The sequence below is a fragment of the Pleurodeles waltl genome, chromosome 10, assembly GCF_031143425.1.
Source record: "Pleurodeles waltl isolate 20211129_DDA chromosome 10, aPleWal1.hap1.20221129, whole genome shotgun sequence".
Classification (NCBI taxonomy): domain Eukaryota; kingdom Metazoa; phylum Chordata; class Amphibia; order Caudata; family Salamandridae; genus Pleurodeles; species Pleurodeles waltl.
Window position 1 is genome coordinate 842,332,505 of NC_090449.1, and position 144,179 is coordinate 842,476,683.

The 144,179-nt window shown below is 44.2% G+C and overlaps 1 protein-coding gene across 1 annotated transcript; it reads right to left on the reverse strand.

The window, feature by feature from the left end:
* Positions 1 to 19,144: 19,144 nt before the first annotated feature.
* Positions 19,145 to 102,257, reverse strand: MALSU1 (mitochondrial assembly of ribosomal large subunit 1). Its single transcript, XM_069211529.1, has 4 exons — positions 101,877 to 102,257; positions 33,510 to 33,688; positions 33,029 to 33,110; positions 19,145 to 19,676 (listed from the first exon to the last, which is right to left on the reverse strand). Exons 1-4 carry the CDS (start codon positions 102,148 to 102,150, stop codon positions 19,474 to 19,476), a joined length of 738 nt encoding a protein of 245 aa, XP_069067630.1. The 5' UTR covers positions 102,151 to 102,257; the 3' UTR covers positions 19,145 to 19,473.
* Between the last annotated feature and the right edge of the window lie 41,922 nt (positions 102,258 to 144,179).

Sequence of the window (144,179 nt, forward strand, 5' to 3'; positions counted from 1 at the left end):
AAAAATCACCCTCCTCGCACTGACTGTAGCATCTCAAACAGCAAGCCCCGCTTCACGCTGACAGTCGGCATGGCTGTTACAGACATAGAACCAGTGCTTGAAACGGGAAAATAGAATTGCACGTACTCTAAGTACCGGTACTCTCCAATTAAAAGTATTACGTTTTTCTTGAGAACTCCAGATACTCTCCCTCTCAAAATAAAATAGTGACGCTACTCACTACGGGACAGTACCGGCCCATTTCGCTGCCAGGCCTTTCCCCTCTCAGGTGCCAGGCCTTTTTTTGGCTATTTGGGCCAGTTCGCGCTTAGGCCCTCATTAGTTTTTGCCCACTTAAGCTACTCCTGCCAAATTTGCGTCCTTTTTTTCCAACATCCTAGGGATTCTAGAGGTACCCAGAGTTTGTGGGTTCCCCTGAAGGAGACCAAGAAATTAGCCAAAATACAGTGAAATGTTCGTTAAAAAAAAAGTGAAAAAAGGGCTGCAGAAGGCAGCTGGTGGCTTTTTCCCCCTGAAAATGGCATCAACAAAGGGTTTGCAGTGCTAAATCACTCTCTTCCCAGCTTTCAGGAACAGGCAGACTTGAATCAGAAAACCCAATTTTTCAACACAATTTTGGCATTTTACTGGGACATACCCCATCTTTACGTTATTTAGTGCTTTCAGCCCCCTTCCAGTTAGTGACAGAAATGGGTGTGAAACCAATGCTGGTTCCCGGAAACCTAAACATTTCTGAAAAGCAGACAAAATTCTGAATTCCGCAAGGGGTCATTTGTGTAGATCCTACAAGGGTTTCCTACAGAAAATAAGAGCTGAAATGAAAAAATGTTGAAATTGAGGTGGAAAAAAACAGCAATTTTTCTCCACGTTTTACTCTATACCTTTTCCTGCAATGTCAGATTTTTTAAAGCAATATACCATTACATCTGGTGGACTCTTCTGGTTGTCGGGATATATAGGGCTTGTAGGTTCATCAAGAACCCTACGTACCCAGAGCCAATAAATGAGCTGCACCTTGCAATGGGTTTTCATTCTATACCGGGTATACAGCAATTCATTTGCTGAAATGTAAAAGTGAAAAATAGGTTTCAAGAAAACCTTTGTATTTCTAAAATTGGCACAAGATAAGGTGTTGAGGAGCATTGGTTTTTTGCACATCTGTGAATTCCGGGGTGCCCATACGAGCATGTGAATTACAGGGCATTTCTCAAACAGACGTCTTTTTTACACACTGTCTTACATTTGGAAGACAAAAATGTAGAGAAAGACAAGGGGCAATAACACTTGTTTTGCTATTCTGTGATCCTTCAAGCCTCCTGTGAAAATGGTACCTTAGTTGCGTGGGTAGGCCTAATGCTTGCGACAGGAAACACAACAAGGACACAGCACATTTTTACATTGAAATCTGACGTATTTTTTTGCAAAGCCCCTAGCTGTAGATTTTGGCCTCTAGCTCAGCCGGCACCTAGGGAAACCCACCAAACCTGCAAATTTTTGAAAACTAGACACCGAGGGGAATCCAAGATGGGGTGACTTGCGGGGCTCTCATCAGGTTCTGCTACCCAGAATCCTTTGCAAACCTCAACATTTGGGCAAAAACACACCTTTTCCTCACACTTCGGTGACAGAAAGTTCTGGAATCTGAAAGGAGCCACAAATTTCCTTCCCCCCAGCGTTCCCCTAAGATAAAAATGGTACCTCACTTGTGTGGGTAGGCCTAGTGCCCGCGACAGGAAATGCCCCAAAACACAACGTGGACACATCACATTTTCCCAAAGAATACAGACCTGGTTTTTTTTTGGGTTTTTTTGTGCAAAAAGTGCCTAGCTGTAGATTTTGGCCTCTATCTCAGCCGGCACCTAGGGAAACCTACCAAACCTGTGCATTTTTTGAAAAGTAGACACCTAGGGCAATCCAATATGGGGTGACTTGTGGGGCTCTCATCAGTTTCTGTTACCCAGAATCCTTTGCAAACCTCAACATTTGGGCAAAAAAACACTTTTTCCTCACATTTTTGTGACAGAAAGTTCTGGACTCTGAGAGGAGCCACAAATGTCCTTCCCCCCAGCGTTCCCCTAAGTCTCCCGATAAAAATGGTACCTCACTTGTGTGGGTAGGCCTTGCGACCGCGACAGGAAATGCCCCAAAACACAACCTGGACACATCACATTTTTCCAAAGAAAATAGAGCTGTTTTTGCTAATTTTCTAGCTGTGAATTTTGGCCTTTAGCTCAGCCGGCACCTAGGGGAACCTACCAAGCCTGTGCATTTTTCTAAAAGTAGACACCTAGGGGAATCCAGGCAGGGGTGACCTGTGGGGCTCTCACCAGGTTCTGTTACCCAGAATCCTTTGCAAACCTCAAAATGTAGCCAAATAAATCACTTTTTTCCCCACACTTCGGTGACAGAAAGTTCTGGAATCTGAAAGGAGCCACAAATTCCCTTCCACCTAGCGTTCCCCCAAGTCTCCCGATAAGAATGGTACCTCACTTGTGTGGGTAGGCCTAGTGCCCGCGACAGGAAATGCCACAAAACACAATGTGGACACATCACATTTTCCCAAAGAAAACAGGGCTGTTTTTTTTTTTTGCAAAGTGCCTAGCTGTGGATTTTGGCCCCTAGCTCAGCCTGCACCTAGGGAAACCTACCAAACCGGTGCATTTTTGAAACCTAGACACCTAGGGGAATCCAAGATGGGGTGACATGTGGGGCTCTCACCAGGTTCTGTTACCCAGAATCCTTTGCAAACCTCAAAATTTAGCCAAAAAAATCACTTTTTTCCCCACACTTCGGTGACAGAAAGTTCTGTTCCCCAAGTGTCTCGATAAAAATGGTACCTCATTTGTGTGGGTAGGCCTAGTGCCCGCGACAGGAAATGCCCCAAAACACAACGTGAACACATCACATTTTCCCAAAGAAAACAGAGCTGTCTTTTTACAAAGTGCCTAGCTGTGGATTTTGGCCTCTAGCTCAACCGACACCTAGGGAAACCTACCAAACCTGCACATTTTTAAAAAGTAGACACTTAGGGGAAATCCAGGATGGGGTGACTTGTGGGGCTCTCACCCACCAACCAAGTTGGTGGCATTCTATATCATCGGGGTCCCACCTAAGACACCTAGCGTTTCACAGGTGTGCTGTGATGCCTGATTACAACGGAGGAGGTTTTGTTCCACACATACTGCTTGCATTTGGCACGAGGATGAGTGATGGTTCAGTAGATCAAATTTTATTAACAGGACATTTCACAAAAATGAAATGCACTGTTAATAACTGAAGGGCCAAAAAACGGAACCAATGACTCACAGCTCGTGACCTGTAAAGCCGCATCAAGGCTCCAACCCCTTTACAGTCCATTCACACACCTTTCATACATGACATGCACAAGGCCATTCAGGCAGCCAGCCACGGGTCCAGCACATTACAACACTCGCATCGACAGACAGTGCCACTCAAGGGCCCATCACTTACATACGCCCACATGCCTGATACAGCAATCACACTAGCTGATGGGAGTGTGTGGACTGACGTTTGGCAGGCACAGCCCCTCTGTTAGAAATGGGATTCCTGGTTGGCTAGGGTAGGCACCTCAGCCAGGCAAGGACCACCACTCTAGTCAGGGCAAGAGTGCTACACACCCAAGATAACCCCTGCTCATCCCCTTGGTAGCTTGGCACGAGCAGTCAGGCTTATCCCAGAGGCAATGTGTAAAGTGTTTGCACAACACACACAACACTAGTGACACAATAAATACACCACAAAGAAAGCAATGGGTTGCCATTCCAAAATGATAGAGGTCACACTATAGTCTGGTCATTCTCTACAGCTTAAACAACACAAGTCCAAGCACGTCCTGAAGAGGGTGCTGTGAATGTTATCACATACAAAGCCAAATGTGGGTATGCTTTATACTGGCAAGCACTAGAGCAGGGGGTCGGCCTCAAGTTATCCCCGAGAGGGGAGATGCCAGGCTCTGTCCAAAAGAAGCATGATGATAACAGGGCTTTGTTTTAAGCCATCACTAACACGTTTGTCATTTATGTCCAAGCTGGAAGTGTGTCAAAAGGAAAGGGATGCCAAATACTCTTTAAAACTCCCATCTCTCTTCTAATAATCACATTGTGAATACTTTCACATGTTAAGTAAGTCTTGTCTGACCAGAATAGTATGTTTGGCATCATGTATTTGATAGCATTTTTAAAACATTAACAGAACTTAATTGCAATGTTTAAATAAATCTACACATATCTAAACATTGCCAATTTAATATAATAATTGTGAAAAATGAGTAAGCGGCCCAACTTATTTTTTTTCCCCACGGGGAGGGGGGCATTAAAATGTTTGAAGACCACTGGATTAGGGGGTATACTATGTACCACAGAAGCAACTATAACTAGCTGTTCCGCTGTGATTTTATCCCCCCCCCGAAGGTGCACATCCCTAGCAACTTAGGCAAATCATGTTTTTTATATTGCCAGCAGCCAAACAGGCGCTCTTAATAATAAAGAGTGGGGCAGAAGCAGCACAGTATTACATATGGCTGATCAAACTTAAAACTGTTAGGCATGGAGAAACTGATAACAGTGGACAATCAGTTTTGTAGTAATGCATGCCATAGCTTCACTTTCTAGCAAAAGACTATGATAGAGTATTTTTTACCATGTAACTTGGGCTTATGGACTACTTGAAATGCAGGCCAAGAACCCTGAATAGGCATCTCAGCTTTCTCAAGAGCTATATGCAGGGTGGGGTACAGGGGAGTAGCCAGAAAATTAAAAGAACCCTATTTTTAACCCAAGCTTTGATGGTACTAAACAAGTGAGGCATAAACCTCCCAAGAAGAGATCCGTTGTCTCTTCCATCAAAGAATCAATCTATTCACCCTTACATCCATCTGCTACTATATATCATTTCACATTTACATTCTCTCATTTATTTATTTATTTCCTCCAACACTCAATCCATCACCATTCCACCCATCTACCTGTACATCAATCATTTTACTTACCCATATGGCAATAAAGACTTTCATTCATCAATTGATAATTTTCTATATCCATTCTCTGATTTCCAGACTTACTTTGCCTTCCTTCCTCTGATTCCCATTTACTTTTCCATCCATCCACCCAAATTACCATTTATTCTGCCACCGTTTCACCCACCCACCCATCCATCCATCCTCTCAGATTTCCATTTTTTTTTCTGCCATTCTTTCACACAACCATTCATTCTCTCAGATTTCCATTTTCTCTGCCATCCACCCTCTCAGATTCCCATTTACTCTACCATCCACCCTCTCATTTTTCACTTTACTATGGCATCCATCCATCCTGCACAAATCTCGATTTATTCAGCCATCTCAGTTTTCATTGGCTCTGTCACCCTTTCATCTACCCATCGTCTCACCCACTCATCCACCCATCCTTTCACTTACTCATCCATCCTTTCCCCCTTCCATACTTTTGTGCACCCATATAACCTTTCACCCACCCATCTTTTCACCAACTCATTTATCCAACCTTTCACCCTCCCATTCTTCTAATCACCTGTCCGTCCATCCTTTTACTCACTCATCCTTTCACCCAGACATCCATCCTTTCACCATCATGCTTTTATCCACCCATCCAGCCATCCTTTTACCCACTCATCCATTCTTTCACTTACTCATGCATTCACTCGTTCATCCTCCTTTCCTATCAGCCAATCTTTCTTTTTACCTTTTTTGCCTAAATATAAGCTTTGATTTGCCAAGCTACAGATGAGGCCTATAAAGAACCCAGATATAACTGATAAAGTGGAGGGTGCTCACGCCATCCTCCCCTCCCCCAGTGGGGTAGCTGTACCAACAAAGGTACATACCTTCTTTCCTCACCTTTTGAATAGATACCTAAGCAGTACCACCCAAGTGGTGGGTCTGTGACTCCGGTCAAACCAAAAAGTCCTGCAGGACTGAACCAGCAAAATGCCTATCCCAATGGACCTCGCTGTCCAGACAGTAGTGCTTTGTGAACGTGTGGAGTGCTGCCCACATAGGCACCTCACAAATGTCCAAGACAGGCACCCTGGATGCCAACACAGTGGTAGCAGCCTTGGCTTTCGTAGACAGAGCCCACAAGGCTTCAAGAGGCTGCTTCTTCACCAATCTGTATCAGAACTGAATGCAAAGTACGATCCAGCAAGAGGTGGTCCACTTCTGCACAGCTTTGCCTTTCGTTGCTCCAGTCAATCTGATAAAGGGCTGATTGTCCAACTGGTTTGCTCTGGTACCATTGATAGAGAAGTTAAGAGCCATTTTCAGACCCATTAAGTGGAGTCTCTCCTCCTCATTAGAGCGATGAGGCAGAGGAGAAAACTCCAGATGATTGATGTTCTGCCAGAACTGAAAGGGAATCACAACCTTCACAAAGAAGGAGGCTTGAGCTTGTAGAACCAGCTTGTCTGGTTAGAAACTGGAGTAGGGTGGTTTGACAGACTGGCCCTGTAACTCGCTCACATGCCTTGTCGATGTTATGGTGTCAAGTAAGACTGCATTGAGAGTAAGGAGCATGAGAGAACAGGTGTGCTGGGGCACAAAGGGCACATAATGGTGGAATTTGGGAACTAAATTTAAATCCTATTTGGGCATAAGAAACTTAAAAGGGGGAAACATATATTGTAACCCCTTGAGAAATGCATCACAACTGGTGAACAATGAGGCCTAGTCCGGGAACCTTAAAAAAAAAAAAAAAAAAAAAAAGACTCAACAAGTATCCTTTAACAGTGCCCAAAGCAAGGCCTTGCTGGGCTTGGGAGAACCCAAACAACAAAAGATTAGACACCATAGCATGGAGTGGGTCGATCTGTTTAGAAGTACAACAGGCCATTTAACATCCTAATGACAGGCATCAGAGAATTGGTTTAGGGACACCTGGCTGCAAGATATTATCAACAACTTCAGGAGGAAGGTTGAAGGTACTCAATCTCCAAGCATGGAGGTACAGAACCCTGTCCCGCTGCTGTAACAGGAGATCCTCCCACTGGGGCAGCCTGATTGGAGGACAGATGCTTATGCCCAGAAGTTTGTCGTACCATACTTTACTTGCCCAATCCGGGCCACTGGGATGACTTGGGTCCAGTCAGTTCTGATCTTCTTCAGAACTCAGAGCAGGAGAGGTATTGGTGGAAAGGCCAACAGGAGTTCTGAGTTCCACTGAACATGAATCACGTCTCAGATGAAGAGACGTTTTGGAATGTTCAACGTGCAAAAGTGCCGACATTGGTTATGTTCTGCGGTGGTGAAAAGATTGTCAGGGTTTCCTCCTCCTCCCCCTTTCGTGGACATTACCTGAGCCACCTTCAGATGTAACTGTTATTCATGAGCCAGAAGACATCAATGGCTTAGTTCATTCGCTGTGCCGTTCAACATGCCAGGTGGTACATCACCAGAAAAATCTTTGGGGGGGGGGGGTCTGCCCACTTCCAGAAGTGCAAAGCCTCTTGGCACAGTGTCCACAACCCGACTCCATCTTCCTTGTTTCTGTACCACATGGCCGTGGTGTTGTCAGCAAGCTCCTGCACCAGCTTTCCTTTGATGGATGGTAGGAAGTCTTTCAACACCAACCACATGGCTCACAGTTATAGAAGGTTGTAAAGGAGTTGGGCCTCAGCCAGTTCCCAGATGCCTCAGATTTCCAGCTGTCCCAGATGGTGTCCCCAACTCAGAAGTGATGGATCGATCACCACTCTGAGCTCTGGATGGGGTAAGGAGAGAGGTCTGCCCTTGACCCAACTGTACTCCCTCAGCCACCACTGGAGATCTCTTGCAGTCTGTCAACATCTGGGCCACATTGGAAAGATCCACCTGGTGTTGTGGACACTGGAACCTCACATCTCACTGCAGAGCCTATGTACACTATCTAGCGTGACTGACCACCAGGATGCAAGAGGCCACCAGCCCCACCATCTTTTGTATCATTCTCACAGTCAGGATCATAACCCAAATGCTCGACTCTGCTCCTGGAGACAGACACAAACCTGCACCATGTCCAGAATGGCTACGATGAAGGGGATTGTCTTTGAAAGAGTAAGGTGGGACTTCTGCATTTTAGTAGTGAACCCCAACAATGTTAAGAGGTTCACCGTAGTCTGGAGGTGGGTGACCATGCCTGGTGCTAGCTCGCCTTCAACAGCCAGTCTTCAAGGTAATGGAAGACTAGGACCTATGAAGGTATGCTGCACAAACACTATCACATTTGTGAACATCCAGGGGGTACTGGTGAGGATAAAGAGGAGCACAGCAAACTGAAAATGCTCCTAGTCCACCTTCATGTCTGTGGGCCCACAGGACAGGGATGTGTTAATAAGCATCCTGCAGGTACAACGCTACCATCCGATCTAGGAAGGCATTAAGGGGGTGGAGAACAAAAAATCTTATGGAGGACTCTTTCCTTCTTTGGCACGAGGAAGTAGTGGGAATAACAACAACTCACTTCTGGTGTTGGCACCCTCTCTAAGGCTCTTTTGGCCAAAAAGGCCTGCAGTTCCTGCTTCAACAGGGAGAGCTGGTCCTCTGTCAGCCAGTCTAAAGGTCATGGAAGGTGCAGCGGAGTCTCGAGAAATGGTAAGGCATAACCCTACTGAACAAGTTATTGCCTGCCACTCTGGCAGAAAGTGTTGGATCCTGCCTTTGACTGGGTGGCTGTGCACTGTTGAGAGTAGACTAAATAGGTTATGAGGCTGTGGCACTTGGAGGGACATGAGACTAGGCTACACACTGACCCTGTTGTTCATGTGCTAGGTATGTACCAAAGCTGTTAAAACATTATGGAGAGTGTTGTATTGGCTAGATCTGTTGGTGGTACTGGAAGCCCCTACCAAGGCCACAGAAGGGGCAAAATTGTTGATGAGGCTGGCATGGAGGAGCAGAAAGGCCCAAGAAGTGCCCTGTGGCCCTGCTGTCTTTAAAGCACTAGTTAGGAAACTGAAGCTCCACTCTAGCATCCTTCGCACAACCATATCAAAATAGGAGCTTTCTTCTGGGAGAAGGTCCCACACCAGCTCTCCCCATGCTGATGCATCACTCTCTTCTGCTTTCTGCCTCGTTTTCACTGCTTTCTTTTACTCTTCCTCTGTTTTTTTTTTTTTTAGTTCTTTCTCCTGCTTTTTGCCTCATTTTTTCACTCTTCATCCTTTGTCCCCATTGTCGCTCGTGCCTGCCACCCGTTTTACCACCAACGTCCTAGTCCCTCCCTCCTCCCAGGACCTATTTAATGGAGGCTGCCACCAGCATGCCAAAGGCAAGCCTGCCTGCGCCCGTCCACACCTGGACTGCATTCAGCACACTAGGACACCTGGCTCTTCCCCCCCACAAAGAAACACCACAGCTGACCTCTGAGCCCTAGACTCTGGACGCACCAACAACCACTGCTGCCGCACATCCCCGCGTACCATTAGAGGACCGTTCTTCTGCCAACACTGCCACCCTTACCTTCAGCAATGAAGCAACCAATTAATCCAGCAATACCAGCTGCACCCAACACATAGACAGAGACCACTATGACAACTCCAGTGCATTCTACTCAACACACGTTCACTAGTTAAACATGCCACCGAGGTCTGGGACACAATCTCCCCCCTCATCCCGGACATCATCTTTCTCACAGACACCTGCCTAATCCCGCCTCCACACCAGACATCATCACCGCCATTCCCAAAGGTTACAAGATAACACACCTGGACCGACCCAACAGGCATGGAGGAGTAATCCCCATCATCTACAAGGACATTAATTGCTGCACATCCCCTGAAGACCAGACACCGGTAATGGAACACCTTAACTTTCAACTTCACACAGATGCAAATGACACATTTGCCTACAGACTACCAAGATCACGCCCCAGCTTCTGCAACGCTATCCCGGAACTCATCGCTCTGCAAACAATTGTTGACTCCAACCACTACACGTTCCTAGGGTACCTCAACTTCCACCTCGTAAACCTAGTGATGCAAACTCCACCGATCTCCTGGACAGCATGAGCAACATCGGCCTCAAGCAGCTTATAAACGACCCTTCACACATCATAGTACACACACTCAAACTAATCTTCACCTCCAGCGACTGTCAGGTACATCAACAACTCTCACCTGGTTCGACCACCAAAGCGTACACTTCACCATCTCAGGATCCAACTACCCCAGCACCCCACGCCCCAGATCCATGTGAAGAAACTGGAAAAAGGTATCAGAAGACCAGTGGAACGACAATATCCGCTTCCACCTCCTCGGCTTTACACACCACCCTGCACAAGCAACAAAGAGCTTGTCCTAGTGGATCACAGAATGCGCCAACACCATCGCCCCTACCAAGATAGCCAGGGTCAAAGAACAAAGTTAAAGAGCAAGCTGGTTCACGGAGGAACTGCACTCCGCCAAATGCACCTGCTGACAATATAAAAGGAAGTGGCGCATCAGCAAAAAAAAAAGTCTGTACCGCTTTTGTACCCGCTCTCAACCAGTACCACCACCTGCTGAAAGAAACCAAGAAGAATGCACTAGCAGACCACAAAGCCAGCGCAAACCACAGCAAATAACTCTTTGCCATCATGGAGTCCACCAATACTGCAGCCACAGAGAATGACATCACTCTTTCCCAGGAACGGTATGAGAACCTTGTGGACATCTTCTATGGCAAGATCTCGGCCATCTATGAAAACGTCGAATGCCAACCCTCCGCTGCAACTAGAATCAACCAGCTCACTTGCACAAACACAAACCCAGAACACCAGCTCACCCACTGGGAACGCCTCACAAAGCAAGACACCATCTCCATCATGAACTCCATGCACTCGGGAGCACCCAGGGATCCTTGCCCTACAAAATCTTCAGCCTTGGAAGCAAGACAATCGGCGACGAGCTCAGGAAGGGCCTGAATACCTCCATCACTGGGGCCTCCTTCCCAGAGGACTGGAAACATGCTGAATTGAGCCCCCTTCTGAGAAAAAAAAAAACTCCAACCTTGCCAAATGGAAGAATGGCCCAACTCTCTGCTCACCTGTCCAGCAAAAGACCTTCATAAAGCAATTAACCAGCAACTCACTCAACACCTAGAAGACCACATCCTCCTGGACCACTCCCAATCCAGTTCTCGAGGTAACCAGAGCAAAGAGACAGCCCTGATTGCAGCCACAGATGGCATGAGAGCCCTACTGGACTATAAGGAAAACAGAAGCCCTCATCCTCCTGGACCTATCAGCCACGTTTGACACAGTCTCCCACCACATCCTGATCAACAGACCTCACCACATCAGGATTCATGGAAACACCCTCAAATGGATCATCTCGTACTTCACCGGCAAAACCTAAAGGATCCAGCTTCCAACACTCACCTTAAAGCCCAAGAAGATAATCTGTGGAGTCCCTAAAGGATTGTCCCTCAGCCAGGCTCTCTTCAACACCTACATGACCCACCTGGCCATCATCGTCTGATCACATGGACTCAACATCATCTCCTGCGCTGATGACACACAGCTCATCCTCTCACTGTCCAAAGATCCTTCACAGATGCCTGATGAACGTAGTGGACTGGGTGAAGGATAACTGGCTCAAACTCAGCACTGAAAAAAACGGAAGTCCTCATTGTAGAAGGCTGGCCTGGTGTGGAGTGGTTACCTATGGTGCTTGCACCTTATACCGGGTCCAGTTATCCCTTATTAGTGTAGTGTAGGCAGTGTCCAGAAGTCAGGCTCTGTAGAGGTAGCTGTGGATGAGCAGCCAAAGCTTATCTAGGAGAGATGCAAAGCTCGTGCAATACCACCGTAGTCACACAGTACTCACACACATGAAAGAAAATACTCAGTGTTACAAAAATAAAGGTACTTTATTTTGGTGACACAAATAGCAAAAATACCATTGAGACTATACTTCCTTAGGGGGTAAGTAATACACAAATTATATACACTAGTATGCAGAAATAGGCATAAAACAGTTAGAAAACAGTGCAATTAGTGAAAATCACAGTAGTTAGAAAGGGGTCTGGGGGAGCACAAACTATATAGTATGAAAGTGGAATGCGAAAGCCAGTCACCCACCTAGGCAAGTGTAGTGTGTAGAGGGGCACTGGGAGTACTAGAAAAGCCCAAAGGTAAGTACCACAACCCACCCCAGTGACCAGGAAAGCAGGAGTAAATCACAGTAACTTTCCCAGAACACACACAGAAACGAGAAGAATTATGCAAAAATCCAGAAGAGAGTGCAAGACACCAACAGTGGACTCCTGGACAAGAAGACCTGTGGAAGAAGGGTACCAAGTCCAAGAAGCACAGAAGAGTCCAGGAAGAGCAGGAGCCCCTGCTAACCCAGATGAAGGTGCAAAAGGAGAACCACTGGTGAAGAAGAAAAGTCAGCACTGCATCCAAGAAGACAAAGTCCGGTTCCTGGAGGGTGCAAGTGATGTCCCACGCCGGATGGAGGATTGCAGTCGGGTTTTGCATTGTCGGAGTCTGCCAACAAGCCTTGGCACATGCAAAGCTCATGGTTAGCAGAAAATGGCGCTGTCGGGGACTAAGAAGGACCAGGTGGACTCTAAACAAGAGACGGGGAGTTAGAGGGGGCCCTCCTCGACACATAGCCCACAGAACACCAGGCAGTGCACACAGGAGTCCCACAGTACGGGGAGAAGAAAGTTGCAGAAGAGGCCCACGCAGCACTACGACAAAGACTCTCACGCAGCTGGAAAACCACTCAGGAAGCTGTGCGTCGCAGGATAAAGTGCTGGGGGCCGGAGGTAGAAGATGCACAAAAGACTTGGTGGAAGGATGCTAACAAGTCTTGGCAGCTGTAACAGACGCGGTGCACGGGGGTACTGTCTTGCGTGGGGAGGCAAGGTATTACCTCCATCAAAGTGGGACAGCTGGATGAGAGGACTGTTGGGAACACTTCAGTACACCACCTGTGATGCAGGATCCACGCAGCTCAGCACGAAAGGGGTCCACGCAGCCGGTCGTCGTCGCAGTTGGTGCCTGCAGAAGCAGGGGAGTGACTCCTTCACCCCCCAAGGGAGATTCCTTCTTCCTTCTGATGCAGGCTGAAGACTGGCTGTCTTCAGAGGATGCATGACCGGGAAACTGTTGCACTTGCTGGCAGGAGCAGGAGATACAGAGTTGCGGAAGGCATCTTGCTTCTTTGTTGCAGCTTGTAGATTCCTGAAGGGTCCAGATACAGTTTCTTCAGCGAGAAGTCGAAGTTGAGGATGCAGAGGATTCCTGCTGGAGTCTTGAAATCCGAAGCGGAGGATCCACCGAAAGGAGAGCCCCTAAAAAGCCCTGAAAGGGGGATTGGTCACCTAACCAGGTAAGCACCTATCAGGTGAGGGCTATGACATCACCTTCTGGCATTGGCCACTCAGATGCTCCCAGAGTTCCCTGCGAACTTTGAATCCAAGATGGCAAAACCCAGGAACCCTCTGGAGGATCTCTGAGCACCACCCTAGTCACTCCCCTTTCCTTTGTCCAGTTTCGTGCCACAGCAGGTACTGGGAGCCCCTGAACCATGGCATACTGGTTTATGCAAAAAGGGCACCAAATGTGCCCTTCAAAGCATCTGCAGTGGCTTGGGGAGACTACCCCTCCCCAGCATGTAACACCTATCTCCAAAGGGAGAGGGTGTAACACCCCTCTCCTAAAGGAAATCCTTTGTTCTGCCTTCCTGGGATCGAGCTTTTCAAGCAACAGGAGAGCAGAACCCTGTCTGTGAGGTGGCAGCAGCTGGGGCTGCCTGGAAAACCTCAGAAGGCTGAAATGGCAATACTGGGGGTCCTCTAAGGAGCCCCCACAGTGCATAGAATAATACAACCAATGCTTTCAAAAGCTTTGGGGTACAATTCCAACATGTTTTATACCAACCATGCCGATGTTCGGAGTTACCATTATGTAGCTGGACATAGAAAGTGATCTATGGCCAGTACATGCATAAAATGGTGTCCCCACACTCACGACGTCTGGGAAAATGGGCCTGGAGTTCATGGGGGCAACTCTGCCAGTGCAGGGGTGCCCTCACACAGGTACTTTGCACCGTGCCCCCAGGGCTGGAGGGCCTGCTATAGGGGGGACTTATAAGTGACCTGGTGCAGTGAAAATGGCAGTACAAGGGTGCTTGCGCCTTTTCACACAGGCTACAATGGCAGTCCTGTAGAAGCCTTTGCATGGGCTCCCTATGGGTGGCAAAATATATGCTGCAGCCCATAGGGACCCCTGGAACCCTAATGCCTGGGTACCTAGGTACCATTTACAAGGGACTTGTAAGGGGCACCAGTATGCCAATTGTGGGTGCAATACAGAGTTTTGGGAGAGAGAGCATAATCACTGAGGTCCTGGTTAGCAGGATCCCAGTGAACACAGTCAAGCACACTGACATCAGACAGAAAAAGGAGGTAACCATGCCAAGAAAGAGGTTACTTTCCTATACTCATCTTTTGGTGGCCCGCAGAGCTCAGCATCACCCAACCCAAAAGACCACGCCCGCAACCTCGGCATCATCCTGGATAGCAAGCTATCCATGAAGAAACAAGTCACCACAGTCTCATCCGCCTGCTTCAACACCTTTTTCATGCTCCGCAAGATCTTCTGGTGGCTTTCAGCACACACCAGAAGGACCGTCACGCAGGCCCTCATCAGCAGACTGGACTAAAGAAACACGCTCTACTTAGGAATCACTGCACACCTCCTGAAGAGCCTTCAGACAGTACAGAACTCAGTGGCAAGACTCATACTCAACCTCCCCAGAAGGACCCACATCATACCCCATCTCAAGAAATTACATTGGCTCCAGATTCCGAAGAGATGCGAGTTCAAGGTACTGACCAACACTTACATAGCCCTTCACAACAAAGGACCGGCATACATCAACAAATGCCTGACCTTCCATAAACCAATCAGACACCTCCGATCAGCTTCCCTCTCCCTCGCAGACATCCCACGGAACCATCTACCAACATCGAAGGATGCTCCTTCTCGGGCTTGGCAGCCAAGGCCTGTAACCACCTCCCCCTGCACCTCAGGACCACACCGTCACTCCAGCGATATAGAAGAGAACTCTAGACCTGGATGTTTGGGTGATCGTACCTCCATGCAGCAGCTTACAGCTCCAGTGCCTTGAGACCATCACAGGTGATTTGTTGTGCTATTGAAATGTTTGATTGATTGGTTCTGTGACCAGGCCTGGAGGCAAAACTAATCCAGTGGAGGTATCAGGCCCGATGGAATCCTGGAGGTCGCCATACCAATTCTTCTCCTGATAGGGCTGGACAAACTCAGCCCCATCCTCATAACCTGTGTTGTCTGAATCTGTACCAAACATGTCACAAGGGACATGAGCTCTTCCGGAGGACAAGGTTACCATGTCGGAATCCGAAGGGTGGCTAACCGACTGCGGCTCAGCTAAAGCAGAACACTGCCTCAGTCGAGATTGGGGCGGCAACATCTTGGCATCATTGAACACCACTATGGGTGGGCCATTTTCATCCAGAGTTGATGGCGCCAGGATCAATGTCAGTCGGTCGTGTTCCACTGTGGGTTGCACCGCTGGAGAGGGAACTGGTACCGAGGTTGGCCCAAAACCATCAATGAACTCATGGGGCCCAGCTGGTGCTGAATGTGTACCTGTGAGTGGAAACCCTATTGGGAGCCTCACTGCTCATTTGGGGCCGTTGGCTCGCCCGTAGGTGAGCCAAAGTTAATGTGCAATCATTGCAAGCTTCTGAGTCGTGGTCCAACCCTAGACACCACAAACCAACCATGTGCAAGTCAGTCATAGACATCCGTATGTGACATTCCTCACATGGTTAGAACAATGTATGTTTGCTACTCTCAAAGAGAAGGGGGGTAGCGATGGACCTAGGTATGTGGGTGTAGAAAGAAAGGAACTGATGACAACAGGCCTGTAAAGGAGCATGAGACTGTTGATGCAGTGCCATCGGCTTCACCTGCTGGGGGTATTGTTGAAAAATTTCAGGATCCAGTTTAACTCCTGGCGAATATTCCAAAGTTGAGAAATCTACAGTTAGATGTCTCTATCAGAAAAGTAATAGTGATCAATGGTGGCCAGAGCCCAAAGTGGGGATGGCTAGAAAGGGTGGTGGAGGGGAGGCCTGGGTCAAGCCTGCGTAGCATGCGCTTGCACATGCGTATCGCTTGAAACGCTGTAGTAGTTCAAAAAGGGCTCGGAGCCCTGTCCATGTCATGTCAGTGTCTTTCCTTGGTTCATGGGCTTGCCTTTTAAAATCTGCTTGCTTTCATTAATGGAAGGCATGCATACGTCATGCCTTTTCTGGTGGTTAGCCCTGCTCGAGCGCAGTGACCAAGTACTGAAAACATACGAGGTCCCCTGTTTCCCGTCCAGTTGTGGACTACTTTTTCTCTTTTTTTCGCAGCACGATCGCACTTGTTTTTTTTCCCCATTTAATGAGGTAAGAAAAGTCCGGTTGGGAGTTTACAACTGCTAATAGCTCTAACTTGGAGAAATGTGAGACCCGTTGCATTGCAAATGCTTGTTTAAATATATGTTTGAGTTTTATAAAAAAATAACAAACTCAGGCATATTGTACAAATGCACAATCTATTCACATCAGCCAACTCAATACAGAAACAATCCAACTTTTTCAGTGGGATCTGTTCAAGACAGTTTTTCCCCACCTTATTTCTTTTCTTTACTCGATGAATCTTTCCAACAGGTCGTTATTGCTTTCTTCTATCCTTGACATAAATATGAGTGCTCTTTACCTAACACTCTGGTGTAGTGCATCTTTTTGTGATTACTATGTTTTGGTTCAAGTCAATCTAGTTGATTATGTTAATATTTCTGCCTACTCCACCAATTCTTGTTAGTTTCTCATCTTTATGAGTTTTATATGCTGTTCTTCCACTAGTACTTATTCGATCAGATCTCTTTTATACTTGATAATTTGGTGCCCTTGGACTAACCCAGTGAAGTGTTATCCAGCTTTTAACTTAAGTATTACCTACAGCAACAAACAGTTTTTTCATGTTATATACTTTCTTTACAGGCAAGATCCTCAGTAGACACTGTTTCATAATTTAAGCAGTGACCCTATCGCCTATCTTAGACTACGGTGTCCCAGAAAGCTAATATTAGTGGGAATCCAAAAAGCACAGGTGCAGTCAGCCACAGACTGCCCATGAAGACAAACTACTCAGTAATATCCTCACCAGTTTTTGAAGGCAGATATTGGTGTTGAGGACACAGTGACATCTGAATAATTTGAACCTAACATTAGTAGATATTGAAACGGTTTGCATGCTTCCTTCCAGTCTATGCTTGTCACTAGGTCAGGGTGCTCCAACTATCACCTGCCTTGAATGTTTTTCATCACCCTTGCTCTATCCTGTATCAGTGTTGTGTACACATTTTTAGTAGTTTCCTACTTCCTGCCAGGCTAAATATTATTGCCATTGTATTGGATATTGGTGGTGCCCCAGGCAGGGAATGTCCAGACCTTCTGATCATAAGTGCCAATCGCACTTGCTGAATATATTGTCCAGGTCTTACCACACAAACTCCTGTGCCTCAGTAAATGTAAGCAATTTGTTATTTTTTTGTATCCTTCCTCTCACTAAAACAGTGGACACCTCTCATTATATCCAGGAATGGTTTGATATTCCATAAAGACATATCTGGGGGAGAACCATGGGCTGGACAAACCAAATTTTATTTTTCCTACAGTATTCCCATTTGTCAAATTACTTCACGGTAGTTGTGCAGAATGTTTCCTCCCATTATGAAGGTGTCCATCAATACTACTGGTGGGTAGGTTCCCTTTAATACGGTTTTCTCCTACTTGGGGTATTCTTTAACACAGCACGTTACAACTTCGCTGGTATGTAACACAGGAACAGACCAGGAAGCCCCAGCCCTTCTCTTGCCCAGGGGTGCTTCAGAGGTCCAGTCCTGACCTGGCTGCATTTGTGTGCCCAAACTAGGAGCACAGAAGCGGATCTAACTATTTAAAGAATATATCCGGTACGGGGCATATGGAGTTTTGCAGCATGTAAAAGCATTTTGGCAGAAAGATCATCTTGACCACCATGTGACAGATAATGTGAGCTTTTCCCAGAACTTAACTAAATGTCAAAGTCACTGTAGACATCTTCCCAAATTTAGCTAATCTTGCTTCTGTGTGCTGCTTGTATGTTTAAATACTGGAAGATTCTTGTTCCCCATTTTACCCCAAGATTTAGCTCTCCTACTCCGCTAAGTAGAAAATAGCTGTGAATAAATGTGATGTGCCGTTGAAACGGTCTAGTTTGTTAAGAAGGAGAGGGATAGATGGATTGATTGATTCTCTCAGACACACTAAAGTGGTGTCCACATACAGTGATACGACATGTTTCTTGCCCACTACTATGCCCCATTCAGCCAGACTGCTGAGCAGTTTGTATTCCAAAGGATCTATAGTCAATGTCAACAAAGGTTTGTTTATGCTGGCTGTAGGAATCATCTGACTCGTCTCAGTCCTTTCTATCTTCTTACTCCTCTTTTATAGATTAGCCCACTGAGGTGGGAAAAAAAAACCCATATGCTGGGAATAGTGAAACATGCAACATATGTTGGGAATAACACTGTCCCACTGCGCCCCCACCAACACTTTCCCACTCCACAATCCCAAAGAACAATCACCAGGAGTATATTAATGGGCACCAAACAACCACAACGAGGCGCAAGTAACACAGGACATCCACTGGTAGAATAAGGACCACATGGGAGGGCTGTAATAATGAGGTGCTAGAGTATATCACATTTCTTATATGTACACAACACCTTCTGAACACACTGCCCCAGCACATGGCGAATACGTAAACCGCAAGAACGAGCAGTCTTGACTTGCACGTAACATGGTCTTTTCCTAGTTCCGAATGGCTCAAAACCAGAAACATATTCCAGTTACAAGTTGTACAGAGAGACTTCAACTAAATACAGGCAAAAAAGGAAAACCCAAAAATCAACAATGTAGAATTGTAATGTTAATTCCAAGCACACCACTGAGGAAAAAGAGATAGATGCATTGAAAACCAAGGAAGAAATGTCAGCTATGCACATTAATGTTCACATGTAACTGCATCATTGTTAAATTGAGAGGCCTGCTAGTGGTCCAACAGAAAGTGATACAACAGTTTATTCTCAAGGAAGCCAGCTTAATACAATAAAGCATTATTTTTTATTTTTTTTTTGCATCTTTACTGTTACACGTTCATAACTTCACAGCCATTACATTGCGAGTAAAAAAACCATGTCTATGAGGCATATTTTTGTGCTACTACTACATAAATCCAAAAACTTGGAGTTTGAGTCTTCATGCGTAAGCCTGGTCCTCATGCCTTTCTTTTTCAAGTTGTCCTGAAGCAATCTTTTTGTGGTTGCTCCAGATACAAATATTACAGTAAGGCATCATAGAGTAGGTATCCAGATATCCAACTTTGTTAAATTTCAAAGGTTTCCTCGTTCACCTCTGCGTTGAAAACCCTCTTGCAGTATTTCCTTTTCAGTGTTTAGTCCAAAAATAAAGTCTTCAGGGAACGTCTCTGTTGCTATCTTTGCCAACTGGTCATCATAAGAACGCAATGTCCACAACTTCTCCAGTTCATAAATCTCGCGAGTTTCTGGGAGCATGAAATGCACTACAATGATTCCTATTTAAGAAGAATAAAAACACATATGATCAATATATATTTCTACCCCACTCGAAACCTATAAAATTCAACACTGAATTAAAAGCTTTTTCACTATTAATACAAAAGTAGCTACATTGCATCTTTTTTGCAAGATCCTCATTTCTGGGCAAATGTTAACATGGAGAGTTTAACAGCAATGCAAGTCTTAATTGTTCAGTGTTCACTGATGGAAATGAATCAAGCAAAATGACTCCGAACTCTTGGGCTGACACAGAAATGGGGAAAAACCCAACGCAGTTTACTTCACTTTGACTAGGCATCTTCAATTGTATTGATTCTCAGTCCGATACTAGTAGATACTAAAAAGTAGGATAATAGTGAATTAATCCAAATGGGAGGTGATTTTACAGTTTTTTTTGGTCACTCATATTATTTATTTATATACATGCATAGACATTCTATACATCTGAAAATCCAATGGATGCAGCAGAGGGCTCTCTTTCGACTTTTTGGATGCAAGAAAAAGTGCATAGGATATGGTGGGATGCAAACATTTGTCGTAATTGTGTTATATACACAGGGCGCTTGCCACAGATATATTTTAGAGATAATATGTTGGAAGGAGGCAATACAGTGAAATGAGCTGACCTTGTGCTGCGATATAAATATCGATCCATGCCTCATTAATGATTGTATTTTGAATTTTGATTGAATTGTATACTTTATAAATGTGGAACAGCAACCATTCAACTCAGTTCTACATACAGACCAGTGAGTAGCACAAGATTGTTTTGAAAGATTAATTTCAACGAATCCTTGAGCTTGTGCTATTTCTTATTATGCCAAATGAAAATGTTCAAGTAATAACATAAATGGTGTTAGGATAAAAGGTGTTTTCTTAGTCTATGGGCTCAATTTACAAACAAGTGTAACATAGATGTGCAAAAAAGGAATTTCGATTCAAATTCTATATCAGATAATCAAGAGAAGGGGAATTTTAGAAGTAAAGTGCACGTCCCATGGTACAATTTCCACCTTTTGAGGTTTTACAGTTTTAGGTGTGCGGGCATTCACAAATACTTTGTGTGTTCTCTCCACCCTGGAAACACTATTAAAAGTTGATTCTTGAAAAATAACCAATACAAATAAAATAATAGCAGTGGAAAGGAATCCACTGGCCCATCAACAACAGCACACAGTTTGACCAATCAATAAAAAGGCAGGGCTACTGGCTTTGCCAGTAGTCTGTGAGGGGTGTGAGAGTGCTGTTCGTGATATGTGGCTAGTAAATGGTATTTGACGGATGTGAATGCTCTGTGTCAGACTGCTACAGAGTGCTGGTGAAAGCGCAGGACTGCTAGTATGTGAGGTGTGTAAGGCTGCTTTGGACATTTTGTGACTGGTACTCGATGAGAGGAATGATACTGCTGTTGGCATTTAGGGTGTTTTGATTTTCCACCATAAGGCCGTTAATTGTTCTGGATGAAGCGATAGTGGGAGATACCCATTACACTTAAAAAGGGTGGGTCTTATTCTTCAAACAGTGATGCACCAATTGTTGCTAAGCGAAGTCTACTTTCTACACTTATAAGGCTTGACAGTCTGCTTTCCCTAATAAGGGCGTCCAAAGACTTTTAGCTGAGGGTAGTGAGAAAGACAATAATGACTCGGGGAGTCTATTAATTTACTGCTGAGAACTGCTATTCGGTGATCACGGCAAGTCAGCCTGTCCACCTCCACATCATTTAAACAACCAATTGTGTTTACTGGCCCCACTAACCACTAGTTCTACCACTCAATGGGCCTCCTTGGCCTCACATTACCAGCACTGTAATAGTTTCACACAACTGCTCTCCTTGTTTGACTCAGGTCACCAACTCGGACATCTGAACCACATCAACTCCCCTTTGTGTACTAACACAGTGCACATGGTCAGCCTGTGCAGTATTTGAGTTTGATCAGAGTAGGTAGTTAGCCATGATCACATTACTGCACGTTGAAATACGTGCACGCACCAAAGAGCGCCATACTCACGCACCAAATAATTCATTATACAACAGCATAAACTCAACCCGTCACTGTCACTACTCACTAGGGTGGATGGGTGACAGATCTGGTGGAACCTCACGGTCAAAATACGACAGAATGTGATACACATTGGGGATGAGGCAGAGATCACACCAAAGCAGCTTGGTCATTTGTTTTATTACTGCAAAAAGAATAACAAAACTAACTCCATACACTACAGCATTATTTCATTTATGCCTCTTTGTGCCAGGCCTGCTGCAGTTTGCAGTGCCAAAGAAGGAGGTGCTGGGGAGAAGACAGTAACTTTGACTCAATGGGCAATAACAGTGCACTTCAGTTGCAGTTCATGCGGGAAACGCAGGAACTGGTTCAGGGGATCTTATAGCTACAACAAGTTACTGGCCTCCAATTGTGCTCTGAGGCCACTTTACCAGCAGACCCAAGTGGGGCACAAAGTACACCACTTTACCACTGATCCTCAGGATAGAGAGACAATTCTTACTCTGGTGGTGTGGTTTAGCAATTCAGAACTCCACAAATAAACAATAACACCTAATACATCAAAATCCCTCAATGCTTTTACTTTTGAAAAGAGGAGGTGCTTTAATTTACACACAACTACAAAAAATACAAATAGACAATGAAAACCAGATTATTCTATTCTCATCTGAACTAGATATCTCTTTAAGAATGCCTCTCAGGATGAAATAATGTAAAGCCCCTTCCTATGGGGTTTGTCACAATGTAAAATCCCTCCTTATTGCATTTGTCACAGAATTCACAATGGGAAACCCCTTCCTATTGTATATGTCCGAGAAGTCATAACCTAAAACCTCTTCCTGTTTTATGTATCGAAAATTTCACAATTTAAAATCAGTCTGTAATGTATTTGTCATGCAAATAAACCATGTAAAGCCATTTCCTTAACTATTTGTCAAAGCGTCAACATAAACAATGTATCTATCAGTTATGAGCAATGGAACTACTTCATAAGCAGGCTAACAGCTAATGCTCAAACAAATGTCCACAAAAATAATTATCAAAGGGGTGGAATGAAAGCTCATCGTTTGTTCTGCTTTCTGATTTTTAGGGTCGAGCGCACAGGTGATCCGTCCCTGTTGTAATCTCTCTTTGGGCTTTTAACCACACCCATGTCACGGTTGTCACCTTCATTGGTTTGTGGGGTTTGCCTTTCAAAATCCGCTTGATTTCATTAGTGAAAGGCATGCATACGTCATGCCTCTTCCAGTGTTTAGCCCGCCCCACAGTACCGGTAAACTACTGAAAACGTACGAGGCTCCAGATTTTCAGCCTGGTTTCTGCACTACTTTATCTTTTGTATTTTCCACGCAGCGCATTCGCGCTGGGTTTTACATAGCGCGTCAGGCTTGTTTTTTTGCTTTCAATTTATGTGGCAAGAAAAGTCCAGTTAGGAGTTAACAACCCTAATATCTCTAACTTGAGCAAATGAAAGACCCGCTGCATTGCAAATGCTTGTTTTCTTCTGCAATTACATGAGCTCAAGCAAACCTCTAAAGCTGTGTCTGGCCAGAGCATACAAAAGGAGTGGAAAATGTCTACAGGGTGAGAATGGATAGGAAGCACCCTCAAGTGCCATCGAGTTATAAGAGAAGAGTTTCCTCCACAGAGAAAAACAGATGTGTGAAACATGTAAGTGTATATTTCAAGCTAACCTACATATGCATCAATAAAATACTATAAAAATTATTCCAGCTACCTCAGCTTTCAGGCACCAAGCTAGTATCTACTGTCATTCAAACGTCCAGGGTGTGGAATTTAATAAAATGTCCTCTTGTCCCTGGGACAGGTTGCTTCTTAGATCTACTTGTCCTGTGAAAACATCTACTTGTACCTTTGGTGCAAGGTAGTATGGCGACTAATTATGGCAGCAATCTCATTATGTAAGAGCTCTGATAATAGGCTCTCTGATTATGCCAGGGATACTACTATAGTAGGGTTTGAATGCTGACAATTTCAATCCCTAGGATAGCATTTTCCTTATTTTGCCACCTTTCCACAGATCTGGAGGAAGCAGTAAGCAACAGTTCCAGGGCTGGAATGCCTTTGAGTCTGCAAACCTACTAACTTGCATGTTTTAAGGATTTTTACCAGATTTTCGCTAATCTTTTCCCCTAATGAGAAAGGTTGGAAATTTACTCCTGACAATGGCAGAATAGAAGTCCTTCCAGGGTTGTGAAAAAAGTGGTTGGAGTTAAAGTGAACTTGTAAATGCTCAATAGATTTTCACATGACCAAATCTAAACATGCATATTTGCTTGTGTTAAAATACAGTTCACAAATATTTTCTAGGAATATAATTTCCTGGTCAACTTCTGTAAGTTCTTGTGAATTAATGAAAGCCACTAATTCAAAGACATATCCCATGGGTGCACTTCTGTGACTATTTAAAAATTGGGCTCGTAATTAGGTCTGGCATTAAGAAAGACATTTTGTTTTATTAAACTTCCATTTCTCTCTCTATCGGCTGGCTTTACTGTGAGTGATCGCATTCTGCTCTTCCACAAGGAGTATATTGGCACACAAAGTAGTTTTGTTCAGTGCGAGGAACTACTGTGGCAATCAGTGGTGTAACAAAACTGGATGGGGGGGCCCCCTGCAGAGAACATGGAGGCCCCTTCCCCCCCCCCTCCCGATCCAGACTCACTCAGGAAATATCTTGTAACACAGAAATGTTAAGCCTTAGATATTTAAAGCAAAAACAATAAGGTGATGGATGGAATGTTTGAATTCATCTCAGCCACTGGCAATCCCACAGCCGCATCCCAGTCCATCTTTTTTTGCCCAACACAGCACTTCAATTTGGACTCCGCCATATGCAAATCAGTCTCGACCCTGCTATGACTAGCAACAGTCCAGCCCGAACTGTCAGGCCAGGTCCTCCCTGGACAGGAAACAAGCATTCTGGGACTGGTTGAGGGGTATCACACCCCTCATCAGCCAGGCTAGCTTGCATCCAGTGGCACAGTGAGCCCAGGACCCATGTCTGGGCATATCCCACACACTAAGGGCGGCAAATGCAAAAAAAAAAAAAAAAAAACAAGGTGACGGATGGAATGCTTGAATTAATTTCAGCCACTGGCAATCGCTCGGGTCACATCCTAATCCATCATGCTCTTGCCCATCATGCCACCCCAGTCTTTTTGCATTAGATATTTAAAGGCTTTGCCAGTAGTGCCAGATGAGATCACAAACTGACAGGACATGATGCGTTCAGTGATTAACTTACTGTGATGTCACCTTGAGTACACCCCAGCCTCTTCTATTGGTAATTTCTCACACTGCCACATATTCTGCGTTGTCAGCCCTGACCATGTGGACAGAGGAGTAAGAGAGGGCATGGGGTTTAAAATTGGGAAAGGGTTCGATGTTAGGGTTATGTCTGCAGACATTTTGAGAGAGTGACTACTGCTGCCTCACCAACTCAATAACTGTAGGCGACTGTATGTGATATCAATAAACTGAAACAAATAAAAGGTTTTTAATCCAAAAGTCAAAGCAGCCAAATGGGAACCAGATTTTAAGTGAATTCTAACGCTGTGTGCTATTCTAAGACACCCTGGTTAAATTTTTACTTCAGTGCACATTTTTGTCAGGAATCATGATTTTAAATTCTCAGAAATGTAATCTTATAAATAGCTCATCCCAAGTTTGATTATGAGAGGCTCCAACAGCAGGATCTCAATGAGAAAATATATTTTCATTTTTGCAATATGGTCTGTTTATCTACACACTTAATCAAATATAATTTGTTGTTGGGATCCAGAAAGAACAGGTTAGTGTGGAATCATTTGCATAAGAACCACCTATAAACAATTCTTTATTAAACTTGAGTTAACACAGGACTTTTTCAACAAAACACAATTTGCTATTTCTTTTTCTACCCACTGGAATGCCCATTGGTCTGTTTTGTGAACATTGATAGTTTCCAGGACCACTAATACAACCCTTTTCAACCTTTGAAAATTGTTTAATTCATTGCTTTCATTTTAACTGGTGCATCTAAACCGAAAAATTACAACCCGTGAGTTTGCACAATATTTTATTGCAGCAGTTACAAAGAGCTTCATACCTCTGTCAAGGCTGCAAAGAGATGTAATTGAATCTGATAACTGGAAAGCATGTTTTATGTGCACAGTCAGAAGATTTGTGGTTTGTAGTGTGGTCTTTGTGAGAAGTTATAGATCTAGTTAGTATAGGAGCATTGGAGACATCTCCCAGCCATATCACTGCCAATCTGTATTTATGCTAAGTGTGAGGTGGCTAGTATAGGGGTGAAAATAGGTGGTTGCCGGGCTAACAGGTATATGCAATTTTCCTACAAATGACCTATTTCAAAGCTAGATTTTTACTTCACTCTGAAATTAAAGATGGCTGATGCTTTTTAAATTAGGAAGTGAATTACAGGGCTAAGCTGTCTGGAAAGAGATCGACTTCATGCCAGTCTGACACTTTCTAAAGAAAAGGAGCGAAAGCATGGCCAATTTAGATCAGTGCATCCTAGTTTGGCAGCAGTTGCAAAGTTTACAACAAAGGAAGAGTGGCCTGGTCTCAGGGACTGCTTTATGTGTGATGCACAGTTTTAAAAGTTGTATTTATAGTGACAGAAAGCCACTATAATAATTTAAGGCCCTGGTCAGGTAGGGTAGGGTAAGAGTTGCCTAGCTTCTGTGTTATGGTTCTTATGGAATAAAGTACGACTGGCTCTGTGGTAAAGACCACTGGAATAGTGTAGACACACACGCACCAAGGGCTGCACTCTCTGAGTGAAACCTAGGTGAGATAAGATGCAAATTGGGGATCACACGACATACAATGTTTCTTTGGTAACCCGACTTACTTGTGCTAGAAACGAGAGGTTGGAGCATAAAATAATTCACAAATTCCTCATTTGTGTGGATAGAATTCTTGCAGCCAAATGGTGCCTCTAATGATGCCTGATGTCTGTTTGAGGATCGACATGTCACAGAGGATTAGGGCGATCGTACTATTTTGTGGCACTCCGGCTAAGCAGGAGAAAAGAGCAGATGAGACGTTTAGAAGGGTAAAGATTTGTGATCGGTCTGAAGTAGGAGAAAGCCCCGCCAATAAAAGTATCATGCATTTCTATGTTATTTAGTCTCTATAACAATGTAGGCTGATGCAGTGTTAAAAGGTGCAGAGTTTTCAATGTACCTAGGTCCATGCGTGCACAGATCATACAGAGGGGGAGTTTTACTTTGCATTCTGCGACTTTTAGTCCTGTAAATCTATCCAATTATGAGCAAGGTTTCTGCTTTGCATTCTGGGATCGGTGGTGGATGAACTACTCGGGTGGATCCGAGGAGCAGTCCAGCAGCAATATCAACACTAGTTTTGAGCTCATCTAAGGTGATACTCAAGGAAGCTAATATTCCACAAAGAAGACATAATCCAGTTTCGTAATCAGAAACACAACCTTTCACTTTGCCGAAATTTGGTAGAAAGCTGATCTTTTCAACAATTAGCTAAAATATGACATTGCATATTGTTTGACAATTGGATGGGTCTAACAGGCCACACACTTCTTTCTTCAGAATAGATTTGATATGGGAGGCCTTGAGGTCATTCAGAAAGACAACCATTACCAGGATGTGGCTGTGATAGCTTTGACTAAGATGGTAGGAGAGTTTTGTATATTTTTCAACATCTATCAGGATCCCACCTCGACCTGTTTTGACATAGAGACTAATTTGCGAAGGCTAAGTTAAAAAGAAAAAACACTCAAAACTTCACTTCTGTAGGATTACTACCAGGACTGAGATAAATTTTCTAACTTTTGAAGGACTCATATTGGTTATAGAAATCCAGCATAGCGTAGATTTATCTGTTTTATACAGTGCTCCAGGACAGTGAAGTATCATGGCACCTTAATGTAACTCTCCATACATTAAATTACATCAGAGGCCAAATGAACCAGAGTGAAATACCATGGGGAAAAAATTACATTAAACTGTATCAAAAACATTTTTGACCAGACTGAAAAACTGGAAGGAAATTATAAAACAATGGTAGAAAAGTATCATGGTCTGTTTTTTTGGTGGAATAGCATGCTCAGATTTTGTGACACCCAGTTCAGAAATCTTTCCGAGTAGACGTGTAGGATGGTAAACTCTTTAATTACCAATGTGTTTAGGGACAATTAAGTGTTCATTGCATACTTGGATATGGAGATGCTGTACAATCTATGAACAGATTTAGGTGTTTCATGTAAAAACTAAACAAGACAAAGGCAAAGGCTGGAATTGAGACAGCACAAGGCATTGCAGGTTTTCCTGAGGTGTGATTCCCAGTATTCACCACTGGTAAGAGGAAAGCCAATTCAGTATCTTGCTCTGAAAGGTCATGTGAGGCCCCTTTGTTCAATGAACCTACTATGATGAAACGTGTTAAAAGGCCTACAAACAGTCTCAAAGAACAAGATGGCAAGTGTCTCCTTGGTCCAAGATGCACTGTAAATCAATCAGTGTATTCAGAATGTTTCTGAAACCAAAGCAGAAAGTGGCCCACTCCTAAGAAAAAGTCAGGACATTGTGGCAAGGGCGTTTACCTCCAGCACCCAGCCCTATGGAGTTAACTGGATGTCTAACAATCACTTAGGAGGTCTTAATCATGTTAACACACAAACAACTTTTCCAAAAGTTCTTTTTTTTCAAATTATTTCAGTTTCATTACAGTCATTTTCTCGTTTTTTATGTGATGGGACTCAGGTGGAAGCAGTTGGAGACTAAGCAGCCTTGAGAAAAGGAATGGTCCCGAAACTTGTGTAGGCTGTTTAAAAAAATAAGAAAAGGCTGCTCAAACTCCAGTTGCTTCCACCTGACTCATCACGTAAGCTTACACCCGCCACATTCCAGGATGGCATGGCCGCATTCTCTTCAAATTATATAATTTTATGAAAGTACTGCAATACCATCCTGGAATGCGGAGGGTTCACGCTTCACATAAGCGTACACCCTCCACATTCCATGAGAGCATTGCAGCATTCGCTTAACATTTTATAATTTAGGAGAATGCAGCAATGCCCTCATGGAATGTGGAGGGTGTAAGCTTATGTGATGGGAGATAGGTGTAAGCAGGTGGAGACTGAGCAGCCTTGTTAAAGGGGATGGCTCCAAAACATTTTTTGGATATATATGCTCTCAACAAGCATTGGCAAAGCCAACAGGTCTCACCTTTGGACCTTGTAACTGCATAGCCATGTAGGACATTACCTTGGGTGCTGTGCCTTCAGGGACTGAAGAGCTTTACAATAAAGAACTCTAAAAGTATGCTTGCAAATGCAATTTTTTTCCTAAACGAAAGGCAGTGTTTTGAAAACAATGCAATCCGTGTACATGATGGGGCAAAATAGTGAAAAATAAAAAATTGCAGCACACTTGCAAGAAAGGTTCGTGTTTTGTACGTAACAATCTTTTAAGAGTCTGTTTTGGGTGGAGTAGAGTCATGAAGAAAAAGGTCATGAAGGTTGGGGGAAATAATTAAAACAGATAAAAAAAATGATCAAAGTGAAAAATAAAAAGAATGTATGGATGGGTTCAAGCAAGAAGGAAACATTGAAAGGAGAATCAAAAGAAACTGAAAATCGTGTACATAAGTGTATGCTTAAAAGAACAACAAATGCTTTCACTTTGCCCTTAAGGATTTCCTGGAATGTACAAGTAGTGTATCTGTAACAAAGTAATGCGTGAGATCAAGGTGTGGAATCTGCAGAAGGATATTGTGAATTATGTTTAGATATGGGAAGGCACACACTCGAGCTTGACAGCCTAAAACAAATAAAGCCAACAAAAAAAGCAAGAATATGTGATTTACAAACCACAAAGCCAAGGGCAAGCAGCAAGTGGAATGCATTCCTAGGTCAGTTTTCTGAATGCCCCCAAAGTGTCTTTACTGCAACCTAAAAAATGGTCTCTGTGCTTTATTACTTTTAAGTCATTGAGTGTGAGAAGGGTGGGCTTAATTGCCTCAGAAAATAAACCCCAGATCCCACAACAAACAGGCAGCAGTCCAGCTGCACTAGCACTCACCCTGGCGGCAAACATGCCAGAGTGAACTAGGCCCTGTTTTCAAAAGAATTAGCATGGTCGGTAATTAAGTGTCAATATACACTACATTCTTTTGACTATCTACGTTCTGCAATTGCAGTTGTTACTCACACACAGCTCCACAACAAATACCATTTGGTATTCAGTGCTTTGCCAATATGTGGCGTTTTTGGCAAAAAGGGGACATGACCACGTCAACTGTAAGCCCTGTGGTATAAAATGTCCACACAAAAAAAAAAGCAACTCACTGACGTTTAACTGAACTCAACTTACATTTTAAGCTATTCTACACTGCACTTACTACTTGGAGTCATGGTTGGCTAAGGGAATAAGGCACTTTGACCAAGAACACAGAGTCGGTCAATTCATGTACTCAGTTTAAAAATGTCACCTCGGTCACAAATGTTTTCTATGTCTGACATTTGTACCTTGAAGGGACTAAAAGGCAATTCTCAGCACTATATAAACACATCAAAAAGAAATATGCACCATACTTTGCTGGACTAAAGGCTTTTAGAGACCATCACCTCTTCTTCATTAATCTCAGGTCATGACAGATGTTTACATTTGCAAGCTTCTTTTGTGGATATCGTTCGGAACATGGTAAAGGAAAATGCACATGCAGTTTAAGAATGCTGTTCGGACTTAAACAATGACAAGTATAACGATACAGCAATCCGCTGAATTAACATGGCTAAGGTAAGAGTAATTTTATAGCACTTACTAACACTGTCGAAGCACTAAGACACTTAGTACTGGTTGACAGTGCACATAGTGACTTTGGGATAAAACAAAGATATCTGTTGCACTGTAAAAACTTGTGCATTGTGCCACCAGGAGTGAGAAACAGCACCCAAGCCCAGACCAAAGGCCACCATTGAACCACAATGTCCCTGCCACCCCGTCTGGAACCAGAACACCACAAACACACAATCTTTTACTCAAAATCGCCATCACATCTCTCATGAAAGGAAGGGGCGGAATGCAAATTAAAGGGAATAATGTCATTTTTTTCAGCCACTGGGCATCAATAGCCCTTTGAAAATGTACAACATTTTTTTTTCTTTTCAACTAGCCTCATCCAGTTTGATTATTCATACTTGTACTTCTGCTTGAATTAAAATAGAAGTGCTGAAAGGTCGCTCGACAACAATATTTGAATTGGCGATGAATTCTCACCTGCCTTTGCATTCATTTACTTTTCAAATGAATAGAAAATAAGTTAAGCGCGTGCACACATACAAATTCACACAGCAGTCCTTCCCTTTAGACACGGAAGAACATTTGGGTTTCCTGAAGCGGAGCATGAGGAAAGCTCTGAGAGACAGGGAGAGGATAGTAAGGAGATCAGCAGCCAGACAAAGGAGCACTGAAGTCCGAGAAAGAGAAAGAGAGAGTGTGTGTATGTCTGTCTGTTTGTCTGCAGGCCTGTCTGCAGGCCCCCAGAAGCTATGGAGGAATAGGAGTGAGTGGAGCCACTGGGCATCGAGCAACAAGGGAGAAGAGGGCTGAGGAGCTTGGGAGAGCCCTTCCTGGAGTACTGTATGTCATGGACTGGCAAAGGTGAGGCTGCAATCTGACATTTGATATCCTCCGACTGCTCTGCAAATATGGTGAGATAAGAATGTTTTCCAGTCCTGTTTACAACAGCGCTGTAGCAAGTGAAAAGACAGGCGCTCCTAATGACAAACCCACCAAAAGGGAAGATTCTCTGCACAAGAGCAGGAAACTAAGAAAACAATAGTGCTGCAAAAGAACAGATAAGCATCAAAGTGGAAAGATACCTGTAGTTCAGCATTGCTCCATGAGAGGAAACAAATGACAAGGAGGGACAAAGAGCAAGGATTGACCACTAGCAAGCAAGCACTTTGGAAGGCCAACCCAAGTAACAAATAAAAAGCAATGGGCGGATGCAAGCCCACAAAGTGTATACAACATGGCTCTGTGGCTTGACCTAAAAATGAGAAAATGAAATTGGACTGCATGGATACTGAAAAAAATTGAATAAAGGACTGTGGATAAGAACATTTCGAAATTTCGAAAAGGGCAGTTTGTGTAATAACATATGCCACTAAAACCTCCCAAAGAACTGCCAAAACAGAAAATGGTTTGATATTCTGCCAAAAGAAGTTCTTCAGCTGTGATGCTTTCAGCTGGTTGGAATCATCTTTTTGAGGAATTAACAGTAATTGGAAGATGTTTTTTTAAGAAAATAGTGACTGCCAATTTTTTAAGTCTAGGAAAGTGCCTTCAGATATGAAGTACTGATAAGACCACATGTGGTGGATTACAAAAACAGACAAATTGCCTCGGATGACATTGGCTTGTAGAGAGTCAAGGTAGTGTTTTGTTTGTCGGAGCTGTTAAGCTGTTAACGCTGACAGAGTTAATCTTTGCTGAGGGATATGAAAGTGTCCCAGATAATTTCCGTCTTCTGTGGAGGAACTTCATTCTGAGAAGTCTGAAATGAATTTTTTTAACCAATGGCTCATGTCCTGGGATGAATTCCTTACATTTACCACTAAGGGAAAGACACTGGATTGCTCTCTGGGTTTACAACATTTTTCAATATACCAGAAGATAGTTTGGATACCATTGTGTGGTGTATTGATTTGATCTTGGATGAAGTTGGACTAAGCAGATAGAATAGAATGCTTGATGTTTTTTCTCAACTTCTTTAATTTTATGTACGTTTTGAACATTTAGGGTTTCAGACATTAATTATTTACATTCTTGATCATTCTTCGTAATTGGCAGATCAGTCCAGAATACCAAAAGTATTGTCATCTATTCTGTAACGTTTTCAGTAGTAATGGGGCAAATTAATTTACTGCAGTCACAATTCTGATGCTGTAGTTTTGGAATCAGACACTTATGGTTTGAAAGTTAAGATGGTTTATTTTAGGGCTAAAGAGGCCTTGTAGTGAGAATTTTTACATATTGCAGAGTCCATCTTTTGAAGGAAGAGTCATTGTTATTAGGAATATGTATTGTGATAGGAACAGGAAAGGAAGTTAATAGATGAGAATCATTTAGTACCCTTAGGTCAGTATAGAAGAGGTCAAATATCCCCCGTTGCTATAAGAGGGTTGAATAACATGTTTGAAGAAGGTGGCATTTTTGGAGAAGGTTGTCCCAAAACCTTTTCTGTGAAAACAAATAATTAAAAGCAACAAGGTGTAAGCCTCAATTAGTCAACTAAACCCCGCAGTAATACATTTTTGTGAAAGAAATTACCAAAATCTATGCACATCCAGTCATCCGTATCTTTTCCTTCAATCTGGACTTGTGGATCCTTCTTCTCCTTCAAATGCTTGTACTGAAATGTGAGCAGCAACATGTTAGATTTCCACTGAACCACAATAGGACTTACGAATTATGCATACCCACCATGAAGGGTATGAAAATTGTAACACCTTAAAGTCTTAGAAAAAAGATATATACATACAGTTGACACAGGTATGGAAATTCACGTTTTAGTGTTTGCTTTGGAAAGATTATTTAAAATGATAATGTTCATTTTTTATATATTTTTTTCTTTTTCAAAAATTCAAATCTATTCCAAGTTCTCAACAACGTAACATTACTGTGCTTAATGATATGCGTAAATTAGTATAAAAAATTTGTTGTTGCGCACTGGGTTCTATGTTACATAAGTTCATATAAAATTATAATTATAGAAGCCGTGACCAATTAGGAGTAAGAAGTGACAACTTACCACTTTCAAAGCATACTGAGCCATTGCTTGCAGATGTCTGGTTGACGAGGCACTTGCAATTACAAAATAATCTGTGTATCTCAGTTCCAAAGGCACTTTGATGACACATATGTCTTTTGCATTTTCTTGTCTTAGAAGAGACACAAGAACATCAATGTTAAACTTCGGGAGTAATGGACCTGCAATAAAAAGAGAAACAAATAAATAAAAGTTTATTTTCTGTTGTGAATAAAACCAACGAGGTTCAGAGGTTTCTAAGAATAGAATAGAATGAGTGTCCTGATCCTGTGATAAGACACAGGCTACAGGCTTTTGGGATAAGGTTATGTTTAAGTGTCATTATAAGTGGACAGGGTGGTTTCCAAATCAGTGAAGTTGTAAAGATCACCTAATACTATTACTTAGACCATTTATCATGCCCCTTGCCTAAGAAGCTTGGTACTTGGACTGAGATGGTCTCAGAGCCCCCACGAGTCTCCACGTTTAATTGAAGGAGCGGTCAAGTAATACATCTAAGAAGTGTAAGAGGAGACCATATACCCTTGCGCTCAGTTGTTAAAATCTCAAAAAAGATAGTGTAAGCAAGCTCAGGTAAATTGATAAAGGACTTAAAGGGCAAGTTACTTACCTTCGGTAACGCTTTTTCTGGTGGATAAGGTACTTACCTGTGGATACCTCACCTTTTGAATATCTCACTGCGCAGCACTGCACTCGACAGAAACTTTTCTATAGTTCTACATGTTGACGGGGATGTTATAAGTGAACGGCCCTGCAGGCGACGCCGTCCGACATAATTGGAGCCATAAGAAGTCCTCGCCGGTGTGCTGACGTCAGTTTCACCCACTTTTTTCCATGCCTTCAAGGCGAACGGGTGAACAGCAACATCACAAGCACAGCATGTGCGAACTCAAAGATTTATATACATTTATATACAAACCTGCATCCTGTATATATGTTTCCAAAATATACCATATAAATAAACATTTTCCTTCTTGGTATATCTAGACAAGCAACGGGGAGGCGGATGGGTCAGTGAGGAATCCACAGGTAGATAATGTAGCCACCAGAAAAAGCATGCCAAAGGTAAGTAACTTGTTATTCTGATGGATACATCTACCTGTGGATTCCTCACCTTTTGAGTAGAGTTCTAAAGCAGTCACGCACTCTGAGGTTGGTGCCCATTAGCTTATACCAATAAGTCCTGCAAAACAGAACAGGCAAAATGACTGTCCCTCCTCACTTCTGAGTTAAAGCAGTAATGCTTTGCGAAAGTATAGAGGGAAGCCCAAGTCTCCTCCTTGCAAATATCAGCAACAGGAACATCTGTAGCCAGACCGATGTGGCAGACATAGCTCTGGTCGAATGAGCTCCTATACCCTCGGGAGGTTCTTTCATTGCCAAAGCATAGCATATTTTTGCCCTTCATCTTGCCTATGTAGCCCATGAACAGCTGATCGTCCGTTCTAAATTCACTTGTCCTGTCCATGAAGAAGCTCAACGTTCTCTTTGGATCCAGACGATGCAGCCCTTCCTCCTTCTTAGAGGGATGGGGAGAAGGGTAAAAGGTCAGAAGGGTGATGGACTGCCCTAAATGAAGAGGAGTCAGTAACTTTGGCAGGGAAACCGTCCTGTTTCTCAGAACCGCATTGTTGGCATGAAAAGTGGTAAACAGGGGTTTAACAGTCAGAGCTTGCACCTTGCTAAAACGTCTAGCCGATGTGATCGCCACTAGAAAAACAGTCTTTATCGTAAGGAGCCTCAACTGCCAACTATGTAAAAGGTTCAAACGGAGTACTCATCAGGCATGTTAAAACCAGATTTAAATCCCACTGAGGCATGATGAATGTCAAACCTTTAAGAAACCTTAAAACTAAAGGGGACTTAAACAAGGAGGGTTAGTCAGGCAAACTAATATGCTGACAGTGCAGACAAATAGCCCTTCACTGTCGCAACTGCACAACCTTGTTGTGCTAAGGAAAGGGCACATTTCAAAACATTGGATAACTAGGTCTTTAAAGCGCCCACACGTTGCTCTTCACACCATTTGACAAAACTTGGCCCATCTACCAGCATAGATAGTTTTGGTAGAGTGTTGCCTGGCCAATAGAATAACATCCATCACATCAGAAGGAAGAGACAAGGAATTCAGGTTGCCCCATTCAATCTCCAGGCATGTAGGTGCAGACTCTGGAGGTGGGGGTGTGGAACCCACCCCTGCGACAGAGAGGTGGTCTGCCCTTTGAGGGTGATGGAGCGGAAGGCACAGTAAGAGATGACCTAGGTCTGTGTACTACACCCTTCTTGGCCAATCCAGGACTATTTACATGACTTGGCCCTGGTCTTGGCAAATCTTCCTCAGACCCGAGGGAATCAAGGGTATGGGGGGAAACGCGTAAAGCAACTGGCTGCTCCAGTCTAACTGAAACACTTCCCCCAGGTGCTTCCTGTATCGGATACTGGAGGCTGCAGAACAACAGGCAGTGCGCGTTCTCGCAAGTGGCAAACAGGTCTATCTGAGGTGTTCCTCATAAGTGGAAGACGTGAAGAACAACCTCCAGAAGGAGTCGCCACTTGTGGTTGGCTGAAAAGTGCCAGCTGAGACTGTCTGCACTTATGTTTAGAACTCCGGCCAAATGGGTTTCTACTATGCAAATCCGATGGGCCTGTTCCCAGGACCATGGTCGTAGAGCCTCTCTGCAGAGAAGATACAACCCTACCCCTTCCTGTTTGTTGATGCACCACATCACAGTAGTGTTGTCTGTCAGTGTTTACCTACTGACCTCGAATGGAAGGAAGGAAGGCCTTCAGAGCCAGATGCATTGCCCGTAATTTGATCAGATTGATTTGAAACATCTGTTTTTCTGGGGACCTAAGACCCATGCTCTCCAGATCCCCCAGATGCGCTCCCCACCCAAAAGTTGAAGCATACGTTACCACTGTGGTCACCGGAGGTGGTGGGTAAAACTGTTTCCCTGGTATCAGGTTGCCGTCCACACTACACCACTGAAGATCAACTGCAGTGTCCCTGGAGATCCTTATTGACTCCTGAGATTTCTGTTGTGTTGAAACCACTGCTTGCAGAGGCACTACTGGAGAGCCCTCATGTGCATGAGTGACCAACAGAATACAGGAAGAAAACAGACTGAGGAAGCATAGGACCGTTAGGACTGGATTAACCGATCCGTCCTGAAACATCGGAATCACAGCCTGAATGTCTTGAATCCTGACAGGAAGCAGGTAGGCACGATACATTGTTGTGTTCAGTACTTCCCCTATGAACAGGAGGCGCTGAGAGGGCTCCAGTTGAGACTTAAGCACAATTAACAAAAAGCCCAGGTTGAACAACAACTGGGTTGTCAACTGCAAATGGTGCAGCACCAACTCTGGAGACTTGGCCTAGAGCAGCCAATCATCCAGGTAAGGGAATACCTGTATTTCCCCCTTCTGAGATGCGCTGCAACCACGGCCATCACCTTCGTTAAGACCCGAGGTGCAGAAGTAAGTCCAAATGGAAGGACTGCCAACTGATAGTGTTGCGTCTCCACCATGAACTGGAGATACTGCCTGTGCGACCGCAGAATACAGTAGAGATGTGAAAATACGCATCCTGCAAGTCGATTGAAACCTTCCAGCCTTCTTTGTCCAGCACAAGAAGAACCTGAGCCATGGTCAGCATTTTGAATTTGTCACGCTTGAGGAATGAATTCAAAATCTTTAGGTCCAAGATTGGACATAAACGCCTGTCCTTTTTGGGAATCAGGAAATGTCTTGAATAACACCCCTGACCCTTATCCTGCTCCGGAAGTAACTCTACTGCAAATTTAAAAGAAGGACTTGGACTTCCTGCTGGAGCAAAGCAGATGTTCTTGCAAACAATAACTGTGATGAGACAGAAAGGGAGGGGGATACTCTTGGAAGGGTAGGGCATATCCATTTTGAACAATGCTAAACACCCAATTGTCCGATGTTATGGACTTCCAAAACTGTCGAAAAAAGAATTAGCCGCCCTCCCAACAGGCAAAGCGTGCTGCACGATGTCGGAACTAGGGTTGCTTTCCTGCACCAGTGGCTGGGGAGGCGGAAGAGGAGGAGGGAGGCTGATGGATGGAATCTCTCTGTCTTGACCTGCCACGCCCTCTGTAGGACCTATACAGGGGATTGGGCGACTCCTGTTGCTGCCTCCCTCAAAAGGAGTACGTACAACCAAATCCTCTGAACATGTGCAGTGGTGGTCTGGTAGCCAAAGAGAGAGACTTAAGGCCCAATGCTTTAGCTGTTGCCTTGATTTCCTTAAACTGTTCAAGGGCAGAATCAGCCTTAGCTCCAAATAGTCTTGACCCATCAAACAGTAAATCCATGAGGGTATTCTGAACATCGGTGGAGAAACCTGAACTTCTCAACCATGCATTTCTCCTCATGGCAACCACTGCCCTTGTCACAGAGTCTGTAGTATCCAGTCCAGATGCAAATCCTCTGGTAACTTAGGAAGGACCGATCTAGCGGAGTCCATAATAGTGTTAGGGTGGGGTGGTGTGTGTGGGGTGTGTGTGTGTGTGGGGTGTGTGTATGTGTGGGGTGTGTGTGTGGGGTGTGGGGTGTGTGTGTGTGTGGGGTGTGGTGTGTTGTGGTGTGTGTGTGTGTGGGGTGTGTGTGTGTGGTGTGTTGTGGGGGGTGTGTGTGTGTACCAATTAAACAAAAAGAATGGAACAGACTGCTAAGAAGGTCTTTTCCTCAGGTAGCATAACATTAAAATCTGCAAATGCCACATGTTTGGAGATATATTTCCTTTTCTCCAGGGGCTGAAGGAAAGGACCCAGGACCAGGCCTGGAAGAGAAGAAGCCTGTACCACCAGACTTTCTGGTATCAGATGCTGACTCAGGATCTCCTGGAGCAGTCTTATATTGCCTAGCTATTGCCCTTGACACTGCTGGAGTCAATACAGGCGTCTGCCAAATTTCCAAAACCGGTTCTTTAATTGGGACCAAGGGCTATGAAGAAGAAACTGAAGAAAGAAGTACCTCTGTAACCAAACTGGACCTTATCTGCTGGGCGAAACAAGTCCAACATATCAGCTGCCTTCCGTACGACTGTAGGGTATGTGGTCACTTCAGGTGGAGGCAAACCCTGTGGGGACAACAACTCCCACTCCAGGGAAGAATCCAGACCACTAGCCACTTCAATCCCCTGAAAGTCCTGATTTGGGGAGATAATCTCACCTTCCTCAATGTTCCGACCTTGATGCGAGGCTAGATATTGCTCCTCCTCCAGCCGCCTCAAAGCTTCTCTTCTGGAGCTTAGCGTCTGCGACGAAAGTACAGACACCACTGGTGCCAATGATTCCTGCTGAGGTTCAGTCGGCCATAGAGCCATCTTTCACAGTACCAGCGAAGGTCAGGGCAACCAGGCAATAGGTAAGAAGGGCAGGAAGGGAGTCTTCTAGTATGGCACCAGAAATCCTCCCATTGAAAAGGACATTGAACCCCTGGGGCCAGTTGGCACACCTGAGGGAGTCATAACCTTGGCAAAAATGCCATTCATGACATTTAAAAAATTGGACGGATCCGTCCCAGGAGCAGGAAAGCTCAAAAAGTCTTGCTCCTGTTGAGGAGGCTGAGAAGGGCCGGATGCTGGTGGAATCTCTTCCTGCTCCGTATCCAGGGGAGTCATTGAAGAAAACTGTAGCGGCGCCACCGGCAAAGCCTGAATCTGCACTAGCGACAGTGCCCGGAAACCTTCGGGGGACTTCAGAGAAGGCGCTCAAAGCTGTGGAGTCACATCCCTGGAGGACTGGTGCTGTCTTTTCTTGTGCTCCTTCCTGGACGACCTCCACGAGTGACTTGAGGGTGACTCCGAGTGAGGCCAGGACCTGCGACAACAGTTTTTCTTTCTTCTTTGCTCTCGCAAGAAACAGCTTCGCTTCCCTCTCCTTTAACGCTTTGGGGTTCATGCTCTGACATGACAAACACTCCCGACAGCATGGTCCGAACTCAAGCACCACAAACAGTCCACATGCAAGTAAGTCACATACATTTGAACCCCGCACTCTCTACATGGCTTGAAACCCGATTTATTCAGAGGAGACATTGCCTCAAACAGGACAAAAGATGACTTCCTTTTGATACAGAATATCACTAACGGAGAGCCAAGAAAAAACGTTACGCGTCAAAGGAGCGGAAAAAAGGGAACTGACATCAGCACGCTGGCGAGGACTTCTTATGGCTCGGATGACGTCAGACGGAGTCGCATGCGAAGCCGTTCCATTGTGATGTCTTCGTCAACGTGGAGAGCTGTGTAAAAGTTTCAGTCGAGTGCAGTGCTGCGCACTGGGATATTCAAACGGTGAGGAATCCCCAGGTAGATGCATCCATCAGAAATAACAGTTTAATAGCACTTTAAAATACAATATACACAATAACAATGTTAATCGGATAAAAAAAGCAGAATGCAATAAATGCAAAATATCAAAACACCAAAATGAATGTCACAGGACCTTCTCAAAGCGCTTGATACAGGTAACATGCAAGCCAGCCAGGTGAAGGACCTCCACAAAGCCATCAAAAGTTTCACAGGGTAGTACACTTTTCCTAATCCTACTGGAGAGAGAAACCACACAGCAGCTACACAAAAGAAGGCATAAAGACAGATTTCATGCAAGCATGGTCTAAGTGAGGCATTTCCATTTTCTGCTGTGATGCCCCAACTTGTAAATCTATCCCTCAGAGCTGCCCTATGCCCCCCACTTTCAGTTAATCTTATACCGCTGATATGCCCTTCAACAACGTGACTGAGCAGTGTCATCATTTCTACAGAACACTTCAATGGGACTCATTTCAACAAGCATATGCAAAGCAACAGGTCTCGCATTTGCTCGAGTTAGAGCTATTAGCGTTGTAACTCTTAACTAGACTTTTCTTGCCACATAAATCAAAAGAAAAAAAAATTAGCGCGATCGTGCTATGTAAAATCCAGCGCGAATGCGCTGCGTGGGGAATAAAAAGCTAAAGTACTGCAGAAACCAGGCTGAAAACATGGAACATTGTATGTTTTCAGTAGTTTACCAGTGCTGTGTAGGTGGGCTAAACACTGGAAAAGGCATGACGTATGCAAGCCTTCACTAGTGAAAACAAGCAGATTCTAAAAGGCAAGCCCACGAACCAATGAAAGAGACAGGCATGACATGGGCATGGTTAAAAGCCCAACAAGAGATTACAACAGAAACAGAGCGCTTGTGCACTCGACCCTAAAAAGAATACACTGAAGCGCTTTTCACAAACTGATTCAATAGGTCCACATGAACCTCACAGGGTAGAGTAACAATAATGCTTAAAAAATGAACATGTTTTGAGAGAAGATTAAACTGGGAGTCGAGTCCCCCTAAAAACAAGAATTTAGTTGTATTACTGTGAACAACAATCAGTGTGTCATATATGGAGAAACATGTGCACATTCAAGACGCTGTGGTATTTTTCTTTATTGACATTTCATTCACAGAGCATATGAAAGATCAGGACTGGAAATATTTAGTTAATTACGGATGGTCAGTAAAGGCAGGAATTTATTCAGCGATTAACTAACATGGATGACTAAAAAAAGTGTTAGGTGCCCGTAAAAAAAAATATATATATCAAACCACAATTGATGGCTGATTTGGCTACCACTGTTTTATACATGATAAAGCAGCAATGTGGGAGCACTGCCATCACTCCCCAGAAGTGCAAATTAGCTTTTGGTAACTATTTTCGTGTTTTGGGGTAAAGGGAGCAAAAGGAATCTCCACAGCCTTCAAAATGTCTACTGAACAGTGATAATAAAGTATGTATTTTTGTTGTAAATGCTATAAAATAAGGCTCACATTTCAAAACTCACCATATACTGAGCATTTTACTTTTTTGTTTGGCACCAGTAAGGAGTACAAAAACAACTAGTGTGTGCTTCACCCCAAATAAGGAAAAACAAAACACCCTATCTGGGTAACAGGCAAGTACGGAGTACAGATCTGGGTTTAATTCATCGCCTTTTGCTCACCATGCCACCCCAGTTTGGACTCAGCCATATGCAAATCAGTCTTGACCCTCCTCCCCCTAGGAACAGTCCAGCCCGAAACTGCCAGGCTAGGTCCTCCTTGGACCGGAAACAAGCATCCTGGGACCAGTTTTGGGGTATCACCCCTCATCAGCCAGGCTATCTTGAATCAGTGGCACAGTGAGCAAGGAACCCCCGTGTGGGCATACCTTTGGCCACTTAGAGCGGCTTTAGCAACACAAAGGATGATGGACGGGGTGCTGAAACCTTTCAAACACTCATCCCCAGTCACAGATCTGGGTTAAATCCATCGTTCTTTTGCTCACCCTGCCACCCCATTTTGGACCCAGTGATATGTAAATCAGTCTTTTGGGGTATCTCCCTTCATCAGCCAGGCTATCTTGAATCTAGTGGTACAGTGAGCAAGGGTCAAGACTGAGTTATGTTAAGCTCAACAGTTAGAAATGAAGTCCTGAATAACTGCCTTTAATGCCATAAATCTTTCCAAAAATGAACAGCAACCACTGATAGGTCACATTTATATGCATGGTGTTTCCAGATGTAGGGGTAATGTTATGCGCACTGTTGGAGCAAATTGCTACCATGCCACAGAGGACATTTATTCATTCTATACTCTGTATGCTCCTTACCCATGCTTGTTGATACCATTAACATAATACGAACACATGCATTGGGCTCAGGGACTTGTCACCGGTCCTGGTAAAATGGATTAGCACATCTTCCCACAACACCAGTGTTTTTAGGGTACACCCTCACCCAGATGTAGCCAAATAGAACCTGCAGGTCACCCGAGTTAGGTTAGATTAATTAATATACGTTTACAGACAGTCGAGACAACAAAACTTATGGGCAAATGCCCCCTTGCAAAAAAACACACCTCCACCAACTATTAATCCACAAAACATGCATCTTGTTATGGGCAAATGTCCAAGTACATGGGAAGAGATTGACAACAAGCACAACGCTAGATGTGGCATATGCACCTACCGACTCTCAAAAGAAAAAACAAATTATGACACTGTGTCTTCCCTTAGGAAAGCAATCCCTCAGACATGATGCATAAACTGGAGCACACATTTGCTGACATCCAAACTTTCACACAAGGTGCCATCCTTTACCATGATACCAAATCAAATCCAGCAGGATAAACATGGGGCATCTCCTACTACTTTTTTGGCATGAAATTGATCAGAACTATAACAAGTATTGGCAGAGCCAGCAGGTCTCACCTATGGAAGAGCTACTGGCTTTGGCAATGTGTCTTAGCTATGTTGCACACCAAGTGTGGCTGCTGTTCAGCACAGCTAAACGTTAGTGGCGTGGAGTGCTGTAGAGTGGGGTACTGTAAAATGCAGTAGGTGGAGTTATTGGAGTAGAGTCTCAGAGTGGTGTGGGAGACTGGACTACTGTAGAGTGGAGTGGGGGATTGTAGAGTGGAGAGGCTGGAGTAGAGCTTAGTGGTTCAGTGGCAGAGAGTGGGGTGGAGTGGGTTGGATTGGACTGAGGTACAGTGGGGTGGATTGGATTGGGGAAAAGTGGGGTGGACTGGAGAGACGTAGGCTGGACTGGATTAGAGTGGGGTGGATTGGAGTGGTGCGGAATGGAGTGGGGTGGGTTAGATGGGGTGACTGGATTGGAGTGAAGTGAAGTGGATGGGAGTGGGGTTATATGAAGTGGGGAGGATGGGAGTGGGGTGGATTAGATTGGAGAAGGGTGGATTGGATTAGAATGGGGTGAGTGAACTGGAGTGGGGTGGATTGAGTTGGAATTGAATTGAAGCTACAGATAAAAAAAAAACAATCTTGGTCTCCCAGAACAAAGATAATTTGAGAGGCAGTAGTGTGCATGCAGGCACCAGCAAAACCCATGTTTCTTATTCAAGTTTCAGTTGTGGTTTATAAGACTACATGAGAACTGGCAGATGGGGTTATAGTGTGTGAGAGTGCGTTAAGGGACATTTACTAGGCTGTTCTGTTAATTCAGTATTAAGGGCAGCACGTTAATCTTAGCTATCAAAGATTTCACCATGCCTGCTGCCGCCTTTATTAACATCGCTCCCTTACAAGACTTTTGCAACAAACTCAATTCTTCTGTAAGAAAATCACCTCCATATACAGCAATTTTGACCCCCAACCAGACTCACAGTCGCAAATCAACTTCCCATTAGGGCTGATGAACAAACCCTGACCTCATGGCCTGCTGTCACCATTAAAATCACTGCTACCATGAAGAACATCCCCTCATGGGTTCCACCTGACCCTGGTCGCGCCACACCTTCACCAAAGGACACCTACCGATCAGTAAAGCACTAAAACCCACTCTCAACCACTTCGACTCAGCCACATTCCCAGACACTGGAAACATGCAACTGTCACGTTGTGGTTCAATAAACCATCTGCAGACCAAATCAGGCTTTCTAACTACAGACCCATCTTTCTCCTACCATACCAAGCAAAGGACTTGGAGAAACTAATCAACCAACACCTCAAGATACACTTCAGCAACCACCAGCTCCTTGATGCCACGCTGTCTGGATTCAGGCCCAAGCACAGAAACAACACTGATCGCCACCACAGCGGACATCCGCATCATCCTCGACAGACAAGACATGGCAGGCCTCATTCTCTTGGACCTCTCTGCAGCATTTGACATGGTCTCACAACCCATCCTCATTGGGCACCTGCACTAGATTAACATCAAGGATCTGCTCTTCATGGATCTGCTCCTTTCTAAAGCTTGAAACACATGTTGTCAGTCTGGGACGTTTCTCTTTGGAAGTCAACAAACTCATCTGCGTAGTGTGTCAAGGCTCATCACTCAGCCCAACCCTCTTCAACGCATATGTGATTGCTCTGGCCAACGACATCTGTGCGCAACATCAACATACTCTCCTACAAAGAAGGCATGTAGCTCATATTCTCCTTCTCACACAAGACAACCAAGACAAGAAACAAGTTCATCACCTGCATGACCAAGTAGCTAGCTGGAAGAAAACCATCTGTCTCAAGCTCAACACAGATAAGACAGAGAAAGTGATCTTCGGCAGTCCACATCAAAACCTACTCCTCTATTCTTGAAATCTGCAAACAGCTGAAGATCTGGCTTTTGAATTAGCCAATATACCATAGGCAGGGCTAGGCAAACACACTTGCTCAGTGCCAAGATACCCTTGTGAGTGATAGTGCGCTTTACGAATACACAAAACATAATCCACACAACAGCAGGTCCTAGTCCCAATACAATACAGCCCCTAAACTGGAAAGTCAGGAGTCTTAACTGTGCCAAGAAGTGCAGGCACACAATAGTTTACTTGGAAAACACAGAGTGATAGTAGTTATAATACATCAACTTCTCTAATGGATAAGGGATCTCACATTTTGCTGCTAAATGGAGTAGCAATCTATATGTTGCCTCCTATATTAACTCATAAGGTGTTGTAATTTTAGTTCACAAGGGTATCAACATTAGTCACAAGTATACGCTATTTGCAAGGGCCGTTATTGGTGGTATAAGGCAGTCTAATGGACTTACGTTTTACCTTTGCTAGACCTTAGGCCAGTGGTCTTCAAACTTTTTAATGCCGCGCCCCCCCCAGTTGAAAAATAAAAATCATTGGGCCCCCCTCAGAATTTTTCGCAATTATTTTAGAAAAATGGCAATGTTTAAATATGTCTAAACCTATTTTAACATTGCAGTTAAGTACGGTTACCTTTTTAAAACTGCAATAACATGCTTCTGCTTAAAACAAAGGCATGTTATCTGTATTATATTTCTTTTGGCCAGAGTTTGGTGCCCCCCCTGGGATCACTTAATGCCCCCCAAAGGGGGCTAACTAAAGCTAGCACCATAATACTAGAGTAAGAGGGAAACCTCAACATTATCTTGTATAGCACACTTAATATGTCCACCTACAATGAATAGGCCTCTATCCATTTCAGCTAACAGCATAATGCAGAACTGCTGGACTTGGTTGATATTTGGAGAGTGACAATTGAACAAGTGGAGCATAACCCTCCTACACTTCAGTCTACGATTTACTATCAAGCATTGGCTACTGGCTAAATCCGTGAAATATTGCACACTGGTTATGGCAAACACTAATTTCCATATAACAATCGCTCTCTTGTCTTGGTAAGTCTTCACACATCCAAAGTGGGCACTGCTGGCCATTTCTCTAAGTTCCGGTCTGAAGTTCCGTTTTTTAGCATTTATGACAAAGGTTAGCTTAGCCATGGCTGAATATTTCTAAGTTCTGTATTGCCAAGCAGTGTGGAGTGATCAAAGCTTTAGAACACAAGGGAGCACACAGGAGATAAAGCTGGTGGACCTGAAGCCCTGCTATACCAAAACAGCTGAAGATGTGGTTACATTTTGGGCCAAATTGCCCAGCCCCAAGAGGTCTAGAGGGTGCAAGCACCCAGGGAGGACATTAGCATGCTTTGTGAGGTGGTCACATGGATCCAATACTTTTGTGAGGGTAGACGATGCGGCCAGTACAGAAAACTATGACAATGTAGGCATACCGTGTGCTTTGATATATTACTGTTTTTTTTACCTTAACAACTCCAGATAATCTGTCACTGAAAGCAAATAGCTTGGTACTTAGAGGACAGCCCTGTCCTGGAATGGCTAAATAATAACCATTACTAGAACCTGTTACACTGCAGAAGGTGAGAGGTAATAGCAGGACAGGCTGAGGGGCTGGCCTGACTAAATTGTACGATAAGCAGTGCATCTGTTATCCCCACAGCTAACTAGCCATGTATAATAAAGCCACTGAGGACAATTGAGGTGCTGCTCACCACGGGGGGAGGGGGGGGGGCACTATGACATCCCAGACACCTTGTAAAGTTTGCTGAAAATGCTCCAAAATATCATGGTTCCAAAATATCAGATTTTATACGACTCACAGTTCTCATGGCTTGCCATCAATTGGATCAAACTGAGACATTCCTTTTCACTTCCTACATCTCAGAGAAGACGCCGGAATTTACTAATATGATAGTGCCCAGAGTCTGTAACATACCTGGGTATCAGAAGAGGTTGTAATCAGCAAAAACTATGAACCAGCGATTTAACAGCTAACAAACCAAACTCACTGCTGTGTGAAGCTGCTGCTGTTCATTTCTGGTACAGTATCACTGATAAACAAGCTTTGGTAAATGCATTAGGTTTCACCTATGGGATTAATAATAAGAGGTGTGGGAGTAGGGTAGGAGTGCAGGGAGAATGGTGGGAGTGCTCTGTGCAGGGTGAGTGGTGCATGAATGAAGGTTGCTAAGTGTCTGAGTGCAGGGTGAAACTGCCTAAATGCATGGTGACTGATGTGTATTCAATGCAGAATGAGAATTGTATGAGTGTACATGGTAAGAGATGTTACCCTGTACAATGTAAGAGGTGTGCGAGTATAGGGTGAACGGTATGTCAATAGTATAAGTGTAGGATGAGCTGTTTGAGTTCAGGGTTAGAGGTGTATGTGGAGAGTGATAGGAGGGAGTGCTGGGTGAGAGGTATGTTAATGGTGTGTGAGTGCAGAGTCAGCACTGTGTGACTAGTGGGTGGGCAGTATTGCCAGCACAATGTCAGGGTGACTGCAGAGTAAATGGTAAGGGTGCTGGGAGAGTGGTGTCTGTGGGTAGGTGAAAGGTATGCAAGTGTTGTGCAACAGAATACATTTTTATAACACTTAATGCTAAATAACTAAATATATAAACAAATAAATAATTCTACAACAGTTGAATGCTCTTTTATATCCCCCCCTCTTGTTTTAAAAAGGCATCTACTCCGACCAGTAACTGCAAAGATAACATTTATCTCGACCAGTCAGACAGATTTATAGTAACCTAGGGAGGCCTGCCTTCAGACAATTAGCGAGGACGTGTTCATTCCCTACTCAGATTCCAGCATTTACGAACTCTGTGGTGTTTTAAGGTCAGGGTGGGTTAACCTCGCCACCGTGAAGTTCTATGTTAATCTGAATAACATTGGTCTGATGGGACTGCTTCAGATCCCACTTACAAGGCGGAACTTAATAGCTGACTTAGAACCAGAGGACCTGAGTTCTAACCCAGGGTTCGGCCCTGGAACGAAAATTGTGTGAATTTGGTCAAATCACTTTGCAATCGTGAACAAGTATGGTTTATTTAAAAAATATGGCCATCAATGTCATTCCACTGCACTCAGAGTGGCATCCTTCCAGAGTGGAAAATGTGTAAAACTGAAAATTGAGTACCATTATAAATCAATTACCTGTCAACCGGACAAAGACAGACATGTGGAAATATAGCACTTATGGCATGAGACCCCAAGGAAGTCGGCATCTTGATTAAATGGACCGTTCTATGGTCCATTTCAGCTCTGGGATAAAGACAGACAATATTTCTGATATTATAGTAGCAGCAAACTGAACTGGATTATGCTATCTAGACAAAGGTTTTATTATTAGCTAGCCCAATGGTACTCGTTTTATCAACCTTGGAAAATTGAATCGTCGAATAGGGCAAGCTGGGGTACTAAGCCAAAACTGTGTGAGATCAGGGAGGACTTTGCTGTTGCTGGGAATAAACAGACCAATATGAATGTACCAAAACCTACCCTAAATTTCATAACTGCATATACTGTACACATAGCAACACTTGCACCTAAAATCCGTTTGACGAACAGACATCATCACCAAAGCGAAGGTTACAATATTTTTTCGTTAACACTTGTCATGAAGCACCAAGACCTTGCGCTGTGCACGCTTGTGCAGGTCTCCTTGTTCAACCATGTCTGACAAAAGGTAGAGCCGTTATGCTGGTTAATAAAAGCTCTTATTTACACACCAATTGAAGGCAATAACTTTGTGGTGTGTGGCTTATAAGCATATTAAATGCATTCTTCCTTTGTTAATGAGTCATGCCAGGGATGCAGCAGGCTGTGTTATGTGTCATATAACCCACTAACTGACCAACCAAAGCCATGTAGGCTTCTGCATTCTGTACAAGGATTGCTACTGACACACAACTTGATCAGAAAGCTTTATCAATGTCACAAATAGTGTTGTGTTCTTAAGGGATCAATAACAGTAGAAGCGGAGGTGCAAACATTTAACAGAGTTGAAAAAGACTTTGAAAAAACACAGGGGAATAATTGGAATGACATAGAAAGAGCTGAAGACTACAGGATTCCAACTCAGATGCTAAGTATACACACTCTGGGCGCTTGCTTCCACGATTTCCATACCTGCCAAGTGTTTCTGCCCATGTGCGACTTCTTTGGCCAGCCTGTCTTTTTTCATAGAATTCTGGAACTTGTACTCTTATTTAACCTGGTATAGGCAAAGCACTAGTTGGTGCTTCCTAGCCGGGCAAAGAAAGTCTGCATGTCTTTTGAATCTTACCAGACTGGAAGGGACAGGACTGGACACCAAACAATGACACTGGGGTATATAATTAGTCCTGAAGAAAGCCTATGACCAGTAGCAGTTCTTTTTTGAGGCCGAAACATGTAAATTCATGAAAGGGTTATGGATAATAATGTCTGAACACGGCACATGCAATTTTAACCATGCCTAAGGCATCCTATAATACAGGGAAAACGGGTGTTCCTCAGGTATTCTTGTCCTAAGAAAACCCCATCTGGTAATAACAAAGGTGCTCCCAGATCCATGGTTGAGTGCTTTCTGATTTATAAGGGCCAGGATGAGACTGTACTTGCTAACATTTTGGAAGAGCAAAGTGGAGATTAAAAAAAAAATAGATAACGTGGAGAATGCATTTTCCCCATTAATTTCTATTAAAGCAGAGACAATTTCAGACAGGATCCATAAAAAATAAAAAATAAAGCCTTTTGTGGCTTAAAAAAAAAATCGGGTCTATTGGCACGTATGTGAGACCCGAGATCAAGCATGCCACTAGTAGATAGGGTGAGATTCTTCAAAAAACACCTAAACTCAGGGAAGAAGAGGGCACTAGTGAGTGCAATGCGATCAGGTTTCGAGTCTTGGCGGGAGGCACAACATTCAGTGCTTCTGTGCAAATCACTTCATCTCTCAATGTCTGTGAAGCACTCTGATAGCTTCTTTGGGTTCGCGCTATGTGTAAAGTAGCACATCAAATCAGAAAAGAAGTTCTGAAACCAAAGAGGATGAACAAAGTACGTGAACCTCGGGACACTGATAAAAGCGAACACACGAGGAACAAGCATTTGTAAATGCAAGAAATAATTCTACAGCAAATAGAAACGGAGGAAAAGTGCCAAGCACAGGAACCAAAGAAAAGCAAGGGGGTGGGATGTAAGCCCCTTTTAAGATTAATAATAAATACAATAGAATTCACAAGCACAGCACAAGCACTGCGCAGGCGAAACCTAAAAATGATTATCAATTTCTCAACATACCGTTTCCACTAAATAAGCAGTTTTTTCTTTCTCAACGATCAAGACTGCTAACCTGGTTGATCCGGGGAGGTAAACAACTAGTCCAATGGGACACCCTAACTTTAACTTACTCAAGGGAGTCGACGGACCGGACCTTGTACTATACCTTGAACAAGCATCTTGGGACCGGTCCCAGGATGCGGGTTTCTGGTCCAGGGAGGACCTAGCCTATATGTTGCTGACAACTGAAGAAGCAATGTCCAAATAATCTGTGCTACCAAAGATTGTTTCTGCAAATTTATGAAATCGCTGAAGATCCCTAGTTAACAGACCACATGTAAACTGGCAAGCCAACAACGGCCAAAGCTTGGGTCGAGCCAAAATCCTGGCTCGGCTCTCTCCTAGTCACATGGGACAATGCCCTTTCAGAGACCAGCACCACAGTTTCCTGCTGGTCAACGTCTTTCCTTTGTAATGGCATGTGTGTTACACGAGGCACTAATCAAATTCTTCCTCTGCCAACAAGCTATATGGATAAACTGAAACTTTGCTTCTTAGATCTTACCTAAAAGCTAATAACCTTACAGAAATCTCCACTGTACCTCTAGCCTTATTGTTTTGCCAGTTAATTTTTATTGTCCCCCTTTAACGTGCTGGGCTTCTCCTGAAATACATGTGTCTGTTAAGTCAGGAGAGGTAGTTTTTAATAACATATAGAGATTTGTCTTTCTTAAACTTAACTTTGAAATATGGAGAACACCATAGATTCCACTATGACTGGTGAAGTTTTCTGGGAATTTCATGTCACAATGTTCAAGCTCTTTCAGGCTATTGCTCCTAGGACATTCGTATACAGTTTCTAGCTTGTCCACCTCTAACTGAACAACACAAATAGATAAAGACTACCAGTGTTACCGTGAGCTCCTGAAATAGCAATCCAACCTGAGCTGCAACATATTTGCTACAAACATGATGCAGCACTACCTCCATGTGAATTAAACTGAGAAGCCTGTCACTTTAGCACCAAAGCAACCACTTTGGTGAAAGCACCAACTTCTAGGAGGACTGAAAAGCAAACCTCCCCCCTTCTGCAATCAAGGAACATAGGTTTCCATCACATCTAGCACAATCCTCCTTCCACCACAGGAAAATTAACAGAAGCAAACGTCAGACCCTTATTGAACCACTCAAACCCCTCCACCCCCAAAAAAGAAAAAAAACAAGGGATTCTAGGATAAGTAAAAAAAAAAACAATGTATGGGGTTCAGGAGGGGAAAAGGGGCAGGGGGAGAAATCAAAAGGCCTTTGCCAGACCCTAACACCTGTGCACCTGAACAAATACAGATAGTAGTAGAACAAAAGCCAGGTAAGAGAACCATTGGGATTACTGAACTGCCTCATAAGCTGTTCTAGATAAACTCAGAGACCAATCCTTTCACTCTCCAAACCACAAGTCAGATACTACAGCATGGTCAAAGGAAAACTCCGAAAACACAGGTCATGGAATTACATTGAGACACCACACCTGATTTTGAACAACAGATGAGAGAGGTTAACAAGATTTTTTCAGCCAACAAGGAGCAATTACCATTGTACCCTCTCCACTGATCGTGGCCAGCACTGGCAGGATAAGAAGGATTGACCGGGGGAAGCATATACACTCCTCTTATAAGAGGGAAGTACCTGGGCATCCACTAAGCATGCCTGAGGAACAGGGAACGGCACGAGGACACAACCCAGATCTTGCTGCACACCAAACATAATTAATTACCAACTGACCAATAATCAGAAGTAACCCCTTGAATTTTGTACTGGAAACAAGATACTGTTGCAAGGTAAGGAAGCCACAATCAACTCAGCTGAACCACTATCTGAATGTTCATGTCCAAAGGTAGACTGTCTGAATAAGCCCTATTTGGAATCTGGCAACTAAATACTCTAGGAGTTTATATCCTCCAGGACCTAAGCCACCCCATTCGCCAAAGCCTATTGAGCCAGGCCTTTGAATGGCAGCCTAACCAACCCAACATTGACTGCTCTGATATTTGCACCACAAAAGAATTGCCTCCAGATCCCATGAACTGAGACACAAGTGGAGAGGAGAGTTTATCCCAGAAACTCAAATGAATCCAGTTTGGCACACCAACCTCTTGCTTTGAAATCTGAGGTCATCACTCTTAGCAGCAGAACATATACCTTGATTCCCCAAACCAGATTCAATCTATACGTCCACTAGCATAGGTCTTTACAAATAATTGTGGGACTTTGGATCCCACTGCAAAAACAGACATCGCACTAAGGCTCTTTATATGGAAACAAGCCCACAGGAATAAAAATACTGTCAGACCAACGGAACTCTGGATAGGTCAACCAGACCCTGGCAGGCACATCCCAGCTGCATAATATATGTACCAAATATTCCTGCAATTTCATGATCCTTCAATCTGGCAGTTAGACTGACCTTCAGCTGTTAAACTGGTACAAGGCATCACTTCTTGCAAATGAGCACAGGTTAATGCAGATCTAGCACTGAATATATTTGTTGTGTGTACTGTAGGGCAACTGGTAAGCCAGTTATTGGTGTACAGGTGCAACAGCACGATTCCTACACATACTGAACACCTAATGATACCACCACTTTTTTAATTATTCTGGTGACATTTTGAGACTGTTGGGACAGGAATGTCCCCTGCATGGTGCACAGTTTGTGTTCCCATGCAAATCTGGTTCTGATTTTTGCCCCTGCCTCACACTAATCTGTTGAGTACATGAATGCTTATGCCTGTTCCTTGACCTGAACAAGGTCCTGTAACCTGGAGAGGCGCATTCAACGTGCAATAATTTGACTGGCAATGGACTACAGTCTCTGCCATGAGTTTAGCATGTAGAGTGAATGTGGCAGCATCGTACAATGTTCTGTGAATCAATAGCTGTGATCAGACCTTTTTATCGGTCATTACAATGGAGGTCTACCAGTGGAAGTGTATTTTGACTTTCCTGAAGCTGGATGGAGGTGACCTAGACACTGAAATGCAGAACGAGAAGACAGGGCCCCTTAAGGTCCTTTCTGCCAACAGGCGCTGTTGACTAGGTTTCCAGAGGCACCGCCATTTGCATTTTGCCGCTTTCCTGATCATTAATAGTGTGGATATGGATAAGCTAGATGCATGAAAGCAAACACCTCAGTGTTCCTCTGTTGCAGCTGCTCTGGGTTGGAGTCTAAGCTGCTATGAGGAGCATCACTTTGCACAACGACTGTCTGGGGAAAAGCCTGGAGAGAACAATTGAAAAGAGAACCTACCCAAACAGATTCTGAAAGTGTACTAAGAGAATCTATATCCCCTGTCTGCTTAACCAGTCTAAAAATGGGAGCCACTGGGCCACTTGTTGATCCAGTAACACATTCTTTTCAACCAAGGAACAGAGAGCTTCAAGGAATACCCAGAGGATTACTGTATAACCAGAGCTGATGTCTGCCCGACCGCTAGCTTCTCAGGTGTGAGGAACATCACCTGGAGTGTGGCCTTGCTGGAAGAAGCAACTTAAAGACAATTTGCTGCAGAAAGAGGGGATGAGCCACCAAACTATGCCGAAATTTGATGGACCTGAAGCACCACAACAGCTAGATCCTCAGGGCATCCAAGTGCAGCGTGTATGGGCAATTCCTGCTCGCCATTCTACTTGGGTCGGTATGTGTGGGTGGGTGGGGGGTAGGGGTGGGGGCTTTGCAGTGGACTTCCAGTACTCCAGTAAAGTCCCTTTTCACAATCAGCGTGCGGAGTCCCCCTGGGGTCCAGTCACCCCAGGTACCCCCCATATCACCTAAGATGCTGAGCAAGGCAAATCTCAGCAAAGCTTTACGCAGGACACTTAATACTCTTCACAAAATAGCAAGTAGCTTTTGCCTGTACTCCGTTATGACGAGGCACTCTTATAAGCATATGGCAGGAGTCCAGTTCCAGGCAAAGGAAGCAGATAGGTGCAGGCATTCTCTGGGCTCTCCATAAATCGCAGAGGTCTGAGGTAAATGTGGTGGAGATATTGAAATTGGATGAAGCTTAAGTACGCAGAGATTTCCAGGGTACGGGGCACCATCTACACAGCCCTCCAATCACTGTCATCCAAGGGGCTCAGTCATCCAACCCACCACACTTGTAGATTGAAAATGAGGCCTGGGAATGTGTCACCAGAGCTTTGTAAACTCCCCTCCCCAGGGGGCCCATAAAGAGATGGGCCTGCAGAGGATTACACTCCTGTACCTAAAAGAATGCCTCCTGGTTATGAGACAAGGCATTCCGCAACTGAGATATTGATAGAACTGGGACCTGTGTAGAGTAAATTCCATCTGGAGCTCCTGAAAGGCCTTCATGTGTGTGCCTCCCTGTATGTCCACCAACTTTGATATTCCTGTCCGGTCCCAGCCACGGAATCTCTCCTGCTGTGCCACCTGGTCTAGCCAGCACCCGGTCAAAATAGTGGGGGGGTCTCGAGCATCCCCTGGCAGTCGCTTCCAATCCAGTGCTGCTCCAGCCTCCTCGTCTGAAATACTAACCTGGTCACCTCCGGGAGCGCTCAAACAATGGGTGCACCATATAAACAATTAGGTATTTTGTTAGGGCAACCTCTCCTCTAAACACGGGTCCTCCCATCGCCTGTACATCCAATCATTAACCAGCAGGGTCTGTGCCACCCACTAGTAGAGACGGACATCCTCCATGGCGAGCCCACCATCATATGTGGATTGCACACACGTGACGAATTCCAGGGGCTTGTTAGCCCATAAGAACCTGTGCAGTTTAGCCCACAGAGCACAAAACCAACTATGTGGGAAGAGCAGAGGAAAGTTCTGGAGAACATATATCATCATGAATGGCAGGACCAGCATCTTGAACAAGGCCACTCTACCCAATAGGTTGATGGACAGCTTGGTCCATTTATCTATACCTATCTAGGCTTTACAGAGGAGTGAAGGTTCAGGGTCCAAGTTAGCCCACGTTCCAAGGCCATAAGGAGGCACAGGTACTGGAAGCTGAGGTGGCATATTGGGAGATTTGAATGCAAGGTTTCATCCCCCTCACCCCCGATTCACCCATCAGAGCTTCCAGGAGGGGCTTGGCCCAGTTAACACGAAGGCCAGATTCTGCCCCAAAGGTATTTAGGATATGTATCAGCAGAGGTCCCATGACATCAGGGCGAACCATGAACAGAAGAACATTGCTCATGTATAGGGTGATGCAGTCCTTCACAGTCAGACACCAGTTGAACCCCCAGACCTGCTCGTCACAGCGCATCCATACCAACAGCGACTCTATGGCCAGAGCGAAGAGAAGAAGGGAAAGGGGGGGCACCCGTGCGTGCTCCCTCGGAGACTGGGAAGAAAGCACTCCATTCTCACCCACTTGGGCTTGTGGCTGTGCATACAGTATGGAGACATATGATTAAAAGCAAGGGCAAAATCCCAACTTAAGCAGCACCTCCTCCAGAAATGCCCAATCAAGCGAAGCAAAGGCCTTTTCAAGATCAATAACCATAAGCGCAGAGAAGCATTGTAAGGGCTGGAAACGTGCAAGGGCCCAATGGACTCTCCGTATGCAGTGCTTCATACTGTGGTATGGGTTGTAGCCGTACTTATAGGGATGCCTTTCTTTGCTTTTAAAAGAGAAATTACAGGTGCATGTAAGCCGGTAACCTTATACCTCAAAGGAATGAGCATAGCTGCATGATACTGGCAATATAATACACACAACTGCATTTAACTTGCCAATAGACTGCAAAGATAGTCTGATCTCAGTCAGTACTAGGGTGGTATTCTAGTTAAATAAGTAATTGGGTGTTTCTTTTTCTAAAATATGTAGCAGTGCAAAGACTGAACCCACCAAACACCTTCGGGGTAAGGAATCAACAAAGTTATTCTGAAGAAAAGTACAAAGTGTGCCCCCTGATATCTATTTATGACAGTCCTGATGTGTGTTCGGAACCTAGTGGGTGACTTTGGTATAGAGGAAACAAGTCGGCAGTTTCTTGACAGAAAAGGGTGTAGGATAAGGGGTGTGTGTGTGTGTGTGTGTGTGTCTGTGTGTGTGTGTCTGTGTGTGTGTGTTGGGAGAAATAAAGAAGGCATTATCCTACCCAAAGAAAAAATATATATGATAGTATATACGATTTCAGAAAAGCAGAGTATTGCCCACTCTCACTTTAGCATCAATGCCATAATTGTGAAACTTCCCCAATTACCTGAAATAAGCAGTGTATAAAAAAAACAGTCTACACAACAAAAGAAAACATAGTAGTGAGCAGCGGCAGCAGGTAGCCATATCATCACTACTCTGACATTTGAGAATGGGAGGGAGGTGAATCGGGATGGAGTGGGTGTGTTGGATTGTTTCTTACTGTCATTTACTAAGAAGACAGAGGGTTTACTAGGTTGTTTAATAGAGTCATTAGAGGAAGTGACATGATAATTAGGTGCAGGAACCGGATGAGGGAGTCTTGGGGTTTGCTAATGATCACAGGTAATTACGAGTAGCCCATTGTAAGATCTGTGGTAAAACAAAGAATTTTATCTTTTCTCTGTCAGATGCCTTTTGATGGCCACAGGACAGACCAGGGATGTGGACATTTGCCACTAACGTCATTGGGTCTGACTACTACAGCATTTCAAACGGGCCAAGTACAATCCTTTCCACAAGACTCTCGAGGTAGTGAGGGCGAGCAGTCCAAGGCCTCTCAGGGCGGCAGCATTGGAGACACCAGCTCAGACGCAATCACAGACAGAAGCTCAGAACTCAATAATCAACTGACACAATTAATCAAAGCCCAACCCTTTGCTTGTCCTTTTTGTAAAATAAAGTACTCCTGATCTTATAGTCTGTTTGGGAATGCTGTTACTCCAGATCACAATTCTTCCTAGCCCACTCCCACCGATATGTGCTTCACCCCGCTTCTACCCAACGCTTTGTTCATGCTCGGGTGAATGTGTTCGTGATAGTTCTTCAGGAGTCTTTGGCAGAAGCATGAATGATGCTTCAGTACAGATAATGTTCCCCATAGGCTTGCATGCTCAGTCACTTCGATGTTACCCCTGTAGTGGTTGCTGGCCGAATCAGTTTCATGTCCTAACACTACAGTCAGAGCATTTCAGTTTCTCTATCCAAACTGCAGGCAGGGACTGATGGCACTCGCTTGTTGTTTCTTATGTACGAGAAAGAGGTTGAACACAGCCTTCAGGAAGGACAGCTGAATGCAACTTAGCAGACTTTGGCATAGAGATCCCAGCACCTTCAGCAGCTGCAGCTCTCTTCTGGACCGATGCATGAGGATCCTGTGGCAAGGCAGTTGCAACCCTCTTGTGGGCGGATGTAGACAAATCCTACAGCAAGGCAGTTGAGACCCTCCTGTGCAATGATTTGTCTGCAGGTGTGTGTTCCTGCAGTTGAAGCCTTTTTAGGTTGGTCAGCTCTTCCTCAAAAGCACCTTGGCTTTCCAACCATAGGTGGCAAGAGTGCTGAATCGCCGCCCACTGTCAGGATACACACAAAAGGTGATAACCAAGGCTTACTTTCTCAGGTACTCTGCTTTTTCTGGGTGTTCCTTATGACAAGCTGGGCTTTTCCTCCTGCAGGGCCAGGCAGACTCTTTCCCTCTCTAAGGAGGCAGGCAGTCGTCTAGGAACCAGTCATACTCTGAGCTCCTGCCGCAGAAAGTGCAGACTTCAGGTGATGTTCCCTCTCCTCTGGGAGACTGCCTATCAGGCAGACACCAGCCCTGGTCACAGAGCAGAACTAGGAGTACAAATGTTAACAAGTCCCTTATTTGATCCTGACGAACCAAGAACTGGGTGAGTTGAATCCCACTTTTATACACAGTTTGTATATACAGGATACAGATTCACGGTCTCAAACTTCAGAACCAGTGTGGGGTGGTTCTCTTATCCAGGTGTCCTTCTCAGGCTGTTTTCCAGACACAGCCTTGGTGTTAAGTGATGTTTCTCACAGCGGGTAGAAGTGGGTCCCTCTCCAAACATGAGCACTCCAAACATCTTCACATAAAGTCAAATTTCTCTGCACCTGTTTGTCATCATCTTTCCTGTAAGGCTATTCAGTAATCAGGCACAAACAAAAGGGCAGGCCTAATCTAGAAACTTCATCACCTTGAAAAACAGAAACTGCAGTCCCACATTACCCACCAATCAACCAAATGCTTGGAAAGAACTAGTCAGAAGCCCCTTGTTAACAAAGACGTCACTAAATTCTTAAAGGCATCCCTCTCCAAAGTCCTCACTTCAGTGTCTGGATGACCACCCTCCAGCCACAGGAATGTAGGCAAAGAATTCTCACGACTGCAAAAACTGTAACACATGAGAACAAGCAGTGGCAAAGCAAATAGGTCTCGTCTCACCTATACAAGAGCTATTGGCTTTGACAATGTGTTTTGCCATGTTGTACAGCATTACGGCTGCTGTCCAGCTTGGCTAAAAGTTAGTGGCATGGCTTGTGGAGTGGGGGAGTAGAGTGTTGTAGAGTGGAATTGGGGGGGAGGTGGGGAAGTAGTGTGTCAGAGTTGAGTAGAGAGGAGTAGAGTTCAGTGGTCTAGGGTGGGATGGAAAAGGGTGGACTGGGTTGGGCTGGAATGGATTGAGGTAGTGGGCTGGAGTGGATTGGATTTGAGTAGAGTGGGGGATTGGATTGGAGTCGGTGGGGGGATTGAAATGGGGTGAGGTGGGTAGGATTGGGGTGGATTTGAGTGGGGTGGATTAAATTGAACTGGGTGGGTGGTTTGAATTGGAGTGATAGGGCTGGGGTAGGGTGGATTGGATTGGTGTGGATTGGGTTAGACTGAAGTGGGTGGATTGGGTTGGAGTGGGGTGGGTTGGATGGATGGATGGACTGGATTGTACTGGGGTGGAATGAACTAGGACGGTGTGGACTGGAATGGGATATAGCGAGGTGGATTGGAGTAGAGAGGGTGGATTGGAGTGGCTTGGACTGGAGAGGAATGGATTGAAATGAGGTGGGCGGGGTGGATTGGTGTGTGGTGGGCTGCAGTGGGATGGATTAGATTGCAGTGGAGTGGGGTGTGCTGGACTGGAATGAGATGGATTGGAGCAGGGTGGACTGGATTGGAGTGGGGTGGGGTGGACTGAACTAGGGCGGGTGAACTGTAATCGGGTGGACTGGATTGGTATGGGGTGGACTGGAAGGATTGGAGTGCAGTGGACTGAATGGAGTGGATTGAAGTAGAGTGGGGTGGTCAGAAGTGGGGTGGATTGGAGTGGGGTTAAGTGGATTGACATGGGGTGGGGTGAATTGGGGTGTGGTGAATTGGGGTGGGGTGAAGGGGCAAATCAGAGTGGGGTGGATTGAATAGTTGTGGGTGGGGTGGATTTGACTGGGGTGGAGTGGAGTGAGGGGGATCAGAGTGAGGTGGTGGGAGTGAGTGGGATGGATTAAGTGTGGCAGGTGGATTGGGGCGGGTGGATTGGGTTAGGGTAGACTGGATTGTGGTGGAATGAATTGGGGCAGCATGAATTTGGGTGGGTTGAATTGTAGTGGGGTGGATTGGTATGGGGTGGATTTGGGTTAATTTGACTGGGGTGGGTTGAAGTGGGGTGGACTGGACTGAGTGGGGTGGATTGGTGTGGACTGAGCTGAACCAGGATGGATTTGGGTGGGGTGGATTGGAGTAGGGTGAACTGAAGGGATGCAGATTATTTGAATTGGAGTGAGTTGTTTTGGATTGGAGTGGATTGGTGTGGTGTGGATTGGACTGGTGTGGGTGGATTGGATGGGAGTGGGGTGAATCAGGATGGAGTGCGGTGAAACGGAATGGAGTGGGTGAGGTGGATTGGAGTGGGGCGTATTGTTTTGGATTGAGTGGGACAGATTGCAGTGGAACAGATTGTTTTGGATTGGAGTGGGCCAGAGTGGAGTGGGGCGGATTGGAGTGGGGCAGATTGTTTTGGATCAAAGTGGGGTAGATTTGAGTGAGGCAGATTGCAGTGTGACAGAATGTTTTAGATCAAAGTGGGGCAGGTTGTTCTGGATTAGAGTGCATCAGATTGCAGTGGAACAGATTGTTCTAAATTGGGCAGATTGGAGAGGGGCAGTTGCTTTGGATTGGAGCAGATTCTTTTGGATTGGAATGGGGCAGATTATTTTGGAGTGGTGTAGATTCTTTTGTATTGGTGCGGGGTGAACTGAAGTGGGACAGATTAGATTGGTGCGGGGTGAGGTGGGTGAACTGGAGTGGGGTAGACTGGAGTGTACTGCAGGTTTTTGTGTTAAAGTATTTTAGAAATTACACCTAATAAATAAACAATGTCGCTTTACAATATTTAGAACAAGATAGTCATCTTTTGAGAACAGCGCCAACGAGCAAAAACAAAAGAAAACATGAGTGCAAAGTCAGAAAAGATGACTTGGCAAAATAAAGTTAGCTATTAAAAATAAATGCAATTTTGTTTGTCCTGTTGAGCACATTTTTGACACTCACAAGCCTTCTGTTTGTAGGACACTAGAAGTTAAAAAGGACAAAATAGTACCTTAATCAGGAGCACCAGATGGGCACTGCTTAAGTTGAACCGATCACTGCTTGGTCCCTGCTCTACGAAGAGGAACTGAAATTATGCCAGGCCTGCAGTGACGAATGACAAGGCTGTAAAGCAGAGTGCCATGCAAGCCCATCAATGTTGACCGACAGGCATGCTCCCAGCCCTTTATTGTACACAACAGTCTTACAAGCAAGACGCATGCACAGGCTCGCCCCTAAAACACAACATGCCCTATAAGTCCCAACAGTCTGTCTGCCAGTTACAGCTTCGATGCGCATATAAACACCTAGGCTAACGTAAGAAATGCCTCATTCATGCTGCTTGGAAGACATGTTAAGTATTCTTTTTTTTTTCATGTATATGTGTAGCGTTATTGTATTGTTTTGCTATCAATCATAATTTTTTAGCAATGTCAAACTTATGATTGTAGATTAGGTGCCGTGTGGATTTATGTTGGCAGAGCAAGAACTTTGATTTTTAGTGTCCCTGCTGATCACGTAAAGAGCTCTGAACTGCAATATCCCCTCAGGCACCATTGCCATTTCAAGCATCACCTCAGGCGATCCTCATGGTGCGCCTGACCATCTGCAGCCTCTCTTCACTTCTGCTTCTCTTGCTGATAACCAGCTGTCTGCGAGTCTCCGCTCTGGACAGTGTAAGCACATGTGTCAGGGAGATCCACCTCATAAACCCACCCTCTGCCTAGCACCCCAGCCCACAGGGAGGATCAAAGTGCTGGAGTCTCTCCTCTGTCCAACTCTACCTGATGAGCCCTCAGGGAAGGGATAGGGCAGTTCTAGTGTCAAAAATCACACCCCCTTCAAGCCTTAATCACTGCTGTAGCTTTACCGTTTTGAGACAGCCAGGTTAAAGAAAAAGCAGGGTTCAAAGAATTATTGATTTGCAGCTTTTAATCTGTTGGAGGAAATTTACTTGACCTGCAACAGGTATAACACGCCGGAAGGTGTTCCCCTCCCCTTCCCTCTATTAGTCTACCTGTGGCAGAGGCAAATTACCTAGATTTATAAGGCAAGATATTATCGACTGGTGGTCTTAGATGTACCCTTCTAGATGAGGTGACTGTCACCACAAATGCTGTGGGTTAATCCCTCAAAGTTTTACAGCCAACTTCAACCCTGAAACTGCAGCCAACTTACGTTCCAAAATTCATTTCTGCATCATTGAACCTGATTGCTCAACAAATTGTAACATTGTTATCTTTTTTAATTGGATCCCTATAATGTCTACAGTGGGCAAAACATGCTCTCTCTTAGGGCAAAAAACACACACATACTCAGCAGACTCTGGAAATTGTAAAGAAGGCATGTTTAGTCTCCCTGCCTGTTGCCTATGGGGAGACTGAGGAAGCTGGAACAGAAGACAGTATAATTTCTACTCAGGACAACTTTGGTGGCAAATGGGATTAAGATATCTTAGATAAGGTGAAGAAAATGTCTTGGTGCCCTATGTCAAAAATGAAGAGACAAGAAGACCCTGACGCAAGAGAGGGACCATCTTAATGCTCAGGTCCCCTCTTCCCAGCTTCTGAATACCTTTGATCCAGAACAGGTCCTTCACCCTCACTAATCTGAATGGACTCCATCTCCACGTACAGCCACAGACTTCCGTAGCAAACTAACTATATCATTTTCAAAAGAAGTCCTTAATCAGTATCGGGCTGAGTGCCCCAAACCCTCATTTCAGGGGCAAGTGGTCCTCACTCCAAACACACAGTCCAAGCTTACCAACATTTTAGGCAAATTTATCCTAAGAAGTGCTTTGACAAGTCTTGGAAAGCATGTCAAGACAATGTCTTTGGTTCACAGGGTCTTCTTTCCAAGATCCAGGATCTGCAATTGATGACCAAGGATCACGGCATCCCTGTTGATCCACATGTTCTACCTTGATGTGCCCAGACCGTCCTTTCTCTCCTGAGCAATGTTAACTGTGCAATGTTTTCAGAACTTGCAGATCCGTACTACTGAGAACAAATCCCAAGGTTTCTGACCGCACAACAAGTGAGGCAAGCCCTCCAAATCAATCAATCAAATACATACATTTATAGAGCGCGCTACTTACCCGTTAGGGTTCCAAGGGGCAAATGGATGTCTAAAGTTTGGTCAACATGTTTACATTACTTGGCAATGCCCAAGGAGCACTCAAAAAGATCTTTCAACTTCACATTTTTATTAGGACTGGCAGAGGCAGGAGCTACTGTGCTAGTCTCTTGTTTCATCATTCACCCTTAAGAGGAAATCCTCAAGGCAGAGGATTGTGGAACAACAACTAAAAAGGGAAACCCATTCTTTCAATCAAGGGAGAGATTTCAGGAGCTGATGTTAGTGTGGAGGCTTAAGCGAGGGTCTTCCAAAACTTCCTTTCAAAGTAAGTGTTATGAGGCCTATTCATGGATTCACCATAGTTATGCCTCATTTCTTAGCACTCTAGAAATCACAATGTATTTGCCTTGCACTGAAGCGCATTTTGTGTTTCGTGCCATTGTTTTGAAACACACTGTAATTTTACTTGCTGTGCAGCCACTCTCCTGGGATTCTGTCTGTGCATTCTCCAACTGCTCAGTGGGCACAACAAGCGCGAGGTATTTTTCTGCCCATCCAGCAATCGTTCCCAGGCTCTAACAAACATAATATAGCAGTTTTTCACTATATCAAGCTAACATTATAAATTAGGTCCCTCAGTGTTTATTTTTAGAGAGGAGGATTCTAGCAGAGCTGACTCGTCTATAGAACAGATGCCCTCCTAGACATGCAGCATGAGTAAACTGGGTTACGCTTCCTTAGGAGGACAACTTGACTTCGCAAATAGAGTTACGGGGGTTTCTGCTCCCGGAGATCATAAAGCATAATAATAGTCTTCTTGTGTAGACAATTACATGGTAGGTTCAAGCCACTAGAGTTGCCTTATGGGTGCACTATTTGTGTTATACAGTTTTCTAACTGCTAATATGATTTTTATAATTATTGCCAGTATTGTAATCGATTCTAATTTGATTCATAATACTTTAGTTGCAATAAATAGATTGTGTACTTTCATTGTGTCTTTTTAGGGTCAAGTGCATAAGCGCTCTGTCCCTGTATTAATCTCTCTTTGGGCTTTTAACCACGCGTACGTTATGCCTGTCACTGTCATTGGTTCGTGGGCTTGCCTTTTAACATCCGCTTGCTTTCATTAGTGAAAGGCATGCATACGTCATGCCTTTTCTGGTGTTTAGCCCTCCTGGAGTGCACCGGCCAACTACTGAAAACTTACGAGGCTCGATGTTTTCAGCCTGGTTCCTGCACTACTTTATCACTTTATTTTCCATGCCGCGTGATCACGCTCTTTTTTGTTTTCGAGCTGCATTTCACATAGCGCAATCTTTTTTTTTTTCCTCAATTTGTGTTTCAAGAAAAGTCTGGTTAGGAGTTTACAACGCTAATAGCTCTAACTCGAGCAAATGCGAGACCCGTTGCATTGCAAATGCTTGTTTACTATTGCTATGGATATGTATGACTGATATAATGTATGAAAATGACTGACCTCTTTTTCCACTGTTCCCTGAGAGGGAGCTAGAGTGTCGTGCCTTTTGGGTTGCCACAATTACTTGTCACTCTGTAAGGTTAGGAGGGAAGTAATACACAGTGAGCTACTCAGTTATTTTGGTATGGCTGTACTGATTTGGCGGAAGTGGCGCAACCCCTGCATTCTGACGTCCCAAGACACAGTTCTGCAAAAGTGGCGCTGCCAACATGGCACTACCAACGATGTGTTAGATACTTATATAATGAGTCACCCGAGTAGTACTCCACAGTATCCGGAGTACTCTCACACGTACAACGTAGACATCCGTGGTGTGTGGGATTTATCTTCCACAGTATTTTTTTTTTTTTTTTTTTAAACACAGTTGGTTGTTAACACTTTGTTACAACTTATGTTTTTAAAATGGTGAATCCGCCACAACTGGCTCCAACTGCAGTAAACTGTAGACCAGTTGTTCATGCACATTTAATATTTCACAGCCTCCCTAATGCGGGCGAGGTTTTTATTTTCATGGCTGAGGCACACAATGCTTACAGAATGGATTTTTTTTATTCTTGGATAAACTTTACGACTGTCGATCCAAATACTAATCATTTTTAATGAATTCTATTGTATTGTATTGTATTGTATTTTATTTTATTTTGCATTTATATAGTGCATTCCGGCATAAGCATCGAAGCGCTAGGAACAAAAAAGGGAGTGAGCCAAAGGACAAGGCAGAAGTAGAGAAGAGACCAAAACTACTGTAGAAAAAGCCAGGTCTTTAGCTTCTTTCTGAAGGCCAAGAGATCGTGTTCTTTCCTCAGCATAGGAGGGAGTGTATTCCAATATTTAGCTGCAGCCACAGTAAATGCCTAATCACCCCATCTGGCCTTTCGAGTCCGTGGTATGAAGGCTAAATTGAAGTCAGCAGATCTGAGCTGATGGGTAGGAATATACCAGCGAAGTCCCGAATTCACAAGACACGGGCTACTGTTATATAGAGCTTCATCTGTGAAGCATATTGTCTTGAAGGCAATATGTTTCTTCACAGGCAACCAATAAAGTTGCCTCAAAGTGGCACTGGCCGAAGTGGAACAGGGGAGATTGAGTGTTAAACGAGCTGCAGTATTCTGTATCAGTTGAAGTTTGCTAAGTGACAACTTGTCACAGTTAGGAAAAAGGGCACTGCAATAATCTATTTTTGAGATAACTAGAGCAAGAGATACCATTATTCGGAGCTTCTCCTGTAGATAGGGAAATATTTTTCTCAATGTTTTCAGTATCCAAAAACAAGTTTTAGTGATCGAATTGACCTGTGGTTTAAAGGATAAAGCAGTGTCAAAGATGACCCCTAGATTCTTAGTAGAATCAATCAATCGGAGCTGGAAGATCTCCACATACTGATGGCCACCAGCGGGTGCTCTATAAATTTTTACTAGACCTAAAAAGAAGAATTTCCATTTTGTCGCCATTCATTTTGAGCCAGTTCATCCCCATCCATCTATTAATCTCACACATATATTGGTGGAAACGGTCAGCAACTTCTTCCCAATTCCCATGAATAGGGATAATCAATTGGGTATCATCCGTTTAAGAAGAGGTCAGAAAGCCAAATGAGCGAATCAGTCTGGCCAAAGGAGCCATGTACAGATTAAATAGGGTGGGGCTGAGTGAAGAACCCTGAGGTACCCCGCAAGGTAGCTGGAGCTTTAAAGTCCCCACAAGTTACTATAGTAAATCTGTTTTCAAGAAAAGTCTTCAGAATGTCTAAAGCTGTGCCCCTAATGCCAGCCTGGTGTGGGCGATGCGTCATAATTTAAGGGGAGATGGTATCAAATGCTGCTGACTAATCTAAAAGCACAGTAATTGAGGAAATTCTCTTTTGGATTGCCAACCAAATAGACCAAATTGAGGCTGTGTTTCCCCTTAAGGGACCACAGGACAAAAATTTAAGATTAACTATTTCTTTACCTCATGGGACGGTACCCCAGATAGAGGAATGCAACACATGGGGTACAGTCTTTGCAGCTGTCTATACCCGACTCACGGCACGCCATCTATGGTGGTGTTATCGGATGTCCTGAAACAAGTGAAGGATGGGTATGAAATGAATGGGAAATGTTCCTGTTGTTTCTGAGATGATTCTCTCCAAGATCAGAGGTGAAGCTGCATCTCTGGCTACACATCAGAGGTTCACCGCGCTCGCTGCTGCTGACCGGGAACGTGAGCTGCAAACCATTATAGCTGAAGTTTAACCTTCACTTGGTCACAATAATGTGGGGACCAGACCACCTAAACCACAGCTTGGCAAACCTAGTGTAAGCAAGGACACTACCACGCAGAACCCGGAGTTTGCTAAAAAAACAAATGGGACAAATCTAAGTCTAAAGGAAAGGCTAAATCTTGAGGTGCTTCTCCTCCACCTGAGACCTCCAAGAGGAAGAATAATTTGTGTGATTGCCCACAACTTAAATCACCTGAGAGATTTCAGCTGTCCGATACTCGCCCTTCTTGTTTCTTCAGTACTCGTCTGACAGACAGTACGAGAGAGGAGGGCCTTCTGTCTGCAGATAAGAGGAGTATGTGAAACCAAGGAAGGACTCAACGCTTGTCTGACATGAAATTCAAGCAGAAGGAAAAACCTCCTCAGTTCAAACCCCAGTTTCAAAAGACAAATTTGCAGCCATAACCACAAAACATGCCCCAAATCCTGAGAACCCTTCTCCTGAATGGGAAATGGGCACTGACTCCCCTCAACAGCATTGCAGAGATCACCATTGTCCGGACTCTCCAAGAGTTTCTGGCAGTGAAAGCAACTGTTCAATATGTGGCAGTTAAGACCGCAGATAGGTGACATACCACGCACTATTCATGTAACATTTCGGGACATTCTAACATTATTCTATGACATTCTCTTAGCCGAGGTTGATTGGCCCCTGAGGTTGTCTGCTCTACCCTGTGAGGTGAAGTAGTAATGCTTCCTTCTTTCTCTGTCCTTGTTCCTGAGGAAATCAAACATGCTTATGCAGCAAAATGTGCTCTTGCTCAAGCTCCAGCATTATACCGCAATCATGTAGGCTGGAATAAGGACTCTCCTTATCACATAATACCCTTAAGGTCCAACCTGCAAGCGCAAGCATAATATCCTATTAAACGTGATGCTAAAGCACCCATTAGGAACATCCTATCCCAGCTAGAGTGGCAAAGAGTAACTGAACCCTATGTCTCCCAAATGAACAATCCACTTTTTCTGTTTTGAAACCGGATCATCCCTAAAGAATATTCTCAGACTATAAACTTTCGAATAGTGATACACGCACTTTTGATACAAAAACATACACAGTACAACACTTATTAATAATATTGCCAGCAAAAAAAAAAAAAACTACGTGGGATATTTCCAATGGTTTATTCAGTCAAAATCTAGCACAAAACTGTAGGGACTTAACTGCCTTCTCCACGCTTAGCTACCAGCGTCGCTTTGCACGCCTGACGATGAGATATAGTGTCAATTCTTCATGACTGACCCAGACACATCATCTTATGTAGATGATATCTAACGGACGAGGAGTTAAACACAAACTTAGCCAGAGTAGATCGCATAATTTTGTGGTTTGCTGCCATTGGCTACAAACATAATTTTAAGAAATTTCACTTGCATTTTTTCAGTGTCATACTCTTAGGATACGAACTCACAAAAGCCTTGCACCTCTCTTTTTAGAGAAGTATGCACTCCTTTTGGGTTTCCTTTATTTTAGCAGGACAGACATTCCGGACTATGCTCAATGCATAAAACATTTGTATGAATGAATATATCCAGATTTTTCCAGTTCACTTTGGACATCTGAGCACACTGACATACTCAGATCACTACAATCTGACTTACTTGCTACACAGAGTTTACATACATGTGTCAACACAACAAACCTTGTTATCTGTATCAATGTGGGTGCCATTGGCTTTACCTGCATTACCTTCAACAAGGGTGAAAATGTGCCGAATGCATATAAACAGCATTTATATTCCAGTGCAGTAATGCATTTTGCAGCCACTGAGAAAATACTGACTGCTGTGTACATGGCCATCCTAAAATAACAGCCTCTTGCAAAGGGAAAACTCTTAATAGTTGTTACACCAATTCAACCCTTAGACGCTGTCACAAAAGCTAGCGTTCCAAATGCTAGAGCTGGGCATCTTAGATGGATTCAGAGGGCAACATCCTTATCTATAGATGTAGGTTTGTCTTTCACCATTCTTTGCAGACACAAGAATTTTTGCAATATGAGCATGTTTACCCCATGCCCACTAACTTTTTGCCTCTTGAACAATATAAATGTATAGTTTATTACTGCTGCTTCAGCTCAACCTGCTACAGGGACTAAGCACCACTATTAGGCGGCGAGCGCCCCATTCATGGTATTATGTTGGATGGTAAATTCCAACCACAGAAAACACACACAGTTCCTAGGGGTCTGTACTGCACATTGGCTGAATTGAAAGCTCTGATTTTGGCACTAGAAAATATGGATCCTGAATTCCCAACACTCAGGGCCTCATTACGAGTCCATTATATCCTATGGAACTTGTAATACAGTGGAAGGGATATCCGTCACATTTGTAATGGAGTAATCCCCTCTGCCAAACTCGTAATGAGGCCCTCACTGTGTGATTTATATTATTGTGTTCAGTCCTTTAATGGCATTCTACATTATTAGTGTCAGAATGGTGTTAGAATCCATTTTGAATTGCTTCGTTCCTTTTACACGTGTAAGTTTGAGCTTTTGTTGTCTCTGAACGCACTGTCTATCACATATGTTATCTTATGTATATTTGTTTAAGTAAAATAAGCCTGGTTCCACGCCATAGGCTTGCAGCTGGTTTCTTTCCCTAACTGGGGCACTGTACTCATTATAATTGTGTGTTCAAATAACTAACTGACCTCGGCTGTGGTATTTTGGGGAGGGAAAGGCTGATATCTATACCTTTGAACCACGTAATCCTTTGAAGGGTCTCAAGAATGTGGGGAGTCAGGCAGCTGCAGAGGGGAGGCAAGGACAAAGCTGGGAATGGAACCGGTGTGTGGAAACTGATTAACTCCTTAAAATATCTGTATGACGTATATCATTATTTACACATTTTATGTATCCTTTGATGTATGAGTATAAATATCACTGTTAAACGCTTTATGCTAGCACACTTTACTTCGGGCCTGGGATGCCAGTGGTAAACCTGTCCTCTTTGCTGCAGCAAAAATAAACAGACCTTTGGTCATTGATTTTTCACTCCGGCTCTCCGTGTCAAAAACTCCTTTGTAAATGCATTTGTAAGTATCTGCAAATATGTGCATTTGACAATTTGGCGCCCGAACAGGGACCTTCCAGTGGATATCTTCAGTAGCTCTGTCACGAGACGTGCTGCCAGTGGGGGGACGCCGTTCCGGAGGTGTAGATTCCAGGGGCCCCTGCACAAAGACTTAGTTTCAAAAGCAGCTGCATCTTATCCACCGGGCAGGCCTCTCCCCGCTTTCTCATGATGTCCCAGCGAAGTCCCTGAAAACATCGGTTTTTATCTTGACTGATTAGTCTGACACGGGCGGCCGGAGAGAAATCCAGGAAAAAGCAGATAGTCAGGTAAGACTGTTCCTCGCTGGCTACTTGTCTGCTTTAACTTGCATTTGAGAGAATAATTGTTTTTGGATAACTTATCATTTTTGGGAATGATTAGTTCTTGGTAAATTTGCATTTGTACAAGGTACCATTTGAAAATTTGTATTACACGTGTTTTTCTTGTTTGAGTAATTTGCCCAGGCCTGGAGCAATTTGTAAGTTGGTAAATATTTGAAAAAGGTTTTTTTTCTTTGGTGCCCATTTGAAAAAGGTTTTCTTTGGTGCATGTTACATTTTGAAATTTGGTGTGTGTTGTCTTTTGAAAATTTAAAAGGTTAGATATGGGAAATAAGAAATGTTGGCAAGGGTTATGTCTTTGTTTTCGCCGAAATCATGCGCCACGTTTAGATAAAAAGCAACCGATCCCAAAAGAGGGAACACCAGGGTGGGACATGTTAAAGGATTATGGTTTAGAGAATAATTTGTATAATAGTATATGGCGCAGGTATACTAGACATTGTCCTGACCTCCAGTGGCCAGAGGATGGGTCTTTTGATTTAAAGAAACTAACCTACCTACAGGAATGTTTGTTTCATAAAAAGGCTAGACAACATATGTTTGAGGTATACAGAAAATGGGAAATGGAGGCCAATAAAAGAAAAATTAAATCAGATAAACTGATAGAGAGGGAAAACAGGAGAACCATCATGCAGAAGGCCGCCCTTTATCACCAGTCCCAAACCCAGAAAGGGATTGAATCTGAAGATAGAGTCCATAGGGCCCAGGTGGAGGGAAGTTATGTATCAAAGCCAACAGAAACCAAACATGCATTAGAGGAAGATGAGGTAATGCTACAGCTATTAGATAATAGCCCTACTGCACCTCCACCTTACACACCCCCTGCAGTAGCCCAACCCATCATGGGGGCACAGCAACAGCAGCAAGGGCAAGGGCACAATTTGGGAAATCCAGGTGCACCACTACAGCAGCATGTGCCACAACCACCACAGCCTCTAGCCCAAGCTACCCCAATAGCTCAAGTCCTAATCCCTCCGCCACCTGCCCCACCACTACCAGCCAGCACTGCAAGGTTACCAATAAGGTCCCCTGCCCCTAATACCCCAAATGGACAACGCCGGCAGTGCACAGCCAAACACTCACTTTCACCCATATGGAGCACACCTATTAAGTCGATTTCGCCCCCTAGTACCCGTTCCACTATTGGGGATGGGGAAAAACGGGTTATCAAGAATCAGTCAGAGAACTGGATGTCACATCCTATTTACACCCACACCGATATTATGGACACAATACAACAGATGTCACATTTTGGACAGCAATTAGCACTACAGTATATGATTGAAAAATTGGAGAGGGATTGGAAGTCTTGTATTACAGATTCTACCCCTCTCCCTTATGAACAAGAATTATACCAATTATGGCGGGACAGTGTGGCTTGTATTCTTGATAGTAACAGCATAAATGAGGGAGTACGCATTTGTGTCATAGCCAGGGAAGATGTTCTCAATATATATGACAAGGGGTACCCAATGAGGGAAGTGCACCCTGATATGCCCACTGCAGCTGCAGTTGCAGCAGCAGCTGCCGCCGGACGACCAGCTCCCGTGCCGGTGGCCCAATTTGTTCATATACCATGGAAAAGGGAGGAGGTAATGGCTATAAAGAAAGACTTGCCAGACCCTCGAAAGAATCCAGCTGGATTCTATCGGGACCTTAGAACTGCCATTTCCACCACAACCATGACTCTCAAAGACATTGACTATTTTTTTGGTGTTTTATTGGGTCCTGAAGTTTGGCATAAAATTAGAAGAGTAGATGATGCACCTACTTTGGGAAATACATGGGGGGGTTTAGAAGCACGAGAAGCACAGAGGGCACCAGGAACCCTGCCGCATCAGGATATTTTAGATTTACCTAACCGGATATTGACTAAGTTAGAAACTGTTATACCTCTTCAGACTGTGGATTGGGGAAAACTTGCCACTTATAAACAGAAAATAGGTGAAGATGTCCCAGATTATTTTACTAGAATTGAACAAGCTTTCATAGATTTTAGCGGTCAAGACCTCGCCACCGTAACAGGTGTCACACTATTTGTAGAACGCTTTGTTAATGGCCTTCTACCTGAAATATCACAAAAATTAAAAGCAACAGAGAGTTTGTGGATGACGAAGGGACAGGCAGAGATTTTACAGATGGCACAATACTATGAGAGCAGGTACAAGGAAGAATTAGAAAAGAATGAGAAGTCAGTAAAAGAATTGAAGAAAAAGGTATTATTACAGCAGGCATACCCCCAGCGGGATACAACCCCTCAGCAAAGGGGTGGCCCACCAAGGGGACGGGGAAGGGGTCGAGGCCGAGGTGCATCTGCACCACCCCAAGACCGCCGATTAAATATCAACCAATGTGCCTACTGTAAGCAGGATGGACATTGGCGTGATACTTGCCCATTACTGGAAGGAAGACAAAGTATGTCACTTCATAGAGGGAACGCGGCAGGTAATGCACGAGGACGAGGAAGAGGTAGAACTGATCAGAATTCGCAGAATGAGAATCAGGTCCCGCGTAACACTAATATTTTTGACAATGCATTTGAACGACAATATTATGCTGATGATTTCTTTTCTGAAACCTACAATTATTAGGACAGCCACAGACAGGGCCAGGGGCGAGTAAGTATTCCTGTAGATCAGAATGGTCCCTACATTGATGTAAAAATCGAAGGAGAGGGCCATAAGTTTCTTCTAGATACTGGTGCCACCAGAACATCTATTGCACATTCTGCAGTCCCCGGGGCTCCCCTGTCTGGGCTTCATACCACATCAATTGGGATTTCTGGAATCCCCGTGGTGAGCCCCATCTCAACACCTATGAGAGTAACTGTAGGCCCATTTACAGTACACACGCCACTCTCTTTAACATCAGGTTGCAATGAAAACTTGTTTGCATTAGATTTGTTAAAGAAATTAAATGCAGTTATTCACTGTTCAATGGATGGTGTCTATGTAACTATGGATAGTGTTTCCCCAACTCGGTGCATGTTCTCACAGGAATACGACTTACCCCCAGAGCTTAAGGAAATAGACCCTCGCTTATGGGCCAAAGGCAAGAATGATGTAGGCATTATGGATATCGACCCTATTGTAATAAAAATCAAACCAGGTGCCCGGTTACCTCGTGTTCCTCAATACAAATTACCTAAATCAAGCGAAAAAGGGCTCAAGGCAGTCATATCTGATCTTGTGCATGCAGGTGTCATAAAGGAAATAGTGAGCAGCCCATGTAACAGTCCAATCCTTCCTGTTGTAAAGAAACAAAATGATGCTAATAGATTAGATGGTGAGCAATCAGTTACTGATAACACAGTATATCGATTAGTTATTGATCTCCGAGAAATTAATAAAATAGTAATTCCCCAGTTTCCCGTGGTCCCAGACATGAATAGTCTTTTCACTATGATTCCACCCTCTGCGTGTTTTTTCACCGTAATCGATTTGAAGAATGCTTTCTTCAGCATTCCAATTGCCGAAGAATCTCAATATTTGTTTAGCTTCGCGATTTTTGGTAGATCATTCGCGATGACAAGAATTCCTCAGGGATTTGTTGAGTCCCCGAGCATATATAGTCAATGTCTTAAACGTCAATTAGACCAATTCAATCCACCTTCAGGCTCTGCATTGTTGCAGTACATTGATGATATTTTAATTGCCTCAGATTCCATGACACAATGTAAGACTGATACTGTTGCATTATTACATCATTTAGCACCTCTGGGCCATAAGGTGTCCCTTCCAAAATTGCAGTATTGTAGAGAGGAGGTCACCTATCTAGGACACCTCCTCTCTAAGGAGGGAAGGAGATTACATCCAGACAGAATTAAACTGGTTCATACAATGACTGCACCACGCACCCCTTCTGAAGTCCGAGCATTTTTGGGATTTACATCCTTTTGCAGACAGTGGATTCCAAATTTTTCACTTATAGCAAAACCATTGACTGCTCTGACACTTTCAGATGTGCCCTCTCCTGTACCTTGGACTGACAAATGTGAGGAGGCTTTTCAAGATTTAAAAAAGGCGATGTGCTCTGCTCCTGTATTGGGTAATCCGGATTACAGCAAACCATTTGTTTTATTTGTGCATGAAAAGCATGGCTGTACATTGTCTGTTTTGACACAGGATCAAGGTGGGAGACAACGCCCTTGTGCATACTTCTCTTCCACCTTGGACACTGTGGCGCAAGCTTTGCCTACTTGTCTTAGAGGAGTGGCTTCTGCAGCAGTTGCGGTGAAACAAAGTGAAGGGTTTGTTGGTGGCAATCCGCTCACTGTGATGGTTCCTCATGCCGTTGATATTTTGTTAAACAAGACACAGACGCAGCACCTCACCAGTGCTCGTCTAACGGGTTACGAATTAACATTGTTCAGTCCAAATATTACTTTAAAGCGGTGCAATGTCTTGAACCCAGCTACGTTACTACCCCTCCCTCAGGACAATGTGGAATTTGATCATAATTGCATTTTTGCCACTGAGGAAGAAACCAAGGGACGGGTAGACTTAACAGACACTCCCCTATCTGACCCACAGGGAGAGCTGTTTGTAGATGGGTCTTGCTTCAAGTTACCAGATGGTACGACCACTGCAGCCTATGCCGTCACCACAGTCAAAACAGTGGTTGAATCTCATAGAATCCCGCAAAATTCGGCACAGGCTGCAGAATTAATTGCCCTCACCAGAGCTTGTGAAATAAGTGAACATCTTAGTGTTAACATCTACACTGATAGCCAATATGCGTTTGGAGTAGCTCATAATTTTGGGCGACTCTGGGCGAATAGAGGCTTTATCACGTCACATGGCACTACCATTCAGCATGGCAACTTGATTGTGACACTTTTGACTGCTCTCAGCCTGCCCCGTCAGGTCGCAATCATTAAGTGTAGTGCCCACAAAAAAATTACTGATGATATAGGACGAGGAAATGCTTTTGCAGATGCTACAGCGAAAGCAACAGCACGAGCACCATTTGACAATGCATATGTTGAAAGTAGCATCAAGGGAGAGCCCCAGAACGAAGTACTAGAAAATACCATGCAGTGTGTGAGAGATATTCAAGCAGAAGCAACAGCAGAGGAAAGGGAACAGTGGGAGAAGAACGGTAGACTAGACAGTGAGGGTTGTTACACAGATGACACAGACAGAAGAAGATGGATGTTACCTAATTGTTATGTACACGCTATGGTTACTATGGCCCACAGTCCTGCACACATCAGTGCCCAAGGCATCAAGACAACTTTGGACCATGTTTGGAGTAATCCTCTGATATCCAAAGCTGCTAATAACCTGGTTAAAAGTTGTATGGTGTGTGCAGTGCACAATGCAGGAAAAGGGACCCCTACGCCCCCTGGCCACTTTGCCCCTCCTGATCTCCCCTTTGAAGCTATACAGATGGATTTTATCCACATGGAACCGTGTAACAAACTGAAATACGTGTTAGTGGTAGTATGCATGTTTTCAAAATGGATAGAGGCCTACCCATTAAAAGACAATGGTGCCCTCTCTACCGCCAAAATATTACTAAAAGAATATTTTCCTAGATACGCATTGCCACGATTAGTCTGGAGTGACAATGGCAGTCATTTTTCTAATGAGGTAATGGAGAAGGTCTGTACCGCCCTTAACATCAAACATCGATTTCATGCTGCAAATCACCCACAATCAGCGGGCCTTGTAGAAAGGTATAATTACACCTTGAAGAGCAAAATAGCTAAGATTTGTGCTGAGACCAACTTAAAATGGCCAGATGCTTTGCCCCTAGCATTAATGTCCATCAGGATGACTGCCAGTAGCAAGTCACGATTATCCCCCTATGAAGTTGTCATGGGGAGGCCAGCCAATATCTGGGGGGTACCACGACCAAAGAAGCTTTCTGAAGTGCAATATCCTTTGTTTGTAGATTACTGTAAACAATTGACTAAAGATTTGCGTTTGATCCACCAACAGGTCAAGGCCAGCCTACCGACTCCTCTTGAAGGCCCTGGTCACCCTTTTAAGCCAGGGGATTGGCTTGTGACAAAGAATTTTCAAAGAACCAACAGTCTTCAGCCCAGGTGGCGGGGGCCAGCCCAGGTACTGCTTGCAACACAGACAGCGGTGAAAGTGGAAGGAAGGAAAAACTGGATACATGCTAGCCACTGTAAGCGTGCACCAATTCCACTACAAAGTACTCTAACAGCAGAATTACCATTGTCTCCTGATTACAGAGAAGTAGGGAGACAGGAAACACATCCACAGGTTTCAAGTGCTACTTCTGCTCCTGAGGTGACACAGCAGCCCAGTGACGAAGAGTTACTGTTTGAAGATCAACAAACTCATCGATACAACCTGCGTCCTCGCCCATCTAAATGAACAGAATATTGAAGGTGCGTAAGGTGGTGACCCCTACGAAAAGCTGCATTTACATCACCCTGATAGCTCCTAGCTTGGAATTGCAAACTGAGGTCTCTTCTGAATGGCCAAGGAATCCTTTGCTCAGCAGAATACGGCACGCCTGCCTTCATGAAATACAGTTCCCCGCTTTCACCGCCACCGGCATTTCCGATGCCATTGATGTACCAGCATTAAAACGAGCTATCCTCACTGTTGTTACGCACACTTTGGGCGACGAGGTTGTAAATGACTGTGATGACTAAATTTTCAGCATGAACAGGAACACGGGTGACTAGCCTGTGCAACGACACCAGAACATTGGTTAGAACAATTATCTCAACGAGAACACAAGCATAGTGGGATGCAGTTTGTGCAACGCTATTCAAGCAGTGGGTAAATGGAGTTAACAGTTCTGTGACTGGCGAGAAAAAACCAAGTACCAGTTCTACGGAAGCGGCCAGCCATTAGGGTTGGTGCGGTTTGTAGTCCCAGCGGTAAAAAAAAAAGGTGCCCTTTTCTGTTTAATACCCAAGCACATCACTGATCTGGTTGAAAATTGCTGGCCTCCGCCCTCATTTTTTGCTGAGACACTGAACGAAACTGACAAAACTATACTGAAGACTAACTTTGAAGTATCGCGACTTACTCACTGGGAGTTGAGACTCACCAGGAGTTAAAACTCGAAAAGGAGAAGATAAGGGACCTAGGATCAAGCCAACATCTATTGTCCTGTATTTGAAAAACTTGTTCATGGACCAACCAGTACAGCCTAACTGCTAGAGTGGAAAGCACGGCGGTGATGAACCCTAGTGGGTGTGAACATTGAAGTAAAATGTACTTATCTGTATCTATACGTATATGATTATTAGTATAGTGATATCAATATTTTGCATTTACATATTTGGTAATTGTGTGGGTATATTTTTGAACACACATAGGCGGTTGAGACGAGTAAAACGGTATCATAGAAAGGTTGTAGGACCAAGGAGGAGAGCACAATAAAATTATGAAAATATATCCATTTGGCAGGACAAATATCCCTCTAGAGAATAGGGAAGAGTGGCCTTATAACTATTTCTACAAAACAACAATGAAGTACCTAGTGACCCTTATGTTAATATGTATAATGTCCAGTGGTGTTGCATCATTGTTGCAAAATCCTACCTTACATCCATTGATAAAGGTTCATGGAAAATTAGCGGAGACATTAAGTCTCACTGACTGCTGGATTTGCCGGCACTTGTCTAGACACCCTGAGGATCCTATAGGCCTTTATGAAGTACCAGTATCACCAAGCGAATATGAAAGAGGGGAAGTGTGTCTTGTACCAAATACCACTTGGAGATGTGACCAACAAGAATATCAAAGGTACCCTAGGTGTGCGGTGCTCCCTAATACCCAGGCAGAATACAAGCTCTCCCCGATGCCTGGAGAGAATGCCACACTTAAAATGTTTCCCATATGTTTTGGTACCTATTTTTATGGGCAAAACCCAGAGGCAAAATACATGGGAAAGATCCCTCCTGAACAGTGTGTTTACACTTTGTTATTTGATATAAAAACAGGGAATTGGGATCTTGAAGGAGAGGAGAAAATAGACAGAAATTGGACAGCGTTAATTAATGGGACTCATCAAAATTACACTGTAAATTATTGGAACCTGACTGCGGGAGAAAATGAGATTCTGGTAGATCCAGAAGGATTGTTATATGATCCCTCCAGAGAACAAGATAGAAATGGGAAAAATTCACCTGTAATATTATCCCGGGTTTTCCTTGGCCCCCTCTGGACGGCTAGATGTTCATATGTTGCAACCTGGGCAAATGTATCATTGCTAAATACAATCTGGGAGGATTACAAGTATTGCAATAATTCTGAGCATGACACCCCAGAGGGTGTAGGATTGCCCCGAATAAAATACAGCATTATAAATTCACAAATCCAGGGAGGCATGTACTTCGTATGTGGAAGAACTGCATATAAAGTACTACCTCTAAACTGGGAAGGGATATGTTCACTGGCATATTTGGCACCCAACATTACTGTGATATCAAATATATCATCTTCCCAGCCCCTTAACATGGGGAGTTTTGCACATAGGTACAAACGAGGGACACCCGTACTGGAGGAGCGAAAGAACTGGGTATTTCAAGTATTACATGTTCTTATTCCAGGATTTTGAATTTTCGATTTACAACTGGCAATGATGAATATGTCAGCTGAATTAGCTATTGCATTTAATGCCACCAGGGAGGCCATAGGAAGTATACAGATAGAGATAAACTCTGCAGCCCAATTGGCGATACAAAATCGGCTTGCCCTAGACTTGATTACAGTACAACAAGGAGGAGTATGTGTTTTAATCCAACATCAGTACCAGCAAAAGTGCTGTTATTTTGTCAACAAGTCATCAGAGATAGAATTGGATATTGGGAAAATAAAAGAAGCAGTACAGGTATTTGAAAAGGGGGGCCAATATGAAGGAGGCGATTGGAGTTTATCATGGTTATGGTCTTGGTTTGGGGGGTGGGGCTGGTTGTTTAAAGACATACTTTTTATAATAATAGCTATTGTATTAAGTTGTTTATTAGTACAGTGCTTACCTGCTCTCTGTTCCTGTTTAAAATTGTGTAAACTTCCGCCAGTGAAAATACTAGAAACCAATCGAGCTATGATGCAGAGAGAAGAGATAAATTCCCTAATGGCTATTGACCCCACTATCCTCACTACAGATACTGGTTGCTCATACCCATCGGTTGTTTATGTCCCCATGAATGCAAATTTCAAGGAAGTAGGAGTAAAATTCAACATATATGAGGAAATTTAGAACTATTCAAACGTTGATTATGTTCAGAAGAAAAAAAACTCAAAAAGGGTCGATTGTTAGAATCCATTTTGAATTGCTTCGTTCCTTTTACACGTGTAAGTTTGAGCTTTTGTTGTCTCTGAACGCACTGTCTATCACATATGTTATCTTATGTATATTTGTTTAAGTAAAATAAGCCTGGTTCCACGCCATAGGCTTGCAGCTGGTTTCTTTCCCTAACTGGGGCACTGTACTCATTATAATTGTGTGTTCAAATAACTAACTGACCTCGGCTGTGGTATTTTGGGGAGGGAAAGGCTGATATCTATACCTTTGAACCACGTAATCCTTTGAAGGGTCTCAAGAATGTGGGGAGTCAGGCAGCTGCAGAGGGGAGGCAAGGACAAAGCTGGGAATGGAACCGGTGTGTGGAAACTGATTAACTCCTTAAAATATCTGTATGACGTATATCATTATTTACACATTTTATGTATCCTTTGATGTATGAGTATAAATATCACTGTTAAACGCTTTATGCTAGCACACTTTACTTCGGGCCTGGGATGCCAGTGGTAAACCTGTCCTCTTTGCTGCAGCAAAAATAAACAGACCTTTGGTCATTGATTTTTCACTCCGGCTCTCCGTGTCAAAAACTCCTTTGTAAATGCATTTGTAAGTATCTGCAAATATGTGCATTTGACAATGGTTTCAAAGACTATAAAGCATAAAATGCTTCGGGTGAAAGTGACGGACCTCAAAGACAGGTTGACACAGACTCATGTTTTACATATACTGGGTCATCAACGTGTGGCAACACACGCTGTAGGGAATTCATTGGTTGATGAAGCGGCAAAATCAGCAGTTGCGTCTGCTACTGTAGCTGCGATTACACTTTCACAAAGATATACTGGCAGTCGTAAATGCTACAAGCAACAGCACTCCCTTACCTAAGGGCTTTCCAGCTAAATATACATACCATTTAAGTGAACATAATATAACCTATGCTCCACTCCCTGGAGTTGGTAATTTGCTGATTTCCAACTCAGACCGCAAGCTAGCTTTAGTAAAATCTGTGCATGAGGGTGTTGCTTTTGCTCATGCTGGTTTGGTGGCTCCAATTTCGCTGCTACAGCAGCATTATTGGTGGCATGGCTTATACACACAAATGATCATTGTGCTGTCTTACAGAATTTGCAACTCTTCCATAACTCACAAGCAAGCAGCCACTTGAAGACATCTGCCCCTGCTGGAATCAAAAAGAAACCAGAGCCTTCTGGCTTGATCCCACAAATCAGGGAACTCGTCAGGGAGAATGTCACAGTGAAGAAGGAGTTCAACCCATTACACCGGCCTCCTGTGCCAGCCCTTGGCATACAAGGTACAAGAACTTTGCCACCACTTGCTGTTTCCAAAGACAATTGTTTTGTCTCCAATGAACACGTCAAATTACACATATGCGACCAATGCTAAATAGTAGGCCACAAGGAGTCCATGGCAGTTCCCCAACTCCGCTCGCTACCATACAGGCTCTCGCTACCATACATGAAATTCCTCTGCAGCATGTGAGAAACACTGAAGCTGGTCCTCCCCAGCTGGGAGGAGGGAGGGGGTCCCAGAATCACATTTGTTACTTTCACTTTCCTTTAAAAAAAAAAAAACAGCCACAATACAGTCATCAGTAATGTACTTCCTGCAACATCTCATGTTGATAATGTGCCTTCTACAGCTCCACCCCTTTGTGACTCTACCAGTTCTCTTTTAACACCCGTACCTCCTGTTTTTTGACAGACAGTTTCTGGTTATTTTTTGGGTATGGATGAATTTTCCTCACACACTTGACACTTCCATGTCTCAGAGACTCCATCTATGAAACTTTGTGTTTTCTTTTCATGGCTAAAATGTACCACTTTGGTTCCACCTTGGACATACGTTTGGACTATCCTAGCTGTGATAATTTTTTTTCTTTGGATTGGATTCAGGACTCTTTTTCTTGTTAATCAACAGCCACTATCTTCCAGACCGTTCAGCCACAGAACTGGTTGTGGAGGTTCCGAAACCTCATTCTTCCTCCCGCAGACTGACGAGAGACTTGTCCCATGGCAACATTTCAGCTGTGCCAGTAACTGGTTAAATTGTCTGGGATAAAAATCACCTTTGATGTCTTTGGCACCACTGAAATTCTGCAGATTCCATTTACATTCAATTATACACAGTGGGAACATTGTCCAACTCCCCCATGGGCAGTTTTCAAAAATACAAAGCTAAATTCACATATTTTTCTAGTCACAATATAACTGACCCAACATCCTTCTATTTTAAATTAGTCCCCACAACAGCAAAGAAATACATGACGACACAAAATCAACTCATATATACAGACTCCTTTGTTAACACATTACCTGTACAAAGCTATGAGTATTGGAACGAAACCATAGATATGAAATCTACTTGGGGAACCAAACCATGGCAGATTCAGGGAACAGGCAGTTTGTTCAGAGCCTGTTTAATTCTTACACAAATGATTTTTCTGAATGACAGTTCAACAGACTACATATCTGGGATTCACAAACATTAAGGACATGAATGACCCCAATATTCTCTCCTTTGCCCTCTTTCACAATTGGCAGAATATTTTGAATTACACTGAAGAACAGCTCAATGAAATGGTCCGAGACTGCATATTTAACTCTACACTTGCAAGTCCAAACAGATGGTTGTTATGGCCAGAGGACACAAATGGTTGTCACTTTAATTTTTCGAATTCCTCACAGGAGTTCAAGGCAAGCAGGGCAGGCCCTTGTTATCCCCCATCTCAACACGTAGACACCACATTTTCATAAGGGAAGTTACGTCAACAACGGGTAGAGCGTTCCACACTGTCTGAAGTAAAACAATATCTTTCTCTTGTATCGGAGGACATGGACCTCTTTGACTTCTTGTTGGGTCCTAGATTTATTTATGCAACATATAAAGAAATTTGGAAATTGTCACAGATGAAGCCACTGCACTTTTAAGACAAATTGATCAAGATAATTTGGATAAAGTACTTGCTGTTGTTGATAAGGGCATTAACACATTGTCTTCTCGAATTTACTGTTTGAATAATGTTGTCATCTGTCATTGATATTATGCAAAATGAGATGTCTGTATTGTACCATGGGCAAAGTCAGCTTAGATCAATCATAAAATGTATCTAGTCCTTAAAAATGGGCGTGTATCTTGGCAGTACCTTAATTCAAGTCACCTATTTCTGCCATTTAATCTGACCCGTAAACAACAATTTATGGCTCAAAGAGACGCTACATACACAATGCTATATAGCGAGAAGTTCAATCAATCAAAATCAATAATGTATTTGTAAAGCGCGACTTGTCACCCGCGAGGGTATGTAGGCGCCGAGAATGGTCTTATTTGAAAATCCTGGTTTTGAGCCTTTCCTTGAAGTCTCTCAGTGAAAGGGCGCTACGGAGGTGGATGGGAATGGTATTCCAGGCATTGGCAGCGGGAAAGGAGGAGCAGCGTCCTTCGGGGCAGCAGCAAGTGCGAGGGATCTGTGTGAGGGCCTCGTGATCAGAACAAAAGTTCCTTCTGGGGTGATGGAAGTGCAGGGGGTTAGTTCAGGCAGGCAGGTCCCTGGTCATTACAGGTGTGAGTGGGGAGCTTGAAGTGGAATCGCTACTTGACTGGGAGCCAGTGGAGGTCTTTCAGGTGCTAGGAGGTGTGGGCTCTACTGGGCAGGTCCAGAACCAGTCTGACTGCAGCATTCTGAATTGTCTGGAGCCTTTACATGAGTTTGGTTGAGGTGCCAGCACAGAGCGTGTTGCCATAGTTGAGCCAGCTGGTAATGAGGGCATGGGTAACTGTCTTTCTTGTGTTGATGGGGAACTACTTGAAAACATTTCTGCAACAGAGTTGACCCAATGTCTCATGGAAAGTTTGCGGTCTAGGATGATCCTGCGGTTGCGGGCGTGGCCTTTTGGTGTGGGGCCAAGATCCGCCAGTCACCAGGAATTGTTCCAGCGGGTGGAGCGTTTGCCGAAGATGAGAGCTTTGTTCTTGTCTGTTTGCAGCTTTAGGCAGTTGTCCTTCATCCATGTTGCAACACTCTTAATACAGTTGTTAAAACTTTTCTTGGTTGTAATTGGGTCGGCGGAGAGCGATAGGATGAGCTGGGTGTCGTAGGAGATGATGCTGATGTTGTGTGCTTAGACGATGTCAGCCAGGGTTGTCATGTAGATGCTAAAGAGTGTGGGGCTGAGGGAGGAGCCCTGGGAAACTCTGCAGATGTTATGCTTGGTGAGTGATGTGAAGAGGGGGGGAGGGACGGGAAGCAGACATACTGGGTGCGCCCTGTGATGAAGGATGCCAACTATCTGAGCGCATCTCTGGTTATTCCTATATGGCACAGGTGGTGGATGAGTGTGTAGTGGGAAACAGAATCAAAGGCGGCGGATAGGTCGAGGAGGATGAGGACGGGAGATTCTCCTGTCAAGAAGAGCGTGGATGTCATCTGAAGCAGCGATCAGCGCCGTCTCAGTGCGGTGGTGGATTCTGAAACCAGATTGGGAAGAGTCTATCCTGCTGTGTCTCTCCAGGTGTTCGGTGAGTTGGACGGCCTTCTCGAGGACTTTGGCAAGGAACGGGAGCAAGGAGATGGGTTGGTAGTTCTGTAGTTTGTTAGGGTCTGCCGAGGGTTTCTTGAGGAGTGGTCTGACCTTGGTGTGTTTCCATGCATCAGGGAAGGTGGCCCGAGTTAGCGAAGCGTTGAGGATGGTGAAAGTTGTCAGCTGATCTTGTCCCGTCTGAGGTTGTAGAGATGGTAGGGGTGGTTGGGAGCGCTAGAATGGATTCTGCTCATAAGGGTAGTTGTATCATCTTTGCTAAGTTGTTTCCAGGCATTGAGCGGGTAGGCGGTAGTGGTGGTTGATTGGAGGCTGGCTGTGCTGGAGGGTTGGGGGTCAAAGTCCTTGTATATGGTTGCTATTTTGTTGTGGAAGTGGTCAGCGAGTACGTAGCAGAGCTTCTGTGATATGGGGATTGCGTTTTCTGTGGCTGCGTGGCATGTAAACTGTCAGACAATGGTGAAGAGTTCCTTGGTTCGGTTGGAGCTAGTATCGATTCAGACGGTCCGGGCCTCCATCTTTGCTATTTGGATCTGTCAGTGGTAATTGTTGAGGGCTGATCTGAATTAGACTCTGTCAATTTCGTTCCTGCTGGTGCCATCTACTCTCCAGCTGTTTGCATTTGCATTTTGTCGTGCTGAGTACCATGGTATACCAATTGGCTTGTTTGGCTGGTTTGTGCGTTTTGGTGGAAGAAACTATGTCAGCGGCATTGGTGATCAAGTTGTTAAAGTTCTGTACTGCTAGGACCAGGTTGGGGGTGGGGGGCTGTTGGGCTGAGTGGCGTAGAGGGTGTTGGTCCATTGTTGCTGTGTGACCTTGCTCCAGCTGCAGGAGGGTGCGCTGTGGCGGTTGGGGATGGAGCGGGTATGTCCAGTGATGTGTATGATGGAGTGGTCCGTCAAGGTGAGGTTCAAGGAGTGGGTGTACCAGATTCTGTTGCCTAATGAGAAAATGGGGTCTAGCATATGTCTTGCTACGTGCTATGTGTTGGTGACTAGGTGCTTGAGACTGATGTTGTCCATATTTCCAAAAGGTTGGTGGAGTTGGTGTTGGTGAGGTCGTCCAAGTGGAAGTTGAGGTCTCCCAGGAGGGTTCTAAGGTGAAAGGAGTGATTAAATCTGCAATGGTGTTGCTGATTCTGCTGAAAGGACCTGGCGGTCTCTAGGCCAAGGCACCTTTGACGGTGGCGTCATTGTTGAGCTGTAAATTCATGTGTTCCGCGATTGGCATGGTCTGATCGTTGGTTAAGGTGCAGGTGATCGTATCCTTGTGTATGACGGCAATGCCGACTGTGTTTGTTGAGGCGGTCCCGGTGTTTCATCTTATATCTGGTGGGTGTTGAAGTGGTGATGTCTGTAGTGATGAATGTTACATTGGGGGTGAGGAAAAGGATGGTGTCCCAGATTTCGGTGGCGTGCTTGCAGAGATCTCCTGCGTCGAGAAGGATGCAGCTGAGTTTGCCCGCTTTGGTCGGTGCTCACAGTGATGCCTGTGCTGCGGCCTCCATTAAATAGGTCCTGGGAGAGGAACTGGGGAGGCAGGAATGGGAGAAAAGAGCGGGAAGGAGGAGCACAGGTGTGGGAGCAGGGCGGGGGACCACAGGAGGCAGGCCAGCAGTCAAGGCTCTTGTGCAGGAGACCCTGGCGCTGGCCAAGCAGAGCTGCGCAGAGCTGCGCAGAAGCCTATCAGAGGCCTGTCAGAGGCCTAGGCAGAGCAGGGGTGGACTTACTCACTGGAGCCGCGCTGCGGCCTCCATTAGATAGGTCCTAAGAGGGGCACTGGGAAGGCGGGAAAGAGAGGAACATAGATGCATGGAGGGACCAGAAAGGACAAGCCAGCAGTCAAGGCTCGTGTGTGGGAGACCTTGGCGCTGGCCATGTAGAGCTGGGCAGAAGCCTGCCAGAGGCAGAACCTGGTAGCAGGGGGAGAAGAGGGGTGGACCTACTCACAGGAACTGCGCAGCCGCCTCAATAAAATAGGTCCTGGGAGGGGCGCTGGGGAGGTTTGAGTGGGAGTGGAGAAAAAAAGAACATGAAAGAAGAGCGCAGGTGCGGGGGGGGGCAGAGAGGGCAAGCCAGCAGTCAAGGCTCCTGTGCAGGAGACCTTGGTGCTGGCAGAGGCTTAGGCAGAGCCTGGCTGCAGAGTGAAGGCAGCGGTAGACCTACTCCAAACAAGCTACGCTTTACCATTGCAGAAATGGTAATACATGGAGTAGTATTGCTTCCTATTTCAACATTCCAGTTCAATTCTTGCATGAAACATTTCCCTGTGGGTAGATACGAGGCCCTGTGAGGGAGCTTTAGCAACTAGATATGGCCACTCTCCTTTGAATACCATTGTGAACAGCTGGGTCAGGAAGTGTTCCTAACTGGAAAGGAGTGTAAACTTTTCTGTTGGACATTCACTTGTGTGCAAACATGTTACCATTCATGGCTCCTATAATGCGTTTGTTTCAAATTTGGCCTGTTTTATGAAAGAAATTCCAGTTGCTGCAATTTTACCCACTCTTTATTCTGTCCAATAGCACTTATTTAGTTGTAAATGTTCAGGACCGTTGCGGAATGAAAGCTGGGATCCCCTATACTGTTTTGGTTTCCCAACTAGTGAAATGCTGTAATAATGCCATTTTCCCTCCCACACATGTGGTTCTTGATAGTTCGTAATGGCCTTCTATTCCAACTTTCAAGGTAGATTTAAATAAGCTAAGCAGACTCAAAGTCTTATTGTTTCAAAAGAAGGTAGCGTTAACTTCCACTAGAGAAACATTTAAACTTAATGTCGCAAGGGAGTCTAGTAAAATAAAGCCACTCTTATCTACAAACCTCCCATTACATTTCAGAGAGTTTGTAAAATGCATCTTTAATGCATCTAATACTGCCGGCATAGCACATTTCTTCAACATCATAGGCACTGGCTTGGTCAGTACCTTCCAGCATATTTTTGAAATTATACCAGCTTTTATTCATTCATTATTTTCCAATATTTGAGGCATTCCCTTGGCGTTATTCATCATGCTTGGCATTTTGGTCCTATTTTTGTTACCCCGCAATGGACATTCTATGAATGCTCACTGGGCACAACTAGTGCCAGCTGTTGTTTTCAATCCATCCAGCAATCGTTCTCAGGCTCCTACAAACAACACAGTAGCTTTTCACAGTATTAAGCTAACGTTATAAATGAGGTCCTGTAGTGTTTATTTTTAGCGAAGATGATTCTAGCAGAGCTGACTCGTCTGTGGAACTGATGCCCCCCAAGGCATGCAGCATGTGTAAACTGGGTTTACACCCGCCCAATGAGGACCACCTGACTACGCAAACAGAGATATGGGGTTTTCCGCTCCCAGAGATCATAAATAATAATAGTCTTCCTGCGTAGACAATTACAGGGTAGGCTCAAGGTTCTACATTTGCTTTATGGTGGCACTATTTGTGTTATACAGTTTTGTAACTGCTATTATGATTTTTATAATTATTGCCAGTATTGTAATCACATCTAATTTGCTTCATAATAGACTTTAGTTGCAATAAATATATTGTGTACTTTCATTGTTTTTTTTTTTACTTTTTACTGTTGCTATTGATACGTATGACTCAAGATAATGCATGAAAAGGGCTGACCAGTTTTTCCGCTGTTTTTTGGATTGCCACAATTACTTGTCACTCTGTAAGGTTAGGAGGGCAAGTAAGACAATGTGAGCTAGTCAGGTAGTTTGGTATGACAGTACTGAATAATGTCCTAAGGTGCAGTTCTGCAAAACCAGACTCCCTGTGAAATATGTTATCAACTTATAAACCCCTCTAGAACTAAGGAGGGAGGATACAATACTGTTTTAAGATATTTATTCACTGACTCAGAAACAGGCCATGAGACCAGCATGCCCGAATTCAACAGTTCCCTCAGCAACGTTTTTTTTGTGGACAAAAAGGATGTAGCCTTCCACCTGATGATCAGCCTTTAAAGGACAGACATTTCAAAATAGAGGGGATTATTCCTCTGACAGACCTATAAAGAGAAGGCAACTTTATGGTTCAACTAGACCTCAAGGACGCCTACTCAGCGATGGCAGTTTTTCCTCCCCATCATTGTTTGCTATAGTTTTAATGGAGGCAGACAACCTAGGAGTTTGTGGCACTCCCATTAGATCTCTCTTCAGCCCCTTGGTGTTTCACAAAGTTGCTGAAGCCAGTTGTAGAATTATTTGAGCCAACAGAATTCGTTTGATATTTATCTGGACAATACTCGGAGCCCTGCAGAAACTAAAGATCCTCCACTTAAAAGGGTCTCTCTGATGCACACAAAGGCCAATTGTAAACAGAGGTTCCTCAGGAACTACAGTAATAGCTTGATTACATGAAAGTGTAGAATGGAAGGGCCATTTTCACTCTCGTTTCCAACATGGTGACCTAACTGGATGCCAGTTGCTTAGGCTGGGGAATTAAATATAGGGAAATAAGGACATTTGACAAAGGGATCAGAGGCAAAAGGATCCAAGACTATCTCTCTCTCCACATCAACTACCTTGAGCTCCTCACTGACAATTTTGTGTTCTGTTCCTTTTCCCATAAAAGACTCATTGCTGTATTTTCAAAATGGATAACATTTCTGCAGCCCATGTGTTAAGCGCCTGAGGGGGGAAAACGAGGTGTTGTTTAGACCGGGAGAGGGCTGAAGATTTTTGGTACAACTGCCCAGCACACAAGATTTCAGTTCTGGCAACAAATCGTCAAGGCAAGGAGAACAATGCAGCAGACTGGAACGAATGCCATCTTAGGGATTCTAGCAAATGTAAATTAGACTTATTATATTACAGAATAATGGAGAAGTGGGGCACAATGGAGATGGACCTCTCTGTATCTCAAGTGACATTCCAACTAGCATTCTACAGTTTGAGACCAGATTCACTGGGAAAGGTGACAGATGCCTTTTTGTATGATTTAAAGGGTCTGAATTATGCCTTCCTTCCATTCTCTATGCTCGAGGGTGGCTCTCAAAGTCAGGATGCAGAGATATGAACATATCTTGATCCCTCTACTCTTGAGGACTCAGAGTTGGGTTTCTGTCTTTGTAGAGTTATTTTGCCAACAACCTATGATCCTTCCACCATTTCAGACAACTTCATCCAAGTTTATGCAACATAAGCTTCGAAATGTGGCCTGGAGACTTTCCAGAGATGATGGAAACTGCCGGGAATTTCAGAACAAGTCTCATTGACAAGGCCTGGTTAGATTAAACTTGCAGCAGATACCGATCAGCTTAGAAAATAGGGACATACTAGTGCATGGAATGGTATTTTAAACCAGTGATAGCGGATATAACCATTTTGGTAAATGTTCTAGCTTCGTTAGTGGCTGTGGGTCATTCTTACATAACATTGAAGTCCTACTTCTAAACAATTTTAGCTAGCTATTTTTTGATTGCAGAACACGCAGAGAACATTCGGGTGTCTGAGTTTCTTCCCTCCCCCACCTGCCCACCCAAAATACTCATATTTATGGGATGACCCCATGGTCCTCAATTTCTTCTTTGCCTAGCTTCTTGTAAGAGAGTGTCAGGCATTCTGGCATAAGATCCTGCACAGTTACTTTACTCCAGGAGGATCTATTTTTCTTTTATCCAAAAGACTGAAATCTGAGTCCAGACAGCTCTGCTTTCCAGCTTTTCCCAGAGACCAAAAACTGGAAATGGTAAACTATTTCTATGTATATGAAAGTGTGACATCTGACCTCAGAGCCTCGCTTTCCAGCCAACTACTTTGTCCTTATGGTCCCGTTTCCTCCTCTATTTTATTCAGATTGATTAGATGAATTCTGACAGAAGCAGGCACTGACACATCCATTTTTGGGGCTGACTCAGTAAGAGGTTCAGCTGCCTCAAAATATTTCAATCCAGTAGCATGCCTTGAGGAGATCATGTGCATGGAGGATTACAAAACAGCAAGTACTCTTTTTTTTTTCCCATGATTGTTGGACAGCTTTGAATCTGCATAATTTAAGTCTCCTGTCCTCCAAGGTAATCGCCTACTGGCCAAATACTTTGACTTATGATCCGGTTTCCTCCCCGACTTTATCCAGATTGATCAGATGGATTCTGACAGAAGCAGGCACTGCATATCCATTTTTGATGCTGACGCAGTAAGAGGTTCAACTGCCACATAATATTTCAGTAGCACGCCTTGAGGATATCATGTGCATGGAGGATTACAAACCACTGAGCAGGGGTGTGGAATTCCTATAGACTGACACCAAGGACATACTGTTTGAGGTCAAGGACAAAAGGCTTCCAGGTTTATATCGTCCTTGGGACAAGAAGGCACAACCCTCTACAGCACAAACCCTTTGGCTGCCATTTTACAGTATCACATTATGGAGCAGGGCAAGTAATTGTCCGCAGTCGATTTAATATTTGTGTTGATATGTTAATGCTGTTCAAACTCGTATTTATGGTTCATTCATCCAAATACTTTTTTTTATGAGGGTTAGGGATCTGAATAAGTTTTGTAAGCGTGGGCTGCACTACTAACAGTTGTTCCAGTAAAAAAAAATATATATATATATATATATATTCATACATATACACACACATATACACACACACACACACACACATATACACACACACACACACACGTTTGCAGAGTTTAATAATGAGGCTACGTATACTGCTCCCGGAAATCTCTCCGATTACATGTAGATATTTGCATAAGCTTGAAAGCATGATTTAGGATTCTTTGCTTTCAAAATAGGATGTTCCCAAAAAAGAAATGAAACTAGCAAAACATGTTTTGCTAAGCTAATGTGAAATTTTAGGTACCATTTCTTTGAAGCATCACTTAGTAAAATGTGTTGATGTATGCTTGTATTTCCCAAAAATATTCACGATGGGAAGTTGGTGTAACCAGTCTCAGCAAGATTATCGAAAACATGAAAATAAACAAGCATTGGCAAAGCCAATAGGTCAGACATCGGTGGTCAGTCTTTTGGTTTTGTCAATGTGTGTCTTGTTTTGACATGGCTTTTGTAAAACATTGTTGTGGGAGCTGCTGGGCCCTCACTATTGTAACAAACATTGGCAAAAAGCAAACATTTTGGTCTCAAAAACCCCACATTGTCATAGTAGCTTCTGGCACTGATCAAAACTACTTTATGTGTCAATATGCTCCTTGTGAAAGAGCAGATTGCATTCATTCAAAGTGAAAGCAGCCAATAGATGGCTAGAGAGAAAGATAGAATTTTAATAAAAACAAAAGGTCTAAGTTAACGCCAGGCTTGATTAGGGGCTCAATTCCCAGAGAAAGTCATAAGAGTGTACACATGGTGTATGTCTTTACATTGGTGTAAATTTAGGTATTTCATGAATTCATAAGAATTTAAAGAAGGAAACCAGGAAATTGAATAGCTAGAATTTGTGAACTGTGATTTAGCATGGGCAAGTATGCATGTGCAGATTTGCTCATGTGAAAATCTGCTGAGCATATACATGTTCATTTTCCCTCCAACAACTTTTTTCCTCAACCCTGGAAGAAGTTTTACTTCTGACCCTTGGAAAGAGTAAATGCCCGACTTTTCTCAGTAGGGCAAAAGATTAAAGAAGAGCTGGTAAAAAACCTTAAAACATGCAAATTAATAGGTTTGCACAGCCACAAAAGGGCATTCCAATCCTGAAACTACTGCTTACCGCTACCTCCAGCCCCAGTATGTAGATCTTCAGAAAAGAGGCAAAATAAAATAAATTGCTAGTATTCAAGCCCTAGTATAATATTAGCCCTGGCACAATCAGAGAGACTATTATCAGAGCTCTTATATATTTAGATTGCAGTCATAATTTGCTGTCTTGCTACATGGCACCAAAGAGACAAGCATATTTTTTTTTTACAGGATATGTAGACTTATGAAGAAACCTGTCCCATTTACAAGTAGATATTTTATTAAATTCTACACCTCTAAGTAATCCTTAAATCTGCATAATTTGAGCCTCCGGTCCGCTCATAGGATCAAACGTTTTATAGAAAATGTGAATAAGAATTTCCAAATCTATTAAGGACACCGAGGCAAGGATTATCCCACCAGTTGTTCTGACTGTTGAGTATACAGAACACTGTACAAAGTATTTATGCAGATACTTAATATTATTAGGATTATGTTCTCCCCAGCCACAAAAAAAGTGTTCATCTATTTTGCTGTGTCAGTGTGATATTTCTTAACTTACAAGAGGCCTTGCCAAGTGCCACTAATCAGCCTTTAGACTAACACCTTTCAGTGCAGATGCACACATCACCGCACAGAAAAGCAATATCAGGCATAGTTAGTAGCTCCCATTTATCTTTGAGTCATTTAAGATGCTGTCAGTATGGCATTATATCAGAGAGCAACAGCTCTGCTGTATGAAGTCTAGCTGACGATGAGAGACAAAAGCACACTCCCTATTAAGTGGTTTTGGGTGCGCCCTCGTCTCCGCTACATTCATGAGGAGGCTGTGGGTAGTGCTAGCACAAGAGCTCCAGATACAAAGTAGTCACACAATGAAACGAGTGCAGGTAGGTGGCAGGCTGGGGGGAAAAGAGGCTACCCCTCCTACATTAGTGAGATTGACAGTCACCACAGGAGTACTACTATAAATGAAGCGTCTTAGCAGGTCTATCTCAATATGGAGATATGGAGGGAAAGGCAAGTACGATGGGATTTGCTGGCTAGACATTGACTCAATCATTTAGGAGGTTAGCCTTTCCTGAGAGGCAGCTACGCACATTGCACTATACATTTGAACTCATAATTCTCATTTCATCATTGCTTTTTCCATGCCCCCATTGGAGGTGAAAAAAAAAAAAAAAAAACACTTTCTGCTACATTTAAACACCTCAGTTTGTCCGTATTTTTGTTAAGTTCAGCAAATAGATCGAAGTTTGTATTCCTTTTAGATGGAGATAATATCGCACAACTACAAGCATGATATTTTCTTTAAGAATAAGTGGCTCTGAGTGCACAAGTGTGTGGGTTGAACTATTCATGTACAGTTCACACCGAATAGCTAACACATCTCATTTAATAATGCCAACGACGGATGCAGCTGTAATAACCTAGCATGGAATAGCTTAAAAAAAAAAAAAAAAAAAAAAACACTGTTCTTTTGATCTTTATAACTTTCACCAGAAAAGCCAGGAGGAAGTTGAGCAATTGAATTTAGGAGCACTCAGTCGTTTCCAACTGATTAACCTTTTACAGCAGCAAACACTGTTGCAATGCCCCTCCCTCTTCACAGTTCTGCCTTGCCTCAAGGTTCAAGAAAGACCTATCCATGTTGCTGTCATATCTGCCAGCTTCGCCCTGTTCTACAATTCTATGTCAGGACCGGAGGTTTTGTATTATGCTTTTTCTCTTTACTGTATAACTTACAGCAGCAAATTAAAACATTTAAAACAGGGAAAACTACATTTCCCAAAGTTCCCAGTAGTCCATCACACTGTCCAATTATATAGAACTCTTGTATATAAATGTCACCATCCACAAAGTCCTTCCTCTTTCTTTGCTGCTCACAGCACGAGATTAGTGTCATTATTCAACTGTTATTTCAGTATTGCTATTGTTGTTTTGTCCAGCTCTTGTGGAGTGGGACGTGAACCCAACAAGTCGTCGATTGCGCTTCTGATCCCCGCGTGATCTACTTTCTTGATGATCGCGTGCGACTGGTAATCCAGTAACAATTCCCTGCCCTCAGGGCTTGTCGGGACACAGTGCGTGCATTTGCGCACTCCAGCGGCAGTCGGAAGACAGAGGACTCCGTCCTCTTTCTATTTCCAGTTGTGCATGTGCTTGGACAACATGTTCCTATTCCGACGTGTTTCGGAGCGCAGCATGTACTGGAAAGCACATTTTTCTGTCCCCGAATGCCCGGCATAAAAACGTTGTAGGGCTTTGCCCTAGGGGTTGCAGGTGCTCGCTCCACCATTTATGAAATTGGGAGCTACAAGTACTATTCAAATCGTTTCACCTGCTCCCCCCCCACCCCCCCATGCCCCCCCTATTGAGCTCCTCCTCTCCTCTTACTATAGATATGGCATACTACACCTAAGAAGAGGATTTTTTATCAGGAGAATCCTGATGTCAATGAAGAATATGGCATGGAGGAAAGACTTGGGGAAGCCCTCAGCACCCATGTACAGGACTCAGTGAACCAGGCTCTAATAAGGGCTTTAAAGCTTTTTACCCACCCTTTATTCCTATATGGCCATCGTGAATTACGGGGAAGACTCCCTATGGTGAATATGCCTGGTGATGATCGAGCACCTGATATGGGCTTTGCCCAAAGAGCCTCTGTGGGTCCAACTTCATCGGCCGACATTCTTGCGCAGATGCCGTGTTGTGATTAGGGACCACAAATATGATCCTTTTCCTTCCTTGGAATCTGCTGGGTCTCTATCTAGAAATGTCCTCAAACACTTTGGATGCTGCAGAATCGGATTCTTCCCACTCCTCATAATCTGAATGCGCAGATGATCCTAAAACTGCAGGCAAACGCAAGCGCAAATCCCGCAACATCGAGGAAGAGAATCAGACCCAGAAAATGTTATCTTTTGACCCAGAGGCCATTATTCATCCGCGATCTACAAAATGGTTTCCCTGCGCTGAGGTAGCTTACTAAGTGCAGGATAGAATCCATAAGCGTTTTGATCGCGAAGTGCGTAGTACCCCGCGCTCAGAATGCCCTCACCCGTCCCTACTAGGAAAAGTCATGCATACCCCTTAATTAGATCCGAATCTGGCAACCGTTATCAAAAAGTTTACAAAAGACCCCAAGAAAGGTTTAGATAGAGCCTCAAAAGGGTGCCAGGACAAGTTGTTGGACATTTCTGGTCCCATTACAAAAATCCTCGAACTTTCTGTGCAGGCTAAAGAATCAAAGACTCCACTGGACCCAGACACCATATTGCAATGATCTCAAAGGGCTATATGCATTTTTGGCAATGCGAACTGCACTATTTCCAGTGAAAGGAGACGGTCCTTCCCTATGAGGATTGACCCAAAATTAGCTGAACTAGCCCCCAATGAGGCAGGCTCTTCAGCGAATTGAATGCTGTTTGGAGACAAATTTGTTAAGGACTTAGGAAAATACGTGGCCACCTTTTCAGCTTTGGACAAAGCACAGTCATCCATGAAGAAGATGTTTAGCAGGGGCCTTTTTGCCAGGGCCAGGTGGTTCAGAGGCTGAGTGCCTCGCTGTGGTTTCCACCAGGCCTCAGGAGGATTTGTGCAACAATCGTTCTTCCTATGCCTCATCAAATTGTTACCCCTCCAGAACATGCAGAGGTTAAAGGCCGTGGGTCCAGAGGCATTAACCGTGGTGGTTCCTCCGCATCAGGCAACACCACACAGGTGAGAGTTATTCCATTTTCAGATGTAATCCTGGGGGACAGGATAAAATGTTATGCAAAATGCTGGAAGAGTCTCTATCCAGATGCTTGGGTTTGGCAAACTGCTCAAGGGTTCAAACTAGAGTGTTATGCAACCCCCCAACAATTCAAAGTGCCTCAAGTTCTACATTTTTCCCAAGAAGAGAGTTCTTTCATAGATGTAGAGGTATCCGCATTGCTTCACAAACACGCCATAGTCCAGACGACTCCACATCTTCTGGGTTTTATCAGTCCCATTTTTCTAGTGTAAAAGAAGGGCGGAGGTTCTCGTCTGGTTCTCAATCTGAGAAAGTTCAATTCTTGGATTGTCTATCGTCATTTCGAGATGGAAGGTATCCATCTTCTAAGAGACTTATTGCAGGAGAAAGATTATATGGTGAGACTAGATCTCAAGGACGCTTACCTTACCATTACGGTTTTTGAACCACATCAAAGGTTTCTCCAATTCTTCTGGAGAGACCAATGTTACAAGTTTACTGTCCTTCCCTTCAGTCTTTCGTCTGCTCATTGGTGTTTTACCATGCTCTTACGTCCAGTGATACAATCCCTCAGGGAAAGAGGTGTTCATCTAATTATTTATCTAGACGACATTCTGATCATGTCTCAATCCCAGGAGATTCTCATGAATCATCTTTTAAGGGCGATTCATCTTCTCCAGGAATTGGGGTTTCTCATCAATTTAGAAAAGTCCATCCTGACTCCATCTCAGAACATAGAATTCTTAGGATTTCACGTAGACTCAGTCAAAACTCAACTTCTGTTACCTCTTTCGAAGCGAACTTCTATCAAGAAAGAGTTGAGGAAAAGCCTTGCCTCCCGAATATATCATTGAGGACTCTGGCTCACCTAGTCGGTCTACTAGCCTCCTCCATTCAAGCAATGCTCCTGGGTCCTCTCCATTATCGGGCCCTACAACGCCTGAAGATCATGCATCATCGCAGGGGTCTATCCTATTCAGAACAGATACAACTTTCTGAAGAGGCCAAAGCGGAGATCTCTTAGTGGTTGGATCACATGGATGCCTGGAATGGCAGAGCAATATTTACAGCCACTCCGGAGTTGGTAATAGAGTTGGATACCAGTCTTTGGTGCTAGGGAGCCCGTTGTGGCTCAGCGACAACCAGGGGGAGATGGTCCCCTCGAGAGAAAGTTCTTCATATCAACTGCCTGGAACTTTTGGCAGGATCTTCAGCGATTCAATCCCTATTCCCCGCAAAGTGATTTGTTGTATTCTGCTCCGCATGGGCAGTGTTTCAGCAGTATAATATATAAACCATCTGGGGGCGACCAGATCCCAAGTGCTGGTGTCAATAGCAAAAGAGGTTTGGAAGTATTGTCTCCATCACCAGATCTCAGTTTTGGCAGAGTACATTCCAAGCAGGTCCAACCTGATTGCGGGTTGGAACTCTTGTTTCCTGAAGGACAGCAGCAACTGGAAACAGGACCCTCAAACGTTCTCCAGACTATCAGATTTGGGGTCCTTCTTCAGTCAAATTTTTTTGCATTGTGTCTGAATGCTCAACTTCCTTGTTTCTACAGCTGGAGACTGGACCCCTGGCAATGGGGTTGGATGCTTTTCTGTAATCGTGGGGGATGGGGCTATTTAATGCCTTTCCCTGTTCTCAATGATTCAGAGACTACTCTCTCAGGTGAGGAGACAATCAGCGGAATTAGTCCGGGTTACTCCGCTTTGGAAAGCTCTGCCATGGTTCCCAGTGGCCATGGAATTATCATCCGCCCCTCCACTTCGAATTCCCTCTCACCGGTCCCTACTTCTGGACCCAGTAGGATTACCTCATACCTTAATAATGACAGGACAATTGTCCCACAGGGCATGGAGAATTTCAGGAAACATTGGCAGGTATCAGGAGTTTCAGACAACGCTTAGTTTTTCCTGTCCCAGTCCTGGGCCCCCTCCACTCACAAATGGTACCTATCTTCTTGGAGAAGATGGACCTCTTGGTGTAGTGAACGGAGTGTTGATACCTTGGGGGCAAGCATTAGCCTAATTGTGAATTTCCTTTCACAATTAGCAACCGAAGGTTTAGCATATAGAGCAATCAACAATTTTAGGCCAATGATATCCGCTGGACACCCTTATATTGACGGTAAATTAGTGGGAGAACACCCTGTAGTTTGTAAACTACTACGAGGTATCAGGTTGGTTAATCCTCCAAAGCCAAAATATTCTGTTCTTTGGGTTGTTGATGTAGTATTAAGATTTCTGAAGGCTTGGCCATGCAACAAAGACCTTTCACGTAAACAGTTAGCAGCAAAACTTACCATTCTATTTTGCCTCATCTCACGTCGAAGGGTTTCGGGTGTAAAAGCTTTGGACTTTCTGGAGTATTTTTTACCATTTCAAGAAGAACGAAGACAGATTCTAAATGTATTTCTTATCCTGCTTTTCCCCATCATCAAAAATTGTGTGTGGTTAAATGTTTGAAAGTGTATGAGGAGTCTACTCTGGAGGTTTGTCGAGACCTCAAGGGTCAACTGCTTATCTCACAGCAAATACCTTTTGGTCTAGTGTCCTCTGCTACCTTAGCTAGGTGGATTAAATGGTTGATGAATGAAGCGGGAATTGATACCTCCATTTTTGGAGCACATTCTGTCAGGGCAGCTACGGCTTCTAATGCTTTTGTAACAGGTTCTCATTTAGGGGACATTATGGCAGCGGCAGATTGGTCAGCCAATTCTTCTTTTAAAGTTTTTTTATCATAAGCCTATTTTGGATGTGGCTTCAGTCATTGTGGATCAGATTTGAACTAGCATAATCCGAAGCCACCGGTCCCAACATAGAATTAAAAAAATCTGTTTTCTGATTTAATTATTTTCATTGGCTGCTGTGAGTTATACAGTAAAGAGAGAAAGCATAATCCTCGCCTCCGTGTCCTAAATAGAATTGAAAATTCTTGACGTGATAGCTAGAAATGTTTTTCTTCAAAGTACCAACTGTAGGAAGTTGGCCCTTTATGTGGTAGGTAAATACTGTGGAAGCGGTCCAGGGGTTCCCCAGTGAATGGACAGGACATTCTATGCAACCCAAAGTGCTCTTTTTAGGGGTAGTGTGGTTGAGCAGTGTTAGGCTTAAGACAGAGTAGTGCAAGACATCTACAAATACACTCAATAGTCAATAAATGAGACATGTGACTCAAAAATTAGATCCACACCAATTTATAAAAATAGTAAGTATCTTTATATATATTTAGGCATCAGAGAAAAATCGTTTAGGTAAGTACGTTTTTAAACAGAAATTCTTTCCACTTTAAAAAGTGGACACAGTGCAATTTCTGAGTTCAGCACTGTTACCCTGTGGGAGGAAAAACAAATTCAGCAAACAGGCAGATTTGAGAGCCTTAGAAGACCAATTTAGAGGAGTTAAGGTGAATAATGGGCAAGGGTCAAAGCAGCACCAGCAGTACACCACCAGCGGCAGAGGGGTAGCTGGGTGCAGGGTGCCAAACAGAGTAGGATGCCCGATGCGTTTCAATGGAGATTGGTTACTGCGAAAAGACGCTGCAGGCTCTGGCAAGGTGGTCAGTCGGGCTGAACCAACAACGTGTCTCAGGCCTCACGATGCTCTGTGAGAGGTAGGCACCTTTAGTCACTTCACGGCTCAGGGTCAACAGGTGGAGAGGTGTTCTTAGGTGACGGGTTTTCTTTACCGGACGGTAGCGATAGAGTGGAGCTGCATGCAGAGGCTGCAGGCGTCACTGGGGAGTCAAGGAGGGGTGAAACCACAACGGACTCTGACTCTGGAGAACTTTGATGGCACTGGTGGACCACTCAAACTCGGGTCAGAGACAAAGGGTGCAGTGGTGACTTCAGGTGTCGGGTTTTGGTGGTTCAGAGCCCCTTCTTTTGGGGAGCAGTTATCTTGTTACAGGAGGTCTTGAGTTTCTCGAGTCACAGCTGCAGGACTAGTCAACTTTGGTGCAGATTTCGATGAGGGATGCAGACAGGCTAGCGGGGTAGATACCAAGTCAGCTGCTTCTTTTATCCTTCTCTCCTTTTAAGGCTCTTCAGTTTCCTTGGTCTTTCTAAGGCATCAGTACCTGCTTCTCTGATGCCAGGGGCTCCCCTAAATACAGAATTTAGGGGCATTAGGGGTGTGAAGGGTAATAGCCAATGGGTGACTGGGCCTTGGGGTCATTATGCCCTCTATATGACCACTTCCTGTGGGAAGTGGGCATAACCCTGTCCCAGAATTCCAAGGTATGCCATCACCAAGATGGCTACCTCTGAAATTTCATGTGCAAATCGCAATAGTCGTAGCCCATCTTAGGGGGTGGTACTAGCCTGGGAGTGGCATGCCTACCTTGACTAGCTACTTTTCCCACAGTTCCAAGTGCCACATGGGCTTTGGTTAGGGGTGGTGGCTTTCTCTCCTGTGAGAGCACCAGATTTGCATTTCAAAGTTGGCAGTCCTTTGAGGCTTGCCACCTTGGGAAGGCTAATCAGCAGGTCATCCTGTAGGAGGGGGAGTTACACCCTCTTCCTGGACAGGCTTTTGTTCTGGGCCTGAGAGCAGAAGGCTCTCACCCTAAGGAGCCGAAACCATGTCTCGGGTGGCAGGCTCGCAGAAACCAGTCAGCAAACACACCAGAGCTGGTAGGGTTTCAGGGGGCACCTCTAATGTGCCCTCTAAGTCCATGTATTGGTAAATACAACACTGGCATCAGTGTGGAGATACCAAGCATCCCTATCTTCAGTGAAGCCATCATGTAGCCAGGGAACTCGTCCTGATCAATGTCCAGCACATGCATTTAAAATGGCTTCCCTGGCCACATGCTATGTCAGAGAATTGACACAGACATAGCATTGACAAAGGCATATCTGCTTGTGCAGATATGCCCTCACATGTAATATAATGCACCCTGACTTAGGGCTGTAAGGCCTGCTGTAGAGGTGACTTACATATATTGCATGCAGTGTTCAGGGACATGGCACGTAGGCTGTGTGCCATGTTGTGTTTTCACTTTTGTCTGCACCAAGACACGCAGCCTGCAATGGCAGACTGTTATGTTCTTGGTGAGGGTCACTTAAGGTGGCACAATTCGTGCTGCAGCCCATAGGGGCCCTCTTTAGCATGTCAGGCTCTAGGTACCAGGGGCATCATTTACTAGGGACTTACCGAGAGTGCTAAAGGATTTGCCAATTAGGAAAACAATTGTACAGTTTAAGGGAAAAGATCTGGCACTGGGGACATGGTTAGCAGGAACCCAGCGCACTTTCAATCAAAATCACATCAGATACCAGGAGGCACTTTCCTACACCAACAAGCTTGAATAACTAAACTACAAGTTCCAGAATTAAAATCTGCTGATGGCTAAAGAGGAAGTTACAAGCTAAAGCTGTCACCAATGAAAAGCACTCAGCAGCTAATTTGGACAGTAGCTCACCTACCTTGTCATTACCTCATTCTGATCCATAGACAGTCAAAATCATTGATTTCCAACCCACTGCACTGCAAGTGTGTTATCAATGTACTGAAAATAATGGTTCGTTGATTATTCAAAGTTGAAAAATATATTTAAAGAAGTAATAATACGGGGACCGATTTTCAGTTTCTAGGTTATACTTTAAGCAAGGAATTGGTACACCATTTAAATCTTGGTTTATTATGCAATCTGAATAGCCCATTCCAAATTTGTGTCTGTAGAAAGGAGGAATGTGAGGGCAGAGCAGAAGAGATGGCAAAATTAAATGATGTCCTGGCCAAGTGGCGGTTTTATGTGACAGACAACTTTGTTTTGTGCATGTATTTTAGCAAAGAGCATTTGGCATTCTGTGATTTTCAATTAAACCTCATCCAGAGGGTAGGCTGACCATTAACCTTGCAAAAGCACATGTCTATTCTGTCAGCAACATTTAAGTTTTTTTGGCTGGTTGCCTACTGGTTACTGCATGGGACCACCTTCCTCCTCAGTAGCATCACTGAAGATACAGCAGCATCAATGAGAATAACATGTTTTTGTGTCGATGCTTTCCTACATAAATAAATGATGGCCTTTCACAGGCATCTTTAAACGATTCATCTTGACAGGATGCAGGGCTGCACAATATGCATACGTACTGCCAGGGCCATTTGAGGCATACAGGTCCACTTCAACCTTTTCCTTCAGTGAGGCAACCCAAGCAAAGTCAAAATCCCAAAATGCAATTAACAAAATTAATTACTGGCAGGAAGTGTTACACCTTGGTCTGGAAAGCGCACGTCATCTCTTTCTTATATGACTCTAAGACAGTTTTCACTTCACTCACTGACTGATCAGATACGGGGGCGGGTCTCTCCTCTGGTACGAGTCACGTCTTCCTAGCAGAAAATTAAAGTTTATGATGACCTTCTACAAGCACTGCATCCGGTTTAAGACCCTTTTAGGGTTACATTGCATTAAAGAGTCTCCTTTGGAAACATCTCACTACGTGGGCAAAAAGGGCATAACTACTATGATCTGTTCGCACAAAAGTGTCACTCAAAGAGGCTGACAGAAGAAAGCTGGAAGTGACAAAAAAACACAAGGAAACGTCACACAAAACAGTTTGTAAATTAGGCAGCCATGTGAAAATGAAACCTCTGTTGTTAAAAGTCGAGAACGTTAACAGATGTACAATTCAACACAACTATGCTAATGAATAAGATTCAGAAATTACATGAGATATAAAATGTTATACGTAACTCTATGCAATATTTTTGCTCGGTCGTTCTGCGTATCCTATTTTACAGGTGTCACCGGATTATGCCACTAAAACCAAGGACTAGACCGCTCGTGAAGAAGTCAAAAAAATGAGACAGAGAAGCGCCCGTGTTAGGACTGGATAAACCCAGGAGTTCATGCGATGCGCAAGGCAACATGTGAATAACAGAACTCTGTGTACAGCGCAATGCCGTAAAACACGAGACGGTATTGTCGAATGTGGGTAAGCCTATCAATTTCGTTCCGCATAGTTTTGTCTACAACTTGGACGTCTACAACGCACTGATTGACAATATACGGTACCTGTTTCGTCGCTCTCCAGCTCTCCTTCATCGGATGCTTCTAAAGGCTGCTTTTGGTCAGATGAGCACTCAACTCCGTCACCCGAAGCAGGAGCCAAGGTAAGATATCTGCAGCGAAGTGACCATGGCCGATGTGGTACCTGATAACGCCAAATGGAAGCCCCGGCACACGCTGCAGCCCACACTCTCAGGTACCGGACTGCGGGTATCCTAAAAGTCTGCAACGGATAAGTTTGTAGGACCTTTCTGCAAATAAACAAAGAGCGATTCCACATCACTTGACCGTTGTAGACTCACAAGGACAGGCAACTTGATGCATAAGAAGTGGCGCACCGTGCACGGTGAGGTATGAGCAACAAAAACGAAGGACTCCGCTGAATTGGTCTAACTAATATTAATGTTCTGCAAACGCTTGGCGGCCATCTTGAAACGGGGAGTCTTACCTGTTTGACTAAAACTCCAATAGCGAGCTAGTCTAGTAAAGAAACCGCGTTGACGTGCTCTTGTCAGAAAGGAGGAGCATGGTGTGTGCCTGCGTGCGTGCGCCACGCATTGCCTGTTAGAATATCTTATTTTAGTCCGCATCACCTCACTAAAATACTAGGTCATGCATTATCAGCAAGCTAGCTTCTATGTGCGACGAGGTGTTCACTTCTCAGCAGCCTGTGCAGTGTGAGCGAAGCCCAGGTCAAGGAGAGGTGCTTTGCTATGAAGATCTCATTTTGATCCCGGGAGTTGTTTTGCTTTTAAGAAATTGCAACTTTAACGTTATTTCAATTGTTCCATCATCCCGCGCTGTTCGTTTGTTCCTCAGTGCTGCCGCCTCTGTCAAGAGTACAGAGAGCAGCAAGTTTGTTTACTGCTACTTAGCGCATTATTACATGACCAGGGGCCGCTCCCACGTTAGGGTGGAGAAGCGTCGACCCCTGGCCTATCCCCCCCACCCCCACCAGCAGAAGCTGCAATCCTTTCACCACCAAGGGATAATAAATCCCTTGGTGGCGGAAGGGGCAGTGCCACGGGGGTGATGAGCACCGAGGGGAGTGCACTGTGCAGTCCCCTCAGAGTGCATGTGTGTTTGGCTGGCCAAACAACACACATGCGCTGTAATGCGCTGTAGGCGCTCCAGCCCTTTAGCAACACAAAAGGATGATGGACGGAGTGCTGAACAATGCAAGCACTCAACCCCTAATCACAGATCTGGGTTTAAGCCATCCTTCTCTTGCTCACCATGCCACCACAGTTTGGACCCAGCCATATGCAAATCAGTCTTGACCCTGTTCCTCATGGGAACAGTCCAGCCCGACCTGCCAAGCTGGGTCCTCCCTGGACCGGAAACAAGCATCCTGGGACCGGTTTCAGGGTATCACCCTTCATCAGCCAGACTAGCTGAAATCCAGTGGCACAGTGAGCATGGGACCCACGTCTGGGCATACCCTTCCCACACGGTTGCTGGGCTGGACAGAGTCTGCACAGGCTGACAGTCTGCCTGGGGATACCCAGACAGGGTGCTCCCAGCAATCCTGATGCCCTGAGCTGCATCAGGATTGGCTGCAGGGCAGGCTGGGAGCCTGTGCCTGCCTGCAGCCTGAGGAGACAGAGGAGAGGTACGACGCGGCAAGGAGCGGGTACGATTTTATTTTAGTTAATTTTTTGACCCGCTTCCGCCCACTGGCCCCCCCCACACATGCCTCCCCCTTCTCATTAACGATTGCGGGGCGCGACTCGACATCCGTTTCAAGGGAGGCCAGTTCTTACTTCATGGCTCAGCCTGCCACTGGGACCCAGTCTGACAGTAAGACATTCTCTGGTTTGCTATAGAGAAGAGAGCAGTACTGGCAACATGCAGATGGCGAGGCTAGCTCACACTCGATAATTTCGAACTAAGTTCCTTTAGCACAGGTCAGTCAAGCACTGGGTCCGATTTCCTTTAAAACATTCCACTGCAGCATTTTTTTTCTAAGAAAAAAGGTACACTGCTACTCTCTCACAATCAGCCGCGGCTCCTCTGCTACAGTGGAAGAGCTTCGCCCCACTGGCTCAAAGCAAGCAGCTGAAAAATAAAACATTTTATTATTGTTTTATTTTTCAGCTGCTGGCTGGGCCAGCTTGTGCAGGGAGGGGCTGGGCCGTGGGAGTGGGGAGAAGGAGTGCAGTGCACTTAAGTGTGCATGCCAGTTTGGCCAGCTGTCTTTAGCCAGCCAAAAAGACATGCACACTTAGGTTTCTCCAACCTAGCTGTATTTAACAGCTGGATTGGAGAAACAGCAAAGACTCCCTGTGCCGGAGTGAGCGGTTAACCAGCCTGCTCAGGCTAATCCTTGCTCAGTTCTCATGCTTCGTAATAGCATGAGAGCAGCACAGGGAGTTTCTGAAACTGTCCTGTGGACTGCTAGGACCAGGTAGCAGAGAAGCACAAGGCGGCCGGCAGCACCAGGTAAGTGTTTTATATTTTTTTATTATTAAACCCCCCTACACACCCTGCGCACTCCCACCCACCCCACTGCTATTAAATTATTGTGTCGGCCACCACTGCTCACGATGTTTCAAGAAAGTAAGACATAGATACAAAAGGCACGCTAATGGTGCTCATTTTATGTTGCTAGAATTGCAGTAAATCTGACCTGAACTAATCACCAAGCTAAGAGAAAAAATAGTTTGTGGTTTTACAGTATTAAAAGTAATAGGACTCGCATTGCTGGAGCTTTTTCATCCTTCACAGGAATCAATGCTTATTGAGGCAGATGGATCATTGGACTGTGCAACAGGGTGTGGTAGTCGCAGTGGCTGGCATGTAGGCAAAGTGGGGGGGAGTGGGCAAATTTGGTGTTGGTGTGTGCATGCATGAAAGGTGAGTGGTGTGTGTTAATAAAAAGAAAAAAACACTTACCTTGCTTGATGCATGACGCCCGACGTCGACCTCACTCTGGTCTCCTTGGGCTCCAGCAAATTCCAATAAGCAATCCTGGTGCTGCTCTCATACAGGTAACAAGCATGAGAGAAGCACCAGCATTGGAGGGAGCAGCTTCTTTCAGCATTCTCAAGAGCACTGGAGGCCTGTGCTTTCTCTAACCAAGCTGTCTTGAGACAACTAGGTTAGAGAAGTTTAAAATGTGCAAGTCTAGCTGGCTGTCGCAAGACAGCTGGCCAAAAAAACACGCAGACTTTAAACTATGCACAGCTCACTGCTGTCACTCAACAACAGTGGCCACACCCAGTCTTGACCCTCAGTTCAGGACAGGAGGATGGAAAATAGTATGGTAATAAATTAACTTTATTACCATTTCATTCTTCATCACTGGGGGGGCATTTTAGGCAGAGGGACGACGCTCCTCCATCTTAATGTAGGAGCTGTTTTTATGTGATAGAACCATACAACTCAATTTCAATACAAACCATTTAAGTTAAACAGTATGACCCATTTGGAAATACAAGGAAAACTCCAGTCGGGAATAAAGTTAAACGATTTATTACAAACTCAAGCTCAAAGACATGCAGACAACTCTCAAGACAAAATTAAGAAGATACAGAATCACCAACAGTTGCCCAAGGCGACAAAATAAATTCAGGTGGACTTACATTATAAAACTAAGCATTCAATAAGAAAAGTACAAAATATTATCAATATTATTTGTGATACAGAAATCAAACGTTGCTCAGGCTTAGCAAGCATCAGCCATTTTCAGATCATCAAATTTATGTAAGCTGAGCAAAGGGAAAACCGTATCATAGTCAAATTAAGGATTAAAATGTGCGAGGCGGAACACATTCGGGCAAAAGACAAAAAAGGACGAAAAGAATTTGGAAAAAGGTAGTTCCTGGCCACAAGGTAACTAAGGTGGTCAAGAGATAGGTAAAAAGGGAAAGCGTCAGCGCGTCAGAAGCTCGACCAAGAGTCTTCTGCAGGGGTTAGGGAGAAAATCTGTAAGTCTCAGAGGGGCACAGCAGAGTTGACGGTACCCCTCCAAGGGGCTGAGCATTCAGGGATTCTTCATCAGCAAAAGTTTGTGGTGGAAGAGCATCTGGAAATCTGAAGATCTGACGTAAGTCCAACCTGTTACATGTTACAGTTATTAAAGCAATCTGATTCGCTCTGAGAGACAGTTGAAAGAGCATCATCCAATAGCAATCGATCACACAACTCCAGTTTGTAACATCAGGACATATTCTCAGGGTGGTCATAAGAACCTCAAGCATCCATGTAGCTCCACACAGTATTGAAATATTTGTATAAATGTCAGTCCATGGTTCATGATGTTCCACATTCAAGGACACTATTTCACTTCTCTCTTTGTCTAAACAATAGGGCTCTATTACCAAAGGTAGTCTTCTCATGGGAACGAAGTCTAAAAGAACGATCACGTTAAGAAAATGAATCAGCATTTCCTGCACAGTCACGAAATACAAGACTAATAGGCCTCACTTAGGCTAATGTAAGTGAAATATAGCAATACATTTAATTAACACATTTTACGAAACACATATTAATATGCAAACTTATGAATTCAATATTAATTATGCTTCATTATTATGCATGTTACATTCTCTTTAAATAAAATACTTCAATCAGTATACTGCAGAACTGCATTTCACTATTTTTGCACACATATTTAAATAATTAATCATTAGAAATTCAATATCCTTTTAATACATTCTGTTAGTCTAAGGTCTAAATGATAACATAATATGAATTAAATCTTGCAAACATTTGATTTATAAGCAATACCACCAGGGTTTCTAACACAAGTCTAAAAAAATGCACAGTTAAGATGGCTTCTCATGGCATCTTTCTACATTCAAACTATTAGTACTTTGTTTAACATAATGCACATATTGATGATTTCTGTGATACGAAGGACACTAAATTATCAACTACATCAGCCCCCCCACCCCCTTCGATGATGAATCAAGCCACCACAAAATACTCCAACTCCCATTTTAATTAGACTGCTCAAAATTTCAGAGGCTTATTCAGGTAAGGTCTTCTGTTGTCATGCCCTAGGGCTGGTTCAGCCGCTGAGTAAAAAATTCTTCAGAATCCTGCATAGCCAAAATGCATGTGACTCCCCACTAGGCAAGGGTTAAATGCTGCCACTGTGGGGAGAAGCCAGAGTGCTGCTGAGGCCTGCTCTGCGTGCTGTTTAGCTACATTTCATCTTACAGCGGCCGTTAGATGAGAGGGCTGGTCTGTGGCCCATGAGGAGCATGGACGCAGAGGAAGAGGCGACCGGCTTGGCGCCCGCGTCAGCATTACTACAGGAAGCAGCGTCCCCATCGGTGACTGCTCCCTCCTGAGGGCACTAACCTCTGCCCTTTCCCCCACCATCGGGGACTATGAGCTAAGGCAAGCAGAGCAGACTGGGAACTATGCAGTGCCGCAACTAAGATGGACACACGCACACCACTTTGGAACTGAAGATGCAGATTGTTGTTGCCGCACGAACCAGGAGCACAAATTTACGCTGACCCAATGGGTCACAGTAAGACTGGAAATCCTGCTTGCACACAAATGACTGGCACTGCTTAACTGCTACCAAACTGATATTTCTGTTTGAATGCCTGGATGTATGGACCCTGTCGTAACAGTGAAGTGGGTTAGCGTGATCTGCGCTCTGACATATTAGAGACTGCCCTTTTTTGTCAGGAAGGCCTGCGCACAGCTGAGGAAACTGTGAGCTGGGGTTTGGACATGCCTGCTCCTACCAGTGTTATGTGGCCTGCTGGCGGGTTTAGGCTCCTGGAGGAGCTGGGTTCATCCCTGCCCCAGGTCTAAGGCCGTCACATTTCATGCAGTGTCTCACCAAGCTACTGCGCCCCCTCAATGCAACTTATTGTTGGCTGGATGAAATATTCACCCCAACGTGGGACAAAGCTACCTTCCTCTGGGTGTCGCACATGCTGGCCCCACCCCTGATGCCACTATCTTATGCAAAACAGGGACACAGCTGCTGAACAAGGCCCACAGTTAATGACAGGTATCGCACCAGCGCATCCTAGAGTATTTTTCCACTCATTATTGCCATTGGACACTTACTAGCAGTGGAAACGCTCCCGGAACTCAGAGGTTTGCTGTGGAGTCTGCTTGATTTTTGCAGTCCTTGGGGGCGGGTGCCCCTGTTGGCATCTGTGGCGGGAGTGGCCCCAGGGCTACCTCTCTTCTATAGTTATTCTGGTGAAAGAGGAGGAAACAACGGGGCGGCAAAAAAATAAAATTGTGCATTATACCGTCCCTGGCTAAGTCCCCCTGGAGCACAGATGGAGAGAGAACGAGGGGACACCAACCAGGACATCGCTGAAATACTGGCTGCTATAGAAGGTTCACGCATAGTGCTTGAAGCAAAAATTGACTGAATAGCTATGGATATTGACCATCTGCAGTTAGACCTCTGTAAGGTGACCGACGGGGTCACGTCAGTTGAGCTAGAGGTCCCCCACTTGTGACAAGATCTCAAGGAGCTACAAGCCACGGTCACTGAACTGAAAACCAACGTGACACAAATGGAATGTTGCCTTGAAGATGCAGAAGGGTGCGCGCAACTGAATAATCTGCAATTCCTAGATTTTCCTGAGAGGGAGGAGGGCCCTACAGCAGATCTCTTCTTAGAGGAGTCTATTGTTACAGAGCTTCAACCAAAAGTACTTTCAAAATTCTTCTCTATTGAGCGGGCCCACGGTTTGCTGGCACCACTATCTTGCCCTGGAGCTCCTTCTCAGGCACTTATAGTATGCTTTTTCAATTTCAGGGACAGAGACACAATTTTTCAACACTTTCGTGCGTTTGACACCTCCCCTCCCCCCTGAGATGGAGATAAGATCATACAGATTTTCCCTGAATACACAAAGAAAGTGCAGGATCTTCATAACCCGTAGACCTGGGAAACTTGACGGGGTGGAGGATTTCTTATTGTGATTGTTTTCATGTTTCATCTCAAGTTTTCGTTGTCATCCTGCGTTGCCTCATCCTGTTCAGATTGGATGTAGTGTCTTCTTCATGTGGTCTCCCCCCTCACCTACATCAACGTATTGACGAAAAGAGGAGGAACATGACGGTCAGCTAACGAGCTGCCGTGAACTCCCGTCGGACGGATGTGACGCCGAAACCGCGCGTCTTGCATTGTGAGCAGACCTTCCCTCGGTCTCTGCTCGGGAAAGTAGCAGAGGTTTCTTCCCGTCGGATCCGCGTTTGATTGTCCCCCCTGGCCCCCCCCCCGGGCGACGGCCTGAAGGATAAAGGGGCTCCGGTTTGGGAGTCTGGGCGCGTGAGACTCGGGAAAGCTGCGGTAGCTTTCACTGCCGGATCTGCGTGTGTTTGTGCCCCCGGCCCCCACCCGGGCGACGGCTTGAACGACAGGGAGGCGAGGGTGAGGATTCTCTCCTCTCGCCTTCGTGTAACGGATTGGAGCCCGGGAGCGTGAGCTTCGGATCTCCCGTTTCAGCGTTTCTTGAGGGAAGCCCCTGGAGCTGCGCTAACGGAGCAAGGAGCAGCAAAGACGGTGATAGGGTATTTCTGGTGGAGTGGGTGGGTGCCTGGGTGATTAGGCCTATGATTTTTGCTTGACTATAGCTTGTCTCCAGCAGGCAGAGACTGTTATCATTATCGTTGCTGCCCTCCCAGGAGTATTGGGGAGCTTAAAGAAAACATTTATATCTGTGAAAAGTGCTGCCTATTGCAACAATAACTAGATGCAAGAGCCTTCTACGAGAAGTTTGTATTAGAGGAACTCCAAGCCTAAATATTGAGTTTTACAGCTGCGTATTCGCTAGGGATTGCTACGTTTCATTTTATAATCACAAATTCTGTGCAAAACTTGTTGCTTTATACAGAAGGGTAGTGAGACTCAGAGGGATGCCAAAACTCAAAACGCTTTTGTATTCATGGTGCTTTGCCGTTTCCTGGAAGGACTGAGAGTGTAAAGTGTTGTTTCAATTGAGAGCTCCTCAGGTTTAAGGGTCTTGAGAAAGGAGGTGGGACATCGCTTAGATAGGTTCCCTGTCGGGTGGGGGTACTTGGCCCTCCACTTCTTGTGCTGTTTTTCCCCTGGATTTCTAGGCGTTAAAAAGAGAAAAAAGGGGCAAGAATACTTTTGGTTATTGTGCCTTGTTAATTTCATTCCTCCTCTCTACTGTGTTTTCCTTTTTCCGACTTTTGTCGGGAAAACTAGGGAGGAAAAACGGCGAACAAGAAGGGGGGGTCATTATCTACGGAGAGGGGCGGCGGGGTGCCTTGGAAGCGGGCTCTAAACTCCAGTATTTGGGCAGAAGCGGTAAAGGGTGTGCGACGTGGGAGATCTTATACCTCCCGCTGTTCTCTCCGTGGGAGCCTCCCGGAGTCCCAGGGGAGTCACACCAGATCCAACTTAAGTGGGACGGGGGCAAGAAAGGAGTGTGAGAGTGTTGGAACCCCGCAGTGCATGTCATTAATCAAGCGACGCCCCAGGGGTGCCCGGGCCGAAGTCAACGATGTGATTGTGGCCAGGAAAAGTAAGCCCGGTACCCGTGGTACAAGTGCTAATCTTCGGACTCAGGTTTCTGGAACTATAACAACAGGTATAACGGACTTAGATCCTAAAAACTATGGTGAAGGGCCACCCCACACAACATTATTAGTGGATCATCCTTTACCCCTCCGGGAAGAGAGTCAAATTGAGATCCAGGGGAGGAGTGATTCGTTGATCACAAGGTACTTCCAGACCGCAATTCCTCCACCACAGGATATGGCAAACGTTAAACCGGCCTTAGACAAGCTAGAGGCTTCTAAGCTAGTTGAAGGTGGTTCAGTTGTCGGTCCAGCACAAGAATTGTTAGATATGGAACCAGCTACAGTGAGAGAGGGCCCTCTAAAGATACTACCCTTGCCGGAAGTTGATGGTAATTTTTCCAGTGGATCAATAACGCATGACTTGGATGTACAGGCTCTGCTAATTTCTCTCACCAAAGAAATTAGAGGGAAATTCGAAATTTCAGAAACTAATCAAACTAGGATTCGGGAAGCCTGTGAGGTCTTGGAAAGTAAAATCAACCTGCTATCAGACCGGCTGGGAAACTAGAGGCTGTGGTGGAGGCCCACGAGGAACGAGTGTTAGCTCAAGCTAAGGACATTTCACAATTGAAACGGGGAGAAAAGATGTTGCAGGATAGATTGGAAATGTTAGAAAATAATATGAGGAGAAACAATATAAGGCTCTTGGGAGTTCCAGAGGGGTTGGAAGGGGAAAATATTAAGAGCTATGTGATTTCGCTGATTAGGGATGTCCTCCCCAGTGTGGTAGGGGTCAATTTGGAGGATGACATTCAGAGAGTCCATCGTGATCCTTTCAAGAAAAATCCAGGAAGGAAAAACCCCAGGAGGATTTTGATAAATTTCAACACATACTCTATTAAGGAAAGAATCTTGTCCGAAGCTCTCAAGGTTGGGGCTTTTCCCAAAGGGGAGTGGTCTCTTAGGATAAGATCTGATGTGTCTAAGGCAACGTTAGATAGGCAGTGGGAGCTGGGAAGTTTTATGCGTGAGCTCCGTGAGCTAGGGGCGACGGTCCAACTAAGGTTCCCGGCAGCTCTCCGTATAATGTGGAAGAATAAAATGTACAATATGAGAGATCCTGGGGAGGTCAGTACATTTATAGAGCAGATTAAGGCGTCTCAATAAGATCTAGTGGGAAGCCCCCGTCCGGCGTGGGGTTCGAATATAGGATAACAGGATGGTTATCCCAGTAGAAAAAGGGAGGGTTCCTCTGGGGGGGGAATGGGGTTGGGGGGGCACGTTGGTGGTGGTGGGTGTAGGGGTGGGTGACACGGGGAGTTTGGGTTTGTTTTGGGTTTGGTGGGTTGAAAGGGATAAAATAAGAAAGTCCTCATATGTTGCTAATGTAGGTCGGGGGGTTGCTGTTCTCCCTTTGTTTTCCTTCTCGCTATGAATGAGCATGCAGGGTATTGAAAAGTTGAGATTTATCTCATGGAATGTGAACGGGTTAAGGGTGTTTGGTAGGAGGAGGAAGATCTTTGAGTACTTACGTTTGGTTGAAGAGGAGATTATTATATTGCAGGAAACCCATCTTCACCAAACTGAATGGGAGACCTGGCTTAAACAGCTGAATTGGGTTGCGTTTAGCGTATGCTCTTCTCAAACTAGTACAATAAAAGGTGTGGCAGTTTTGATTAAGAAATCCATGAGGTTCAGGGTAGGAACAGTACATGCTGATCCTAGAGGGAGGTGGGTAGTGGTAGAGCTGTGTGTAGGTGGTCATTGGATTACAGTGTCGGGTTACTACGGGCCGAATATTGACGACCCATCGCCATTCCAAGACTTATTTAATATTCTACTCTCAGCTAGGTACCCAGTGGTGTTGGGTGGGGATTTTAATATATTGCTAGACCCTGTACAGGATAAGTCAACCCCTAGGGGTACGGTTAATTCACCTAAAACAAGGGCAGTAGTGAAGCAAGCAATGCAGGATTTAGGCTTGGTAGATGTCTGGCACTGGAGAAGGGGTGAAGGAGATAGATATACATTCCACAATAAAAAATATGGGCATAGATCTAGAATAGACTTTTTTTTAATTCATAAAAGTTTATGCCCGGAGGTAAGAAGGGTAGCTCACAACACAGTACACTTGTCAGACCATTCTGCAGTAATACTACATTTAGATATTAGGGTGAGTAACAGGACAATTAGGAGCACAATCAATCGTGCTCTATTTTTAGACGACGCATTAGTAGAAGTGTTAAAAAAAGATACTAGAGAATTTTTTCAGTTGAATCAAGGAACAGCAAGTTTGGGGTGTGTTTGGGATGCGTTCAAGGCTTTTATAAGAGGGAGGCTAGTTAATCTTGCAGCTTATAAGTATCGTGAAGAGAGGGAAAAGTTGGGAAACATGGAGTTGTCATTGAAAACCTTGCAGGATGCAAGGTATAATGCGCAGTTAGAAGGGAAAACGGATTTAGTAATGGAGCTGTCTTGTCAAGAGGAAAAGGTCCGGTCTAATCTAGATGCTTTTTTGGAAAACCGCTGTAGGTTAAAATGGGAAAGTAGTCAATATGCTCATTTTGATTATGGAGAAGGCTGCAGTAAACTGTTAGCGTGGAAGGTTAAGTCAGACTTTTCCAAAAGGCATATTTTATCAGTCAAATTAGAGCCTGCGAATCAGGTCTGTACGGAGCAAGAGGAGATTGAGGGGGCATTCGTTTCTTTCTTCCAGGAGATATATTCAGAAAGTTCGGTTAACTTAGAAGAGCCGGTAAGAGAATTCTTAGATAATGTAGATCTTCCAGTTTTAGAGGAGTCGAAGAGGCTCCTACTGAATGATAAGTTAAATGAGGCTGAGTTGGCGGAAGGTCTAAAGGCACTAAAAAAAGGTAAGGCAGCGGGGCCAGATAGTCTCCCTAACGAATTATATAGGGCTTTGGGGGAGGAACTTATCCCTTTTTTATTAGAGTTATTCAACTCTATGTTGATAGAAGGGACCCAAATTCCCAATTCCTGGAGAGAGGCGACAATTTGCTTATTGCTAAAGCCGGGTAAGGATTCCACGTCTTGTTCCTCCTATAGGCCCATCTCTTTGCTGAACGTAGACTATAAACTTTATTCAGGACTTTTAGCCAAGAGACTGGGGAGAGTTGCTGGCAATCTAATCCATTCGGACCAAAAGGGCTTTATGAAGGGGAGGCAGCTTCACGAGATAACTCACGAGTTATTTGCTGCAATTGATTTGGCGGTTCACGAGAAGGCGCCTCTGGCGATCTTGTCTTTTGATGCGGCCAAGGCCTTTGACCGTGTTAATTGGTTGTTTCTAAAGGTGGTTCTGGAAAAAGCGGGCTTGGGAATCCCTTTTATCAGGGCAATAGGAGAACTGTATAGATGTCCTCTAGCGAGAATTCTGGTAAATGGCCATTTAACACAAGAATTTAGGATTTGGCGAGGTACGAGACAGGGATGCCCCCTATCTCCTTTGCTTTTTAATTTATACATTGAACCCTTGGCAACTTTACTCCGGTCTTCTAAAGAGATTATCCCATTTCGAACTGGGGGTTGGGAAAAAAAACTGGCTTTATACGCAGATGATTTGATGATATATACGAGTGATGTTAGCTCTACTCTACCTAAGGTCACTGCTTTGATGGAACAATTTGGAAGACTTTCTGGGTACAGCATAAATGCAGAAAAGACAGAAATAATGTGTTGGAATTTGATGTATGCTTCCCCTTTAGTTAAACAAGAGATCAGATATTTGGGTATTCGGTTAACAGCTGCTTTTAACGAGGTAGCTAAATTGAACTTTGATATAGTATATAGGGAAACTAAAAAACTGTTAAAAGCATGGGTTGCTCTTCCTCTTACGATAATTGGGAGATCTAATATTTTGAAGATGTGTATCCTTCCAAAATTTACTTTTTTGTTCAACACTATCCCATTAGAGTTTGAGAAGAGTTGGTTTAAAAAACTACAAGGGGAGTTATCCTCATTTGTATGGGCTTCCAAGGGAGTTAGGATTGCTTGGAAGAAGTTGAGTAGAAAAAGGGAATGGGGAGGTATTGCGTCTCCAGACCTTTTTAAGTACTATTTGGCTTTTCACCTAAAAAATATTAGAGTCTTATTGAATAAAAGGACTGAGCACGATTCAGTCTGGGGAGCATTGACGGCGCACCTTGAGGAGGGAGCAGATCACTTTTTATATAAATTTGGACACCCCAGTTATTTCAAGAAAGTTCGCTTGAAACTCCCCAGACATGCATGTAAAGTTTGGATGCATTTTCGGAGGGCGTTAGAGATACCTTATTTTTGTAGCTCAGCTCCCATTTGGGATTCGCCTGGTACCCCGGAATGCCTCATAGATAAACTATCAACTCCTTTGAGAACAAGTGGGGTGGAAAGATGGGGCCAATTGATGGAAGGAGATGAAGTGTTAAGCTGGGGCGCATTCCAGGAAGGTACTGGCAGGACAGTTTCTAGATTTAAGTATCTTCAAATATCTAGTTGGGTAAAGTCTCGTCGAATTGGGGAAATAGGGAGGAGTATATGGGAAGGGAAGCTAAATCAGGGAGCTATCAACAAAGAGGTTGCATTGTGGTACCACGCTCTGTTAGAATCATCAGATGATAGCGCTTCCCTCCCCTTGTCGAAGTGGGGAGCAACTTTCCCAACTTTAGATGTTAAAACACTGTGGCAAAAGTCTTGTTCAATACTGTGGCTTACTACTAGTCCTGCAGGGCTGAAGAAAAATCATTTGTTCACACTCCATAGGGTTTACTGGACTCCGGCCAAATTAACAGCTATTGGGAAATCTCAGAAAAATTGTCCAAGGTGCGGGGATGATAAGGCGGATGATATTCATATGTTTTGGCATTGCACTAAGTTGTTGAATTATTGGGGGGACATAGAGAGTATTTTTAAAGTAATTTTTAATGTAAACTTAGTTGTAAATCCAGCATTGGTGGTGTTTGGGGTGTGGGACCAGGATACAAATTATCAGAAATTGTCAGTTCAGCAAGAGCATTTGCTGTTCATATTAATTCTTCTAGCTAGGCGAGAAATTTGTCGTAAATGGATTGATCCTCTGCCTCCTCGGGTGTTGGATTGGCAGATAGCTGTAAATCGAATCTGTACATTGGAACAATGGGGCCCCTTGTCTAGAAAAGATAATTTTTGGTTATATTGGGAAAATGTGTATCAATAATATATATATTTTTTTTTTGTGTGTCATATAAACTTCGTATACTTTAAAAAAATAAAAAAAATAAAAAAAAAAAAATAATTTAAAGTCCAATGATTAAGATCTCCCCCTCGTTCTCTGGAAGTGCTGCTTTGGCTACGATTGAAGGTGATAACTTTTGATCAATGACTCCCGTACGAGAAAGTACAATCAGTAGATTAGAGGGGATGATCTACTGAGGTTTGGTGGCATGTTGTCGTTTGTTGTGTCATTGCCTTTCTCTACTTAACCAAAGCACGGGGGATGAATATGAGGACAAAAAAAAAAAAAAAAAAAAAAAAAAAAAAAAAGATCATACAGATTTTCCCTGAATACACAAAGAAAGTGCAGGATCTTCATAAAACATTCTTGGGAGTAAAAAGACTACTCTGAGAACGCATGGTTCAGGACAGGCTTCTCTTCCTGGCCAAACTCCGAATACTATACGAGGAAAAAGAGACTTTCTACGAAACTCCACAGGAGGCTCTGGACTGGATAGAGTCTGTGGGCCTTGGTGGAGAAGGACATCCGATGACGTGTCGGGACCAGAGGTGGCGAGGTCCACGTAGTTAGAATAGATGACGCAATGCATCTGACACCCAATAGAACCGACTGCGGCATTGAGAGTGGACCATATCCTGATCTGCCCAGATGGCAGACTGCAGGCGGAAACTGACCCGCTGGCCACCCAGAACTCCTTCAAGCCTCTGTGCCTCGTACAGGAGACCCAAAACAGTGGACCTGAGGCAGACTGATTGGACCCTTCCCGGTAGCTATGTTATGTTCCTTCTTTTCTATTCCTACAGGTACCCGGGCAGGTGGATGGGCCACCCTGGTGATAATACCCCTAGTATCTTTGCCACCCTTGTTAGTTGGGGACTACAAGATACTTTTACTATAATTATGTTTCTTGTGTATTGGGTGCTACATCTATTCTGTGGCTGGGTTGATCTGGGACCTAGTCTGGTGCTGAGTACTGAGCCCTCCTTTGTGGCTTCCTGGGACCGAGCCGGGTTTAGTTCCCTGGACTGAAACTACAGTGATAGTTGTTGTTATAGTCGTTTTTTGAGGGGATGGGTGGGTGACTGGGGTGGGGTTTAAGTCTCATTTTGCCACTTGGACATTTTGGGGCAATGGCAGGCACTGCCCATGGGTGGAAATGGGAGTTGGGACATCTGGGGTTAATGTTCGGAAATATAATGTCATTTTTCATAGTTTTAGTGGGATTGATTTTATGGGTACAACGTGCTTCCAGGCTCAACAGCTCCTTTATACTATTGCATTTTTTATGTCTCTACCAGACATTCTGTGAATGACTGCCTACAATCTCTATGGGAATCCAATATAAACTATTAAACTGGAATGTCCGGGGTTTAAATAACCCTGTGAAGCGCAATAAGGTGCATGCTTATTTCCAATGATATGGTATCGCCATAGAGTTTTTACAGGAAACACACGAGGCTGTATTAAATACTTGCAAAAGAGGTGGAGGGGTTCAATTTATGCTACATCATTTTCTGGTTGTGTTCACGGAGAGCTTGTCTGGGTGACCCTAGGGATCATATTTAGCTGCACCCGTACGGTTGTTGACAGGGAGGGGAGGTATGTAATACTTGATGGCACAATGGACACGCATGGTCTCTGCCTCATTAATATATATGCACCGAACACAGATGATACTGAATTCTTTGGAGGAGTACTAGCAGCAGCCCAAGCCCGCCCCACCATAGAGGTCCTACTGGCAAGCAATTTTAACTGTGTGCTTGAGGGACAACTGGAGAGGGTGCCCCCGCAACTTAATACTAAAACCCATATGACTGCATCACTACAACAAACCCCCAAAATCTTCTCTCTTGTTGATATATGGTGAGAACGCCATTGGCACACACATACTCCATTACACGCCTGCAACAGCAACACACACCAGACTAGATTATTTCTCCGTACATACAAACACGGCATCAAGGGTGGTAGATATCCAGTACTTAGCTTGTTATATATCAGACCACTCTCCAACTCTACTTACCTACTCCCTAGAACGGCATCAACCAAAAATACCGTTATGGCATGTCAGCACTAAATCCTTTACTGATCAAGTCTTCAAACACGACCTCATAGATGCCCTATCTCATTTTTTTAAAACCATAAATGGCATAGTACTCAAAGTAGAGCAACAGAGTGGGACCCTTTGAAGGTGGTGGTTCATGGTTGTATACCTGACCACTGCGGTCGGCATTTGTTGGCAGTTGGAGATAGACCTCACTAAAAGGGAGACTGAATTGATTGAGCTTTGAAAGGCTTTATTGACTAACTCTGGTAAGATCGGTGACTGGGATAGGCAACAACATAGATTGACAGAGTTGTGAGACTGGCTTGAGAAACACACCAGATGCACAAATCATCAACGTTGGTACATAGAATGCCACAAAGCGTGCCAATTGATAGCTCGCCTGATCCGCTCTGAAACTACACCACAACCTATCCTAGCAATTCGAAATTAACAAGGTGTTGTAGTACACAGAACAACAGGCGATTAATAGTGCTTTCGCATCCCACCTCTAACATGTCTATACTGAGACCCTGGGTGACACACCCCACGTTGTTTTGACCACTTATCTATTGAATTTGCTGCTGCAGTGTTTCTCCTCGCAGAATGGCAAGACTTTGGGCACTCCTCTGGCTAAGCAAGAACACCTTAACTTGGTGGCCACCCTGAAAACTACTAAGGCACCAGGCAATGATGGGCTACCTGCTGAATTCTATAAACTATTCCAAGATTGTTTAATCAACAAACTAATACCGGTTTATGATGAGGCCCTGCAAACTGGATCTCTCCCTGACTCTATGAGGGAAACCCTCATTGTTTTGATTCCCAAACTGGGCAGAGAACCCTTGGAGATGTCTTCATGTAGGCCACTGCCCATGTTAAATGTGGTCCAGAAGATCCTTAGCAAAGAACTGGCAAAAGGCTGCTCGCATATCTCTCACAACTTATTTACACTGACCAACCGGGATTTATCCCGAGAAGAAATACAGAACGTATCTTGTGCTATCTGGCCCATATCCTACACGCACCAGAGCTGCAAGATGACCCTTCTGCACTAGTTTGTTTGGATATAGAGCAGACCAGACTTCGGTGTGATGGGAATATATTTGGGAGGTTCTGCCCAGGGTAGTTCGGGGCCACAAATAAATTGCCTGGGTCCGACTACTTTACAAGTCCTTGAGAGCAAGAGTACGCACAGGTCAATATGCATCGGACATAATTGAATTGCAGCAGGGAACCCAAAAGGGATGTCCCCTGTTCTACTTGATTTTTGCTATTGCAATGTTTTCGACAGATCCTTCAGGGGTGTGGTGTCTGGATAGGCAACCCTGAGCACATAGTGTCGGTATACGCTGATGTTGCTGTGATTTATCTTCGACATCCTGATATTTCTGTTTTGCTGTTACTTAATGTCATGCAGGAATTCCGAGAATACTGAGGGCTGTGCCTCAATTACACGAAATGTATACTGTTCCCACTAGGCCGCTTACAAGACACGACACACTGGTCCAACAGCTCCCTACTGTTGGCTTACCTTGGACAATAGACAAGGTTAAATACTTAGGAATATATATCACTCAGGGAGCAAAAACATGTGACCTAAACTTAGGCAGGGTGATAAATAATTTACGCCCTTGGGGGGGGGCGGAGCTTGCCCTGTCACAAGAGGGTCGCGTTGTAGCGGAGCTCTACTGGCCGCCTTACAATCCGTGAATAATCCTTCAAACTAAACCAGTCCTGACCAAGTACTACACGTCAGCTGTTGGCAGAAAGATATTGGGGGTGCGTGATGGGCCCTGATTTTGCCGGAAACCGAGGAGCGGAGAGGAATCCGTCGCAGCCCGAGAACCCACGATAACGCGGCTGGAGGGATGCTGTGAGGCCCGGCACTGACAAGAGGCTTATGGGGTGACCATTGGAGCAGGGGCAGCTTGGTGAGAGCAGTGCGGTGGAGAGAGGCTTATGCGCCGTGGAGCACATGAAGAACGCGCTGTGTGCTGTGTACGGCGGCGCTGCTTGCCGGGCTTTGAGAGCATTGCAGTATAAGTGAGGCCTAGCGGAGGTGGGGTCGCTGCGGCTGGCTACCTGTGGGGCCTCACGTGGTGAGGTGATACGTGGTGGCCTGGTGAAGGAGACGGAGTGCGCACGCTGGGAGCCCCGAAATTGAACTCTGTGCTGTTTGGGCCTGGCGCTGATCCCCGGGGTGCTGGAGAGTGGTGCGACGGTGGGTGAGGCAGAGATTGGAGCGGCCCTGCGGGAAAAGGTGGCGTAGAGCGGCTGGTGCAAGGCTGGTGGCGGAGAACACGCGCTGAGGGCCCTAGCGCTGGGCTCAGTGCTGCTTGGGCCTGGAGTTGGGCCATTGGATGCAGAGACCCTTCGAACCGTGGAGACCTGAGTCCAAACGCTATTGCTGGCCCACAACGTAAGAAGGGGACTCGCCTGTGACCAGGGTGGTTCACACTGGGAGATGGTACCGATGGGGATTTTGGCACGCCACGATCCTGGATGCCTGGCTGGGGCTGCAAGTTGAGATTGGATTGAAAAAAACCAAGCAACGGAGGCAAGTTTATATGCCCGGAGGCATGCTCATCCTTGGTGATTGTTGTGCTAATACAGCAGAAGTATACTTTTTGTGCCCTAGCGCCTCCTGACCGGTGTAAACTAGGAGTCCTCCAAAAAACATACAATGGGCAAGACAGGTAAGAACCAGGCCAAGCTGCAGTTCAATCGGCACAAAACGAGCAGTCCCGCAGGAGATGGAGCGGAGTTAGGGCCAGAGAAGGGTCCTGATGTAACCTCAGGTGAGGAACAAGACCTGCGTAAAATTTTGGTGGCAATGCAACATAGCTTAACCCAGATAGATGGCAAGATAGACTCACTCTCATACCGCATGGATAGAATGACAGAACGCCTTGACAAACATGCAGAACATCTGGATCAAACAGATAGGAGGGTATCTGAGGTGGAGGATGGTCAAACGGAACTAGCTACCAGCCAAGTAAAACTAAACAAAGAATTAGGCTCCTTACGCCTCAAGGTAGATGACCTAGAAGCCCATTCCCGGTGAAATCACCTATGTATAGTGGGAATCACGGAGTCCACCACAATTGACAGTATGGAGGGCTTCTTTGAACAGTTACTGGTGCAACTATTGGGGCATGCTACTTTTTCTGACCTGTTCGTCGTGGAGCAAGCACACCGATCCTTGGTGGCCTGCCCACCTCCGGGGGCCTCTCCTCGTCCTATTATAGCAAAACTGTTGAACTATAGAAATCAAGCCGCTTCCTTGCGCCGCGCCAGGGAACCCGAAAACTTTGCAATATGAAGGAATGACAGTCTCGCTGGAGGCGAGGAGACAGTTTATTGCGGGGAAGAAACAATTAAGAAAATTGCGCCTGGAATACAGAATGCTGTACCCGGTTAAATTAAGAGTAGAAGTGGACGGAAGCCCAATATTTTTCACAGACAACAAAAAACTGGATCAGTTTGTGAAACGCAGAGCGGCAGGTAAAGGGAGCAGCGATGACGACGCAGATACCTATTCAACTGGAGACGGGCTGTTGGTCATGAGGTTACAATCCTAGAAAAGTTCCTGAGCCACTAATATAGTGGGAACAATGTGATTAACCCTTAATCACTGACTGCACTTTAGAGACTGAAACTGTCAAATTTGGTATAGTTCCGCAGAGGGGGAGATATATGAGGAATGTGTATTTATTATTAGATTTACATGCAATATATACATTGGGAGTGGTTTGTAACAATGTATAGGTGGCCGGAACATCAGTGAAATACGACGTGGCCGGGTAACATCTGCCTACGTGTGTGCACCACCTATAATTATCATAGGGATAGATTACGTTGGGGAGGGTGAGGGATGTTTCTTTGGGGAATAATCAGATGGGCAGGTTGGGGTATTGCCTATTGTGGGTGGGAGGTTGGGACCTCAGGGGGTTGTTGGGGGATTGTTGTTTGCATTAATATCTATGCTTAAAAGAGTACGATTGCAGATACATGATGAAGGAAGGGTGGACACAGTGTTGAAGTCCTACTATAACGGATGACCCAAACTCATTTATATCCAGATACACATAAGAGCTCTAGGAAGATCAGACTAGTTACCTGGAACGTGCAAGGTCTCAATGATGCCCGAAAGACTCAAAACGTAGTGACATACTTACATAGACATAAAGTAGACGTTGCTATTTTACAAGAGACACACCTGGCTCCGGATAGCCCTATGCTCCCTCCTAGGAGGATGCATGGACAGTTTCTGGCAGCTGGTTTCACCTCACACTCCCGTGGGGTACTGATTTGGGCTTCAAGGACTTCTGACATCAGCCTCCGGGAGGTGGCAGCGGACCCAAGGGGACGGTATGTGGTGGCACACTGTAGTGGGTGTGCATTGTCATTTTTACTGATAGGCATTTACGGTCCGAACTATGTTGACCCACAGTTCTATCGCGATTTGGCAGTTAGAGCGGACTCCTGGGGAGGTCTTCCGCAGCTATGGTGTAGAGACTTTAATTGCACACTAAACCCTACATTAGATAGGTCAGGAGGTGTGGCCCGGAGACCAGCAGCCGCGGCAAAGGCTATACTAGACTTGGCTGCTAAGCTGGGGTTGGTGTACATCTGGAGAGATAGGCATCCGGACGGAGGTGGCTGTACCCATTACTCAGCTGCACACAACTCATACACATGTATAGATTTGTGGCTGGTTTCCCGTAGTTTGCTTGGCAGATTGCCTCTGAAACCCCTTGGCCTAGAACGTACTAGGACCACTCCCCTGTCCCACTACTGTTGACTTTGAGCACAATTCAGGCCCTACCATTCTCATGGAGGTTTCCCCCATTCTCACTATTGGACTTAGTCTTCAGGGATGAACTGGCCACAGCGATCAAAGACTTTTTCCAGATTAATAAAGGTTCAGTGGCCAACGTGGGCATAGTATGGGAGACGTTTAAGGTGTATATCTGCGGGATCACTATAGCTAAGCATGCGAGGGTTCTAAGATGGATAAGGGGGTGTTTACAGCTGTTGGAGCGACAGTTATCACAAGTAGAACAGGACTACCAAGTCACTGCAGATGTACACATATTAGGACACATCCACACTAAGTTGCAAGAGTTTTAAGAGACAGCCCTTGCGGAAATTCAACACTTAGGGAAGTATGCGACCGCCCGAATATATGGAGAAGGTGATAGACCTGGCTTGGTCCTAGCGTATCTGGTCTGTCCCTATCGGGACAAAAACGCAATTATAACAATAGAGGCAGAGGATGGGGGCAAGATTAGTGACTCTGAACTCATAGCTGCCAGATTACGTGAATACTATCAATCCTTTTACACCTCCAGGGTAGACCCGGACCCCGAGGCACTGATGGACTATCTCACACATATTACGATGCCACAGCTGATAGACACAGACAGGGAGGCCCTTATGGCACACTGACAGTGGGAGAGATAGAGAAAGCACTGGGAGGGATGGCCGAAGGTAAGGCTCCAGGTCTAGATGGACTGATGGTACGCTTCTATAAAGCATACAAATGCTTGTTACTCCCACAGCTGAAAGAAGTTTACGAGGAAATGGTGGAGGGTCTTATGCCCCCGCCAATGAGGGAGGCAATGATAATCACCTTGCTTAAGCCAGGGAAACCCCCAGAGCAATTCTCATCCTACCATCCACTGTCACTACTAAACGTAGATTTATGCAAAAATTTTGGCAGCTCGATTGGCCAGGGTGCTGCCGCACTTGATCAAGCCGGAACAGGCGGGGTTCATTCCTGGCCGTAACCTGACTATGAATCTCCGCACCCTGTTTGGTACGATACAGAATATCAACCCAGAACTAAAGGCGGTAGCGTTTTTTTTAGATGTCGAGGAGGCGTTTGATTTGGTGGAGTGGGGTTTCATGAGGACAGTCTTGCGGTGGTTCGGCGTAGGAGACCTTTTTTTGCACCTGGTTTCCACATTGTATGGGGAACTGCTAGCCAGGGTTCGCATAAATGGAATGGTGACAGAGGCTTTTAAGCTCACAAGAGGCACTAGACAGGGATGCCCGTTTTCCCCCTGCTGTACGCACTGGTAGTGGAGCCCTTGGCATGTGCCCTGAGAGTGTATCATGGACATCGCGGCCTCCATTTTCAAACTGATACCCTTGTGTTATCTACGTATGCGGACAACACATTATTATATATTAAAGATCCACAGCGAAATGTTCCCTCAGTCCTCCGTGAAATTACTAGATATGGTGCACTGTCCGGGCTCAGGGTCAACTGGGGCAAGTCCATAATGTTCCCCTTGACCTCAGTAACAACACAGGTGGATGTGGGTTTCCCTTTTGAGTGGGAGACGGAGTCAGTGAGATATCTAGGGATTAAAGTACATACAGACCCTAAGAAAGTAATAGCTGATAACTTTGATGCTGCGCTTAAGAGATTGATGGGTGATGTGGAGAGGTGGATCAGGCTTCCATTATCGTTGGTCGGCCGTGTAGCACTTATGAAAATGGTGGTACTGCAGCGATTTTTGTTCCTATTTCAGAACATCCCAATAATACTACCAATAACCTATTTTAACACATTGAGAACATTAATTACTAGATTAGCTTGGGCGAGTGAAATGGCGCACCCTGACTCTTCCACATGAGTTGGGAGGTCTCGGGGCCCCGGGTCTGGAGGCCTACAGTGTGGCGGAGCACGCTGCAGTGGCACAGGCTTGGATTATTGGGACTGGCGACATCCCGTACCTAAAAATAGAGAGGGAGTTGGCTTCCCCGGTCCCCTTACAGAGCAGGATGTTTCACGCCCCGAATAGACGCTATAAGGAATTTGCTTCCCTGAACTCGGTTACCCGTGCCTGGCATGAACTTTTGCACGGACAGCGATTGGTCCTACTGTATTCCCCACATATGCCGTTGGACTGGTGCGCCTGGTTCCTGATTTGGCAGGATCTAAAGTTAGTACAGGCTATGAACGAGCTGGGCATTAGCACTATGGGGGATTTATTTGAGGAAGGCATTATGAAAAAGAGGGACGTTTTGGAGAGCCGGGTTGCTGAACCTACCTCTCTACTCCAGTATCAGGACCTTAGAGCGAGGCATGCATTGGCAGCGCTATTAGGAGACGATATGCAAGAGCCCCCAGATGTACAGGCTCTCTCAGTAGTAATATTAAATGACCAACCTCGGCGTCTAGTCTCCTGTCTATCTGCACATATTCAGAAGTCACGAGTCCACGAGCTATCGAATGCGCGGCTGGAGTGGCAGAGAGAGTTGGGGGTTCGATTGACAGATGAACAGTGGCACTACTACTGTGCCAGAAAGTGTACCATATCCTTGAATGGCAGACACCGTCTTATACATTTTAAGTATTTAAATAGGGTATACTACACCCCTCTTAGGCTCCATAGATACGCATTAAGAGAGAATGCAGATTGCTCTAGATGTGGAACAGGCTGGATTCCTGCACATGTCTTGGGCCTGTGATGGAGTGAGGTGCTTCTGGAGCGCTGTGATTTGTGAAATGGAATCCATAGTGGGAGAATAGCTCGACTGTGAACCAATCATGGCACTCTTGGGATGGGATAGGCATCTGCCGATAAAATTTCAGAAATTAATAGCTATCCGGCTTCTGCTGGCTAAAAGATGTATTGCTATGAGGTGGGACTGCGGGCCAGTTCCGACAGTGGAGGACTGGCACAGAGACATGGTGTACTGCAATACGCAAACAGACAACTGCAGTGAATTGCTCCCCCCAACCAATAGACCTGCGAAACACTCGGATATTTATAAGCAATATCTTATCTGTAAAGAAACAGGAGAACCAGAAGCGGGGGATCTTGCATGATATGTTGAGAATGGACCGTGAATTATACAAATGAGGGTAGGAGCCTTTAATACAGTTCAGGGATGGATGTCTCCGAATTGGGTTGAGGAGGTCAAAGTTCCTTGTCTCATATTTTGGTATTATTTGACAACATATACTGTATGTGGCTGCAATTGCAAGATTATATGTGAATCTAATAAAAGCATAAATAAAGTTTACAAAAAAAATAAAATAATAATTTACGCCCTTCGATTCAATTTTGAGTACTCCTAAATTTTCCCTAATGGAGAAGATAGCAGTAATTAAAATGGTGATTTTACTTAGATGCTTATATGCTCTGCAGGGAGCGATGTACAAAATAACTCGAAGGTAGACTCAGTTTTAGTGGAACTTCTCTGGACTGGTAGAAGATGCAGGGTAGCCCTTACTGTGTTAAAGAGGTAACGGGGTAAAGGAGGAATGGAGGTCCCAGACATGAAGCTGTTCTATCTTGCGGCCCAACTGCAACATGCAGTTCACTGGCTTGACGGTAAACCCAACTAATAAAGATCATTATTCGAGGGCTCAGATGATGGCTAACAACTGGGTAGATTGCTGCTAAGGGGTCAAGATATCCCTGACACCTTCCCATTCTTGATTAGAGTGATGGGCAAGATATGGGACAGTAATGTTCTGAGGGTGATTGGTCACATCCCTTGTACCCCGGACCTTGATGTCTGGATCTTGCACCCATTTGCCCACATTTTAAAATGTATGTCTGTTGTCGGATGGCAGGAGGGAGAATGCTTAATGCTATTGGACCTCTACCCGGGGTGCTGCATCATCAGCATCCAGGAGGCGATGGATGCTTTTGGACTGAGCAGTGGGCAATTCCTTCAGTATGCAAAAATTGCTGCCATCGTCTGACATTTGTGGTCCTTGTTCCCGGATGAAACTGGCCCTTTACACACAATGGTGACGCTACTGGCCTTGGGCCGTGGTCCGTGGTCGACACCTCATAACACATCCATAAAGGACCCTTTCCAGTTGACAAACAACCAACACCATTACCCCTAGCAGAGATGTGGCAACATCTATGCAATGAACCACTTACACCAAAAGACTGGTACAGGGTACTTACGGAGGTCTGGAGAGTGTCTACCTGTGCATGGTTCAAACAGATACACTACAATATAGTGCATATGACATATGTCTCTCCTAAATAACTGCATACCATTTACCCTAATAGAGACCCCCACTGCCCTCGATGTGGAGCGGCAGATGAGACTTGTTAAAGCTCGTCTGGCTCTGCGTGATGGTGATTCTGTTCTGGGAATCCATACTTTACCACATACAGCATTCCACAGGTGGGTAATACCCAGACAAATCACCCGATGTCTGCTAGATTTGGTCCCCGAAAATCCCAAGAAGGCCCCAATTTGGCAATATGCCATATTGGGGCTTATAGTAGCAAAGAGATGTATAGCCATACACTGGCTTAGCCCCGTCCCCCTAAACTTACAGACTAGAGGAGCGACTCAATCAAATGGGCTGGGGCTGAAGAGGCCCATATTAGACATACACGCAGAGACAGAAAGGCAGTAAATGCCTTGGCGGCAAGGGGAGCGATCACACAGGCATTGTCTGAACCCCCAGAGGAGGGCATTATTGATTTAAAAGTGGAGCTGCTACTGAATAGGGCCCTTATGCCGGAATGTACATGTTAATACATGTCCGATACACACGGCATATGAGCTGTCAAAGTGCTGCCCCACTTGCGCAATTGTACATTTAACAGAGATTGAATTAACACATGCTGATTGACACATTCTGTACTATTATGAGCTGACCACATAGGAAACTTGGGGTTTGGGAGGCTGAAGAGGAAGAACACCCCTCTGTTTGACTTTAAACACATTCCTAATTTGTTGTTATTTCTCTTGCTTTATAATCTGTGCTCCAGTTCAGTGGTGCTGAAGCGCCACTCCACATGAAATCTGCATACCTCCTTTCCCATTATGAGTGATTTGTCATTATTATGATTGTATGATAATTGTGTGGCGATATATGCATGTAATTACTGTTTTCAATATACTTCACCATGATAATATTAATAAGAAAAGTTTCATAACCACCTTCCAATGGCTGAAAAAATACTACCTGTTGCTTCCCAAGCACCTGTCGCTGTTAACTTTTTCAGGTCCCTTTTCAGGTCAGTCATCTTTGCAATGTATTTTCTCATCTCTTTACTATTGTCAGGTATGTAAGTGGAACACTGTTGCACATGTAACATTTTGCAAATACCACCTGCTTTTGCAAGGAGTATGTCTATCAAGGCGATTTTGCAAAATCATTGATCTCACAGCACCCACTTCCATGTCCATTAACAATATAGTACCTGCAGTGTCTGTAGATAACCTATCTACTGTTGTTGATAGCTTTATAGTCTTGATATCATTCAAGATCACACCTACTAATGGAATTATGACACCAAAAATATCCCCCACAAACAATCAAACACTCCTCTTTTGACTCTAGAGTTTCATTTCTCATCCCAGGCAGGATCATTAAAATGGTCCACATGGTATATCTTTGGAAAATCTACTCCCAAGTAACATGTGCCATACCAGCCTTTCAACAGTTTACAATAGGTATTTTTTCCACATATGAAATAAACACCTGATATGGCAGGGTCTTGTCCATTCAGCATGAAAGTCCAAACACTCTTAGACAAAAATGCATGTCTACATTCACTAGTTCATTCTTTATAAGTGGCAGCACACCGAGAAATTACAATCTATTAGAACAAAGGTCGGTCCAACCCGGATGATATGAATCCCAAATCAATCTTTATTTCCTTGTTGTCACAAAACAAGACAGCCAGCGTGTTTCGTTCACCTCCTGTGAACTTCATCAGGGCACTCAAAATTCAGTATCAAGTATTGTAGACAATTTATTGGTTGTTATTATAGGTCTTTGATTCAGTTCCGAATGCATACATGTGCTCAGTCCATGTGAGAATGGCCAGTCCACCCATCGAATTGCACGGCATGCTGGGGCCGTAAATAAAGGCATGGAGGTGTCATTCTTAATGGCTCGATAAACTTGATCAATTGTGGCTCTCGTTTTGTGTCATCAAAGAAATAAAGATTGATTTGGGATTCTAATGGATTGTAATTTCTCAGTGCACTGCCACTCATAAAGACTGGATTGGACTTGACCTTGGGAACAGTGGTGTTGTGGTTGTGTGCACATAGTCAGACTCTGCTGGTGTTATATATATGGGACAAGGAGAGGTACTATTATCTTATTGGCTCACTGCTCTGTCCTTTTGGTGTTTGATCTATATTCACTAGTTCCTACAAAAAGTGTGTTGATCTAGATCTATATACACATAATTTCCCTACATGTTGCCAGTCTAAGGCCAGGAATCCTTGAGTTCTAGCCAGTGAATGTGTTGCATCCTTTTACCAATTTTGTAAAACTATTCTCTTTTCTATTTTAGCTTTCATAGCTCTTCTTCTAACCTCAAGTTGTCAAATTAACTCCTTCTCTACTGGGATAAGAATGCAGTTCAAGTTGTTCTTCTGGGCATAAACTGTTCAAAATGTAAAAGTAGGCTCCAAGAAACCTACAATGGTGTCAATGTTTTTCATCTTGGCAATGCTACTCAAATGTTTCATGATGGGAAAGATTGAAAACACTAAGTTGTAATTTGAATAGAAGTATTGCAAATATTCCTGCTGATACAATAGGGTTGATAACAGACTACAGGAAATTCCTTAGGTTAGGGGTAAACTGTAATATGCAATTGCTTCACTTACTGATGAAGGCAACTGCGTGCATACGTAGCAATCTGTAACTTCCATGGTGTTTACGTACTCATAAAGGAACCTGCAATACACATTTTCTGATAAATCACCCCTAGAACCATCAGTGTATAAATATTTCTCATCCTTATACAGGGGATCCTAATTTGCAGAGAAATTTGTAAATTTGACGCACTTGTGGCTGTAACTTTCTCTGAATCATTTGTTCTAGGCAAACTCAATCCAATGAGCATTAATGTAATCATGATTACTGTCACTACTACTAAACCTATGCAAATGTATTTACTTTTCCCACCTCTGTTGTGATTCGTCTCCAAGAGTTCTCTAACTTCAGACCAAAAATCTGAATTAAAAAATCAAGAACAAAAAACAAAAATGCAAATCGGCTTTAATGTATCACTGTCTCTCTTCCGTCCTTTTTATTTGTGAGCAAAGCAATAATCAACAATAGCCTCTTCAATTAATTCAAATCATTCACAAAGTTCCTTGAAAGTTTAAATGTCTCTAATAAAGAACTGGTAATCAAAAATAATCACTTCCAAAATGTAATGTCTTCGTTCATCAAGCGGCAATGAGATTTCAAAGTTCAGCTCCACCTCAATTTCAAACTCAGAAATGTTGAAGGGGATTTGCATTGTTGAAGCAAAAGGTTGCAAATTTGTTCTCCAGGTCATTGGCAGCACAATTTGTCCATTCAGGTGCTGAATATCTTCGGCTTGGTATGCTCTTTCTTTTTGATCTTCTGTTTACTCGACCCTCAACATCACTGTCTCTCTTCAACTCTTCAGTCTCCTCAGCAGTAGTTGGAAGCACTCGTACAGCTGGCACTGAGTGCTTTTTAGGCCATTTATCTCCAGGTACGACTCGTTTATCTAAAGCAGCGGGTCCTACGTCAGCATCCGAGTTAACATGAGTCGACTGATTCTCTATCGACCCATCTGTACCATCTACTGTTGACTCCCTCAGAACCCCATCAGACCCAGCTTGTGCTGTAACAGCCACTTGTCCAGTTCCAACAGCTTGGCTAATCTTATCCCTCTCACTCACTGTAACCAACCTTTCTGGAAGAGGTGCTGTATCATCAAGGGGATCTGGAACTTTGTGAGTGTGGCTGGCATGTACCCAGTTTAGGAGACCAGCACACTTCACATCTGTAGTGGATATTAAAACCATCTAGTGAGGGCCTTTCCAAGACGGTTCCAAGCATGTTTTTCTCATGTGCTTCTTGATCATGACCCATTCGCCTGGACATAAGTCATGGCACAGCTCCTGGTGCAGTTGTGCTGTAGCTTCTCCAACATCAATCTGTTTTTGTAAAGCGCAACTACTCACCCGTGAGGGTCTCAAGGCGCTGGTGGTGGGTCGGGCCTCATTCATACAGCCATGTTTTGAGGTTCTTCCTGAAGATGGTGAGAGATGGGCTTTGTCTGAGGTGCGTGGGCAGGTTGTTCCAGCTCTTAGCTGCGAGGTATGCGAAAGATGTTCCTCCGGCGGTGGTTTTCCGGATGAGTGGGATGGTAGCTAGTGCCTGCTGGGTGGAGCGGAAGGGTCTGGCGGGGTTATGGAAGGAGATGTGATGGTTCAGGTAGGCCAGTCAAATGTTATGCAGGGAGTTGTAGGTGTGGGTGAGTAGTTTGAAATTGATTCGCTTCTCTTCTTGGAGAAACCCTCAGGTTTTGGGAGATGTGTTTTTGGTGGGGGAGGTTCAGGACAAGTCTTATGGCGGCGTATTGGATGAGTTGTAGTTTCCTGATGTTTTTTGTTCCGGTGCTGGCGTAGTGTGTTGCCGTAGTCGAGTTAGCTAGTGACTAAGGCGTACGTGATTATTTTGTGGCAGTCAAACCGGGATCCATTTGAAGATTTTGCAGAGTTGGTGAAGGGTGTGCCTGGAGGAAGAGGTGACTGCGTTTACCTGTTGCGTCATTGATAGGAAGGAGTTGAGGATGATTCCTAGGTTGCGGCCGTGGTCGTTCGGAGTAGGTGGTGTGCTGAGCGATGTTGGCCACCAGGAGTCGTCCCAGGCTGAGGTGGAGTTTCCGGAGAAGATGAGCTCAGTCTTGTGCGAGTTGAGCTTGAGGAAGCTCTCCCTCATCTAGGCGGTGAAAGCTTTCATCCCGGTGTGAAAGTTCCTCTTAGCTTTGTCTAGGTCTTCAGTGAGGGATATGATGAGCTGTGTTTCATCGGTGTATGACATGATGTTCATTCTGTGGTCTCTGACTATGGCTGCCAGCGGGGCTAAGTATATATTGAAGAGCATTGGGCTCAGGGAGGATCCCTGAGGGACGCAGCTGACTTCTGTTGGTTTGATTAGAGAAAGAATGAACCACGTCAGCCAGTCCTTTGCAATGATCTAGCACCAAGTGATCTTTAATGTTCACAAGTACATTTGCAGACACTGCTGACAATCTCATGGCCCACCCCATGATAATCTCATGAGGGGACGACCCATTCTTTCTGTTGGGTGTACTACACATACTCATCAAGAAAAAAGGCACTGCATCTGGCCATTTCAAAGTGGTGGATGCACGTACCTTCGCCAGTCTGGACTTCATGGTTCCATTAATCTGTTCTATAAGTCCTGAAGTCTAAGGTCGGTAGCTGTAATGAAAACTTTGCTCAGCTTGTAATGCCGCTCACAACTATTTAAGGATATGACTGTTGAAATGAGTTCCTCAGTCTGATTCTAGAGAAGTCGGAAAACCGAAACGCAATATCAACTCCCTAAGTAACAGCTTTGGTACTGTGAAACTATTATTTCTCCTGGTTGGGTAAGCTTCAACCCAATGTGAAAAATGCAAACAGTGACTAAAATGTGGCTCAGTCCATAGCATTATGAGCTCGGTCTTGTCCGAGGTGAGCTTGAGGCAGCTCTCCTTCATCCAGCTGGTGAAGGCTTTCATCCTGGTGTGAAAGTTACTCTTAGCTTTGTCCAGGTCTTCAGTGAGGGATATGATGAGTTGTGTGTCGTCGACGTATGACACGATGTTCATTCCGTGGTCTCTGACTATGGCTGCCAGCGGGCCATGTATATATTGAAGAGAGTTGGGCTCAGGGAGAATCCCTGAGGGATCCTGCAGCTGACTTCTGTTGGTTTGATTAGAGAAAGAATGAACCACGTCAGCCAGTCCTTTGCAATAATCTAGCACCAAGTCATCTGTAATGTTCACAAGTACATTTGCAGACACTGCTGGCAATTTCATGGCCCTCCCCATGTCAATCTCATGAGGAGTCAACCCTGTCTTTCTGTCAGGTGTGCTACACATACTCATCAAAAATAGAGGCATTGCATCTGGCCAATTCAAAGTGGTGGATGCACATACTTTAATAACAAAAACAGTTCAGGTAGGCCCATTATTCTATTTTTCACTACTGATCAAGCATGTTGTCATGCTTTCACCCTTAAGGGATCCATACCCCTGATGAATGCCCCTGACCTTCCATCACGTAGAGGGGGCAGAAACATGTTGGTCCTTGTTGTTTTTTAGACTTCGTGAGTCATCAATCTCAACTAAGTCCCGAATTTAAGTTTTAACCTTACCTAAATGCACCTTGATTAAAGTATTCTTCTAACGGTGATAGGTGACTTGTAAGGTAATTTTATTCACACTGTATCTGGATCCCTGTAAAATATCCAGTCAGACTTACATTTCAGCACTTCCTCTGTAGTTCTTTTAACAACGAGGTTGAGTCCGCCCAGGTAGTACCATCTTACCTGGGTGGGGCTAGGTGGTCAAATGATGAAGCAAGGCACTATAATGTGTGTGAGACCACCTAGTCTGTAAAAGGAACTCCCTCTTGTGGATATAGCTATGATCACATTCACCCTACACTCAGCCCTTCATCCAGACATTACAAGCTGACCCAGCGCCTCGTGAACAGGGTTCTTTAACCCAGTTCCCCCTAACCTATCGCCCCACACTTTTTGTGGTTTATTGCACATACTTTCGCCAGTCTGGACATCAGGGTTCCAGTAATCTGTTCTACAAGTCCTGAAGCCTAACGTCAGTAGCTGTAATGCAAACTTTGCTCAGCTTGTAATGCAACTCACAACTATTTAAGGATCTGACTGTTGAAATGAGTTCCTCGGTCTGATTCTAGAGAAGTCAGAAAAGCGAAACGCAATATCAACTCCCTAAGTAACAGCTTTGCTACTGTGAAACTATAATTTCTCCTGGTCGGGTAAGCTTCAGTCCAATGTGAAAAAATGCAAACAGTGACTAAGATGTGCCTCAGTCCATAGCACACAGGCAGCTCAATAAAGTCAAGCTGCATTCTGTTGAATAGTCCTCCTAGTCTACCTAAATGGCTCAGTGTGACAACTGTGTGTTTCCCTACATTCATCTGCCGGCATGTGACACATCTGTGGCAGACAGTTTATGTAATCCATCTGAATATGGGGTTAGACCATGTCTGTTTGAATGTTCTTACCATTGTATCCCTACCTATATGTGCTTGTCCATGATAATGTCTAGCCACAGGGGACAACAAGTTATTTGGCAACAGTGCTCTTCCATCACTTGAAATCCAAACATCACCCTCAATTCTTTTGAAACGTTGTGCTCTGAACCAAATCTGCCGTTCTTCCTCTGTCACTTCTTCCTGCAACCTTTGTCACTTCTTCCTAAGTATCAGTAGCGGTTAACAGGAAAATTGGACTTGCCTCATCACTTGTTTTGTTGCTCCATTCCCCATTAAAGGAGGTGTAACTAAGTGTTCAATATCTCGCCACTTCATTAGTGTATGTAGTGCCTGTGGTCACATAGTTGATTTCTATGGCCCGCACATTCTACAACAGCAATTTTTGCAGGCAACTCTTATGCATTCAGTAAATTGTAAATATTATCACCCATTCAGGATAAGGGATCCAGGGGAGGTCATTAACCCTCTCTGAGACTACAATTGTCCGAAATCATTAACAACACCAAACCCATACTGACTATCAGTAAAAATGGTCACTTTAAGCTGTTCAGAAATACAACAGCTTCTGCTAAGAGCGACCAATTGAGCTACTTGGCCAGAAAAGACTCCTTTAAGCCAGAAGGTTTCTATCACACCTGAGACCGTGCAAACTGCATAACCAGCTCTCAGGGTACCATCTTTATCTCTTAAACAGGAGCCATCAACAAACATGACATAAACAATTTCAGTTAAGGGGACATCTTGAATGTCAGGTCTTGGTTTGGTGCACAATTCAGTCACATCGAGACAGTCATGCTCAACCTCATCCACGCGCAACATTTTCAACAGGATTTGGCCAAAACATGGCAGGATTCAGAACTGTACAATGTTTGAAATAAAAATTTGGCGAGGCAAATATAACTTTCTCGTAGCAGGTTAAACCTGCCCTTGTTAAGTATTGAGTTTTGTACGGGTTAATAAAATTTCTACTGAGTGGGGGATAAAACCATTCAGAGGATGACCCATAACAATGCCTTCGCACTGTCCTATGCTGACACTCAGTGCGGTGGCGGCCTTTAAACAACCAGTCAACAACGAAGCTGCATGATCAAAAGTGGCAGAAAAATAAGTCACAGGCTTATGTGCTTTTCCATGCAGCTGTATCAAAACTGAGAGAGCACATCTATCCCTCTCACAGCAAAACAAAGAAAAACATTTGTTATAATAAGGCATTCCAGAGCAGGGGCTCGGCATAGGCTTTCTCTGAGCTCTTTGAAGGCGCCCATGCAGTTGTCATCAAATGGTACCTGATTAGACACATCTTTGTGTGTCAGTCTCTGTAAGGGTTTGGTCAAAAGGGAAAAAATTGAAATCCACTGGCAACAGTAGCCAACCATTTCCAGAAACATTCATACTTCTTTCAGTGTGATAGGGGGATTCATTTGCATGACTGCTGAGATTCTTTCTCGTGACACCTTCCGAATATCTTTCTCAGTGTGGTGACCTAAATACAGGACTTCTTTCTTGCATTATTTTAATTTTGCTGGGGAACTCTTATGTCCATTTTCTTCTAAATGATTCAAGAGAGCTATTGTATCTCTCCTGCGTGTTTGATGCAATAAGGAGGTCATCTATGTAGTGGACTAAGACAGAGTGATAGGGCGTTTTAAGGGATTCCAGGTTCTATTTCAAGATCTGGTTGAAAATGGATGATGACTGTATACCATTGAAGAGTTCAACACCATGCCAAGACACACCTGCTGAATTTGAACACAGAGAGAAATTGGCTTTCCTCATGAAAGTGAATGGAGAAGAAAGCCTGGCAAAGATCATTTACAGTAAATCATTCTGCTTCACAGGGAATTTGGAATAAAATCACTTCAGGATTCGGTACCATCGGACAACCTGAAGTGACAGTCTTGTTCACTTTTCTTAGGTCTTGAACTATGCGGTACTTTCCACTGGGCTTCTGCAATCCTAGAATTATAGAGTTACACAGGCTTCCCAAAATCTCATTCAAGGTACCTTGTTCAATTAAATTATTAATTAGGGGTGTAAGTCCAGCAATTTCTTCGGGCCTCATATTATACTCAGGTGTTTTTGGATACACTGGATTTGGCTTCACTGTTATTTTAATAAGCTTGACTCTTATAATGAATCCTATGTCTTTTCCTGAAAAATCTCAAACCTCAGGTGTCACTGTGTTTTTTAAGTCTTTGGGCAAATCATTACAGGTCAGCATTGGGTTCAATGTGACACTCGGGTACTGCTTCACAATTTTACAGGGCACATTTTCTTCATTTGTTTGGATTTTAATTCCAAGAGGTGTACGACTAATAAATCAGTTTAGCTTACACAGTTGGTTGCGTCCAAGTAAACTTACAGGACTTGACCTGCAAACAATATATTGGTGCTCGTCTTCAAATGAACCTATTTTAACAGGGTTGGTTAACTGCTTATTTGCAACTCCTGCAACTGAATTATTTTTCCTGAAAGGGGCAAATTTGGACCTTCTGCTGTTCTGACAGTGGAATGTATAGCTCCAGTGTCAACCAAGAATGACACATCATGTCCTATAATGTTGGCATTTACATATAGGCCACTTTGATCTACTTCTAAGGATACAGCTAACATGCAATCTTCATCATCTGAGCTATCTGCTTGAAGAATTTCTGACAATTCTTCACCACTCAGGTCCACCAGGGGAAACTGATGCTATCTGATTCATATTTGCATTTGTAATCTGGTTCAGATTCTGTTGGGGAACAACTATTTGCTGTTGCACCATCGGGGCTTGTGGTACCTGCATCTGCTGTCCTGAGGACACATTCACATTTGAATGCCTTTGAACTCTCTGGATTTGAACTTGATTACTGCCTTCTGCATGAGCAACTCCAATACTCTGCACTTTGTTATTCACATTAGTAAAGGGACACTCCCATCGCCAGTGTCTAATTTCGCAAACATGACCGGATTAGTTTTCTTCACACGCTGATCGATGTGAATACCACATCCTCTGTCTCTGGGCTGAGAATATTTGTTTCTAGCTGTGGCACACCTTCCATTCTATCAGTATTAACCATCATCTGTGAGCTCTGACTAACTTTCTGTGCAGCCTTAAATTGCATCATGTTACCTTTTCTTTCAACTTATTCTGTTTTAATTCCAGTTCATCGCTACAGCATTTTGCATACCGCAGGATCTCATCAATCGGTTTGTTCTGCCAACAAATTAGGTGCTGCTGAATCATCTCCCCAGTGTCTGGCTTAAATCCTTGCACAAACCTGAACACAAAATGGCCCACAACTTTAGCTTCTATAGTTTCTGTACCATTATGCTGTTTGAAAGCTTGCAGCAGTTGTTCGTAATATGCATGAATCGACTCCTTTGATTTCCGAGCTGTCCTGCCAATTTTCTGCCAATCAGTATCTTTCGGGGACACTTTGTTTTTCAGAAACTCAATTACCTTCTAATACTTTTTTATCACCTCTTCAGATGGTAACCCGTAACTGGATCTTTTTTAGGTTCACTATCAGGCCAATCAACATTCACTTTGCATTCTTTCCACAATTCAGTCGGAACCACAATGTCAAATAATGTGTTCAAATCCTCCCAGAAGCATTTTGAAAGTTTCATGAACCACTCTGTCTGCTTGTACCACTTCACTGGTTTCTCTCTCAATCTCGGGTAATAGTGTTGAATGACAAAATATCATTCCTACTCCAGGGTACATGAACATAACCTCCACCTGGTATTTCTATCTTGGGTATTGTTTTCACATTGTTCCTCAGCTTGATTTGATGCTGCTGAAGGCACATTTTGATTAAATTTGCTTTCTTCTGCTCTTGTTTCTTTGTCCATCTGCCTTCACACTTATCTGCAGCGCCCCATTTCTGAATGTATGCGATCAATTCTTTAATATGCATTTTCATTGCAGGAGGCCTCATGTCAACAATGTCTTTTGTGCTCAATTCCAAACTGTAACTTCTCTTCAGGGGTTTTGATTTCTCTAAATCCACTTCATATTTCTCTGCTACTTAAGCTAATCTCCCAAAAGCCTGTCCTGGATGTTCTGTAGTATCTTTGCTTCTGAACTGCAGTTTGTCCTCTTTGCCTGCCAAATGGGCTGTGCCAAATGTCCCTAAAATAATTTCATTCAAAACTAATTTTAATCTGGACACATTCACTGATCTGTCTGTCTCTGGGGTCTTTTCTTTTCTCGCATTGCAGTTTGTAACACCCGTTGCACCTTGAGGATTCAAATCATGCAACCAGTCTGCCAGCTGTTGTACAGTAAAACCTTGCAAAGTGATATTATTTCTCTGTGGTAATTCTACTCTCGACTGTTCCATATTCTGCTGACTTGGGATATTAAAGTGTAACATGCTCTCTGGCATCGCAAAAGATACTCCTCCCTGTGGAGTGCTTCAATGTGTATTCGGAATTTGATCAGGTCTGGGCATAAAAGGAGGTGGGGTTCCCTGACGAAACCTTGCATCAGGAGTGTTAGAAATGGAGTCTCTGTTTGGCAGTCAGTATGCACTCTGTCCAAGTAGGGAACCTCAATCTAGTAAGGGTAAGGGAGATACACACCTAGGATAAACCCTGCCCACCCCCTTGGTAGCTTGGCACAATCAGTCAGGCCTATCTCAGAGGCAATGTGTAAAGCATTTGTACCAACACTCACAGTAACACAGTAAAAACACAAAAAATTGACACAGCACCAGTCGATATCCGGCGGTCAAGACTTGGTGGGGCGACCATACGGGGTTGTGGTCACGCCACAAGGCTGCAGGCGCCGCTGCGGAGTTGGGTGTCATGGACGTCGGTGACATGGCACGGAACTCACAGAGTCGTTGACTTCAGCGAGGCTGTGGTGGCGTTGGGCCTATTGGGTCAGTCGGGGTTGTCACACTCTAGCAGGAACCACAGCTTCAGCTGCAGGCAGCATCGCAGGATCTGGCAGCTGCGTCAGTCCGGGCATCATCTGAAGTCGGTGCACTTTTCTTTTCTTGTTTTTCCATCTGCTTCTCCTTTCAAGGGCCAAGGGAATGGATTAGGCACCACTTGGCATGGTAGGTCTCTCAGCAAGAGAGTCAGGGTGCTGAGAGAAAGTCTTTGATGGCCCTGAGACTTCAGAACAGGAGCAAGCTCAGTCCAAGCCCTTGGAGAAACTTCACAAGCAGGATACACATCAAAGTCCAGTCTTTTTGCCTTCTCGAAGGCAGAAGCAGCAACTGCAGGCCAGCCCAGCAAAGCACACACAGCAAAGGGCAGTACTCCTCCTCCAGCTCCTCAGCTCTTCTCCTTGGCAGAGGTTCTTCTTGATCCAGAAGTGTTCTAAAAATCTGGGGTTTTTGTTTCGGGTCCACTACTTATACGCCTTTCTGCCTCTGAAGTAGGCAAACTTCAAAGGAAAGTCTCTGTTCACAAGATCCTGCCTTGCCCAGGCCTGGCTCCAGACTCACACCAGGGGGTTGGAGACTCCATTGTGTGAGGACAGGCACAGCCCATTAAGGTGTAAGTGTCAGCTCCACCCTCCACTCTAGCCCAGATGACCCATCAGGCTATGCAGGCTTCACCCCAGCTCTCTTTGTGTCACTGTCTAGAGGGAATTCACAACAGCCCAACTGTCAGTCTGACCCAGACGTGTACTACACAAGCAGGCAGAGGCACAGAATGGTTAAGCAAGAAAATGCCCAATTTCTAAAAGTGGCCATTTCAAACTGACAATCTAAAAAACAACTTTACCAAAAGATGTATATTCAAATTGTGAGTTCAGAGACTCCAAACTCCTAGTCTCTATCTGTTCCAAAAGGGACACTGCACTTAAAAGATATTTAGAGGCAGTCCCCGTGTTAGCCTATGAGAGACATAGGCCTTGAAACAGTGAAAACTGAATTAGGCAGTATTTCACTGTCAGGACATATAAAACACATCAGTACACGTCCTACCTTTAACATACACTGCATCCTGCCCATGGGCCTACCTTAGGGGTGCCTTACATGTACAAAAAGGGAAAGGTCGAATTGGCAGTTTAAAACTGCATACACAGACACTGCAATGGCAGGTCTGGGCCATGTTTATAGGGCTACTCATGTGGGTGGCACAATCAGTTCTGCAGGCCCACTAGTAGCATTTGATTTACAGGCCCTGGGCACCTCCAGTGCACTTTACTAGGGACTTACTAGTAAATCAAATATGCAAATCATGAAAAAGCCAATTACAGATTCAGTTTACACAGAGAACACTTGCACTGTAGCGCTGGTCAGCAGTGGTAAAGTACCCAGAGTATCAAAAACCAGCAAAAACAAAGTCCATCACCCAGTCAAAACATAGGAAGCAGAGGCAAAACGTCAGGGGAGACTACGCCAAGGACGCCAGGTTTAAGAAGAAGTAAATCCTGTCTGACTTGTCATTTGATTTGGATCTACAACTCTTGTAGGGGGTAATGGTCTGATAAGAGAAGCAGACCTCTCCATATCTGAATTACTAGAGTATAGTGATCTTTGTATACCAGTTGGTGGGTTCACTCTGTCATGTGAGGATAGTACTAAAACTTTGTTCTCTTTGACTCTGGGAAATATTAAGCATTGGCTGAACTGGACTAAACATTGACACAGGTTGATTCAGGATACTATTTTGTATAGGTGGATTCACACAGCTTGTCTGAACTGAATCACATTAAGAATTGGCACAACCTGGTTCACAACTGGACTTGATACGGGTTGAATTGTATTAGCACTTTGAACTGGTTGATTCGCATCAGCAATCTGCCACTGGACTTGCAGGTGTACTTGGCATTACCTGCCTCGGGGTCTGTGCAGCTGGGGTAGTTGGCGCATCTGGGTTTACATTTTGTGCTGTTACACCTTTTCCTGTCTCAACTGAATTATAAGAAGGCGGATGATTCATCAGGTGCTGATTTATGAATTCATCATCTGAAGCAGTCTCAAATGTCACTGTCTTTTTATCCTCAGGTTATTTTGACTGTTCTGCCTTTCCTGTCGTTTTTCTTAGTTTTAGGTTTTATGCTTTCACCTTCTTCGTTTGAAACAGCGGGATGCATTCTGACTCCCTCAAGTATGTCTTATCTCCACATTTTCTGCTCTGCATCCCATCTAGCCTCTGCAAGTGTCTTCATTGCTTTCTACATTCTGTTCTCGTATTTATTTGCCAGTTATAAGTTCCCAAATGCTAAGGGCTTCAAACTGTGAGATCCTTGGCGGTGGTTTCATTTCATACAGTATTCATCTCAAATTGACTAAAGTCCTCACATTAAAAGTTCCATTTCAGGGAAATGCTAAATAGCACCTTCTTTTTCTGTAACTTTGCTCCACTGTTAAAGCTACAAACGTGTGAATTTCTTTATCAGGTGACACGTAATAACCTGGTGTTCCTTCAGGTGACGCTTTTATATATTCTCTAACAGGAATAAACACATATCCTAATACACTGTTCAAAGCTTTAAAGAACTTCATTTTTAATCAAATTCAGTTAATCACGATTTTCAGTCGAATCAGGAAGTAATTTCAATCTTTTTCTCACGATGTTCTAAACCAATCACAAAACTGCACAGTCCACCAATATCAATGCGGCTTTCTACCAACCAACCTATACCAGTGTAGCACAAAATAACATCACACAATTTTTTTCAGTAGCTGCAGTCGCTTTGCAATTGTCTATCACAACATCATTCACACCCACTTCTAATGCAAAATTTTGTGAGCAAAAATCAACAACATGTCAGCGCACTACAGGGTATGAACTAAAACACTTCAAAGTTGTACAGAGTTACACTTTCCAACCTGTAGCTTTTACTATTACACAAGTGAAACTTGACAGCAGTTATCCCTCCACTTGATACTGATCCACCTTGGGCCCTCATGATTCACTTAATTGCAACCACAACTCATACTCATTCAAGGAAAACTATTGGGACAGTTAAGGATGTCTCATGACAAGTACTTGCAGACAATAAAGTAACCAAGTGTCTACCCTTGTGCATTATCCTGGTATCTTAGGCCACAACGGACTCATCAACAATAACAACCGCAGACATTTTTTAAATGGAAATAAGCGCCACAATCAGTTGAGTATGACGACTCTCAAAAACACTTTACAACATCGCAGTCTTCATGCCAAAAGCAATGCAAGTGCAAATCCCTATTAATATTCACACATCCGTCACTTGTAGGCACGACACTAGAACCTCATCGGTCTTTGGAACGTGTTATGGGACAAAATTTGGGGTGGGCAATGTTTGGACTGGGCAATCACATAGGAAATCCTATCTCCCTAACACTACACTTGAATGATTTTCCTCCCTTGTGGGGCAATCCATCCTCTGCTACCTGATTTGCTAGACCATTTCGTGGGAATCAATACTCATCCTGGCCGACTGATGTTTGTACCTTGCGGCAGGGTGTGGTAGAACCATACAACTCAGTTTCACTACAAACCAATTAAGTTAAACAATATGACCAATTTGACCATACAAGGTAAACTCCAGTCAGGAATAAGGTTAAGGGATTTACTGTAAACTCAAGCTCAAAGTCATGTAGACAACTCTCAAGATAAAATTCGAAAGATACAGAATCACCAAGGGTTGCCCAAGGCAATGAAATAAATTCAGGCAAACTAACATTAATTAAAACTAAGCATTCAATTAGAAAAGTACAAAGCATTAACGATATTATTTGCGATACAGAAATTAAACATTGGTCAGCCTTGTCAAGCATCAGTCAGTTTTAAATCATCAAAGTTATAATTTCAGCTGAGCAAAGGGAAATCCCTACCACAGCCAAATTAAGGATTAACGTGCGGTTAAAAGACAACAAGCATTTGCAATGCAATGGGTCTTGCGTTTGCTCCAGTTAGAGCTATTGGCTTTATAAATTCCTAACTGGACTTTTCTTCTCACATAAATTGAAGATGAAAAGTAAAACTGTTGACATAAACGAGATGATTCAAAGTGCTGTGGCCGCCATAAGCATGAGCTCGAAGGAGAGAGACAAAAGGAAAAAGATGTTCGCTCGCAGTCAAATGTATGGGCCATTGTGCAATTATCCATGTAACAGGTCAGTGTCCAAGGCGGTAACCACATCACCCCAAACGTGAAGCATTTACCAAAGAAAACAAAGGATTTTTGAAAGGCAAGCCCAGTAACGAGTGCAAGTGATGGGCGTGAGGTGGGTGTGGTTCAAAACCCACAATGCTTACAGAGCTTGAGCGCTCGACCTAAAAAGGGCAAAACAATTTTGGAAAAAGGAATTCTCAGGCAAGAAGGTACTAACGAAGGTGGGTAAGAGATAGGTTAAAAGGAAAGCGTCAGCATGTCAGAAGCTCAATCAAGAGTCGTTTGCAGGGAGTAGGGAGAAAATTCTCTAAGTCTCAGTGGGACATTTCAAAGGAGCAAAACAGAGAGGAAGGTACTTCTCCAAGGGGCTCAGCAGTTATGGATTCTTCATCGGCAAAAGGTTCTGGTCGAAGAGCATCTGGAAATCTGAAGATCTGACCAAAGCCCAACTGGTCAAACACATATTAAAGTTCGTAAAGCAATCGGATTCACTCTGAGAGACAGTCCACATTATGGTGACGGGGCATCATCCAATAGCAATTGATCACACAACTCCAGGTTGTAACATTGGGACATATTCTCAGGTTAGTCATGACAAACCTAATCAATCCATGTAGCTCCCCACAGGATTGGAACATTTGTATAATTTGTCAGTCCATGGTTCAGGATTTTCCAGATTCAAGGAAACAGTTTCACTTCTCTCTATGACTAAACAATAGTGGTCTATTACCAAAGCTAGTCTTCTCATGGGAACAACGTCTGAAAGAAAGCTCATGTTATAAAAATGAATCAGCATTTCCTGCACAGTCACAAAATACAAGACTAACAGGCCTCATGTAGGTTAATGCGAGATAATTATAGCAATACATTTAATTGATACATTTTATTAAACACATTCTAATATTTTAATATGCAAACTTATGAATTCACATTAATAATGCTCTATTATTATGCATGTTACCTTCGCTTCAAATAAAAAGCTTCTGCTAATACTTTTCAATCAAAGTAACACAGAACTACATTTCTCTATTTTTGGATACATATTTAAATCATTAGAAATCTAACATTGTTTCAATACATTCTGTTAGTCAATGGTCTAAATTATCAACTACATCAATAGTTAGGGCAACATTGTAGTTTAAACCACACCATATGAGTAAGTTTTTTTTTAAATGTATGCTTTAGTACTTATAAGACATCAATAGGAAGTGTTACTTTAACATTCCAGTTGTTTTCAACTTATTAACCTGCTTCCTGTCTGTTTGGTTGGAAGCAGGAGAAAGTGCCATATGAAATGTCACACGTTTGGCATTAGAATGTCACACCTCAGTAAACTAAAACTGTGGAAATGTCACATATGCACAATCTGAAAACTTGGCGGTCATCTTAAAAGAAAAATCAGAGGACTTCATTTTCCCCTTTGACATGCATTGAAGCAAAGGCAATTTCAGGCGGACA

Bases quoted from the DNA above. Each gene is read 5' to 3' on its own strand.
- MALSU1 (XM_069211529.1), bottom strand. From the start codon at position 102,150: ATGTGGAATCGCTCTTTGTTTATTTGCAGAAAGGTCCTACAAACTTAT. The intron at 33,111-33,509 runs GTAAGTTGTCAC...CTCACATTTCAG, and splicing joins CTCAGTATGCTTTGAAAGTG to TACAAGCATTTGAAGGAGAA. The intron at 19,677-33,028 runs GTAATTTCTTTC...CTTCTTAAATAG, and splicing joins CTGGATGTGCATAGATTTTG to GAATCATTGTAGTGCATTTC.